Below are 110,370 nucleotides of genomic sequence, written 5' to 3' on the forward strand. Positions count from 1 at the left end.
ATACTTCTGCACAACTTTGTATCTGACCTATTTGGAGTTCTCCTTAGTCTTCATGTTCCTTCCTTAATAGTGCTGCAAGTTCATGGGCATTTCAGAATACGTCTATTTATACAGACAATCTGTGGCAGATCACGTGACACTTGGACTGCATACTGTGGACCCTAATTAACTAATTATGTGACTTTTGAAGTAAAGTGGTTGGACCAGATCTTATTTAGCGGTGTCATAACAAGGGGACAAATAGTCTTCCTTTTTGCAAAGCATTCTGGTCATCCCTCTCATCCGGCCCTCTCAATTCCTGGCAAATAGATGGGGAAGAAATGGAGGTAGTGACAGATTTTATTTTCCTGGGCTCCAAGATCACTGCAGATGGGGCCTGCAGCAAAGAAATTAAAAGACGCTTGCTCCTGGGGAGGAAAGCTATGGCAAATCTAGACAGCATCCTAAAAAGCAGAGACATCACCCTACCAACAAAAGTGTATCTAGTCAAGGCTATGGTCTTCCCAGTTGCAATGTATGGCTGCGAAAGTTGGACCATAAGGAAGGCCAAGTGTCAAAGAATTGAGGCTTTTGAACTCTGGTGCTAGAGAAGACTCTTGCGAGCCCCCTTGGACTGAAAGGCGAACAAACCAGTCAGTCCTAGAGGAGATCAGCCCTGACTGCTCTTAAGAAGGCCAAATCCTGAAGATGAAACTCAAATACTTTGTCCACCTCATGAGAAGGAAGGACTCCCTGGAGAAGAGCCTACTGCTGGGAGCGATTGAGGGCAAAAGAAGAAAGGGATGACAGAGAATGAGGTGGCTGGATGGAGTCACTGAGTCCAAGGTCGGTAAAGTGAGTACCCAGCTTGCTGGGGGGTAAATGGTAATGACTGGGGAAGGCACTGGCAAACCACCCCGTATTGAGTCTGCCATGAAAAACGGTAGAGCGGTGGGCCCTCTTCCCGTCAGCTCCAGGCCGCAAGCTTCTTTTTGCGGGAGGAGGGGGGAGAGGGAAGTGCGGCTGCATGCACAGAACTGTCGCGCATGCGCACATGCGGCCGCGCATGGTGCAAATGCGCATGTGCAGTTGCATATGCGCTGCTACCGGATCACCCTCCCACACTTACCGGTCCGCAGCCTAAAAAAGGTTGCGGACCACTGCACTAGAGGGCGTCACCCCAAGGGTCAGACATGACCCGCTGCTTGCACAGGGGATACCTTTACCTTTACCCAATGCTCTCAGAACTACAGACTTCCAGTTGGTTTAATTATATTGCGCAAAAAATCCAAATGCTTGGCATCTCTTTGGATTCACTGGCCTTAGCACCTGCAACATCGCTATATAGAACTATAAAATGTAAAATATTAGATGTTGAATTTCAAACGCTGAATGAAGCAGCTAGAAAAACATGCTCTCCACTTTTTTAAGGTATCTACCATCTGATAAATTAGCATTTTATTTCTCTCATCTTGTTATTCCCCAACAACGCAGGGCTTTTATGCTTGCCAGGTTTAACATCCTCCCATCAGCAGTTATGGCGGGGAGATTTCAGAAGATTCCTTACATACACTGCCCATGTAAACAAGGTTCTATAGAAACCATACAGCACTGGGGTTTTTTTACTGCCCCATATACAATGCTATTCAGGCTAAAGCTCTAGACTCACTCCTAGTTAAATGTATTGGCTACTCTGATAAGTGCAAGGTACAGTTCCTTCTCTCCAATCAGGATCCAGATACAATTGATAAAGTGGCTAAATTCTTACAAATGGCAATTAAGCTGCGTGAACTTAAGAACTAATCATCTGTATTCTGATTTGTCTTATTTTTTATGCAAATAAATGTTGTTGTTGTTGCTGTTGTTGTTAGTGAAATATATAAGGAACTTCAAATCAACAAGCTCATCGAGAACTTAATGCAGAGGCAGATATCATCAAGACGTTATAAAGGGCAGAGGGTTAAATGAGCATGTTAGAATATCTGTGTAAATTGTCACATGGCTCCATTTGCAAAACAGAACAAAAGAACTCCAGCCAACTTTCTCTTCTTATACATTTAAATTATTAACAGATGTATCTACGTGTTTTGCTATTGAGTTTTACTTGGATGGAATGGAATAGTCACAAAGGCAAAACAAATCAAAATAATTTGCAACATCTATCATCTTGGAGCATCTAAATAGTTCTGAACTGTGGCATGGTATACACCATAATTTTTGCTTTTAAAAACAATGCTGCCCTCTTGTGCTAAAATACTAACCTAATTTTTAAAATCAAACTCCCATCTATTCTTCAATCAGAAATCTTCCCATCCGCTTTCTCCACACCATGCATAATTTTATAAACCTCAATTCTATGCTTGTTTTCTTTAATCTAAAATTCTCCTACAGTTTGGCCTCTCCACAGAAGAACATTCAGCCCTTCATAGAATCTTTAACCGCTCCTGCGGTATTAAATAAAAGAGTAAGGCCACCTGGGGAGGAGTTAGGGCGGGCCCAGGATAAAAACTCAGAGGGCCCAATCAGGAGCCGGGAAGCGACTCCTGATTGGGCCCTCCGAGTGTCCATCCAGGGCCAAGCAGTCAATGGGGAGGCGCGCAAAGCACCTTCCTATTGGCCCCTCACCAGGACAGACCAAAATTCCATTCACCCAGCCCAGTCTGGCTGTCAGTCTGCTCCGGACCACCTAGGGGGGAGAGGAGGTCAGTAGGGCTGCCAAGGGGGGTGACAACAGAGGCTGCGCCATCCCTTTTCGCCCCAAGGCTGTCCTAACTGTCATGTCCACCTGCAAATTGCCTCAGAACCCTGACAGAGCTGGCAGGAGGCTGCAGAGTGCTCCCCTCCCCCCTCCCTTCAGGCCTGCTGCGAAGGAACCTCTGACAGGCCCTGACTGAGGGGAGGAAGGTATTTCTAAGAGCAACGCAGGGGAGCCTGAGGGCCTTCCTTTTGAGGGGAGGGACTTTCCCCTTCTGGCAAACAGGGAGGCCACAGAAAAGCCCCTTCTCACTTAAAATACTGCTCTGGCCAGGGGTTAGACATAGCCAAGCCATGAGTCTTTCTTTTTTGAAACTCTCTGCAGATTTGAGGCCACTGCACAGCGCTATTCTGCAGAGGAAACTGGCTCTTTTGTCTCCTGTTTCATCTGCACAACAACCCTGTGCAGTAGGCCTCAAGTCTTTCAATTCAACAACAACCTGTGTGGGAAGCCTTAAATGTTTCTTCTCTACCACAACCCTCTCCAAAGTAGCCCTTTCTGCCTGGGGAGCTGATCTTTATACTCTACAGGTGAGCTGTAATTCCAGGAGCTCTCCAGGCCACACCTGTAGGTTGGCTACCCCTGGGTTGGAAATATTCCTGGAGGTTTGGAGGTGGGACTTCAAAATCATACAATGCCTCAGAGTCCAGCCTTCAAAGGAGCCATTTTTGCCTGCAGTTGGTAGGGAGTGGTGCAGGAGTGTCCCTCCTGGCCTATGGGTTATGGCCAGCCCTTACCAGTAACTGTTTGTATTCTGGGGCACAGACAGGCAGACCAGCATCAGTTCTGTGAGTCTTGAAAGTGCAGGAAGATCTAAATAAATATTTACAGCCTGAAACTGTAAATAGAGAACAAGTAAATGTCTGGAGACACATAGTAACTGAATGACTTATTGGCCTGGCAAATAACCTTGGCCTGGCAAATAAAAAAAAACAGTATAAAAAACCTTACTAAGGTCAAGACTGCTGTGCACAGAGAGTCTTCCTCTTAGGGTTGCCATCTTCCCTGTGAGGCTCGCTACCCCACCTCCCTCATGTGGAGTCTGCTATGGGGAGAGAAAGGGAAGACGATTGGAAAATGAGACACCTGAGGCCTGCTGGGTCACTGCGGCCCATTCCCAGTTCTCTCAGATCTCTCACCACCCCATATACCTCACAGGTTGACTATTGTGGAGAGACGAATGGAAAAGGTATTTGTAAACCGCTTTGAGACTCCTTTGGGTAGTAAGCAATAGGGTACAAAAATCCATTCTTCTAAGGAGCAACCATGAAAGAAGCATGTGGGCACATAACATTTTACCAACAGTGAAAACATGAGAGACAGAAGGAACAGGGTGGACACCTGTGTACTGTGACTACCCCATGTGTATTAGGGCAGAGGGGCATTTCGGTGAATGTGGCCTAATTCACCCAAGAAGGGAAATGACGCAGAACTTGGAGGAATTGGTTGCCATGTAATCTTCCCCTAAGAAGAGTCTCCAGTCTGATTTTCCCTTCACATATCTGAGGACAGGGCTCTGGAAAGCTCATCTGTAACCACTATGCCAAAATTCCCAAAGGTCAGTCCTCTCCCACACTCAACGAACATTCCACACCGCAGGTTCTTGACACCCATATCTCCACACCCATGGCCTCATTTGCCACCATGCCACCACAACCTCCCACACAACACACATGACAACCCCATGCCCTTACAGTCTGGACAACCCTTCCTCTTCCCACTGCCAAGCTCTAGCGCCCGTTGTATTCTTGGAGACAACGGGCTTTGCCCCTAGTCATAGAACAATAGAGTTGGAAGGGACCTCATGGGTCATCTAGTCCAACCCCCTGCACTATGCAGGTCACTCACAACCCTATCGCTTATCCACTGTAACCTGCCACCCCCTTAAGCTTTCACAGAATCAGCCTCTCCATCAGATGGCTATCCAGCGTCTGTTTAAAAATTTCCAAAGATGGAGAACCTACCACCTCCTGAGGAAGCCTGTTCCATTGAGAAACCGCTCTGTCAGAAACTTCTTCCTGATGTTTTGACGGAATTTCTTTTGAATTAGTTTCATCCCATTGGTTTTGGTCCGTCCCTCCGGGGCAAGAGAGAACAACTCTGCTCCATCCTCTATACTGTAGCCTTTTAAATACTTGAAGATTGTTATCAGATCCCCTCTCAGTCATGTCCTCTCCAGGCTAAACAGACCAAGCTCCCCCAACCATATAACTCCCTTATGGAGTGAGGGTTCTGCTCTGGAGGACAAAATCTTGCTTTTGCAGAAAACTTCCTGTGCACCAATCATGGCCCCTTTTCTCTGGAGCAAGTGCACATAATTGTTTTGGCCTGAGAACTATGGGTTCAACAAAAGTTCTTCCCAACATGCCTGTGTTTCCATCAAGGTGAACCAGTGCCTCTGGAAAATTGCCACACTTGCAACAAGACTCATCATTTAATTGGACAGGGTGATGGGATCTAACAAAATATTTCAATTGTGGCTGCAACAGATAGAAACATAATATTTGCCATTTTATTTTCATTTTGCACTAATAATTCTTAGTGCATTGTCTGTCTTTCCATACAGGGTTACCTTATGGTCCAGCCAGCATGCCCAATAAATTTTTTCCAATTCCACATTTTAGAGGAATCATTCCGCTTTACAGTTATCTTGACTATTAACAGGAGCCTGCCATTTATTACTCACTCCAAGATAATCTTGCATTTCCCACCTCTTTCAGATGTACAGCTGTACCTCTGTAACTTGGTGCTTTATCTGCTTATCTCTGTTCATACTAGACTCGATTGTATACTTTACCTACCCAACAACTCTTGAAAACCTGTTACACCCATGCTGAAAGAACCCATTCCTCTTTGGATTGGATCTTGTTTGAAACTGACCTCTCTTTGAAGCAACCCATCTTCCTTCCTGTACCAATGAAGTATGTCTGACATTTTCTGTCCTGGCCCCTACCTGGTGGAATGAACTCCTGGAACAGATCCGGGCACTGCCAGAGCTATGATTCCATAGGGCCTGCAAGAGCTCTTCCACCAGGTTTTTGGTTGGGGCCAGTGACTTGACTAATATATATTGGCCCTCCCCTAGTGTAAGTCACCTCCAAACCAAGCTCTGGCACAGGAAGATCAAAAACCATTTAAAGTAGGGTTGTTGATACTGACCTTCAATCTAGATTATTAATTTGTTTTAACTGGGAGGGCAGTATAAAAATAATAAATCAAGGCTGATAAATTTACATTCCTGTGCATCTAATGAAGTGAGTTCTGACTTAAAGGTAAAGGTATCCCCTGTGCAAGCACCAAGTCATGTCTAACCCTTGGGGTGACGCCCTCTAGCATTTTCTCGGCAGACTCAATACAGGGTGGCTTGAATATAGGGTGGCTTGCCATCCCCTTCCCCAGTCATTACCATTTTACCCCCCCAGCAAGCTAGGTACTCATTTTACTGACCTTGGAAGGATGGAAGGCTGAGTCAACCTTGAGCCAGCTGCTGGGATCAAACTCCCAGCCTCATGGTCAGAGCTTCAGACAGCATGTCAGCTGCCTTACCACCCTGCACCACAAGAGGCTTACAAAGGCTTTTAGTGGAATAAATTGTATTAGTCTTGCTGCTGAACTCCTATTTTATTTTGCTGCTACAGATTTCATGTAGTTCCCTATCTTGATTCTATATGGCATCCTCCTCCAGAGTTTATTTGTACCTTTTCTTTTCCTTTTATTATGCTTTAACAAAGTCAGTATAAATTAGCTCGTTATTGTTAGTTGCGAAGTTGTGTCTGATCCATCACGACCCCGTGGACTATGATCCTCCATGCCTTCCTGTCCTCTCTACCATTCCCCAGAGTCCAAGGAGGGCAAATGTGATCCCTGTCATCAAAAAGGGAGTCTGACCCCAGAATTTACAGGCCAGTCAACCTGACCTATCTTATGGAAGATACTGGAACATATTTTAAGAGACAAGCTGTGAGCATCTGAAGAACATTAATCCAGAGATGTCAGCACGGATCTCTCCTCAACAGTTCCTGCCAGCCCATCCTTGTTTCCTTTGTTGATCGAGTGATGAGCTTGCTGAATCATGGGGATACCACTAATGTTGTTTTCCTGATTTCAGTAAAGTTTCTAACAGGGTCCCCCATGACAAGGGTAGTCAACCTGTGGTCCTCCAGATGTCCATGGACCACAATTCCCACGAGCCCCTGCCAGCAAACACTGGCAGGGGCTCCTGGGAATTGTAGTCCATGAACATCTGGAGGACCACAGGTTGACTACCCCTGCCCCATGATATTCTGATGAGTAACCTTGAGGTGCCCAGTTGTGGTTCCATGGGCTCTGTTCTGAGCCCAGTACTTTTCAATATTTTATAAATTATCCAGATGGGGTGGAGGGACTAATTTGCAGATGATACCAAATTGAAAGGAATAGCAAACACCCCAGAAGACATAGCTTTCAACAAAATCTGAACACCCCCCCCCAAAAAATTTATTGGGCATGTTTGCTGGACCATATGTTGCAGCCACAATTGAAAAGTGGACAGGTGTGAATTCAATGCAATTCAGCAAATAGCACAGTTCTACATCTGGGTAGCAAAAATGAGCACGCAGTGGATGGGGGAACAGATTTCTGGGTAGTAGTTTGTCAACAAAATCTTGGGGCATGGGTAGACTGTAAGCTAAATACGAACAGTAATGCAGTGGCAAAAGAGGCTAATGCAGAGGCATGATGTCCAAGTCATAAGACATTAGTCCCACTATACACAGTATTGGACAGGCTGCACCTGGAGTACTGTGTACTCCACTATGTTTAGTGGCAAGAAAGGATGGATGTACAAGCCACAGGAATAGGAACAGAGCTTGCTTTTTGGCTTTTTAGAATGAAGACAAGCTTAGAACACTAATGATTAGACACATTCAAGGAGGGCAGAGCAGCTCCATTAAAAACAAACCTTTGAATAGCAGCAGAATGCCACACTGCTTTTGAAACTGCCTCCTATTTCAAAATATGACTAACTGACAAACATCAGGCCATCTGAAACTCGCTCTACGCTGGCCTGCCCTTATCCTTGATCCGGAAACTGCAACTGGTCCAGAACGCGGCTGTCAGGGGCCTCACAGCAACACCTCGGAGGTCCCACATCCAGCCCATCCTCCAGCAGCTGGACTGGCTCCCGGTTGAATTCCGGATCAGGCTTGTTGGTTATCACCTTTAAGGCCATACACAGTCTGGGCCCAGTATACCTGAGGGACTGCCTCTCCACCTACACAACTCAAAGAGCCTTGTGCTCTACTACATTCAACCTCCTGGTGGTCCCTGGCCCCAAGGAAGCCTGCTTGACCTCAACCAGGGCAAGAGCTTTCTTTGTTCTGGCCCCCACCTGGTGGAATGAGCTCCCAGAGATCAGGGCCCTGACAGAACCTAAACAAGTTCTACAGGACCTGCAAAAGGGAGCTCCTCCATCAGGCGTTTGGTTGAGGTCGACCCAAACCACCGCTTCCAATTAGCCCCCAAGCCCCCCCCCTCCCACTACGACTGATACTAATCTGCTTTACCCACTGGGTCCCAGTAAGAGTTGAGCTGAGGCTCTTGCAATTTCTATTTTATAATGTTATTGTTATGATCTTGTTAAGTTATTATTGTTATGATGTTATTACTGTTATCACCTGTTACCATATGTTATCTGTATCTTTTCCTGTTTTCTGTAAACCGCCTTGAACCCTTGGGGAGGGCGGCATACATACATACATACAAACAAACAAATAAATAAAGGCCCACTGTAAGCAGTGGGAAATACTGCAGCTCTTTAGATTCTGGCTCTAATGTGCAACTGTCTGAGCTCTAACTGCAGATTTACAATAATCTCAGCACTGGGTCTTTACACTAACATATCCTTTATATTTTAGGATACTGATCATGGTATGTTCATTTATTTATATAAGCATCCCAGACTGGCTGGAAAGGCTCAAAGTTAGGGAAGCGTAAGGTGCAGAAAAGAGTAATACATTTCAGAACTGCTTTTGGAAACCTTATGGTGTGTTGATTTACTGTAACATGACAATTTAAATCCACTCATTAGTTGCAAGAAAATGTCCATTTTACGCAGAAGTGAATTTTAGATTCAATGACTTGGGGATTTATCATTTTAAAAAATTTGCTTAATTTCAAAACTTCCTAAAACATGCTAAAGAGCCCAATCAACCTTCATGCTAAATACGTTTTAAAGGTAACACAGAAAAATAAAACACTGTGATAACTAGCATTCTTAATAGACATGTTTTATTTTAGGGAGTTTTTGCTTTAGAAATCAAGAAACTGAAGACAACAAACATTCCAACGTAACGGATCTCAGAAGAAAATCTCAGGTGGCCCATAAGGATAAATTAAAATGCCTGTTATATTTAATGCAGAAGTGAAGAATTTTCACAAAATTAAAACAAATAGGGCCACATTAGAAACAAACTGGTAATCCCTGCAAAAGGGGAGGAGTGGGTTTAAATACCATACACCTCCCCAGAGAAGCCATACCAGACTGGAGTGGTATTAGTAAAGGAAATTGCACATATTTCACCATTAGACAGTTATACAATACCATGTACTTCCCATTCTTGATATATAACAATAAAAGATAGATCACATTTGTTTTTACAGCGCCATCCTAAACACCACCAATGTGAAGGTGCTGTACTTTTGACAAGTCAGGTGGTGAAATTTCAGTGCACCAATGATCTAAGTTACACGTAATTAAATCTTAAGGAATCAGGCCTCCAGCTCTAGCAGAACACCTTAAATACTCATACTCTTAACAGCAGAAAATTTTAATCCTTTTTGAAAACAACCCCACAAAACACAAGCTTTACTTTTAATTTTGCTTTTTTTCCTGTAACAAAACGCACAAAAAAAAAAAAAACCTTAGGCTCAAGTGATCGTCTGTATTCAATTATCTGAAAATGTACAACATGGAAGCCACATATTAAAAGATTGTATCTGACAGCAAAATCCTTTATCCACATATTTATAAATTTATAAATTGGTAAGTGTTTTATTACCAATTAGTTCAAGCTGCATGTTTTGAAAAATGATAGCACCGCTCAAAAACAAATTCATTATTTGCATGGGAACCACTTTGTATCTGTTATTCTTAAATCAGTATCCACCTTGCTTATAATATACAGTATTAGATGCTAGTCTGATTTATACAATCTCTAAAAAAACTGTTCAAGTTATCTGTTCCTGAACAGACTATTACAGAATGACATAGGTAGTGTCTCTGTGCAGCACCTATAATACTAAACATACAGCTTTTGTTACTTAATATTTTACCCCCCTCCCCATTTACTACCATATTTAGCAAAATACCAATAGAGATACATTTTGCCCCCTATAATGAGGCACATTTTGGCATATGTGCTAAATGCTGCTAAACGAGCAGACAAGTGCAAAGTCACAATAAGAAAAGGAGAGTCTCCATAGTTAACTTTTTCATAGAAAAATATACATATGTATTCCCTGAATTATAGGAAGAGAACCAATATGTGTCATTAACTGAAGAATCAGAGGTTACATGTCACAATCATCTTCATCATCTGCGTATCTTACAGTCCTCCTGCCTCCATTTCTAGTTCTTATTTTGGAACGCCGATTCACTCTTTTATACTTTGCATAATCCAGTTCTTCAGAATCATTTTCTTCACTCACTTTTGGTCGCTTCCTTCTCTGGTATGCTCTGGAAGGTTCAGAGATACCATCATTTATATTTTTACTTGCTGCCATGGCTTTCCTTTTCCTCTTTTTTGTTCTATCCTTGCTACTGTCAATGTCCTTAGATTCTGTTTGAGATTCTGAATCAGATGAGTAATTGCGACAGCCATCAGGTTCAGATTTTGAGCTTCTCAAAGTTGTGGGTTTCCTGATTTTTGACAAACTACTTTGCTTTTGCTCCTCTTTTACAGCCTCTGTTATGCTCTTCACATTTTTATCACCATACCCCTTTTCAGATTCAGAATCGGTTACAGAGCTGCTTGCTATGTTTTGGTTATCTGCAGAACCTGACTGACTTATCTGATTTTCAAATGAAGGACTATGAGATGATCCTTCTTCCAAAGGTTTTGCAAGCCTTTTTCTTCTACGAGACATACTACTCACAGTTCTGAGAGACTGCTGTCTTGAGCTATTGCTTTTCCTACTCTTTTGATTTTCTACACACTCTTTTTTACAATCCAAATTTTTTGTATTTGGTTCTCCAGATTTTTTAGCTGTACAAGAACTGGTCTGAATTCTTTTCTTCTCATGCATTTTTGGATCTGTTTCACTTTCAGAGGAGGAAGGTAGAATATCCAGTATCAACTTTCTGGCTGCAGCAGATACACTGCGGCATGGAAGTCTTCGGGCTGTGTTTTTAGCATTATCAAATTCTGGACTTGAGATGTTTTCCTTAGTGTCGCTAATGAGCTTAATTTTATTAGCAGCCACAGCAGCACTACGGCGTGGATTTTTCTTCCCATTCACATGGATATTCATTGGTTCACTATTTGATTCCACAAATTTCTGAAAGGTTTTCCTGTTCCTGAGTACTATTGGACTTTGCCTTATTCCTTGAAAAGCTGACACTGCAAAAAAAAATCTGAAGTTTAAAATGCTGTGTTATCAACATAAATTATTTCATTTAAAGAAATGGCATAGTGAAGTCATACTGAGAAGCCAGCTTACATTATAGGACAGCAACAAAATTGGATATTTGAAACATTCATCAAATAATTTAATATGTAAATTGTCTTTATATATGTTAAAAAATACTCATGTGAGTCAAAGCATGAATTTATCAAGAACATTACTATGATAGCCTTTTAGCAGTCACACATTTCCAGTTCTAGGCCTTGATCACTTGTCATACGTTACTGTCCTCTTTCCCCACCCTCTAACTCTCAATTTAAAATATGAAAATCTTGAAAGCTTTTTATTTAATCTGAAATCCCAGAGTGTGTATTGCTTCTCCAGTTAACATGACACCATTTGCATAGGCTCAGCAAAGGCCAGGAAGTAGGCAATTCCAAAATATCAGATCGTTTTGCTGGGCTCAGAGCACAACACCAGGACATCGTTCTCACTCTGCCAGCAGCCCCATACCAATGGCTAGTGCTCGACTGTGGAACAGCACCGCATTGCTGTTCAGTGCACTCAGGCTATAAGATGGCCATGAGCAGTTACAAGCAAAACATGTGGAACTTCTGCCTCTCTGAACATTGCTACTCTCCTCAAGTAGAATTACTTCTGAGGCCAAGAGGGAATGGGCTTCTTGAAGGACCGAGGAACTAAACCTCAGACAAGGTGGTCACCTTCCATGTTCCACTGTCCTCAAACCCATCACCGTTGCTCCCTTCATCTATCTGGCATGATTCATCAGAAAAGTTGGAGAGAAAAAAAAAAAACTAGCCCTGAGCCCCCAACTTCCATCCAGGAGGGAACATGCAAAAACATCCATGTGGCATGGCACCAGCCCACTCTTTCCTTCCTGGCCAAGCATCACATGCCTGAAAGCTAAGCATGGAAGAACCAAAAGGCAAGCCAGAAAATTAGCAGCACCTTGAGGAAAGGTCTGTTCCAGCAGAGCAGCAATTATTATGTAATATTAGCATTTGGAGTACGATAGTTCTGAGAGTGACAGTAGGAGTGGAAACTCTGCCACTGCTCACAAGCACCTTGTAGTACCAGATGATGCACAGGTGTTATTTCCATCCATAACAATTATATTCCTGTGTACATCCTATGTAAAACCACTGATGTTTCATACTGACATTTCTTAAGAGAGCTTTACTTTAGCTCCTTACTTCTATACCAAAAATAACTTCTATATACAGCAAGTGAAGAGCCTCTTGTGGCGCAGAGTGGTAAGGCAGCCGTCTGAAAGCTTTGCCCATGAGGCTGGGAGTTCAATCCCAGCAGCCGGCTCAAGGTTGACTCAGCCTTCCATCCTTCCGAGGTCGGTAAAATGAGTACCCAGCTTGCTGGGGGGTAAACGGTAATGACTGGGGAAGGCACTGGCAAACCACCCCGTATTGAGTCTGCCATGAAAACGCTAGAGGGCGTCACCCCAAGGGTCAGACATGACTCGGTGCTTGCACAGGGGATACCTTTACCTTTTTACAGCAAGTGAAGTATGCCTGGCTAAGTAAAAAGCTTACATCTCAGCCCCAGGCCGCCTTGTTTGCTGGAAAACCAATATCTTCATAGGTAAACCCCACACACAAACATGCAGGTAAAAAGGCTGTACATTCCCAGTCTAGACAAAATTAATGCATTATGTAAAAAAACATTACCTTTCCTAAAGTTTTTCATTTCCCCCTTCTTTTTCATCTGTTTTTGTTTTGGGGAATCATAGGTACTACTATCCGAGTAGGATGCCGTTTCTGAGTGTGCTGTGCCTCCAGATTTCATTCTTCTTAAAGGCTTGTTGCTGCCTTGCAGAGAGCCTGTTCCATCTCCTGTATGTTCTACGTCAGATTCTGTTGTTGCTTCAATGTGATTTTTTACTTTCGATTCATTGGAAGAAACTGGGGTCTTTTTAAGGTTCTGCTGCTTCCCAACATTTTCATTGCATTTGTCTATCTCAGTGTCTACTTCGGATTCAGAACTATTTAGAGCATTCTGTGTACGTGTACAAGCCAAGACGTGGGGAAAACTTCTATCCTGAGACACATGGCTTTTGGAGTTTCTCTCTGAAAATTCCATCCTGGGTGTAATTTTAAGAGATTCATCACACACAGTTCTGTGTTGGTATTTGTTTGTTTTAGCATTCCTGTTCTTTCTTCTGTTACTTTCAGAATCTGAACTATTTTCAGATTCACTATTATATTGTTGTATACCAGAAAAAGCAGTTGAACCAGTCACAGAGCGTTTTCTTCTGTTACTGCACCTTGTTATTTGTTCATCAGACTGCTGACCTCCAACCCCTGAGCTGTCATGCATTTTTTTAGTTGCAGAAGAAGCAGCCCGATGGGGAAGTCCTTCATTCTTACTCCCAGAGCCTTCCCAGTTTGAAAGGTCCTGCACGTCATTCAAAAGCCTCAATTTAGTAACTGTCACAGTAGGATTCCTGTGTGGTAATTGTTTCCAGCTATGATGCTCACTATTTTGCATTTTATAATCTTCCTCTTCTTTCTGAGAATCACTTTGATGTGGTCTTTTTCTGGCAGATTTTCTGTTATGACCATTCTGCTGGATGACACATTCTATAAAGGCATGCAAAAACAATGCATATAGACATTAATAAACTCTTGAAAAATACACACATTTATAGTAACAGTGGCCAAACTTAACAGTTAAATAAAGCTAAAGATACTGCAACACATAAAGACATCCCTGATGCTAAGGCAAAATTCCTCTTATTAACCATTTTTTTGTATACCACAAATTAGTTAAGAGTTGCTTGGACTTAAGTATTTGTCACTGCTGACTATTTTATTTTTTATTTTCTCATTATCTGCTTTGGACTCCAGTAGTCTTGGAGAAAGGGAAATATATTTTAAAATATATATATTATATAAAAACAGTGACCTGCTGGGCATGTCCTAAATAATTACTGATCCCACACAATGGGCCTGTTCTGTTTTACTATTCTCGACCCTTGCCTTCCTGGCTGACGAAAGCTACTGGGGGAGGGGGGGAACTGGTCAAGTGGGAAAGGGGAATTGTAAATGCTTCCTTGGAGGTAAGAGTTATGCAACTCATGCTCAAGGAAGCAGTCTCATGAGACCTGTTTTGAAACAAACTTTCCTACGTGGGACAACTTCTAGTCAATGTTCTAATATTGCATTCTTGGGCAAAGTGCTTGAACTGGTTGGTGCTTCTTAGCGCCAGAAACAGATTTGGTCACCTTTTTTGGTGACCTTTACTGAGAACTGGACAGGGAGAAGGTGACCCTAATTAGTTCTGCTGAATTTCTCAGTGGCCTTTGATACTATCAGCCACCTCTTGGCACTTGGACTGGGGGATACCATATTAAAGCAGTTCAAGTCCTATCTGGGGGATTCCTGCTCTGGATCATTAGCCAGTTGGGTTCCACAGGGTTAGATTTTATCCCCTGTGCTATTTAATATCTACATAAAGCTGCTGGGGAAGATAATCAGGACACTTGGGTTGTGGTGTCACCAATATGCAGATGATACCCCAGTCTACATTTCTTTCCCACCCAATTGAGAATACTATTGATGCCTGTAGCAGTGCTCACAGTCACTAACGGATTTGGATGAGGTTGAACAACTAAAACTAATTCTGACAGGACAGAGGTTCTCAGACTTAGTAAAAAGACAGAACATGGACTTCAGATCTCTCCTGTCTTGGATGGGGTTATACTCCTCTTGAAAAGCCAGGTTTGCTAATTAAGTGCTGCTAGACACAGCAGTCACTTTAGAAAACCAGGTGGCTAGTTCTCTAAGGTGACTGCTATGTTGAGTAGCACTACCATGTGGCAAACCTGGCTTTATTTAGGACCACGTTTGATTAGTTTACCAGCAGTCCTAAACTGTACTTAAAAAAAAATTGTTTATGGATTTTAGCTGCCTTGCACTCTGTATGGAAGAAAGGCAGCCAATAAATGCTTTAGATAAATATCTTTTTTTTAACTGTGAAAATCCAGTACACCCCACAAAACACAGATTCTGAACTACCTAAATGAAGTGAGGAGTGCAGCTTAAGATTTGCAAACTGTGCTGTGTTGGTTTTGTTCTACAAAGTAAACTCTGTTGAGAACAGGGAAATGCACTGACTGAGGCTACAAGGAAATGCATTTTAATTTCAAATAAATAAAACCCAAACCTTGTATTTGATCATTTTATACATCACCTTTCCTGACAGTTCTCCTTTTCCATCTTTTTGGTGCACTGCTGAAGTTACTGCAATCAGAGTCTCTCTCAGATTCCAATTTAGATGAGCACTTGGCACCATCATCTCGTTGTCTTAAAGTTTCTGCTCCTCTGTTCTCTAAGAGACTAAATTTCTCATCCTCTCCTCCAGAATCTGCCATTTCTTCTGAGTCACTTAAAACTTTTGCTTTCCTGTAGCGAGTTGGTGCCTTTTTGAGTGCCTGTTTTGGTACCTCAGTGTATTTGTCTGATTCAGAATCTGCCTCAGAGTTGCTTCTGGAGTTACTTCTGGATGCAGAATGATCAAAAGCCTGTTGAACACTTCCATCTTCTGAAGTATGATTTTTAGAGTCGTCTTCTGAAAATTCTACAGTGGGTTTTATTTTAGGAGATGCATGGCAGTCCGCTCTGTGTGGCTGCTTATGGCCATTAATGTGACAGCTCTTTAATTTTTGTTGCATGCTGCTTTCAGAATCTGAACTCTCACTTTCAGATTCACTAATATGCCTCTTTTTAACAGCACCACTAGCAGAATCAGCTTCAAAAGTTTTCTTTCGGCTGCATTGTGCTTTTTCTTCCTTATCACTTTCACTCTGTATGGAACTGTAAGAAACATTTAGCAACACTTTTCTTGCTGCAGCAGAAGCATTACGATGAGGCAGTTTTCTGTTTTTGTTTCCAATACCTATACTTTCTGAGCTAGAACGCTCCTCTTCCACATCACTCATCAGTCTTAGTTTATTAGCTGCTACAGTAGCACTCCTGCGTGGAATTTTTCTGTGCCTTCGATGTCGGTTGCTCAAGGCTTTGCATGGCTCTGCTGAACACTCAGTATGTTTTTCATATATTTTTCTCCTAGTGATTCTTTGGAGATTTCCTGTCTCGTGAGAATCTGGGCATTAAAAAAAATCAAATTTGTTTGCAAATATTTAATATTTCTGAATTCACAAGTTTTGCATTTCTCCAGGTGCTTAGTTATTAAAAGTTCTGGGCCAAGCTCTTAAGAACTCTAGTGCTAGCATTTTAGTCCTCTAGATAGACCTAAGATATTAGCACCACAATCACAGTAGAAAAACAGTATTTGAAGTGCAATTGTATTTTTGTGCACCATAGTGTTTTTCCTTGCTGAACTTTCAATAAACACAGATCAAGATCCTAAAATCATGTACACTGAAAAGCACAAAGGGATATCCCATATGTTCTGTATTCATACAATTTACAATTAAAAGCCTGTAACAGCACTACTTCATTTGGCTATCCTACAACAATGGAGTAAATAATACACAGAAGTGATGACAATAATACATATGCATTTATTGTTCTAATGTTTTATAGTTCATTTTTCTGTTGTTGCTAATGCAACCTAAAGTGATGGTCAATCTGAAGTGTTTCTGGGAGGGGAGGGCTGTTGATTAATTACAGCACGAAATTAGCTGAGAGTACCCTGTGGAAGTGGAAGTGCAAAAGGGAACTGCTGAAGTAGTCGTTTAACCAATGAACATAAGATGGAATTTTAGTTATGTGCTCTTTTATCAAGATCCCTTCCTAGGAAGACCTGCTGAATTTATGCTCACACAGATTTTACAAAGGCGGTCAAGACTTTTAAAGGTATTTCACAAGCCTTCTACAAAGGAGAGCTGGCTGGATTGTTTTATTCTGTGCTGTGACATTTTTATTTTCATTTCATGGCTGATCCTGGTTTTAACAGTTAAATAGTTATTTTCATCAAGTTAGAAACATGAATTACCTTTTGATTTTATACCATATATTGCCTTTGTTGCCTTTTAACTGTACTGAGAACCCGTTGGATTAAAAGATGGGGGATGAATTTCAAAATGACACAGCTGCATACCTGGGCATAACAGTTCTACTATTACTATTCACGGAATTACTCTTACCTATTTGTTTCTGCTGATATACTCTGTTTCGAGTAACTCGGAAGTTGTTATTCTTTTTCCCAGATAGTCCATCATGTAACATAGGATAGGAGAGCTCTACAGAACTTTCTTTGCTCCCCTCTGAACTACTTGAAGATGAAGTAGCTGTTGAATGTTCTAATTCACTTTCTGGAAAAGGTTATATTATTTAATGCTAATCAGACTTCAAATGTTAATATTTATAGGTTTTACTCATTCTATTTCTCAATTCCCCCAAAAAGTTTCTAACTTGAACAGTAACTTTTATTAAATCACTACAATCCCCAATGTTAATTAATTTTATTATAAAGAACTGCACACAAAAGCTGCAGTTTCATACAAAATAATATACCTGGTCCACATCACATCACATCACAGTCTTAATAATAATTCTAATTTTATTAACTACCTTGGGCCGTATGGAAAGGGTGTTATAAAAATCTAAGAAAATAAATAAACAAATAAATAAACAAATAATGTTATATACTTCTCTAGAAAATGGGAAGGAAAGATACTCAATACTTGAAACAAAACCACTACTAAAAATTTGATCCTGCCAGCTTTTCTGTTTAAAAGGAAAGAACTACCCTTCTTTCAACCCTAGCCCCAAGGCTGTACTGTGGATTGCGGGATACATACAGACAAATAACCATAGGGTGCAGCTACACTCAAGAGATAATCAGGCAAGATCTATACTTATTCCCTCCTGCACTAAAAGCTGATAAGTTACGGGTTGGAGCCTACTAGTGAATATAGCTGACCCTAATGACAAACACCAAAATCTGACCTTCCAGAGACCAGGATTTCTACATGAACTCATCACATTAGCAGAAAAATGTGATTTTGTAAGCTCCTCAAAAGAAAAAGACAACAAAAGACCTACCATTGAGGACTGACTATACTGAAAGTACAGAATGCTGAAAAAAGTTGTGAGGGAAGGACAACGGAATTTTGTTATTAACAATTGGCAGAATTTATTATTTATATTTAGTGTAAACTGATTGTGGAATTAGGAACTGAAAATAGCCACTGCTTCAAAAGAAAGCATGGTAGAATTTTAAAGACCCCCCCCCTCAGTTAATGTATGGGTCTTAATGGAAGATCTGTTTTGTTGCATAAGATGTACACTGCTAAAAGTAAAACTTGAACCCAGTAATACTAACTGCAAGACAGAGGAGTAGTAAAATGTTTCCTTTAACAGATTCTTCAAAATATGTACTTACCTGATGATAATGTGGAGCTATGAGCTTTGGCTGTGCCACTTGTTTGTCCACTTTTTCCGAAGGACAATGCAGATGTAGAGTCAGAAGATATGCCAGGAATGCTGTGTCTGGAGCTGGCAGCATTAATTTTATGGCTTGTAACACAGCACCCTCTGCTTGAGATGTGTTGGTTAGAAGATTCTTCTCTCTCTGACTGATTTCTTGAACGAGATTTAGTTTGTTTCTGCTTTGTATTTCTTAACAGAAAATGAAAACAGCTTGCAATCAATGTATGGATGTATTTAATAAAATTAAAATGGGTTATTTTAACAGAGTAATGTTCCCCTGTGTATATCAATTGTATTTTTCAAGCTTGATAAATGCTTCAATGATTGTGCATGTGTCTGTGTGCGCGGGGGGGGGGGGGGGGTTAAACTTCAAAAAGTGAAACAAAGTTGCCAATCAAAGTTTCGCAAGAGGATACAACATTATCAGTGCTAGCTTTATCAGGTTATCTAGTAACTCACAGGCTTCTTTGTTTTGTTTTTGTTTTAGTTTTTTTTCTAACTAAGGATCAGCAGAGCAAAGGGAGAAAGACAAAGAGATGGGGAAGACAATAGAAACGTGCAATGTAAGGGCTAAGAGAAAAAACAAGAGGGAATTTGCTGGCCAGCAGGGTTATGGGAAAGAAGATGGCTGATCAATTACAAGTCAGAAGGAATTACACCAAAGAGAAAAAGCAGCAGCCAGGATTATCGGACAACAAAACAGAAGACAGGAAGGGATAGGGGTTTGGGTATATTGAATACAAAAAAAAAATCAGTATTCCCCATTTTTTTTTTTGATATTTTGATGCTATCCTTCACAACCCCCCCCCCCCAAAGTTTCAAAAGACTGGACCAAGAGGTCTATGGGTACCATTGTTTCCAATGGAGGGAGAATGTTTAAAGAGATCACAGTCCTTTTAAATGCCTTCAAGGGATTGCAGTTCCTTTAAATGCCCTTTAACATTGACTATCAGGTGTTCCCAAAATAACGGCGGTACACTCACTTCACCTGCACGGTGGCCGGTTGAGCCAGCAAGGGGGAGCCTGCCTATGGCTGTGCCGCCACACATCTTGACCCAACCGCTGAAGGCAGTGGACACAAGGCAGAGTTGGCAGTGACAGCCAATCTGCCCAGCGCGCCAACGAGTCACCCACCACCTACAACCCCGCAGGGCCCTCAGAGGGGCCAAGTTTGGCGTAGTGGTTAAGAGTGTGGACTTCTAATCTGGCATGTCAGGTTTGATTCTGCACTGATAAAACTGTTCTGACCGAGCAGTGATATCAGGGCTCTCTCAGCCTCACCCACCCCACAGGGTGTCCTGTTGTGGGGAGAGGAATGGGCAGGCAACTGTAAGGCGCTTTGAGCCTCCTTCGGGTACGGAAAAGCGGCATATAAGAACCAACTCTTCTTCTTCAACAAGGTGGTGGACACGGCAGTGCTGATGGCCGACCCACCCGGTGTGCCCACTTGCAGGCGGTATCATTCCCGGAAGCCCGCCACCGCCACCCACAGAGGGCCCACAGAGGGCCAGGCTACATGGCGGCAGTGGCAGACAGCACACCCGGCACTCACATGAGAGGCAGCATCGCCCGTGGGGAGCCACCACCAGATGTGCTCCATGGACAGCACACACCAAGCAGCATCACAGGAGCGGCCACGGAGGGTGCTGAGGGCCTGCCACCACTGCCTCCCAGGTAGGATGGCTGCTGCCCATAGCACCCACCATCTCCGCTGCTGACACCCCTCCACCTTCGGGACTGAAAGGTGGCCGGGTGGGCCACAGGGCCAGGCTACCACAGACCCAGAAAGGCTGCTAACGTCCACTGCATTTAGCTCTACAGTGGGCTTGGCAGCTAGTAAATATATATATTTTAACAACAGGGAACGATGGAATGGGGGCAAGCAAGATGATACAATGACAGCCAAATCAAACAGGAAGAGGTGAAAGAGAAGAAATGAAGATAGCTTGAGGATGGAGAGGCATGTCTTTTCCACTGCCCTCACCAACTTTTTTTGGGTCTCAAACCAATTTGTAAGCACAGAATATTCCTACTGTTAGAAACTGTCAATTTTTTCATAGTGCTCCAAGTGATGTTACCTGAGTGTTTTGATAGAGTACCGAGCAGATTTAGTCTGACTGCGCCTCCTCCTCCTATATTTCTGACTTCTTTGAAATCTTTCATTGTGTTTTTGCCCAGTTCTAAAGTCAGAGATGATTCTTCTTATTTTTTCTTCAAATAATGCAGATAACCTCAATGTCATGCTATAGATCTAGATTTTAAAAAAAACGGATTAAGACTTGAACACTTAAAATTATTTTATTTATTTATTTATTTGATTTCTATACCGCCCCTTCCATATGGCTCAGGGCGGTTTACATACAACATCATAGGGGGATACAACAGAGATCCTAATGACTTCAATTACAATCATAGAGTATTTCTTTTTCTCAAAGTGTATACCTAGTATTTTAGGCCCACTTCTGTTTCTCTTTAATGTATTTAAGGAATTAAACAAGTTAGGAAAAACTGTTTTTCTATCAGACATACCTTTTTCAAAAAGTTTTAATCAAAATCAGTTCCCACCATGTAAGAAAAAAGTATTGCCAGATTCCATGATATTTCTTTACAGAATCCGACTTCATCAGAGCTTTCCTTAAATCAAGCATGAAAGCACTACTCAAGTTTTTGTAAATGAAATTGTAGTGCAGATCTACATGCATCAACTGGACAAAAACTCTTACCAATATGTTTATCAAGTATTTGGGGTGAAACCAATCCTGAACAGTACAACATCTGTTTAGTAAGAAGGTCTCAAATTCAACCCCTAGAATTTCTAGTTTAAAAGATCGCATAGGAAGTGATATCAAAGACCTCTAAACTGGAGATCCTGGAGAACTGTGATAAATAATATTGTGGGATGGACTGATGATGTGATTCTATATAAGGCAGCATGTGTCCAAGACTTCTTCCAGCAGCAGTTTTTCTCTTCAATAAAAGCACTTTCAATTTACCTCTCATTTCTTTATTCTAAGAGTGGTTATTCAAGTGTCCACCCTTATAAATCTAAAAATAGGGTATCTATTTCTGATGCATTTTTAAAAAGTGGATGTGAGATAAGCTAAACTCTGCCCCCTGCTTGGCCTTACCTCACCTCATTATTTTATGATACTTCCAGCATTTTTCTCCCAGCACAGATCTTACACCAGAAGTGATCTGAGATGGAAGAAGAGTGTTGAAAGCAGTAGACTACAACAAAATAAGGTGTTGATTGCTTACTGTATATACATTATTATGTGGTTTAGCTCCCTGTATATAAATTATGTGGATTATTATGCATTACTGGCCCAGCCACATCTAGTCTAGCCAAAATATAGGCATCTAGAAGCACTAATCCTCTACAGCTGTATGATTTTGCAGTTTCATCATTACCAAGGAAAATTTGTTATTCTATATCAAGCTTGTGACCAGTTTTGGACTAATTCTTTAGTTTTCTTCCTAAGATTACTATTCATGGTATACCTCTTGGTATAAATCAATCATGTGTCTTTCACAGAAATCACATTTGTAGTGCAATGTCATTCAATCCATTAGCTCTGATATTTTTACTGTTTTCACAACCATTAGGTAACTGGAACTTAGCGGTTTGACTACTACTACTACTACTACGAGTTGGTTCTTATATGCTGCTTTTCTCTACCAGGAGTCTCAAAGCGGCTTACATTCGCCTTTCCATTTCCTCTCCCCACAACACACACCTTGTAAGGTTAACAATATAAAACATTACCTTGGACCTCTTGTTTGGGGTATATGATTTAGCATTGCTAAATATTAATCTGATATCTTTGCACAATTCCATTGGAGTATCATAATTTCCAGCTTCTAATGTCTCTTTCACTGTACCCAAATCCATTGGAGTGTCTATGATCTCTCTGTAATCCTGCATAAGACATATATAATACATAACTCCGTTATGTAAGAGTTTTGAGCAATCTCCTGCACTGAAAGGGTGGAGATTTCTCACACAGAACAGGATTAAACAAAAAACACAATAACATCAATCAAGATTAAACATGCTGCTTTATTATGAATTATTATGTGAAGAGTGCCAATTCCTGTTCAAAAATTATCCTACTCTAACATTTCTATGGATATCCCAATTCCAGAGTAACGTTTTTGTCCCATATGCATTCTTCCATCATCATTCCTTTGTGAAGTGTTTGAAGTGAATGAACTCATGGAAACACACTTTCATGATCTATAAGTGCCTCTTAGAATCCATTTTCCCCTCCAAATCTCATCTTTTTATTTTCTATGTTTCTAGTGTTTGTGGCTATGAAGAAATTCTATCCGTATTAGATTGTGCATATACTTAATATCACTTAAGAATAAGTATTCCTCCTTAAAATATTTAGATCTATTAACAGAGATCACCAGAGTAAATGTTCTTTCATATTCCAGTTTTCACTACCCAAAGGCATCTCAAAGAACCTTACTGTACCCCCAACGGACACCCTGAGAATAAGTTAGGTGGGGCTTAAAGAGCTCTGAGAGAACTGTGACTAACCCAAGATCAGCCAACAGGCTGCATGTGGAGGAGTGGGGAATCAAACCCAGTTCTCCAGATTAGAGGCTGCTGCTCTGAACCATTATACCAAGTTGGCTCTCAATAGTAGGAAAAGTTTATCCCCCATTTCAATGTTTGTGTGTAAGTGGAGTAGTAAATTTAGATCATTCTGGATTTATCTGAGGATTCAGCCTAGAAAACAATCATATTTCCTTTATGGGAATAAATATATCTTTTATTTAATTATAAAGCTTATGCAGTGGTTAAAGGCAAATAAGATCTCAGAGTAACCTATCTATAACACTGCAGTAAAGAGAAACAGGAAAGTACTATATACTATCAACACACCTATAAACTAAAACATGCTAAAATTAATATAAATGACAAATAACTTACAGGGTAATGATCCAGGTCAACAGGTTGTCTAAATGGCTCAGAATCCTCACATTGGAAAATTAAATTTACAAGTTCCATACATTGCTTCTTCCAACTATTTTCATCATAGCTGGGTTTCACCATTGTTTTCTTCAAAGCCCATCTCTATAAATATACAAACATAAGGTTCCTAAGCATAAAGTCTATTTTAAGGAAGTTTTACCTGTCAATCCATCCAAATACACTGGGCTATAACTTGAATAAGGTGATATATAACATTCTTCCAGTAGCATATTTTTAGAAGAGAAAAAAAGATGTTAAAGGACAATGACTTACTTTTCTGGAAGGCACTCTAGGCATATATGTCTCTTCATTGTCCTGCAACACAGACCAGATAATTGCATTAAAATTGCCATTTATGGAGAGTCGTACCAGAAAACATCATGGTAAGTAAACCTATAGTACTGAATACATAGCAGCGTTACAAAGAGAAAGGTGAGGGGATGTGTTTTGATAAAGAAACAGTAAATGCAGGAAGATTAACTTATAGTGCATTACACAGACAAAAATCATTACCAGATCATCAGCATCAGTGCTATCCTCATTGTTTGTTGCAATACACAGCTCAAAAATATCCACAGAATTTGGGTTTCTGGAAGATAAAAATATTATGTTCAACAAAGTCACAAATATATCATAACCAGCAATCTAAGTACACCTATTTATTTCACTATGTTTTCCCCTAGAATTAACCCCCCCCCCTAGTGACCATGTAAACTTTTAATCCAGTTTGGTCTTTTATTAAACTATATATATCATATACATACACACACACACACACACACACACACATAGAAGAAGAAGAGTTGGTTCTTATATGTCGCTTTTCCCTACCCGAAGGAGGCTCAAAGCGGCTTACAGTCGCCTTCCCATTCCTCTCCCCACAACACACACCCTGTGGGGTGGGTGAGGCTGAGAGAGCGCTGATATCACTGCCCGGTCAGAACAGTTTTATCAGTGCCGTGGCGAGCCCAAGGTCACCCAGCTGGCTGCATGTGGGGGAGTGCAGAATCGAACCCGGCATGCCAGATTAGAAGTCCGCACTCCTAACCACTACACCAAACTGGCACTACACCAAACCGGTATGTATATATATATACATATATACATATATATACATATATACATACACACATCTACACACACACACATATACATATATATATATACACACACACACACACGCACGCTACCTTGTGGCTTACCCTCTACCTCTATGTATACATTGGTAACTTCTATTTCAATGTATCTAAACAAGTGTAAAGGTAAAGGTATCCCCTGTGCAAGCACCGAGTCATGTCTGACCCTTGGGGTGACGCCCTCTAGCGTTTTCATGGCAGACTCAATACGGGGTGGTTTGCCAGTGCCTTCCCCAGTCATTACCGTTTACCCCCCAGCAAGCTGGGTACTCATTTTACCGACCTCGGAAGGATGGAAGGCTGAGTCAACCTTGAGCCGGCTGCTGGGATTGAACTCCCAGCCTCATGGGCAAAGCTTTCAGGCGGCTGCCTTACCACTCTGCGCCACAAGAGGCTCTTAGTGTACACAAGTGTACACAAGTGTACACGCACATAAAAACTTATATCTTGAACAAAACTTGGCGGGTCTTAGAGGTGCCAAGGGACTCAAGCTTTTTTCCACCAATTTACATTAGTTTTTCCTTAAAGACTTTAGCTACTCTCAGTAGCAAGCACAACACATGATTAATTATAGTTGCAGGACAATTACAAAGCAGCAAGTTTGCCACATTTTATGTTTCAGTCTGAAATACTTCTTACCGTATGAATTCTAAGAGCTGATCTGTGATCTTCTGAGCAGCCCTAGTGATGGCACTGTTGGGTTCATTAAAGGTCCTGGCATTGCTCTCAATACATCTTACTTCCCAAATTAATGCAGAGATCCTCCTATATTCAACAGTAAATAAAAGGAATAGTTTAACAGTCACTGGAAACAAATACAATGCCCTCAGCATCAAAAATAGAATTTCCAGTAAGTGAAAGGATCCCAGTTTTCTTTCTTCAAGTTCTTTAATATTCCAATTTGTGGATAGCATGGATGAAGCCTTACACTTCCAAACAACTAGAAAACTACCCCATTTAGACCGACAAAGATTTATTCAAGGTGTGAGCTCACACTCTGAATAAATCTTTGGTGTTCTTAAAGGTGCTATTGGACTCAATTTTTGTTGTGCTACTTCAGACCAACATGGCTACCCACTTAAATCTACCTCATTTAGAGCTTTTGATAACATCTCAACAAACATGGAAGTGCAAGATCTGATTACTGGTGGCAATCTAAAACTAACTAAAAGCTTTTTTGAATATAAAAACCCTAAGATACTGAGGTAAGCCAAAGAACTGTATCCAAGCAGTCTCTAAAGACTGATTAGATGCTAACAAGGTTTTTGGGAAAATCCAAATGAAGACAGATGCAAGACACACAGCATCTGAGCACGCAAACTAGGCTTTTTAATGTATTTCTGTTCATATGCAATCCTACACCATGATTCCAGTCTAAGTCCACTGGAAATAAAAGGATTATACTATAAGTATTTTGAATATCCACTAATGTTAAAGGGAACAGAAAAAATACCAATTAGTCAAACATATTGTAAGGATTGTCCTAAGATTCTTTATGTGAATATTTACAAGTGGCGCAATGTTGAAGAAATTTTGCAAGACACACATGCTTTCTTTTCTCTAGTACTAAATAAGACTAACCTGTAAAACTGGTTGACTAGTCTTGTGCGAATAGTCCAAAGGTCTGTTGGATAAGCTACTACTGTACTGTACTTTGGATATGTATTCAGATCAACTGGACCAGCAAAGGCTCCTGAAATATCTGTCAAAACAGTGATTTCAGTCAACTGAAAAAGCTAAATTAGCATACTGATTTATATATTACTGCAATATAAAAACATTTAATTCACTAAATCTTGTTTTAGAAAAAGTAGAAGAATGAATAAACTAGCAGATTAGTATCATACTAAATCTTCAATCTGTTAAATATAGAAATATTTATAGTAAATGTGATCAGATTTCTATATCCTTACCAAGTTTCAAAAGTTGATCAATGGCATTAATAATTCGTCTACATTCTTGAGATTGGGATTTTCCCTGCCACTCCCCTTTTTGAGGTTTGTATAAAAGTTTTGCCATTTCTTCTGCAGTCACAGAAACACTGGCTCCTAATTCTTCAGGCTGATCAACTACTTATTTACAACAAACAATAAAATGGTATTAGAACATAAGCAAATGCACAACAAAACTATATACGCATGGAACAAAATTTTAAAATCAAAGATAGCTATATCCTCATGAATAATCATATAATTCTGACCATAGCCCCCCCCCCAAAAAAACATAGAATGAGGCTGGGGTTATTTTTCTATAGGAACCCCCAGTTTTGCACAAACAGACAATTTGAAAATCAAGGGGCACACAAGAAAATAATAATAATATTCATCATCATCACTAGAACAGACTGCAAAAGTGTAGACAATATCCAGTATGAGTGTGACAAGAGAGGACAGAGAGGAAGCTTTCCTAAACACCTGTCCCTATTTAGGAGAGAAGTCAGGCAAACAGTAGTTTGAAAGGAAATCTCAGCTGATTTTGGGGGGGGGGACTACTGGAAAGAAAAGGGCAACTGGAGAAGGCGGGTGATAAGCACAGGCAGTGTTTGGGATGTCACTACTGCCTTCCCCTTCCTTCACTATGTGGAAAAGAGGAAGGCAAGCAGGGGAAATGGCTCTGAATACCACAGTATATGGGTTACCACCACCAGTACCCTCTGGGTGTGTGTGTGTATGGGGGGGGGGGGAATCAGTTGTTTTTGGATCTGAAAAAATCCAATATTTCCAAATAGCCCAGGTCCAAATATCAGTATGGTAGCTGAATATTCCCAAATAAAACCACATTTTAAATTCAGCTCAGCTATTCCAGTATTTTTTGGCTTTTAGCCAAAGGCAGACCCCTACTATCTTTTCTCTCAGTCCTTCCATTTTACCATTTCCTCCTTCTTGTAGAAAAAAAGGTTGGCTATAGCCAGCATTTACTCTGTTCAAAATGTTAGGGCTGGGAAGGAGTTGGGGAATCCATAAACAGCCCCAAAATACAATCAACCAAATGAACCAATCAATAAAATAAACTCTCAATTGAGGCAGCAGTGGAGAAGACAAGATACCAGTCCAAGGGATCTGCCAACAACGGATGACAAAACCGGACTGCCTTTTTCCTGTCAGTTGAATATCCACAACTCTGGAAAAGGATTATGCAGCTGTGCTACTGTCCCCATGTGACCAGCCTTTGAAGGGCTGCCTGCACAAGGCTGCATCCTGTTCCCCAAGACTGGTTGTAGTGGTGACATCCTGCCATGCTGTGGCTGCACCTCCTCCATCAGCAAGGACAGCACCGGGACCCACCCTGTTCTCCACAGGCCGCTTCCAGGTCTGGTGCCTTTCTTTTGCTGACCATCAGGCTGCGCATGTGTACATATGTATACGCAAGGGTGAGTGCGTCCCCCTGCCCTTCACACCCTTCACAAGGTGCTTGCTACTATTAAGAAAAGGGCTCTTTCCTCCCCCCCCCCCCCATTGAAGCCTTCCTGGATTTCTCTCCCCTTCTCCTGAGGAAGAGTGCAGAGATAATGCAAAGTAGGGGGGGGATCATCCATAGGGTACAATGTCACAGATCCCCCCCCCAGCAGTTGTTTTCTCCAGGGGAACTGGTCTCTGGGCAGATTTTGGACCCAGGCAGGGCATCTGCATCAAAGAGCCGAGCCAGGGCTCCAGAGGTCCAGAAGTGTGGAGTCCCCCTGCCCTGCCCAAGCCTTAGTCAGCACAGGGGTAGCTCCAGGGCCAGCTGCCTTGGCATGTCTGCCGACCACCTTCCCTTCCACCTGCCAACCTCCCCAAGGATGACATTGCCCCAGTTTTCTAGAGCCTGTTGACACAATGGGCCTTATTACTAGTAAATAAATTATCCTAACCTGATCAGGACAGTTTCCTCAGTCATCATAGCTGGTAATAGCTTAATACGACAAGCCCTTACAACTGTTAATTAGTTCTGCTAGGCATGTGCCATACTGCACCTTTCTTGGATTACGATGGGTAGTATTACTTACCTGCTTTGAATCGACTAAGTTCTCTTTGGTTGGTTATTGTTTCTAACTTTATCTTCCTACTTCTACCTTTCTGTTGCTTGCGACTTTTAAAGAATAAATTAACTTCCTATATATACACGATGTTTCTAATAAAGTGAGCTCTAACTCATGAACATGTCTACTGGAATAATTTTTCCTGTCTTTAAGATGCTACTGGATTTTTGCTTAATTTTGCTACAACAAATGAACACTGCTTCCCTGCTCAAATATAATTCTCTCGGTAATCTATTATACTGAGTGGTACAGGGTATATGAAGAGTATGAATTCTTCAATATAAAAGAAGAGCAGTTTTCTGTACCCCAATTTATACTACCCGAGTCTCAAAGTGGCTTACAATCACCTTCCCTTCCTCTCCCCACAACAGACACCCAGTGAGGTAGGTGAGGCTGAGAAAGCTGAGAGGACTATGACTGGCCCAAGTTCACCCAGCTGGCTGCAAATGGAGGAGTGAGGAATCAAATCCAGTTCTCCAGATTACAGGCTGCTGCTCTTAACCACTACACCAAGCTGACTCTCACTAATTTAATCTTGTAGCATTTTAATGGCATTTCCCCCAGCTTTTACACAATGTATTTTATCATATGCCTAAACTAATGAGACATGCAATTTTGTGAGTCTTCCCATGGACTATTTTCAAACATAAACAAAAGAACAAAATTGGAGTGACCTTGGAAATTTTGAACAAAAGAAAATGTGAGGATGGCTGGAGGAGAAAAGACAGTATGCTTAACCATTATACCACTTTTTCTGCATGGGAATGTCCATCTTCCACTTTTCTCCCTACCAGTTTCCACGACAGTGTCCATAACATATTTTATCTGTGCAACAGTGACTTTGGGAGAATGCAAAGCAATCCTTTTAAATTTTTTTCAGAAGAAATTGCTTAAGGGATATAGGAAACTAAAGGGATATAGATATGCTGCTACTCCTTCTGCAGAAAGTATGACCTTAATTCTTTCATTTATATACAAGTCTTTCTCTAGTAAAACTGTTAATGATTTATGCATACCATTCTCAGGGATGGGTTCCATATCCCATGGACTAAGTCTTTCTGTTTCACCATTGTCCCATCTATTTAATAGAGTGAGCAAAAAAAAGAATAAAACAATGAATATAGCAAATAAAGTATCTCTAACACTGCACAGATTTAAGAGCTATATTAAAGTGGTTTAGGAGATTTAGAAAAGAGGCAAAGCAGTTTTAAATCAAAACAGCATGAACAGATATTTTTCTCACTATTCATTTAATGAGACATGATCCTTTCCTTCATATTTAACAACTGGCAAAATAAACAATATGATTTTCTATACATGTAAACAACCAGTTTGGTATCAGCACATGATTTAGCATTCTGAAATTCTGTAAATTCCCTCAGAATGAAAATATTCTGACTACAGTTGGTAAACTTTCTGACAGTTCAGCATTTTATAACCTCATAGACTACTTAAGGAACTTATTCCTCTCCAAGAAACAATTTTCCATTATAAATTATAGTTCTTGTCATACAACATGGTTTCCTTCACTCTTGCATCAGGGATAGATTTCTTATGCTTACAAGAAAGCATTAGTGGAATAGATCCATGGGATCCAACTAAGTTTAACTGGATGTAGTTTCTAATTTTTCACAAGAAAAAATTTAGAATTCACCCAGGCAAATGCAGTTTCCAAAACCAAGGCTATCTAAGTTTTCACTTGTCTCACCCTATATATAGGTTTTATACAAACCAGTCTTCATGAACCTTTAACTCTTTGAACAAAGAATAACAAAAGCAGCAATCCTGTATTCAAAGTTGTTTAAGTTTTACTAGTCAAGGAGTGACCTGAATAAACCTGAGTAAACTTCTATCAGATCATATGTTTGTGTTTTTAAATCCCAAGCCTATAAAACTGTGTTTTAATACATCTGCATTCCTGCTCAATATAAAACATCTAAAAGCATAAGGAAAAGACAAGACTGAAAAAGACAAGTTTCTCATCCTCCTTGTACCAACTCTTTATTAAACAATTAAAGTAAGGAAGGCCTTTTGAAATATTGCTTCATTCTGGTTTATGGAGTAGTCAAATTTAGAATGTCATCATCAGCCTTCTGAATTCTATATGAGCCATAACATAAATGTTCACGGATCCAAGTATCCGTATTTTGGAACACTATATCATACTATGTACTGCCTTCATAGCTAATGTTTCTTTATTATGTGTACAGTATAGTAAAGGTAAAGGTATCCCTTGTGCAAGCACTGGGTCATGTCTGACCTTTGGGGTGATGCCCTCCAATGTTTTCTTGGCAGACTCAATTGACCCATATAAATAATACATCCAAAGAAAATGCAATCAATGATAAAAGTTAATCGATATGTGTAGCAAAAAAAATACAAAAGTATCGCTACTTAAAAATATTAAGATAATAAAACAATGTTAAAAACAATGTATTGATGAAAACAAATAATATGTTATTGTAGGTAGGGAGAAGGGTTATAACATGTAAAGAAGAAGGGGGAAGGAGCCTCAAGGAAGTTAACTGCAGGGACAAGGAATCAATACATCTTCCAGAACAGTCCATTAACCCAAGTGATAAGATGGTCTATCCATTTCATATCCATCACTATCGTTCATTCTTTTCGATCTAATTCTAGTAGAGATGTAAAGGAATTTTACTACCATGTTAGAAATAAGTGGGTCTTTATCCCTTAGCAAAAATTTAACTAGAGTGCCACTATTATGTGATGATAAAGATGAATGTCTGGTGTAGTGGGATAGTAAAGGTAGGATTAGGTATTTTCGGATGCTTTCATAAAAAGGACAATATAATAAGATATGTGAAATTGTCTCAGGCTGGGCATTATCACAGGGGCATAAACTTAGCTCCAGCAGACGATTGAGAAACCTGCCTTCGAGGAAGGCTGAGGGGAATGAGTTAAATTGTGCTCTTGAGAAGGCCCAACAGTATTTTACTACTGAGATGTTTGTGAGATATGGAGCTGGAGTATTTCCTGAACATCCTTTCAGAGAGCTATAGATTCTAGGAAGAATTGAGAATTCCTCCTGAGAATCTATATCAAAAAGATGTTGCCGTACGACAGCTTTGGCTGTTTTAAGGCCAAGTTCTATTAGATGGTTCAGATCAAGGCCCAAAGTTTGGATTTTTCCAATGATTTTACTATTCCATGGGAATTGTGAGGAGACTGCTAAAAATTGCTGGATTAGTCCCTTAGGATGGAGGTAATTTTTTAATCAGTAATTGATGATTGTCAGCCAGGCATGGGTTTCTACCTTCAGAAGGCCGGATTCTTGGCATAGAACAACATTTGGTGTGCAGTTAGGTGTTTTATAAAGATCTCTCAAAAGTTTTGATTGCACTCTTTCAAGCAGCACATAGTTATGTGTTATAACTGTTAATACTACCATCATAAGTACTGCTGATAAAAAATGTAAAGAACATGCACGTACTTAACACAATAGCACTGAAAAGGGCTGTCTGGATATTGTGGTTGATATGGTTCTTGGCTCAAAACAGTTCCGAACCACCAAGCATCATCGATAATTGAGCGAAAGTGGTCATCTGTAAGAAAAAAAACTGGTATTATACAATTCTCTGAAACCAACTTTTTCTGTCCATATCACAGAAAATAAGAGCAGCTATTTCATGGCAGTCTGTCACACAATGTAGTTTCATAGTTCAGCACATACATTACAGAGTCCTATGCTGTATCCAAATGGAATCCTCTGCTGCCCCAAATAGAACAAGTTAATAATATTTTTGCCCCACTGTGGCAGAACCGGCTGCCTGCTTGACAAGCCTGTGGGTCCTGTTCCAGCCCTCCACCCTTTCCCTGGGTGGGGCCTATCTCTTCCTGTCTGTTACTGCCACCACTCACTGACTGTAATACCCCTTCCCGAGGGCCAGTGAGACCCCTTGACTAGGTTCCTGGTGCTTGATATTCAATACCATCAATATTTGGTCCCACCTGGAGAGTTGGCAACCACTTGGTTCCCCCCAGGCCCTCCCAACGCACTAGTAGTACCTGAGCAGTGGAGACTAGGTGGTCCAGAGCTCCAGCCACTTGATTATGTGCAAAACTCAAGTGTATTAAACAACACTCAGATTTACCCTTCCTCCAGCACACCACATGACATCAAGCCACAGCACTTATACATGCTCCGGGCATTAATTTAAATGGATGCCTAAACACACTTCTCCTTCCCTACACTCCCTGCTGAAGATGGGGAGAGCCTCCTGTGGCCACTTGCCTGCTAGGCTCACTGCCCACCACCTCCTTGGTGGCTGCTTCTCTTGTGGTTAGGCCAGGCTCTGTCTCTCAGCATAGGGCAAGCAGGACCTTCTCTCTGGAGAGGAGATCTACCACCTTCTCGGTTGGAGATCCTGCCCCCTACCAGAAGGTTTGGAGCCTAAATACTCACACGCTCCTCCCTCTGGTGGAGCCTGACTCCTCCATTCTCATTGGGGCACGTGACCCTCTCCCTTCCCTGAGTCTCCTGGGAGGCATAGGCAATTACAGCCTTTCCACCCCCTAGCAGCCATTTTAACATGCAGGCCTAGGGCAACCATTTCAGAGCACCAATCCACCTCCAGGACTCATTTTGCCATACCCACATTGGATATTAAAATTCAAATATTAGAACTCATAGTTTAATGCCTTGCTCTTCCTGTAAAGTGCAATTATGGATACTATCCACAAGGTTGAACGGAGTAAGTTTGTGGTAGGTATTTGGCTACCATAGCCCCTCCTGAAAACCTGGAGGAGGACCCTTGGGAATAATATGCAATGCACTGTATAAAGTGCAGCAAAAAGTTGATTTGGCAAAAATCGTTCTCATACAGCCCCCTACACACACACACACACAGTCATGTTGACTCACACATCCCTCCCAAAATGATGGAGGGGGTGGGAAGGGGAGGCCCCCTGGGTGGGTGGGTACAAAGCTTTGCTTCTCAACCGTATTCTGCAGAATTACACCACTTCTGGGGTCTTTCAAAGTCTGAAGAATGTTTCAGTGATTTCTCAATGGTAAAAAAAGCTGAAAAAGGCTGAACCATATATTATTAAAAAGTACTGATTTCCCACACTTTGAAAGGATAAAAAGAACTTACGAGGCTGCCAGTTTCTTTGTCGTGCTTCATCGTAGAACTGACGTAATACAAGGAAGTCAATAACATCCGGCATGTCATGGTATCTAGAAAGAAGATTCAACCCAATTTGTTCTCACTATCTCGTTAAAAAATGTTTTTAAAGCCTGAAATGTAAGTGGGGGGGGGATACGTACTTGAGAGAAAAGGATTTGTCCAGAAGTTGCCCGCTAACATGATCCATAAGAGTAAGCTTGAGACAACATAGCGTAGGAGGACCAACTTCATAATGTATCCCAACAATTTTTACCAATTCTTGTTCCTAACAGATGCACAAATAATAAAGATTCTCATTGTATAATAGTCAATATAATAGTCAATTATTCATAATTCTGTCAGAATGAGCAACAGCATATTAAGCTAATACTGGGAATAACAGAAGCTTACAATTATTTTAAACGAAAGCTAGCATTCACCTTACAAAAACAGGAAAAGTTTCAGTTTCTCTTAGACACTTCTTGCTAGATATTTTACTGTTCTGAACCAAAAGTACACACATCAACAATGGGAGAACTCCTGTTCTAGCTGGCAAAGCCCAAATCTTGTTGTTAGGTGCAAAGTCGTGTCTGACCCATCACGACCCCATAGACAATGATCCTTCAGGCCTTCCTGTCCTCTACCATTCCCTGGAGTCCATTTAAGCTCGCACCGACTGCTTCAGTGACTCCATCCAGCCACCTCATTCTCTGTCGCCCCCTTCTTCTTTTGCCCTCGATCGCTCCCAGCATTAGGCTCTTCTCCAGGGAGTTCTTCCTTCTCATGAGGTGGCCAAAGTATTTGAGTTTCATCTTCAGGATCTGGCCTTCTAAAGAGCAGTCAGGGCTGATCTCCTCTAGGACTGACCGGTTTGTTTGCCTTGCAGTCCAAGAGACTCGCAAGAGTCTTCTCCAGCACTAGAGTTCAAAAGCCTCAATTCTTTGACGCTCGGCCTTCCTTATGGTCCAACTTTCACAGCCATACATTGCAACTGGGAAGACTGCAATCAAAGGCATTGACCAGATGCACTTTTGTTGGCAGGGTGATGTCTCTGCTTTTTAGGATGCTGTCTAGATTTGCCATAGCTTTCCTCCCCAGGAGCAAGCGTCTTTTAATTTCTTTGCTGCAGTCCCCATCTGCAGTGATCTTGGAGCCCAGGAAAATAAAATCTGTCACTACATTTCTTCCCAAATCTACAGTTACTTGCATTATCTTTTAAAAACAAAACTCATAGAAATCTGCTCTAATATTCAGGTTCTTAACCATTCCAGCAAGTCAGTTTTGAAATATTACTTTCTAGGCAGAAAGCCCATTGCGTAGGTGAAGGCAATAGGTGCTAAAAGTGGCTGTGAGGTTGCACCATACCTTGTTGCCACCACCTTCCCTGGAGAATTGGAATATGGCCCCTCCTCAGCCGCAGGCTGTGGGCAAGTCACTTGTTGCCGAAGGACGATGGCATGACAGGAGGCGAGGAGTGGGGTTGCAGCTGGCGTGGCCACCGAGGGCAGGAGAGGGGCTTGCTCGCACTCATGGCAACTAGGGAAGGGCCCCAATCTGCTGACGCAGGGGGGCTAAAGGGCAACATAGGAGGGCAGGATGCGGAAAGGGAAGTGGATCCAGATGCTGCCCCCCCCCCGGCTCTTTTTTCTTCTCAGGGTAGTGGCAGAAGTAGCAGCAGCTAGTGCTGCTGCTTGTGGGCATGATGCTACGGCGCCAACACTTGCTCGTTACACTGTCAGGGAGGTGTTTAGTGCATCGCCATTCCCGGCAGCTAAGGGAAGAATGGCAGCTGGGAGGCTGGTTTGGGCGAGGTCGTGTGGGCTTCCCCTGGCTGGGCCACTGTCCAGGCGGGCAGTGCCAGCAAGGTGTGAATGGTGCAGCAAGGTTGGGAGGGGTTAGGGGGGGCGAGCGCCATCCAGCCTCCCTGCCACCTGGCTGTGCAGTGTTGGGGAGGAGTGAAAAAGGTGCAGCAAGCTTGTTGGGCGGTCGCGAGCTCGGCTGGGTAATCCCCGGCTACCCTACCACCCACCTTGGCAGTGGCGCGGAGAATGGGGAAAAGCGCGTCAAGGCTGCTTGGGGTGAAGAGGGGCAAGCTGGGCTGGGGTTATTAATAGTGTCAAAAGTGGTCGGCAGGTTAGTGGCCCGTATTGAAGCTAGCGGGCCAGTGTACCTGAATTAGGCAGTAAAGGCACGGGAAGATGACGTTAGGGAGCCCCTGTGGCCGCCCACCCTCCCTCCGTTGTTGCGAAGGGCTGGCGGGGCCTAGTAGAGCCTCAGGGGCGCAGCAAGGTGGTGCCAGGCAGGCTGCCCAGGCGCCCTCCCCACATGGGCACTGACATCCTCTCTCAACGACGGCCAGCGGCAAACTGGCCTGACTGCCCCTGGCGGGGTTGTTGGGGGCGGGTGCCAGTGGGGCCGGGCCAATCTGGATGCCCGGTGGCTGGAAGCATAGTCTGGACAGGGCCCGGACAGGCTCCGCCTAGGAAGGCTTTTCACAATTATATAATACAGCAAAGTGTTAAAGATTAGCTATTGTAACACGTCCATAGTCTACAAAGTGTTACTAGTACTCCAGAGCAGGGGTAGTCAACCTGTGGCCCTCCAGATGTCCATGGACTACAACTCCCATGAGCATTTGCTGGCAGGGGCTCATGGGAATTGTAGTCCATGGACATCTGGAAGGCCATAGGTTGACTACCCCTGCTTCAGAGCACAACAGAAGGTGAGGGCTGGATCCAATGGTACATTCAAATGCTTGTTCATGGCTGTGTAGGTCAGTAGAAATCCCTACCACTTTAAATGCAAGAACAGTGAGAATATGTACAGCTATATGTTTATTTTGGTTTTCAGAAAACACAATCTGTATTATCTTCATTGTAAATATCAAAGCTAAACAATAGATGGACATCATTACAAATGAGATTAAATACTACAGTGCACATATTTATATAACTAACATGGTATGATACATTAAAAAACTTTTGTCTGTAGGAGGCTTATATTCAAAGTTGAAACTACATCCTTTATCTTTCTAATTTGGCTGGTTCTGCAGAACCCCTTTTTTGGCAGAACCAATGAGTTAAGAACTGCAATGTACTTTATATCCAAGGAATGAACAACTGTTAATGCTGAGCTGGTCTTACCCTAAGAACCATCTTTCGCCATGGCTCCTTATGAGGATTCAACTCATAGATATTGTTTTTTCTTACTGCTTCAAAATAAGCTTCATGGCCTTGTCGAAAATATATTACCTAATGAAAACAAAGTAAAATCAGTGGGGGGAAAATCACTCAACAGACTACAAAATTTAATTAAGAATTTAGATTTGGCTTTCAACTTCACAATTTAGTTTTGCAAGCTTTTAAAACAATTTAGGTGCAGTTGCCTTGTCCATTTATCAGTTCTTCCTCTAACCATTACATAATTAGCCAGGTTGAATGGATTGCCCACAGATAAATATTCCTGTGCTATGCTACAGGGGAAGCATAACACAGTAATCAGTGAATACATGTATCACTCTCCTAGGATACCACACCAAACTGCATGTGTAAACAATCACTTCTACTTCAAGCATCAGTTAGCTCTTTAAAAAAGGGCAAGAAGACTCTCACACTAGTGACCAATTCCACTTTAAAATGGATTGTGAATTAGGCAGCACTATTTGATTCTCACCTCATCACCCATTTGAGGGACATAAGGAGATCTTCGGAGTCTTGTGTCTGTAATCCAATCAGGAGGGTGAAAATCATAGGGCGATTCTGGGCTCACTGATTGAGTTGGAGCATTTTCTTGTGCTTCCTTGCAAAACAGTTCTCAGATTAGCATTCAACCCTCTACAAGTGTTAAGACTACTATTCTCTGGATAATTTCAGTTATGCTTCTCAATAAATAAAAACTATTACCTATCATGCAGATGTAGTCAAGTATTTAGAAAGAATAGCAAAGGGATACTTAGTCACAAGTGGTATCTTTATAAACTGCAGCTCAAAAACTTCAAAATACTGTACAGATTTATACAATATTTCACTACAATTAATGCACAACTCCACAAGCTCTCTGAGGTACCTACAATCACTGCGCTCCACCACACAATAAAAAGTTGTCCCCTTTCTATCTGCCACTTTGTGTCTGCCAGATTTATTATGAATTCATAGCCCGCCACTTTTGCAAGTGGCTCGTAGCAGGTAACAACAAGGTCAGGATGAGGTCAAATGAGATCAGGAAGGCTCCTCACACTTCTTTTAGTTCATAGATGGCATATAATGGAATTTTTCATATATAAAAATACCATACTGAACAAGTTGAAGTTCTAATGTTTGAGAAATTTTAAGCATTTTTCACCTAATGTATTATACTATCCTTATTGCTTTCCAAATCTGTAAACAAGCTCTGTTGAACTGCTTATTCTAGGTGTTCAGTTCTCCAATTTTTAATTCTGTCTTACTGCACTGCTTGTTACATGCACTATACTGTCATTTAGCATGGTTCCCTATTTTTAATGATCATATATGCTACAATTTCTTTATGACATTGTTTTTTAATTATGCCATAGAGAAGAAGGTGGACTGTAGTTCTAGAAGTCAGGTTAAGGTCCAATATAACTCAGCAGACAACATGTAGATTGTATATGTTAAGGCAGCTTCTAGAAAAAACTGAAGATTTTAAAATATTTTGTCATTTGGTTTTTAAAAAGTTAAACCCATTTATATTAGTATACTCTGAAAAGAAAAAAGAAACCCTGAAACCAAAGTGGAGCAACATTCAGTGACTTGCACAATACATTTATACACATTAGTGATAGATTAATTCCCCTTGGCTCATTTCAGGAAGAGTTCAGTTAAAACATGTCACTACAAAAAATGAATCTGACAACGTTTTCCGTGTGTAATCCCCAAATTTGGACCCTGTCACACCCTTGCTCATCTAATAGAATCAGAAGCACAAACTTGTGAACTCTGCCCTAACACTCTCTATGTTCACCCAGTTGTAACAATGCTAAGAGACCTGCCTTCCTCCCTGGCATGCTGAATACTGCCAAAGTTCAATCATTAACAACATGTCATATCAACTTAAGATTTGGATGTCCTACAAAGGCATGCTTCTACTATTGTTGTTGTTATTATTTATTTATTTATTCAATTTATTCCCCCGTCACTCCCTGACGGCTTGTGGCAGGTTACAACAACTGGGTAAAAATCCCCTAAAACCCCCAATTAAAATTAAAATATCTACTGCAGCACTCAAGGTATTATAACTGCCTTGAGCCCCAGGGGAGGGTGGTATGTAAATATAATAAATACATGAGGGGAGACCTCCCAAGACTGCCTTTACACGTATTCAATTTTAACGTTGTGCAGCAGAAATGACATAATCTGGGAACAGATACAAAAATTAAAATATTTAAAATTCCATGCTTAACAAGTACGATGTTGATAATTCAAATCTGCATAGAAATACTGGCTTGATAATTTTTATTAAGGAACTAAAGGTACATTTCCCTCACAGATTCATAATAACTATTTTTATCACTCCCTAAATTGTCTACTCATTCTACAAGAATCTTACCAGGTCTACCAATTACCCCTTAAACAAACCCAACTTCTCAAATATATGCCTTTGCCATCAGTTGCCCAACTTTACTTACAATATTCAACATCAGTGCTTATTTACAAAAAGCACTAGTAACAATGAAGATAGCATAAGCTACTAATATTGACTAATAAATACTGAAGAATTCTAACCCTAATAATCACCCAGGCATATTTCAGTAAATGAAAAATGATGAATACCTCCTCATGTTTTTTTGATTTGTATTTTCTACGTCTTTTCCCCCTCCTCCTTGGGGGAGATAACAGTTCCAATGATACTTCCTCTTCAGAACTACTACAGTATCTAATAACTTTGCGCCGAGAAGTTCGTAAAGGGGGTTGTAGATTAATCCCTGCATCAGCTATCCAGTCAGAATATCTGCTCGAGGAGTCACTACTGAAGAACCATCCCAGACAAAAAAAAAGAATAGATGTTAGAGATACAAGACATGTATTGGTTCCTAACTGTTGTCATTTCAAGATTTTTCAGATCTGCTTTTTTTTTTTTTATGGGAACTATAAAACATAAGTTGTTTCCTGCACCATGTTTTTAAAGTGATTCCACTGGTGGAATATTCTAGCACTCTGAAAGGGTGTTCTACTGGCAATACCTTTGGTTTTACATGTGCCGTGGAAATAACCTTTATTTTCTTCTTTCTACTGCAGACACATCCCAACATGGAACTAGCTAGTAAAGTAAAGGTATCCCCTGTGCAAGCACCGAGTCATGTCTGACCCTTGGGGTGACGCCCTCTAGCGCAGGGGTCATCAACCCCCGGTCTTCGGCCCGGTGCCGGGCCGCAAAGGCCACGGTATCGGGCCGCCGGCAGCTGCGCCTGCCTCCCGCCGCCCCCGCAGCAAGAAGGAAGGGAAGAGGCAGACGCAGCTGCCGGCACGCCGGTGACGCAAACGCGCATGCACGCAGTTGCCGCGCATGCGCGTTAGCGTCACCTGGTGGCGAAAATGCGTGTGCGCAGCAACTGCACATGCGCGTTTTTGCAGCACCCGGGCTGTCGGCTCTCCCCTCACTCCAGAGGCGGTCCCTGACCTGAGAAAGTTTGGGGACCGCTACTCTAGCGTTTTCATGGCAGACTCAATACGGGGGGGGGGGGTTGCCAGTGCCTTCCCCAGTCATTACCGTTTACCCCCCAGCAAGCTGGGTACTCATTTTACCGACCTCGGAAGGATGGAAGGCTGAGTCAACCTTGAGCTGGCTGCTGGGATTGAACTCCCACCCTCATGGGCAAAGCTTTCAGACGGCTGCCTTACCACTCTGCACCACAAGAGGCTCTAACTAGCTAGTAGTGCAATCCTAAAAAGAGTTGAAATCAATGTATCTTAATGACGATTTCCCTCTCAGTGGTTCTCGACCTTGGGGTCACTTGGCCCCTTCTGTGGGGTCACCCCATTGCTGGCTGCAGCAGTGTCAGCAGTGGCCTGCAGTGGCAGCAGGTGGTGGTGGAGGCGGGTAAGTAGTGCCTGCTCCCGGGGGGGGAGGCTTGGGGCACGGGTGGTTGCAGGGACCTTGCCCCGCTTGCTTCCCTGAGGAGAAACAAAGTGCTAAGCGAAGTTTCTGCCTGAGGAATCTGCATGGGCATGTATGTCTGCCTTCCTTGGCGCTCTGCAGTTTCTCCTCACCAGTGTGCCCTTGGGTAGATGGGTGGGACCAATTGGGCACCAAGAGGGACGCGTGGGGGCGTTGGCTCGGTGGCCGAATTCCCTCCTGAGCATGGTGGGGTGGGGTGAGAGAGGGAGCTTCCCGAGGTGGGGTAAGAAGTGCTTGAAGTTGAGGATGCCACTCAGGAGCCTGCAGGAGTGAGATTGTCTTGAATAGCTCCGTTGCACCCATTGGGTTGCCTTACACCGAGTGACCTAAGAAAATGGGTCCGCTATCGGTGGAGGCATCAGCCACGGGTGGAGGCGGCAGAGCCCTGGCACTGGCCGCCTCGATTGCTGTGCGCCTGTGCTCGCTGCTGAACTTGGGGTCGCGGCACCAAAAAGGTTGAGAACTACTGCTCAAGTAGCATTATTCTTGTAATACTCAACAAAATAATAGGTTATTTATTCAAAAATCAAATGCAGAAATCAAAAGACAGAATTATGAATGCTCAAAAGACATGCTGAAGATGATTTTACCTGGAACTATTACTGTTGCTCCTCTTGTCACTCTCCCATTCTTCTTTATAAGAAGACAGACTCAAGCCTTCACTTTCTTCTGCTTCCTACATAAAAATATATTAGCTAAGACTACTGAACTGCAGAATAGATTGGAAGACTGTTTAGACTGTGCTAACTATTAAGAGTAAAACCTTAAATTCGTATCTAAAAAGCATGTACACTACTCTTTCCTCCATTTTATCCTCACAACAAACATGTAAGGTGGACTAGGCTTTGCCTATGTGGCCAACCCAAGGTCACCTAACAGGTTTCATGGTAGGGTAGGGATTTGCACTTAGGTCTCCCAGATCCTATTGCAACATTCTGACCATTATACCAGACTGGCTGTCTATAGAATCTATAAGGTAGCTGAGCTCCTAGTAGCTGCACAATGAGCAAGGATGCAATTAGTGCAAAAAGATCCCAACTGTTATGACCCCAAAGACACAAGAGATTTTATAATTATTTATTTAATTTGCATACTGTCTCTCCCCACAATGGATTCAGGGCAGTTCATAGTAATAAAAGCACAAACAATAAAATGCAGTAATAAAACAGATTAAAACTCCACCTCCACCATCCAATCCCTTCACTGGCTACCCAGACTGGAGATGATATAAAATAAACAGATTTGGGAGTTGGGGGACCAAGGCGTAGGAGGGAGTTTCTTGAGCATTATTATGGTTCAATATTGAACCATTTGAGTGATTTGGAGATGGTTTGAGTATTGATGGAAGGCATACAATACAACAATCTTGTTGAAGCTAAGCAGAAATAGATATGGTCAAATATCTGGATGGGATATCAACAAGGATGCATATTTACCACTTTTAGTTCCAAGATGGAAGAAGGTAATATATACATTTGTTCTTATTAGCAGGCCACCCAATGAACAATTCAGGAGACCAACATAGCCAGCTGTGCCCAAGCCACCATTTTACAATGGCCTCCATGAACACAAATCATTTTTCAAATAAAAGTTTAGAGATCAATGTTTCTGATACCTTCAATTACTAGAATGAAATAGAATAGTTTACCTGTTCCATAAATCTAGAACAGTCATAGGCTTCTTCACTAGAAGAATCAGACTGCTCAATATTATTCCGTGCTTGATATGCTGCATATTTACGTCTATAAAGTCTTCTCTTTGACTGTATCAGTGAATCTTCAGAGTCACTCTAAATTAAATAAAAAGTAATTGAGTCAGGATTAGAAATACACATTACTGAAGTATCAGGACCAACTGTGTCAGAAGCTCCAATAAATTCCATAACGAAAGTGCATATAATTTAATCTTCGGGTAAAATATAACTATTAATTTAAAAAATAGAAAGGAAAACTGAGTATTCTAAAAGAAAATATTTCATAGCAGGTTTTTCATTACTCCTCCAAATTTCCAATATTTCTCATGGAAAAAGTGGAAACGGCCCGGGAAGGGGGGTGTTAAAGAAAACATGTTTGTTCCTAAATTTTGTCTTTATTTTCCAGACCCTGGTTTTTATACCCTGCTTTTCCATTTTCAAAGCAGCTTATAATTGCCTTCCCTTCCTTCTCCTCACAACAGACATCCTGTGAAGTAGGTGAGGTGCTCTGACAGAACTGTGACTGGCCCAAAATCACACAGATGGCTGCATGTAAAAGAGGGGGGAATCAAACCCGGCTCTCCAGATTAGAAGCTGCCGCTCTTAACCACTACACCACACAGGCAACTGAACTACTACTGTAGATCTATCCCCAAAATGGTCTTTTGTGTGAATGCTTCACGTTGTCAATGAATGAAGGAAATACTAGCCAGATTATTACTACCAGTTGCTGTACTGGCAAGACATCTGTGTCAGTGGAAAAGCTGCTATTTTAAGGACATGTGATGGCAGTGGCAGAAAACATTACTTAAAGGCAGCAGGTATTATAAGGCACATACAGCAAGATTTAAGGCTTGCAAAGTAACAAATATAAGAGTACAGAAATTCAGATTAAAGTATAAGTTTATGAGAGCAGTATTAACTGAGTATTTAAGAGAGCATATTTAAGAGAGGGGCTTATGTTACTTAAATCAGTCCTCGTGCTATGCCTGTGACTTTACAGCATCCCCTAGTTTCTCTCACATAGGCACCCATTTATACAAATATATTTGTTAAGGCTGCAGGTTAAAGAAATGGTTTAAATATGTGGAACAAACACCTGTGCACATGCACACAGCTGGAGAATCAGTATTTCTCATAACTATAAATCCCAGTCACATGTTGTGTGCAGTTCTCAAGCATTCTAATTAATGACTTCTTTGAAGAACAACCTGCGTGAGAACTCTAAAAGTTATTTACAGTCATGAAGAACTGCACAGTGCAGATATTTCCAACCTTTTCTGAAGACTGAAATAACTTCCTTCTTTGTTCTGTTGCATACAGCCATTTCTCTTCTTCGCCTTTTGCAATCCTATATTCTTCTTGATTGCTAAAAAATAATTTTTTTTGAAAACTTGTTATGCTACAACCAAGTTGTTGAACATTAACAATTTCCAGTTATCACCATCATATATTTGGAAGAAGATAAAGAACTATTTACCAATTGAACCCTATGCAAAAATAACATGCTTCAAATTTAGGCACAGTAGCATTCAGTTAAATGTTATACAAAACCACCAAACTATTCTATTCTGCCCTCTAAAGTGATGTCCTAGCTCTTATGACTGCCCTTTATGGGTTTTGGCCTTGAATAAATCTGTTAAGGGTATACACTCCACATTTTATAAACTGCAGGTATCCCAATAGTGTGTCTTATATGCCATTTGTGCAGAATTTGGTCAAATTCAGACTCAGACCTTTATTGGCATACATGTCAAATTCGGGTGGAGACAAGGGCCTGGATAGCTACCTTTAAATTTTGGTGTAGACTCTATTTTAGATCAGGAACTGATAGTCTTTTAACCTGTTTAAAAAGTGACCCTTTTAAATTTCAGTGGATCCAGGCTAAGTGAACAAAAAGTAGCTCATATAGGCATTGATTTTAATTCTGTATTACCTTCGGAAGAAAGGGGTAGTTATTGAATTATTAAAGCAGAGAATATTTGATCATGGAATCAAGACCATTTGGCCCTGGTTTTGTTCTCCAGAGTTCTTTCGTATTTCTCTACAGATGAGCTTTATGCCCGGGTATTTTCATTTATTTGATGCTCCATTCCAAAGAAGAGTTTTTTCCTCGCACAGATGAATGCTTTTTCCTCAAAGGTCCATGAGGGAAAGTTTAATAATGTTCCATACTATGGGAGACTTTGTCCCTATGGTTCTGGTTGTCCTGACTATCTGTAAACCGCTCAGGGAGCGGTATAAATAATTCGCTAAGGCTAAGGGGGATGGGCCGAGTCCGGGATAGGAAACAAGGGCCATTGGCCCTGGAATGACGACAGGGGGGGCCAATCGGAAGGCGTGATGCGGCCGGCCGGGGAGGGGGTTCCTGCCGTGGCCCCCCCTTTCAAAGCCTGCTGTTAAGAGCAGGCTTTACAGCCTAGTCTCATATATTGTTAGATTCCTCCTTATATGAGAGATGCCATGACATTAGCTTTATTACCCTGTTGAGATCAAAATCTTTTGTACACGTCCTTGACCCTGCAATTCTTTCTCTCTGATAGAGGTTCAGATATAATGATTTCTGCTGCTAGAGTCTTAGCTAAGATGTTCCTATAAAGTGTTGTCTATTTTGTATTTTATGTTTGTTTTACCATTTTATGGCCTGCTCTGTTATTTCATTCCATAGTCTATACTATTATCTAGTTGTATCTTTTTATTTGTATTTTCATGTTTTATGCCAATTAAAGGCTACTGACTTACTTATATTGACTGAAAAATGCCAAATAAGAGATGTTTTTATCTTTCAGTCATTTTGGGCTCTCAGGAAGGAAGACCTACCAACAGTAAACAGCCACTGTGATCCATGCAAGAGTAACCTCCTATCAAGGACCCCCTGAAGAGTGCATATATGACCAGTTCTCCAACAGCTGCACTGGCTACTGAATTAATTCTGGATCAGGTTTAAGGTGTTGGTTTTAACCTTTAAGGCTCACTACAGTCTGAGACCTGCATACCTGAGCGACCGCCTCTCCAAATATGCACCCCAGAACTATTCATTCAGCAAAAACCAACCCACTGAAGGTCCCTGGCCCTTGGTCCCAACCATTGCAGGGTCTTTTCAGCCCTGGCTCCATCCTGGTGGAATGAGTTGCTGGTGGAAGTGTGAGCCCTTATGGAACTCCCTTAGTTCTGGAGGACTTGCAAGATGGCACTCTTGTACAAGGCCAGGGACTACCAGGTTGAGACCAGGGACTACCATCACCAGCAAGCCCCTCCCCCCTAGCCAAACCACTCATTATCCTCTGTTTGAGAGGGGCGGCCTATAAACAGAAACATAAATAGATAAATAAGCCAAGATATCATTGTTTGATAATAAAAACCTATTAGTTTTTAATGTTGGTAGAATTGCACACCTGAATATGCTTGATGTAATTTCTGGAACAACTACTCTTCGTCTCCATGCCTGGAGATCTCTCTCTGTGGCAATCTGACTCCTTGGAGCATTCTGATGCATCTGGCGCACACCTTCAACTTGTCCACTACGCCGCAAGCCGATATTAGGTGGAGACTGAATATCCGAGCTAGGGATCTGATGAACTAGAACACATTTAGATATTAAATATATAATAAATGAACAACTTCTAAGCATGTTATCTTTCTTGGATTTGTCACTGCTTGATAAGTGTTTTGGGTCACCCAGAGCAATCACTTCCTATTCTCAGACTCAGTTTACAGTGTAGAATCTGATTTCATTCTGTAATTTTATTCCTGAGGGATTCCATCATCTTAAAACTGACTAGTATATCTGGAGAAAGTCAGAAACTTCAACAATGGTAGCATACACTTCTTGAACACTCAGTTTTCTAACTCACAATGCATTCTTCCATACATTAATGAACATGTCCCAGTGCCTAGATTATTTGATATCACAAGAGTTTCAATGATGTATGGACAAGCAATGCCAAAATTTCAGGTGTGACTGTAGAAATAAGATGGCATTCCACCTGGCTATTAAAAAAAAAAAGGTAACGATATAGCTGCTCTGTAGGTATTACCCAGGATTACAATTGTAGGACTCAGTTCCCAGAGTATCAAACTTGTTACATTTTTTCTCAATCAGCAGTACCACCCACTAAATCAAGGGGAGGTTGTTTCAAGGTTTTCTTTCAACTTCTAACAGAAAGGATTTAATTGAGCAGGACATATTAAGATGTGATGAAACAAAACTGCATGTTTGACTTTTTATGATGCATAGACAACTCAATCACTCTGAAAAAAGACTTGAAACTGAGACAAGTGGTAAAAAATGAAAAATACTATGTGAAACAAATGCAGCAAAACATAGCCAGTTTCAGCGGCAACTTTTAACTCTGTGTGGATTTTGCTGAAGGTTTCTTAACATTTTTAGAATTTATTTATATAATCACTTTCTCCCTAATGGGAATTCCAAGCAACTTACATTGTTCTCCTCACTTCCAGTTTTATCTTCAGAACAGCCCTGTGAGGTAGATTAGGCCGAGAGAGTATGAATGACACATTGTCATCCAACAGGTTAGACCTCACTTAGAATATTGAAGAAGGATGTAGACAAACTGGAGTGCATCCAGAGGAGGCAATGAAAATGGTGAGGGATTTGGAGACCATGACATATGAGGAAAGGTTGAAAGAGCTTGGTCTGTTTAGCCTGGGCTGAATCTGCACTTACTTTGTTTATTCTGTTGTGGATCTTGCTGAATCCGGATCGATTTGAACTCTGGTCTTCCTCCCCCCGACCCCAATTGAAACAGAAAAGTGTTTTGCACATGGTTAGGGAAGTTCAGAAGGGGAGGGGGGGTGCCAAGTACAGCTGGAGCCTCTTTCTTTGTTTTCTTGAAGGAGGGGGGGAGGATTGGAGACCGCAGAGGAGGGAGAAAAAATCCAAGAGGCAAATCTCTACCGACAGACGTTAGGGCTTCTGGGAGCTTCTGCCGAGAGAAATTAGGGGCTTCCCCTATTAGGCAAGCTTGTCACCTAGGCAGCCTTGGCCAATCAGGGCTTCTCTACCAAGGCGTTCAAGGAACAAATTCGAAGCAACCGCAGTTCCGCATGCTTCCTCAATCAGATTCTTCAAATATTGAGGGTTAAAACCAGTCCAGGATATTGCAGGATAAAGGTAGAGTCACTCCAGATCAATCATGCTTGTTGCAGAGAGAAAATATACATCGGACAAAATCAAAATGGAAATCACATTCAGTGGAGATGGCAGGAACTGAATTGACCTGGGATTGGAATAAAAGCTCCGTGCAGACTCCACCCAGGAGAGAAGATGACTAAGAGGTGGTATGATAGCCATCTTCAAGTACTTGAAGGGTTGTCACAAAGAGGATGGAGAGAGTTGTTTTCTGTTGCCCAGAGGGTAGGGTCAGAACCAATGGGATGAAATTAATTCAAAAACTTTTTGGGCTAAACATCCAGAAAAAGTTCCTGACAAAGCGGTTCCTCAGTGGAACAGGCTTCCTTGGGAGGTGGTAGGTTCTCCTTCTTTGGAAGTTTTTAAGCAGAGGCTCCCCCCTGGAACCATTTGCCAGATGTTTGGAAGCCATGGCTGGGTGGCTCAAGCAGAGCCGCCTGAAACTCAAGCCTGCCAAGACTGAGGTCCTGTGGTTTGGTGGTAGGGGGGCAAATTCAGGAAGCGCGCTTACCCACCTTGGCAGGGACGCAACTGGTCATTGCATCCCAAGCCAGGAATCTGGGGGTGATCTTACATGCCTCACTAACTTTGGAGGCTGAGGTCAAAATGGTAGCTGGCCAGGTATTTTTCCATCGCCAGGCTCGGCTATTAGCGCCCTACCTGTCACCCAAACACCTAGCCACAGTAATCCATGCAACCGTCACCTCCAGAATAGATTTCTGTAACTCGCTCTACGCGGGACTGCTCTTGGGTCTGATCCGGAAACTACAGCTGGTGCAAAATGCAGGTGCTAGGGTCCTCAGAGGGACACAGTGGAGGACCCACATCCAGCCAGTGCTGAGGCAGCTGTACTGGCTACCGATTGCTGCTCAGATCAGGTTCAAGGTTTTGGTATTAACCTTCAAGGCTCTTCGTGGTCTGGAACCCACATACTTGAGGGACCGCCTCGCTCCCTATGCCCCCCCCCCGCAGGGTTTTACACTCTGCGGGTACAAATTTGCTGGTCATACCCGGCCTCCAGGAAGCACGTCTGGCCTTGATCATGACCAGGGCCTTTTTGGTCCTGGCCCCCACCTGGTGGAATGAGCTCCTGGATGAGCTGCGGGCCCTGCGGGATTTATCAGCTTTCTGCAGGGCCTGTAAAACAGAGCCCTTCAGCCAGATCTATTATTTAGGCTGGCGCTCCAAAGGAAGAGCTGGACCCCCCCCCCCCCAGGGCTATTCTTGGCAGTGAAGTGACCATTGACTCCTTGCCATCTGGGTGGGTTGGGTTAGGTTGTGTAAGTTCTGCCGCCGCTTGGGTTGTGTTGGATTTTTTTAGGCTTCTGATCTTGAATATATTAGGGGGTTTTCATTGGGGATTTTATATGTGTTGTAACCCGCCACGAGCCTTATGGGAGTGGTGGACTAGAAATATAATAACAACCACAACAACAAAGTCATCTGGCATTAATGCTCATTTTATGAACTTAGGCTGGTAAAAGGCTGGACAGAATGGACTGTTTTCATGCTTGGCTCTTGTGTCCGTTTCTTTCATGTCCAGGGAAATGCTGATTGCCACTTTGGGGTTGTGAGGTGAATTTCCTCCAGGCCAGACTGGCCATGGATCCTGCTTTTGGGAGGGGCAGTATCATCTGGACATGGAATTGGTGTCATTGTGGGTGGGCAGGTAGTTGTGATCTTCCTGCATTCTGTAGGAAGTTGGGCTAGATGACCCTGGAGGTCACTTCCAACTTTATGATTCTATGAACAGACTTCCATGTCAGAGTTCCTAGTCCAACAATTACTAAGCAACACTACTATTTATATAAAGATTGCATTAGCAGCATAAACTGAACTTTTTGTTATTTTGGCTGAAGCAAATGAACATGGGTGCCTTTCTGGCATTGGATGTTTACAAAATTAATCTAGAATATATGCATATTCATGCAGATGTGGTATTTACCACAAAAAAGTTACATAAATATTTAGTAAATCAGGTTAAGTCCATTGAACTATACTTCGATGATCTAATAATTTTCTACAGATTTGACTCCATGCATTTTCCACTTGCAGAGGTGAACCAACAAACTGAATTAGGCTCTTGACCCATTAAATTCAGTATAGTCTGCTCAGACTGGCAGCAGCTCTCCAAGATCTTAGGTGGCAATATTTCACATCACCTACTACCAGATCTTTTCACTTGAGGCCCCCAGGATCAAACTTAGGACTTCCTGTATGCCAAAAAGATGCTCTACAACTAAGTCAGAGCACCTCTAGAAGGCCCCACACACACATACACACACTCAAAAGGCCGATGTTGGGGGAGCCTTATGGACAACATTCTATATGGCATGAAGGGCTGCAATAAAGAAGAATCAGGTTAAATTGGCACTTCACTCTTGTGTTGACAGGAAGCCAGTTTGGTGTAGTGGTTAGGAGTGTGGACTTCTAATCTGGCATGCCGGGTTCGATTCTGCACTCCCCCACATGCAACCAGCTGGGTGACCTTGGGCTCGCCACGGCACTGATAAAACTGTTCTGACCGGGCAGTGATATCAGGGCTCTCTCAGCCTCACCCACCCCACAGGGTGTCTGTTGTGGGGAGAGGAATGGGAAGGCGACTGTAAGCCGCTTTGAGCCTCCTTTGGGTAGGGAAAAGCGGCATATAAGAACCAACTCTTCTTCTTCTTCTTCTATATAGTCCATCTATGTGCTATAACAAGAATTTCTGTACTATCTGTATCATGGTTTTTACTTTCCCAGACATTCTACCTATACAGTAGTGTTAGCATTAGACTTCATTTACTTAGAATGTTCCCTATGTACTTCTGTTCCATAAAAGTAAGCAAACTGTTCTTTACATGCCAAAATTGGTTTGTCTGTTTTCCCAAATAAAAGTAAGAAATATCTGGGATAGTATATGGTAAGGTAAGAAGCTTTTAAGGTAAAGGTATCCCCTGTGCAAGCACCGAGTCATGTCTGACCCTTGGGGTGACGCCCTCTAGCGTTTTCATGGCAGACTCAATACGGGGTGGTTTGCCAGTGCCTTCCCCAGTCATGACCGTTTACCCCCCAGCAAGCTGGGTACTCATTTTACCGACCTCGGAAGGATGGAAGGCTGAGTCAACCTTGAGCCGGCTGCTGGGATTGAACTCCCAGCCTTATGGGCAAAGCTTTCAGACGGCTGCCTTACCACTCTGCGCCACAAGAGGCCCTTTTGTGGCGCCTCTTGTGGCGCAGAGTGGTAAGGCAGCCGCCTGACAGCTTTGCCCATAAGGCTGGGAGTTCAATCCCAGCAGCCGGCTCAAGGTTGACTCAGCCTTCCATCCTTCCGAGGTCGGTAAAATGAGTACCCAGCTTGCTGGGGGGTAAACGGTAATGACTGGGGAAGGCACTGGCAAACCACCCCGTATTGAGTCTGCCAAGAAAACGCTAGAGGGCGTCACCCCAAGGGTCAGACATGACTCGGTGCTTGCACAGGGGATACCTTTACCTTTACCTTTTAAGAAGCTTTTAATACTCTAAATTATAGAGCACACAAGTTGCATAAAAGCACTCCAGCACACGTATTGTTTCCCATTAGGAAACAATACTTTGTTCATGTATTTTCTGTTTGGGAACCCAAAAAGGTCACAACAGCATTCTTCCCTTCTGCATTTTATTCTAACCACCCTGCAATGAGATAGATTAGATTGAGAGTGTACGACTGGCCCAACAACATCTAGTGAGAGTCCATGTTTGAGTGGGGATGTGAACCCACATTCTAGCCTAAACCAACACCACAATGCCTCTTCAAAGAGTCTTAAAAATGGTTGACATTTCTGCCCTCTACTTAGAAATAAACTCTGACCTCTTCTAGGTGTTTCTTCTCCATTCTGTGGCCCACGAGGAAGGATGTCTTGATCTGTGCTATTTCTTTGGTCTTGTAGCATTTGTAAATGTCTAATCATGCCATCAAGTATGCTAGGCTCTAGCCCTTGCTCATCCTGATCAGCAGTCTGTTGACCTATTACTTGCTCCACCACCTCTCCATCACCTTGAAAATATAAATGCAAAACAAGCTTGATTAAAAACTCAGAACTGTGGAATACATTTAGCATTTTGATCTAAATATCCATGAAATGCTATTGGTATATTATTAATACATACAGAATTCAATGTATATGCATTATAATATTTTTGTTGTCTCTAACAATGATATTCACTCAATGGCTCTGGAGCCAAACATGGAAGTAAAAGGCAATCTTTCCACACACACCCACCCACCCTTGTCCATAGCTGAGTAGGACGCAAGAAGACAGAGAGGGACACCATCTCCATCTCTCCAGGTACACAAGGACTACCCCATGCTCAGAGGTACTTTGGCAATTAGAAAGGTTACAAGCGAAGGACCCCCAAGAACTTGCAGGGCATTTTATTTCCCTCTCCTCCACTATTTCTTCCCTGAACGTTTCCTTAGCTTCTTCCTTTTTCCTGCTTCTGTCTCTTCTTCCCACCCACCCACCAACCTATCTTTCATCTGCCCTCTCCTTCAGTTTTCCCATCCCCCTAGCAACCTCCCACTTGGAAAACTCTGACTAAATTGCACAGTGCCAGCTGCTAGCCCATTATTGGAAACCATGACTTGTGGGGAGTATCTTACTTTCCTAGATATCTCCCTCCTCACAATATTTTCCTTTTTCATCCTCTTGGCAACCTGCATCTCCTTACTTTTCCCTACTTCTTTCCTTTCCCACCCAATAACCTAGCTAACTTTTATCTGCCCCCTCCATTTTCAGCTATAATTAGAATTTATGTATTTCATTTATATCCCACCTTTCTTCACAATAAGAACCCTACATTTTATCCTGACAAAAACCCTTTGAGGTAGGTTAGGCTGAGTGTGTATAACTGACAGAAAGTCATCCACTAAGGTTCCACGGTACAATGAAGATTCAAACTTGGGTATCCCAAATTGTAAGCTGAAGTTTTAATCACTACACTACAATGGCTTTTGTAGGGTGGATACTATTTAATAGTAGCAAGCAGTCAGGCCTCAGTGAGTCATGAAAGTTGCATACTAGCAAATTGCCTACTGGTTGCTGCTGGGCTATGCCCCAATGAGTACTACCTCCAAAACATCCCTGGAAAGGACCCCTTGACAGAAACCAAGGCTTAAATGTTGGCATGTTGTTATGGTTGCCTTGCAATGGATACTGAGGGCCAACACAATTAATACTAAAGGGATGGGCATTTCTTTCATTATTTTGAATGTATTTAATACCCAGTGTGTGTTTGTGAGTGTGTGTGCACAAACACCATCCTGCAACCACACATTTTAAGATCTGAAACTTTTCTGCAATCTTAAAAAATACTTGAGCGAAATTTCTGAAATATTCAGCATTAATGAACAATCTTATTCAGAAATTTACAGAGCAAAAACAGTGTCCAGTATATGCAGGTATTAAAGCAACAACTCATAACACTCCACCACTACAAGTCTAAGATGACACTGCTATTTTAAACTAAACTGCAGGTTAATATCATTCTTGTATTCCATTGTGTTTTAATGATACCAAAGTTAGACCAAGAGTCAGAAGTCGAAAATTGCTGCTCATACTTGTTGCTACATATCCCAGCTGAGGAACCAGATGTTCATCTGCACAATTCTCTCGTCCAGGTACCAACCGCTGGTATTTTGTTGGATGAGGGTTTCCATCCACATCAACCAAGAATGGTGGGGGCATGAGATGAGGAGCCTGTTGAGTCTGCTCATCTAGGACATAATTATTAGAATCTCGAATCAGTGGTCGGTAATCAGTGTGGAAGAACATCTGATCAGGAATCTAGAAAGAAATGAAGCTTGCATATAATCAACTAATAAAAGACTTTAAAACTTATTAACCTACATTTAGCTTCAACAACCATGAAAATAAATATTATTTGGCAATAAAATTTTCTGGAGAATATTTTTGCTGCAATGTGTGTGTGTCTGTGTGCATGGGATCACTTACTTGTGTCATTAGGATGACTGTACAAGGAGAGTCCAGATTAAGAATAGCACAAAGTTGTGGGTTCATTAAATTGTGTGTCACTACTGAACTGAATAGGTAGTTATATTTTAAAACTAATATGAAAAGACCAATTATTGTTCTTAATAAAGAAGTTAGTTAAAACACACAACCCTGTTCAATTTACACATTAGTTTAAATATGGCTCATTACAAGAGCCTTTATATATCACTCAAAGGTGTGAGATACATTAAAACCCTATCAGTTTTTGGAAGAACTGTCCAACACTGAGTATAAAAGTATCAATTAGAGCAACACACCAGAACAAAAATGTCTCAAGGAAAAAAACCTGTTCACTCTTCAGCCTCCATCAATTAAAGTTTGCCTCAGTTTATCAATCAACTAAAGCATACATAAGGCTCTGGGAAAATATACATTTCATTTTTAAAAGTGTTTAATAGTGCTACTAATTTTACTGACAATTAAGTGCTAATGTGGTAAATGGAAAGTTAATACCTTTTCATAAGGTTTGCTGCAACCAAAGCCAAATATCAAGAGATGTCCATGAGAATCCGTACAGGCAAAGTGCTGCCCATCTGACGAAAACTTGCAGTCAAATACAGCACCATGTCCTTGTCCTTCAATCTGCATTTTAAAAAAACCCTTAATATTCTGTAAACATTTAAAATTAACAAATATATTCCCTGTACATCCTTACTAATGTATTATGTTATGAGTTAACAGTGGCCTCTTATTACAGTTGAAACCAAAACCACCCATTGTATTAAGGACTATATTTTCATGTGCACACAGAAATAACAGCAGGTAAACTGACGTCAATTGGAAGGCAAGAAGCAACATCTAAAAGGCTTCTGAGGCAACCGTTTAAATCAGCAGTCCCCAACCCCCATTCCAGAGACCGGGACTGGTCCATGGATCAGTCAGTACCAGGCCGCGGCTCCTCCTCATCCCCGGCTGCTGCCTCGGGGGCTGCCCTGCCACTCTGCCGCCAGCTCACCTTTGGTGCTCTCCAGCAGCCGCCATGGCTGGGGCTTCCCCTTGGCGTGGCACTGTGCAGCTGATGCTGGCAGCGCCCCCCCAGTGGATAGCGGGAAGTCAGGGGCGCCGGCGGGAAAGCAAGCGGAGCAGGGGCTCAGGTGGCGACGTCCCTCAGCAAAAGACTAGCCCCCCCCCCCAGGCTTCAGTAAAATTATCAAGCGTTAACCGGTCCCCGGTGATAAAAGGTTAAGGACTACTGGTTTAAATGACATTTTGTACAAATAAGCCTATGAAAATCTGATTAATCTATTGGGGTGCATCAAGCAGAAGAGTTAATGGAAGGAGTTGGCAGAGCAGATTTCTCTCCACTTTTTCCTACCAGACTGTTTGTCCCAGAATCTTCTGAGGCTATAGACAGCCCCACAAGCACTACAGTAATGAGGGGAAAGCAGATAAAACACACTACTGCCCCTCCTTTGCTGAAACAAACCAAGTGCAGAAGAAAGTGAAAGAGGTGATTTGACTCCAGTCCCGTCATTGTTGTAGTCCCCTGAACTGTAGTGCATTTGTTTGTGAGACTCTTTTGAACCTCACTTTTTTCAGGACAAATGGCAGGCTGTGAAACAGGAAAGATTTGCTCCCCTAACTCCTTATGTAAACACTTCAAATGGATCCACTTTGTTATTCTGTAGAGAATAAGCAGTTTAGTAGTTCTTTCCTGATTACAGGAAAGTTCAAAGAAGTCAATAATTAAGGTATTAAAAATGAGAGGAAAATAAGAGCAACAACTGGAGGAACAGAGAACTTGTTTCAAGTGTAATACTTACCATATTAAAATAATGTTTCATTTGGATGCCTTTTGTTATATCCCAGATAAAAATATTGCCATCATGGCCTGCAGAAAGCATGATCTTGAAATCAAATGGGTGGGGTTCCAAAACAAAGACTTCATCCGTATGACCCTTTTTTGACAGAGGAATAGATGCAAAACAATATTACAATGTTAAAGGGAGATGGAATCCTAATTTAAATCACTGTATGTTGACTACAACATTGTGTAACACATGAAAACAACCTGATCCATATGTTCCACATAATATATTTCTGGTAAGGCCTTGGAGGAGGAGCATGTCTCATGGCTTAAGTCTACTTAACACCCACTCAAGGCAGCTGTCCTGCCCCTGAGTACCTCCTCCTCCAACTGGCTCCCCTGTCTATCCAGCAGCCAATCGCCTTCTGTCTCCCACCCCTGACCACCCCCTCCTCCTTCCCTCTGAGTATAGGCTACAGATCCCTGCTGCGTGAGAGCTGCCCCTACCAATGAGTTCTCTTTCCGGAAGCCTCCTGCCTGCAGTCTTTCCTGGTCCTGGGAGGGAGAGGAGAGACCATCCACAGAGTTCCCACCCCCAATCTAGCACCTGTTGTATTCCTGAATGCAACGGGTTTAGCCCCTACTGTATATATTAAACAGCACTTTGTGAAACACACTTTCAAGAAAGCATATTAACCATTACATACCGTAAGATCATGAAGCAGCTGCCCAGTATAAGAATTCCATACTTTGAGCAGATGGTTGTTCACAGCAGTAACCACCAACTTATCATTTTGACTCCAAGCTATCATCGTCACTTTGGGCTTCATAAATTTCTCTTCTTCTGAACACAAATCACTTTTTCAAACAAAGGAACATGTTTCAACAAGCTTATCATCCATGCAACTCTATACACATATTTTCAATATAAGGGCCTTTCATTTGCCCGCAATATTAAATAAGTTCCTGCTGCCTACAAAGATAAAGCATGTATGTAATTTACTGTCAATACTACATGCAAATGAAACATACTGCACCTACCTAGGTAATTTGTCAGACATGTCCAACAAAATGCTCTTCCATTCAGCCTGCTGGAATTGCCATATTCTGGCTGTTCCATCTCTGCTGCCACTTATGAACCTTAGCATTAAAAAGATACTAGTTGAGATATAAAAAGGATGATGCTCAAGAGCTCTTGAACAATGCACACAGCATACAGAGAAAATCAGAATATGGAAATTTTCCAAAGGTTTGCCTCTAGCTATACTTAAATATGCAGGAGAAAAATCACTTTACAAAGCTGTTTCATAAACCCTGGTACTAGTAAGCTAAGCCAATCAACACCATCATTCAAGATTATGCCCCAACTACAGATGCTGATGAAGAAACTGATTTTTCTGCAAGCATCCTAGAAGAAACTGATAAAACACCTAAGCAAGATATGCTGATAGCCATAGATGACTAGGATCTTCTGGAGACACAGATTCCAAATAAGTGGATTGTAATGAACTTTTGTTATGACTACTCTCAATGTCAAAAATTAGTTCTTCAGGCAAATGTGAATTGATTATCATATTGTGATAAAGAAGTAAAGCATAAACTTCTTAAAATGCCAAGGTCAAATTCCTGGTAGATACAGATTGAGTACTCCTTGCTTTAGTTAACCCAGATACAAAGGAAAACCAGATATATTTGCTTTGACTTGACTGATATGTCAGTGATTCAAGTAGAAAATGTTAAATCTAGAATAATTCCGTAGCTGGGTGAATTAGTAGATGGGGATAAAGTGCTTCTATTCCAGTCAACTGTGCTAAAGAAAGAAAAGACATTTCGTTATCTCACCATCACAGAAACCGATAACATGGACAGCATAACAGCCCTGGCCACAGTCAGAGATGAAATATTTAAAATATTGAAGACTACTACCAGAAGAAGTCACAGCTTACAATACTGAAGGACAAACAACACCTGGGCAAGATCATCATTAGGACTGAAAGTCTTATGAGGGTGTATGATGGGGCATAACTAATCAGTAGAAAGCAGATCCTCCCCTCCCCCCCAGAAAGTAGCTATATAGTTAAAAAAGCTTTTTTCCCCCAACAAAAGTGATGATTCTTACTACCCAGATTAAAATGTGTTATGAATACCTTAATACCTGAATAAATGGCTGTGACACAGTACTTTAAAAGCTCGTAAGGGCTGTATAAACATGTAATGGACTATGAAGGACTAATGCCCTACAAAGCCAGAGAACCTTAAGTCCGCTCCAAAGAATTTGATTAGTTAGCATCAGGTGAGCAAAAAGATTTGGGAACTGACTGCTGGAGAGAAGTTTGAGTTTACCCTGACAGTGGAAAAGGTTTTATACTGAGGATTGGGAAGGTTGGTAAGGAGGAATGGGTGGATCAGTGAAGACTAGAAAAAGGGATAGATACTCTAGTTGGAGAAGGAATTCCTTACCCAGTTGAAAGGGAGATAGCTTTAAAGAGTGGAGTGATTCCTTGATCAGAGAAAGAATTTGACTGTTTTAGTGTATCCCTGTGCCTTCTGAAAACTGAAGAGTCAGTTAAACTCAAGAAAGTACACTGCTGTATACTGAACAAAAAGCCTCTCATCTCAAAGATTCTAAGACTATGATTCTAAAACTCAATTGCTGGAAGTATATGAACTGTAGTCTGTGAGAATATTAAGTTACCTCTGAGTTCTTACTGATTTACCTCAGACGTTTTACCGCAATTTCAGCTGACCTTTTCCCCTCTACGTTGAATAAAATATTTTATTTTTGAACATTATAAAGCCTCATAAGCCATTTCAGAAGTTTGAGTTCAGAGGGTGATCTTGTCTCTTCCCTTAAGTTCCTGAACTTAGCTAGCATAAAAATACAATAGTATGACAGGATGAGAAAGCCACAGATCTTCAGGAAAGAAGAAAACTGATAAAGGGGCTACTCAGAAAGGAAGAGAAAAACAGAGGGAAAATCCTACACCTGAGGGAGGAAAGCGGGTCACCAAAGTGGCATAAACCAAAAACTGAAACTCTGCCAGTGTAACTATGTTCTAAGCTTGGCAGGCCAAACTTACAAATACAGTAGGACTTGACCCTCTCCCATTTTGTAATTACTGCCCTTAGAAAGAGGAAGTGGCTTTTTACTAAGTGTTGTTTAGTACTAAGAAGCTGCAGATGAAATCAGTCTGCAGTTTTTCTTTTTTTCTTTCCAGTGGCTGCCATGAATTGCTCTATTATAATCTTGTCTATGGAATTTTGGACTTAAATAATCTGAAATAGTCTTATGGCACATGACAGTAAAAGTGCAATACCTTTTGTAGCATCAAATCACACTAATGCACTTAGTTTCCACAGAGCACTTCCTCCCTCAACAGTATTCAGCCAGTTGTATTATGCATGGCATAACATGGTATACTGAATTGTGTTGGGCTAAAATCAAACATATCTAGGTTCAAAGCAACAATTCTACACATTGCTCGATACGAAACATTTAGCTAAAGTGAGTTCTGTTTTACACTTGATCAGAACAAGTCTTCATATTACAGCAGTGCTAGATATATTTAAAATCTTTTCAGCATACTAATTTTACTCAGTCTTTTGAACATACCTATTGTCAGTATTAGAAAACTGAATGCTATCAACTTTGTCCTGCAAAAGAACAAGAAATACATTGAACTGAATGTGAACAATGAGTCTTAAAAAAAAATCAGTCAATTCCTGTTATTAAATATATCAACAAAATAAACACAAAGGCCAAGAACCATGAGGTTCCAATTACACATGAAGCTTTAATGATTTTTAATGCATTATCTACACAGTTTGATAAAGAGAAAAAGAACACGTTTGATTAAATCTATGCTTATCTTTTAACTGCTCAGATATTTGGGGAGGGGGCATACAGGGACTGTAACAAAGTTTAATCAGCAGTAAAGAAATTGCCTACACTTTGAATTTATAACCATACTTTAATACAGGCTACTTCTAACTTTAACATTTCATTCCTTACCGCGTGGCTTTCCAGCTCTGCAATTTTTTCAGGTATTTCAGAACCAAAGTAATACATTCTGATAACATGGTCGGTACTGCCAGTAGCTAAAAACATCCCACCTGAAAATTTAAACAATAATTTAAAAGCACATAGACAAGTATTTGAAAAATACAAAGAGAAGAGACCTGCAAGGCTTTCTATTCCACATACTTACCAACACTAAATGAAGAACACAGCATTTGAACTCCAGGTCTAGGCTTTTCTGTGAATTTCAGTGGCCGGTTACTTTATAGACAGTAAAAAAAATGCATAGTAAATAATTCCATAGATATTTAATGTCAATAAAAAGAAACAAATACATTTATGTAACAATAGGCTACAATACTGAAATCACACTTCTTGTCTTTCTGGAATGGTTAATTTAGTAATTTTATTTATTCTCGGGGTGTTTTGTTTCTGCAACAGCTAATTTGGTAATTTTATTTGTTCTCATGGACCTCTCTGCTACAACATGTTTTATCTATGTAATAATGGAGACAATAAGGTGGTAAAAATATAACTGAAGAGGCTCCCACTACTGGAGCCTCCCAATTAAAATATTTATTCTTCAAAGTTCCACCCTTATTGAAGCCCTCTCTCAGCCTGACTGCATTTTCATATGTCGCATACACACTATGTTCTATGATGCTACATTCTATCCGGATATATTTTATAAGTGTGGGAGCCTCTTCATTTATATTTTTACCACCTTATAGTCCTATTAAATCACAAGTGCATTTAAGACCCTAAGAGGAGTTGAAGTTCATTTGGTTTTTGCCCTTTATCCATGTGAATGTGTTTTGATTTGTGCAATAGTGCATGACTAATGTTGATGTTTCAATATTTTATATGTGCACATGAATTATAATAAATATTTTCATTCCGATACATATTCTTCTGCTGCTCAACCTTTTAGGTTCTGATTTTGTTCCCTCTTTTGTTGCACACTACTTGTTTGTTGTCATCAAATCACAGCTGACTTAAAGCTACACCCTCAAAGGTGCTCTGTCATTGTCTGCCTCCTTATCATTACCCTGATATTCCTTGGAGGTCTCCCATTCTGCTTAACGTTTAAGATCTGATTAAATAACCTGGGATATTCAACAGGCCACAATAGCTTCATGTATTATAGTAAAAAGTTACATATACAGAAATCTGGTTACGTACTTGAATTTCATAAAACTGGTATCCCATTGCCAGAAGCAAATTGTTCCATCTGCACCTGTGGATGCCAGGTATCTCATGGAGTCTTTCACCAATGGGCTAAACTAGAAGTTAAATCCATAAAGCATAAGTGCGTACTTTAAACATAATAAATATTTTAAGATAATTTTTTCTGCTTTTTCTTACAATTTCTTTTTATTCAGCTAATCTGAATGCATGGTCATCATGCAAACGAGTGAGCTCATTCACTACCTGAAACTGTTACATGTGAATGCTTTGTTCCAGTTTGTAATCAAGTTGTTTTGCATCCCTGTTCCTTATAAAATTAAAACAAAATTATCTTTCACCAAAATATCGAACATATAACCTTTTGGTGATCAGGTTATTAATCAAGCAGATTTCCCCAGGCTTCTAAACAGTAACTCATGAGGTGACAAAATACAGAAGCATTTGCAAACTGGGAAACTTTAGACTGGTAACATGAGACAAATGATTACCATAGGTATATGTACATAGCCATATTAGTAAACAATTGCAGGTTAACATGCATTCACATGCATCCAATGAACTGAATTCAGAGAATGAGTTGCAAGCTCTGCTAATGGACTACATCTCCCCCCCCCCCCTTTCTGCAGTATTTCATGTCACTTTAAAAGCTGCTTCACACAAGGGAAAATCATCAAAACAATAGATATCCTATCCTTGTACATACAGAAGTACCGCTTGCAAATGAATTAGAATCAGAGTTGGGAGGGATCCCCAGGGACATCCAGTCCAACCCACTGCACAATGCAGGAACTCACAGCTACGTACCCACCCACAGTGACTCCAATTTCATGCCCAAGAAGAAGAGAAGAGTTGGTTCTTATATGCCGCTTTTCTCTACCCGAAGGAGGCTCAAAGCAGCTTACAGTCACCTTCCCTTTCCTCTCCCCACAACAGACACCCTGTGAGGTGGGTGAGGCTGAGAGAGCCCTGCTCAGTCAAACCAGTTTTATCAGTGCTGTGGCGAGCCCAAGGTCACCCAGCTGGCTGCATGTGGGGGAGTGCAGAATCAAACTTGGCATGCCAAATCAGAAGTCTGTACTCTTAACCACTACACCTAACTGGCTCTCAAGTGATCCCTCCACCAAAAATCTCCAGAATCCAGCCTGGATTTCAACCTAACTCATTACATTACATACAAACATAAAAATAATGTGTGAAAGGTTCTAAAATTTCTAAATGCATTGCTTCATTTATTTTGAACAGAAAACCATCATCTCCACAACAGGCCTAAACAAAACCTGGAGAAAAACAAATATATTTTTACCATATGTTAAGAATCAAATAAGCATGTACAGTCCACTACCCTTTCTTACAAAGCCATGTGTGGAAAGCTGTGCATGACCTTTTTACATTATGCTACAACAAGCTTGATATATATACCTGAGATGCTCTGCTGCAATTCTGGTTCCTTCATTTAACAACTATAATTAGCCAATTCTAGATACATACAAAGCTTTGCAGTGGGAAGCAAACATTTCCATCTGTTCGTTAAGAATACTGTTTTGTAATGAATTATTTATGGTTTAAGCAAATAAATTGAAAAAAATGAGTACGTATGACTACACATTTTAAACAAATCAATATACAGAACATACTTGTAAAGATGTAATGGATCCAGTATGTCCTTGTAGAACCGCAACAGGAGCACATGTTCTGAGGCACCAAACCCTGATAATTTTATCACAGCTGCCAGCAGCAATCATTGTGTTTTCATAGTTCACAGCCATATCAGAAATTTCTGCTGAATGTCCTCTAAGTGTAGCAAATAACCGGCCATTGTGAGTTGACCAAATTTTCACCAAACAATCGTCTGATCCCTGAGAATATACATTAAAATAAATGTTTAATCTTGAGGGAGGGAACCAAAATTTTAGTCAATTGGATTTTGGCTGTGAGGTATTAGCAAGCTTTTTTGCAGATAAAATCTCAACACACCACTGCAACCTTCTGGCCACAGTTGAGACAATAAGCGAACTGGAGGCCCCTTAACTGCCTTGGGAGGGGGCATTTGATAGCTTCAGGTGACTCTCTTTAACCAAAGGTTAAAGGGCTTATGGGGTCTAAGCCCTATATATCTGAGGGACCACTTAATCTCCTATGCTCTCCAGTGGGTGCTTTGCTGTGCCGGTTCCAACAGGCTGGTGATTCCTGGCCTTCATAAATTATGCCTGGCCTTGACCAGGTCCAGAGCCTTTTTGGTCCTGGCCCCTACCTGGTGGAATAAGCTCCCAGACTAGCAGAGGGCCCTGACAGAGCAGTCACATTTCCATGAGGCCTGCAAGATGGAGCTCTTCCACCAGGCGTTTGGTTGAGTCTAGGACTTGGAGGGTTATTGGGTCCCCCTCCTCCTCTTTCCCTTCCTTCATTTTTCTGGAGATTCCATCTTTGCTATTATCCTCCCCCTATCAAGTCATCTGGTCAGCAACTGCCATAGTTTTTGTCAACTTTTTTGGAAGCTATACTGTGGGGTTTTAAAATGAGGTTTTATGGTGTATTATTATTGTAATATTATGATATGATGATGTAAGCCCCTGTGAGCCAGCTCACCGAGAGCGGTGGCAAATAAATCTTAGTAAAAATAAGTATCTTGCTAATCTTTTCCTAGCAACTGAACTTTAGTTGCATTTATTCACATGTAAAACACTGAGCTTTTGTGGGTTCTTCCCACTCCCCACTGACTGGACTGTGCCCTTGGGACAGTTTACCCTATGCTCTCTTGCCCCCCCTCCTGTAATGAGGAATGCATACCTTATCTTAGCAAATTTGCAATATTTTTTAAAATCACTTGCTTGATAGTCATATAGTTCTATACTATGGCACAGCAAAAGGAAGATCACTATTTCTCCCATGTGCTGGCAGCAATGTGTGCCTTCTTTCTCTGCTGATGCCCCATCCCCATTTGTTCGGGGGGGGGGGTTGCTGCGGTCATTTGCTTACTTGCACAAGAGCACTCACTGCTCTTTCCAGCCACTCAGATCTCCCTCTTTGTGCTTTTCTCTACTGATATGCCCTGACTTCTCTATTTTCCATCCATGGAAAGAAAAAACCTTTTCCCTAAATAGACAACTCTGATTTTATTTGACTTTAAATGTGGATAGTGATATAGCACTATAAGATTGAATTCCAATGCCTCTCTCCTTTACTATAAGCATTTTTCATGGAAATTTGATTTTATGGGGTTTGAGAATAGAGTCAGAGTATCTTTATTTGAGAGTATATACCATCACTTCTAATTCTGCTTAGGACTTTACAAGGGTAGCCCAGCTGGACCATTTCACTGTTCTCACATTTAAATGACAAAAGCTGATTGACTGCAATGAACTAGATGGGGGAACTGGTATCAATTGATGCTTCTATTTGCCAACAGGAACTTCTTTAAGAACCAGTATGAAGCTCCAAATATTGGGGCAAACATTTGACAGGTCATTTTTTCTACAGAAGCAATATAGCACTTCTCATGCATGAGAAGTGAATATGCAACAAAAATCAGTGATTGGGGTGGCACAGCAATGTGACCAATGAAGAAAGTACTCTTATTCAAAAATCCTGATTATTTATCAAGCACACATGTAAGACAATACCAACATAACAACTGGAATAATGCCAACATAACAACTGGAATAATGCAAAGAGAAGAAAGGTATAAGGAATACCCAATGTTCAATATGATTCTGATGCTAGCAGACCAGCTCCTAAAAAACCTGGAAGAAATCATGTATTTGGAAAATCCCTTTGCTGAACTATAGCTTTTCTATTGTTTCATAAAACTTACCATATTATTAATTATTATTATTATTACTACTACTACTACTACTACTTCGATTTATAGCCCGCCACTCCCCTAAGGCTCGTAGCGGATAATAACATATACAAACCCATAAAACCCCTAATACATAAAAACATCCTACAAAAAAAAATACACCATCCAACCCAACCAACCCAACAGCGGCGGCATTCCCAGGGAGGAGACCAGGGAGCACTGCATATATAGCCCTGAGAGGGGAAAGGGGGGCCCGATCTTACAAGGAGGCGCTGGCCTCGACCATAGGCCTGGTGGAAGAGCTCCATTTTGCAGGCCCTGCGGAAAGCTGATAAATCCTGCAGGGCCCACAGCTCTTCTGGGAGCTCATTCCACCCAGTAGGGGCCAGAACTGAGAAGGCAGGACCTAGGCCATGCGCGCCTCCCGGGGACCAGGAATAACCAACAAATGTGTCCCCACAGAGCGTAAGGCCCTGCGGGGGGCATAGGGCGCCAGGCGGTCCCTCAAGTATGTGGGTCCCAGACTGTGGAGGACCTTAAAACCAAAACCTTGAATCTGATCCGGCTAGCAATCGGTAGCCAGTGCAGCTGCCTCAGCACAGGCTGCATGTGGGTCCTCCAAGATGTTCCTGTGAGGACCCTAGCAGCTGCATTTTACACCAGCTGCAATTTCCGGATCAGGTGCAAGGGTAGGCCCGCGTAGAGTGAGTTACAGAAATCTATTCTGGAGGTGACCATCGCATGGATCACTGTGGCCAGGTGGTCAGGAGACAGGTAGGGCCTTAGTAGCCGAGCCTGGTGAAGATGAAAAGCCTGGCCTGCTACCTTCTTGACCTGGGCCTCCAGTGTAAACGAGGCATCCAAGGTCACATCCAAATTCCTGGCTTGGGACACGATGGTCAGTTGCATCCCGGCCAAGGTGGGTAGTCACACTTCCTGAGTTCCTCCCTTCCCCCCAAACCACAGGACCTCCGTATTGGCAGGGTTGTGTTTCAGGCAGCTCTGCTCGACCCATCCAGCCACAGCTTCCAAACATTTGGCAAATGGATCTACAGAAGTGATATACTTATGTAGTGAATAGAAATATGGCTGTCCTGCACAAACACTATAACTAATATGTTAATATAATATTTTTATACATTTGATTAAACAACACAAATATTTGAAACCCTATTCTCTGCATTATGTCTCTTAAAGGGCAGATATTCAGAAGCCAAACCACTTTCTAAAAGCAGTATTTTCCCACAGAAGTAGAATTGTTGTGCATAAACACAACAAAAAGCTAATTATTAATTTTACATACATAAAAGCAAACTGTGGTCCATGACTTTCTCAAATTAGTACAACCAAAATTAACAAAATTGCATTACTACCAACAACCAAACCAAGCTCAGAGCTTTCAATATAAGTTCTTCTCAACAAAGGTTTGTTGGCCTGGGTTTTTTATGGAATACCTGCTGAATTTCTGGTGCCCCTTCCATAATTCATTTAGATTCCAAATAATCACATTTTCTGCAACACACCTTAATTCAGTGACTCTAGAAAGTCCAGTGGATCAGGAGACTTCTGTATAAGTAGAGATGGGCATAAACTGGTGGTCATTTCCCCAGAAAGCACTTTCCTGGGAGCACCACTTTTGGTGGGCCATAATTTGGACCCCATATATCCAATCCTCACCAAACTTGAAGGGCAGCCGGAGGAGAGTCAACTGGAGTTCTCCTGTGAATTTTGTATCTCTAGCATCTTGGAAGAGAACCATTCTACAGCCTCATGAACCTCACAAATTGAACCAGTTCATGGGGCAGCTAAAAATTCATGACAGTCCATGGTTCATAAACATGGCACAACATGAACCACAAAGCAAACTGCGTTTTCCAAGTTCATGGCCATTCCCATAATCACAACAAAGCATGTCATTTCACTGAATTCTTCCAGCAAATGACAAAGCGTAGTAGACTTGTTGCCACCCCTAGTCCATTCTGCAATCCCACTGTAGTCTAAATCATAAATCACTGCCAAGTTCTGACTGAGCAGAATTCTGAGACCCCTATAAAGACCAGGCTTTAAATACTGAGCATGATGTGGGAGGGAATGATGTGACCTTGACAAAAATGAATAACATTAACTCACAGTAAATATTCTGTGTCCTGTTCTATCAAATGCCACACAATAAACTGCAGAGAGATGACCAAGTATACGCCTATGCATCTTTATGTGCTGATACATGCTTCCTGGAAATGAAGAACTGGATCTTGTACACCCGGTCAATTGTTTTGCATAATTTACTTCCACTAGAACAAAAACAAGACAAAAAATTGTTAAAGTTAGGTTTTCCTTTTTTAAGTCACACTGATACACTCTTAAGGTTACTACATTCTCTTACTGCATACCACTGTCAGGACTGAAGGAAGTGCAAGTACACAGCCAAGTTTCTAGTCCCAACTATTTATTTGCCTATATAGTGACATGTAAAAGGAACACAGACTGTAGCAACAAATTAACAGAACTAAAAATAATGCACAACTTCATCCTCTCAGCACCCATGCCTCTGTTTTAGTGTCATAGGTTAATGTTTGAACATACAGATTTGCAGGACAGGAACAGCAAGACTTATTGTGGCCTTCTACAAAACCAAGCTAATGCCTGCTTGAATGACAATCTGACACTGCAGCAGTATAAATAAAGTATCCTATAGTTATGGTAACGAGAATTAAGCTTGAAGGCAAACTGGAATAGAGCAACTGATGGTTCAGATATTGGAGTGAGAAATATGCAAAACACAGGCTGCTACAATTAATCTCTCTGCACTTGAACAAGATGGCATACCAGGAAAACAAAGTCCAGCCTATTTAAAACAGGCAAGTATCTACTATATCTAGTCCTTTTTATAAAATGTATTAAGAGCTTGTTTATCTCTCTCATATAGTAGAAATATTTACCTCATGCTATCTTTTCAGTTCTACATTTTGAGTACACAAATGCAAGAGCATCTTGGCTCCTCAAAGTCATACACTTCATCATCTGAATAACAACCAAATTAGCCAATGAAATATAACAAAACGAAGGCCAATGAGATTTAGAGAACAAAAATATAATTATCTTATTTTGGTACAGATGTCTTTATAATGTATCTGAGGAAGGCATCATCACACTTCAGTCAAAGTAACAAACAGAAAGTTCCCATGAAGTCACTCTTAAAATTCTTTATTCAGTCATAACTATCTGTTCCATATATACTATACTCTAAGTATATTTCACTCCTCCCCCCATCTATGGTTTTGCACCTTCAAGTATACTTATATACGCCTTATGTACTTACCAAGATTTGGTTGCTGAACACAGTTAACAGGTATTTCAGGGGGTCTTCTTCTATAAAGGGCAGCAATAAAAGAGCTTTTCCAAACTGCATTTTTGCTATCTGTAAAAGAAGTTCCAGTTGTATTCACATTATTTATTTCATTAACAGTCCTTGCTTCCATTTTTATAAACATTCCTTACGTAGTATTAATTCACATTCATTACATATGAAGATGACAGACATGCAACTGCAAGAACCCCACCTGCTGGATCAGACAAGTGGTCTGTCTACTTCAGCATCCTGTCTCACACCATGCCAAGCTAATTCCCCTGGATGGTACACAACACAACATAGAGGCCAAACCCTTTTTCTGTTGCTTCACAGCTCTGGGATTCAGAGGTTTGTTGCCTCTGAATGTGGATGTTCCCCTCAGTTACATGGTTAGTAGCCACTGACAAGATTCATGGAGGACAGATCTAATTATAATTCCCTTCTAACCCTGTTTATTCCTGTCACCATCATTACATCCCCTGGCAATGAAATCCACATTATTATTACTTTCTGTGATGAGAGGGAAAAGAGCATACAAACCCAGAGCCTTTTCCCAATCCCTTAACCATGTTTACAGGATTATAATCCTTTGATTGATAAAAAGGCAGTAAAACATTTCAATAAACAGAACATCTGCTGTGACCCTATGATTGCCAAAATATCAGCTTCAATTCTGTTTCCTTGTCCAATCATATATAGATGTTCACACCTAAGAGTCTTCTCATTAAATACAGATTAATTCCAACAACTACTGCTGCCCTTAAGCAGGAAGGGATGTACTCAGACAAAAATCAACCAGTCAAGGTGAAGCATCATGGAGAACAACATGTGGCATTTTTGCTCCACAATCCCCAAACTAATAGTCCAAACCAGTACACTGAAACTCAGCATGAGTGTGGATTCCTACAGAAGTCAAGCTTCTGTTCAAAGATGAATGTACTCTCTACACCAGGGGTGGTCAAACTACAGCCCACCAGATGTCCATGAACTAGAAGAAGAGAAGAAGAGTTGGTTCTTATATGCCGCTTTTCTCTAGCCGAAGGAGGCTCAAAGAGGCTTACAGTCACCTTCCCTTTCCTCTCCCCACAACAGACACCCTGTGAGGTGGGTGAGGCTGAGAGAGCCCTGATCAGAACTGCTTTATCAGTGCTGTCGCGAGCCCAAGGTCACCCAGCTGGCTGCACGTGGGGTGGGGGTGCAAAATTGAACCTGGCATGCCAGATTAGAAGTCCGCACTCCTAACCACTACAGCAAACTGGCTCTGACTACAATTCCCATGAGCCCCTGCCATGCAAACACTGGACATATGGAGGGCTGCAGTTTGACTACTCCTGCTCTATACTAATGCACATAATATGTGAAACATGCAGGAGGAACTAGTAGTCGTAATAGTGGAAGGGGGCTATGACCTAATAGGAATCAAAGAAACTTGGTGGGATAATACTCACAACTGGAATACTAAAATTCCAGTTATTATTCAGAAGGGACAGACAAGAAAAGAAGGGGGAAGGTGTAGCAATATGTTAGGAATCTTTATACTTATGAAGAAATACAGGTACCGGAGCGTAAAAGTTCAGTTGAGTGTATTTGGGTAAACATAAAAGGAGTAGGAAATGAGAGTGGTATTATTATGGGGGTCTGCTATAGACCACCAAGACAGTCAGAGGACTTGAATGAGATCCTGCTATACCAAATTACACAATTTTCAAAAAAGGGGGAAACAGTGGTCATGGGTGACTTCAATTACCCAGATATCTGTTGGAATACTAACTCTGCTTCATTTCCCAGAAAGCTTCATTTCCCAGAAAGTAGAGAGGGAAACAAATGTAAAGTTCTGTATTTAGGTAGAAAAAAACAAATATCTCAATATACGATGGGGAGACTTGTCTTAGCAGTAGCACGTGTGAAAAGGATCTAGGAGCCTTAGTAGACGATACATTGAACATGAGTCAGCAGTGTGACTCAGTGGCTAAAAAGGCAAATGGGATTTGGGGCTGTATCAAATTGGGCTGTAACCAGATCATGGGAGGTGATGGTACCGCTTTACTCTGCTCTGGTTCGGCCTCACTTGTAGTACTGTGTTCAGTTTTGGACACCCCAGTTGAAGAGAGATGTAGACTGTCCAGACGAGGGCAACAAAGATGGTGAGGGGCTTGGAGACCAAGACATATGAAGAAAGTTTGGGGGGAGCTTGGTCTGTTTAGCCTGGAGAGGAGACGATTAGATGGCCCATATGGTCCCTTCCAACTCTATGATTCTATGTGTCCTGACAGCCTAATCTGTGAATAAGAAGTGTTCACATCCTGGTCTGAAAGCCAGCTATGTATGTCAATATCTACAAAGTTCATATTCATCTGACTAAAGTATATTATAAATTTAGAATGTACCTTTTGCTGTGCGTAGTAAGGACTGCTTCCCTGCACCCAGCAGGGAGCTCACTCTCGGAATGCTGGGTGGAATCTCCTTATCCAGTATAGGGCCAATCCGTTTACAAATCTGCAACAAGTGATCTGGAGCCACATGCTTGTTTGATAAGACCTAGCACACACATGATTTAGATCACATGAAGAACCACTAATGTAATAGGAATACATAAACTATTAGCAGCTGCAAACTTGGACCCAAGTACAGCATAGTCACACTGCACAAGGTTGCTTTTACACTCCATTCTATACATTTATCAGAACCACCGAAGTGTCTTTGCTAGTGATGAAAGCAACAAGCATAACAGAAACACCCTCGTACATCATGGTGACTGCCAACCACCTAAATAAATGTTACAATTGAATGCTGAATACTGCACTTTTGTACTGTAACAAATACAATTCTTGTCAGAGGAAGTTGTGGTAGCATTAAGTCCAAAAATCAGTTCTAATGTAATATTTTCAAAATTTAGCTGCACTAGCTGGTTACTTGCAGCCCAATCATATGCATCCATTTTTTAAAATTCAAAAATTCAACTGGGATTCTCAAGCAAGCAACTTAGTGCCACCACACTTTTATTATTGTTAAAGTGACTTTCTCATGATTCAACATATTAATTTAACAAGGAAAGCAAGAATTCCATCCTAAGTATAGGATATTAAATAAAAACCCCTAATAATAAACTGTGATCATGTTAAAATGCATTCAAAACAGGTATAACGTTATTTAAGCTTTATCTACCTGTAATATCTGGAAGAGCAAAGTGAAAGACAAAGCAGTTAACACAATTCTAAATGTGCACTACAATTTAACAGGTAATTCCTCTCTGCCTCCACAATCCTCAAAGTCCACAAGGTTTTGGCATGATTGTTTAAGATGTCTTTTTACAAGAATACATCCTTAAATATATTTATTTATTAAACTTTTATCCCACCATTCCCAGACAAGCTGGCTCGTGGCAGCTCACTATATAAAATATAAAAACCCATATAGAATACAATAAACAGATAAAATCAACTTAAATGGCAGACACATAATCCCATTTTAGGCCCCTAGTCTCCAATCTTCTGAGTCTTCATTTTAAAAATATTAAAGTTGTTCCATGCAAACAGAACCAATCCAAGCCGCTTGTGAAAACAATGCCCTCCATTTTTTGAATAAAAAAAATATCATGCTAATACCAAAAAACTCTGAACCAAAGTTTTAAAAAACTAAGAAAATCTTCAGTATAATTTACAAACTAAAGCTTTTTTTCAAGCTGCCTCATCCTAAATCACAGGCAAAAACATATGCGCTGGTGACACATTCTCATGCCCCACCTACTCTCTGAGATGACGTATTCCGTTTGCTGAATCCCATTTAAAGCTTCTGTAGCTTACTAATAAATCATTCCAAACACCGTACAGTTAAGCAATAAAGTGAAAAATATTATTTCTTCCACAAATGAACTTTTATTATCTCCTAAACAACAAAAAAACTATTTAAATCTCACCAAGTCTTCATAACTTCTACAGTGTTTTTTGCCTTCCCAATCCAATCTTTTAGGAAGTAACTAAAATAGAAAGAAAAGAGAACAAATGAGAAAGAGGAGCCGTGAGAGAAGATATAAACGAAAGGCATTACAAATGTTTGCACGGTAGTTCAGAACTTCGATTGTTGAAGTGCCAGAATAAAACCAGGAAGGTGGAGGAGAGTAAAAACTGAGGAGCAAAAGGAGAGAGGAAAATCCAGTCGAACACAAAAAGTAACACAGACCTGGTGTTGCTCCAGCTCCTGCACCAGCGCCTGCAGAGGGAGAAGGAAAAAAAATGAGAGCAGTAGCTATTTAAGGGGAGGGGGGATTTGACAAAACGCCTCTCTGACTGAAGCGAGGGGGGCGCTATGAAGCCCTTCAGAGCGCGCAGTGTGGATGGGGTGAGTGGGGAGCAGTTTCAAGAGGAGGACTCACCTCCGCCGCTCTCCTGCAAGGCCCAGTGGTCAAGAAGCGAGCTATGAGGAAGTACAGTTCTACGAGAGAGAGAGAGAGACACACACACACACAGAGAAAGAGAGATTAATTTCGGGGCCGGGCTATGTCGGGAGGAGGTGATGAGTGCAGGGAAGGGGGAGATCCCCTTAGGTGACTGTAATTCACAACCAGGAACACTAAGATGGCGGAACGGGAAGCCCCGCGCGGTTGCCTTGCCCGGCTCGCTCTCGCCTCTTCTTTCTATCAGCGTCTCTCTCTCTCTCTCTCTCGTATTACCTGATTCAATGAGCGGCAGGGCAACACTGCCGGTGCTGAAGGCAGAACTGGAGGCTGACGAGGACTCGGCCATGTCCGCAGCTACCGCCGTTGCCAGAACAAGATTAGGGCTCTCTGTCTGGCGCAGCGGGCCAGGCCTGGCTCGACATAATCCTCTCAGCGTTTCCCCTCCGCTCTAAGCGTACGGAAAAGAAGTCCTGCGGGAGCGCGCGCGCACTCACGAGCGCCACCCTAGTTCTTGTTCTTGCGCACCAGATAATCTTCCAGCACGGCTGCCATTACTGCCGAGGCACCAGACACGGCTCTGACGTCCGCCTGCTGGTGCTGGGGCCGGATTGGCGAGTGAGAAGCAAAAAGTAGTCCCTTTTAAGGGCAAGTGACGGGACTGGGCTATTATGTAATCCACCCGCTATCGAACTGGAAGTTTTAAACCATACTGTAGTGTAGTAAACGCGATTTAATACGGAAATCAAGCGCGGGTACCGGTGAGGAAGAATCGAAACGGCTCCACCGCGGAAGGACATAACGTAGGCAACCGAGGATGTGTTAAAGCGAAAGCTGAAGTGATCTGAGGTGTTTCTATGACTGAATCTGGTGTGTTACATTTATTTTCGGTTCTTGCTCCGACCTGGCTTCCCCCTCCATTTTAACTTTACAGCAACCTTATGAGGCATGTTAAGCACGCAGAGAAAGCGCGGATCATCTCGTTGATTTTAATAGGACCTGGCATCTCCCAGCCGGACACTACCACGCAACAACAACTCAGCTTCTGATTGTGGCGTGAAAAAGTGCAAAGTGCGCCGTGGCGCGACACTTCTTAATTAATTGGATTTATTATATGACCGCCCCTCCTGGCAAGCCCGCGGTTAACATAAAATTGGATACAAAAATAACATTAAGAACATTTAACAATTACTATAAGAGCCTCTTGTGGCGCAGAGTGGTAAGGCAGCCGCCTGAAAGCTTTGCCCATGAGGTTGGGAGTTCAATCCCAGCAGCCGGCTCAAGGTTGACTCAGCCTTCCATCCTTCCGAGGTCGGTAAAATGAGTACCCAGCTTGCTGGGGGGTAAACGGTAATGACTGGGGAAGGCACTGGCAAACCACCCCGTATTGAGTCTGCCATGAAAACGCTAGAGGGCGTCACCCCAAGGGTCAGACATGACTCGGTGCTTGCACAGGGGATACCTTTACCTTTTTTATAAAAGGTATTTTCTTTAAGAAAGCAAGTTTTTGTAAGAATATGTGCTTTGTAATTATCTGTATTCATCAATATTTCTCTATTAAGATTTATTAATATTTCTCTGTATTAATTAATCTTTCTCGGTATTAAGGAGATTCCTCCCTATAATCTCTATACTTCTTTGCTTCAAAACATGCAGTTATCTATTTTCTACTTCAGTTTATCAGAAATTCCTGAAAGGTGGATGCACAATCCTTTAGCTTTTATTTTTCAGTAACCCACAGCTCTTTTTTACCTTTAACATTACTTTACATTAATACCACCCGTACCTGAACTACAGGGACGTAATTCCCAATGTGTGTAGTACCTAAAGCTGCAGCATTAAGTATCGGGGGGGGGGGGGGAGGAAGAAGTTTTGGATGTGAGAAAGCAATATAAAGACAAGCTGCTAGTTAAAATCTTATTGATACATAATGCAGTTAGATGGCACAAATCTCTTCATACAGAACTTTAAAAGGACATTTATATCTTGTGAAATGCCACATCAAACTTCGATATAAAGGACAGCCCCTTAGATCCATTTGCTTTCTGTCAGGAATCTGGATTGTTGATCCCACCTGTGCCTGGATGCAGCCTCCCATGTCCTGAAGAAGCTCAGATGGGATTGTGTGTTGAATGCCAAACTGATGCCAATGAACACACCAGCCTGCATTGTATGTGAGGTCCCAGTAACTCTACAGTTGCTACTACCAACAAGCACCATGTTAAAGGTACCTATGAATTAGTCTAAACTAAAAGAATATCTGCAACCCCCCCAAAAAAACAAAAATCAGCCAGTGAATCTCAAATTCATAACTGCTGTGAAATCACTGGCCAATACCTGTAAAACAAATAAATGCAAGCAAGAGCTTGTAAAGCCAGCCACAAATAAAAATCCTAATATTAAATACACAATCAAAATATTCAAAGACCAACAAAACACCCAACTCTACAAAAAAAAGTGAATTTCCACTGAATTGAGTGGGCAGTCCAGTCCCGAGGATTGTTTTTGCAGTAGAGGCTGGCTACTGGCTAATATCTAGCTGGTACCATTCTAAACATAGTTTAAAACCATTACTGTGGGTCCTACCTCTGTTGCCAACAGGAATCTCTCCCTGCCTTCTTCTAAGTGACAACCTTTTCAAATATTGACAGCAATCATGTCCACGGATCATCCTTGTCAATCTCCTCTGCACCTTTTCAATTTTGTCCACACCCTTTTTGAAATGAGGCCTCCAGAACTGCACACAGTACTCCAGGTGCGGTCTGACAAATGCAGTATACAATGGGACTATGACATCTTGTGATTTTGTTGTGATGTCTCTGTTGATACAGCCCAAGACAGTATTTCCTTTCTTTACCACTGCATCATCATATTTTACCACCTAATCATATTTAGCTTACAGTCCACAAGTACCCCAAGATCTTGTTTACACACACCACTACCCAGAATGTATGCTTCTCATTTTTGTGACACAGATATAGAGCTCTGCATTTGTCCTTATTGAATTGCATCCTGTTCTCATTTTTCCATTTTTCCAGCATGTTCAGATCTTGTTGAACTCTTTATCTTCTGGGATTTTCAATATTCCTCCCAATCTGGTGTCATTTGCAAAAGCGAGGAATCCTTAACCCCCTCATCCAGATCACTGATAAAAAATGTTGAAAAGTATCCATTTTGGTAGACATACCCCTTCATAATCTCTCCATGCTGTATTTAGAGGACTCTACACTGCCATCAGTCTCCTTGCATCCCAGAGCTCTTCCTCTGAGCTGCCAAGCTGCACAGTTTACAAAAAGCCACCAGTGCTATGGGGAAAAAAGACCCAGAGACTTTCACCCCAGCTACAGCAGACTCATCCTTCCTTGGACCACCTACCAGACCACTCCTCATGCAAGCTGCACATGGCAGTCAACTGTCTGCATTAATGGGAAGGACATAGGAACTACAGCATGTTGGCCATGTTAGTCATTGCAGTTATTTTATTTATTTATTTACTTATTTATTTATGTGATCTTTTATACTACCCTCCTGTACAGCTTAGGGCGGTTTACATGGAATGTCTTCGGCATATTACATAGAACATCGTAGACATATGCAAGATTCATAACATAAAATTGGCAACAATTTCAACAGTGGTTATAAGATTAACAGATTACAACTGGTTCAAATGAACAAGTTTTGATAGCGACAACTTTAACAGAACCCCAAGGGAGATCAGATTCATTCAGGTCATGGGGGTATTTTTGGAGGGGGTGGGGACCCACAGATGTTGTTGTGTCGGATTAGGCTCAATCAAATGCCTGGTAAAAGTGCTCCCTCTTGCAGGCCTGGCAGAATTGTGGGAGTTCAGGCACGGCCCTGATCTCTTCAGGGAGCTTGTTCCACCAGATGGGGGCCAGGACAGAGAAGGTTGTGGCCCTTGTTGAGGTCTGACGTGCTTCTTTGGAGCCAGGGATCACTAGCCAGTTGGCGGTAGCAGAACATAGTGCTCTTTTGAGGGTGTAGGCAGAGAGAGACCGATTGCAGTTTCCGGATAAAGGATATGGGTAGGCCTGCGTAGTGAGTTGCAGAAATCCAGTCTAGAGGTGACCGTCACATAGATCATTGTGGCTAGTACCCTGGCTTGGCATAGGTAGTAGAAAGCCTGCCACTCCACTCTCATGACCTGCGCCTCCACGGAGAGGGAGGTGTTGAGGATCACACCCAGGTTTCTGCTAGTCTCACTCCATGGGCTGGGTTGCCACCAATATGCAGATGACACCCAGCTCTTCCTCCTGATGGATGACTTCCCTGACTCCCCCCCCCCCCCCGAATCTTTAGCCAGATGCCTGGAAGCAGTGCCAAAATGGATCAAGCAGAGTCATCTGAAGCTCAACCCTGCAAAGATGGAGGTCCTGTGGTTGGGTAGGAAGGGATCATGGGAGGAAGCGCACCTGCCCACCCTGGACGGTGTGCAGCTCCTAGCAACTCACTCCGCCAGGAACCTGGGTGTGATCCTGGATGCTTCCCTTACAATGGAAGCCTAGGTCACAAAGGTAGCACAGCTGGCATTTTACCACCTCCCCCAAGCCAAACTACTAGTGCCCTACCTGGAACCAGAACACCTAGCCACAGTGATCCATGCAATGGTCACCTCCTGACTGGACTTTTGCAACTCGCTCTACGCAGGCCTACCCTTATCCTTGATCCGGAAACTACAACTGGTGCTGAACGCCGCAGCCAGGATTCTCACTAAGACATCATGGAGATCTCATATCCAGCTGGTACTCCAAGAACTTGGCTGGCTCCCAGTTCAATTCTGGATTAATCTTAAGGTTTTGGTAATCACCTTTAAGCCCATATGCAGTCTGGGCCCAGTGTATCTGAGAGACCGCCTCCCTGCCTATACCCCCAGAAAAGCACTACGCTCTGCTACCTCAAACTGGCTACAGATCCCTGCCCCTAAAGAAGCACGTCGGACCTCAACAAGGGCCAAGGCCTTTTCAGTCCGGGCCCCCACCTGGTGGAATGAGCTCCCCAAAGAGATCAGGGCCCTGCCAGAACTTCCACAGTTTCGCAGGGCCTGCAAAAAGGAGCTCTTCCACCAGGCGTTTGGTGGGGCCGACTGACCCATAACATCTACAGGTCCCCCCCACAGACTGAGAGATCGAACCTGTTGAGGGAGTGTCAAAGTTATTGTTGAAGTGTTGTTCTAATTGTTCCAGTTGGTGTGTTGTTGTTATTGTTATACTGTTATATTGATTTTGATAGTGTTCTATGTAAATGTTCCAAAATGTTGTATGTAAACCACCCAGAGCTGTAGGGAAGGGCGGTATAAAAATCTAAATAAGTAAATAAATAAATACAATCCAGACTAGGCAAGCACTCTTCCTTGCTTCGTCCCTTCCTACCCAGGCATTTGTTGTTGTTGTTAGGTACGAAGTCGTGTCCGACCCATCACAACTCCATGGAAAATGATCTTCCAGGCCTTCCTGTCCTCTACCATTCCCTGGAGTCCATTTAAGTTCATACCGACTGCTTCAGTGACTCCATCCAGCCACCTCAGGCATACGACCACCATCTTTGAAGGATTGAGCTTCAAATGAATCTGCTTGAGCCACCTCCTTATGGGTTCCAGGCATCTGGCTAAGGATTCTGGGGGAGAGTCAGGGCGGTCATCCATCAGGAGTAAGAGCTGGGTGTCATCCACGTTTAGGTGGCAACCCAGCCCAAACCTCGCACTAGCTGAGCAAGAGGGTGTATGAAGAGGTTAAATAAAATTGAGGACTGCTCCCTATAGAACTCCACATGTGAGCTGGTGACAATTAGATACTTTCCTGTTGCTACCCTCTTTCTGCGATCCCAGAGGATGGAGATCAGCCATTTGAGGGCTGTCCCCCGTATCCTGGCATTGGCGAGGGGGTGAGCTAAGAGCTCATGATTGACTGTGTCAAATTGCTGACATATCTAAAAGTACGAGCAGTGCTGATACACATCAGTCCAACTGGTGGTTGATGTTGTCCGTGAGGCCAACTAGTGATCTCTACCTTATGGCCAGGTTGGAAACCCAACTGAAATTGATCAAGAGCTGAAGTTACCTTCAGTAATGCTATTTGGTCTGCAGCAGCCCTTTCAACGAACTTCCCCAGAAACACTAAATGCGATACGTGGCAGTAGTTCTTAGGCTCCTGAGGGTCCAGAGATGGCATTTTGAGCAATGGGTGTACCACTGCCTCTTTTAATCCTTCCGGGAATTCTCCCATTGAAAGGGAGAGGTTGATAATTTCCCAGAGAAGGGCCCCTATTTTTCTGTTCATTGTTTTTAGGAGCCACGATGGGCACGGGTCTAGTGGGCAAATGATGTTAGCATCCTGTCCACTTTAGATAATGAGAGTTGTTTCAAGTAACTCATTGTTCTCTCCAGAGATGGCCAAGGGGGCTCTGGTTCACTTTCTGTGTCCAAAGTTAGGAGGTTATGGCAGAGAGCTGAGATTTTTGTCTGTGAAATGACTCACAAATGCCTCACAGCTAATCTCCATTGGCTAATATTTTGGTGCCCTTCATCGAGGTCGGAGAGTGGACTACCCTAAATGTGTTGGGCAGATGTAACACAACTCTAGCAAAAGTTGCGCTTCACTGACTTCACTGCCATCTCATATGGTTTAATTGCATTCTATAAGATGTTTTCGATTCTTTGTCACAAGTCTTCCTCCAAACTTGTTCTAGTCATCTCAGTTCCTATTTCTTCCCATGGAGCTCCTTGGTATACCAGTGGGCCTGCTTGAGACAGGGTCAGAGAGGATGTCTGAGAGCTATCTCATTGATGGTGGGCAGCATTCTGTCATGCCAGACGCTGACCAGTCCATTTAAAAAAGTGCTGGAAGGCATAAATATCTGCGGGCTAGCGGAAATCTGCTCAACGCCAAACTGAGGGGCAGGTGGCAACCTTAGCCAAGTTTCCAGAGCATAGTGGTCCAATAATGGCACGGCAGTAGCTGTGACCAGATCCACAATCAACTCTGAGCCGAAAATGAGGTCAAGGATGAGACCTGCCTGGTGGGTAGGGACAACAAACTGCGAGAGCCCCAACATCAACATGGGTGACACTAGATCTGGCCCATTGCCAGAGGACGGCAGTTCTGCATGGATGTTAAAGTCCCCCAGAATTAATAGTCTAGAGTAGCGATCCCCAACCTGTGGGCCGCAGCCCACATGTGGTCCTTCGACTAATTGGAGGTGGGCCCCGAAGGACGCCTTCTCCCCCCCCCCCGACCCTTTACTTCATCCCCCCCCCCCAGCCCTTTACAACACACTTCTTTGTTGTGGCATGTCTGCATCTTATTTTGAAAGGATGTTTAAACATTACCATAGCGATCAGAGAGTGTTAGGGCAGTGGTTGAGAGTAGAGGAGTAAACTACCCCCCCCACCACCACCGGGCCTCAGTAAAAGGTGTTGAGTGGTCCCCAGTGAGTGGTCCCCAGCGTTGAGTGGTCCCTGGTGATAAAAAGGTTGGGGACCACTGGTCTAGAGAACTGTAACGTCCAGGCAGCACCCACCTCTAGCAGGGCAGTCATGGAGGTGCATTGGGCATGCGGTACACCAGCCAGATTGCCATGCTCTCGGTTGTGTCCCACCCGAGGCCAACACATCCTGGAATTGATGGTGCAGGGAGAGCTCTGGAGATCTTATCAAGGATCAGGATTGCCACTCCCCCTACCCACCCCACAGTTTGCGACTGACGGTGGACAAAGAACCTGGAAGGGGCTAGTTCTTTCTAGAGTGACTGTTGCACCACCCCTGGTCCTGGTTTCTGTCAAGCACACCAGGTCCACCCCCTGCTCTGCAAGATGTAGAGTGGAGGCTTTGTTGTTGATGGACTAATGGTTATATCAAAATGTCATTACTCTTTACTACTGGATTTTATTTTGCACTTATATCAAACAGAGGTCCCCATGGCCTTGTGAAGAAAATTTTATTTATATTTATTTATATTACCCATCTTCTAAGACAGTGGTTCTCAACCTTCCTAATGCCGCAATCCTTTAATACAGTTCATGTTGTGGTGACTCCCAACCATAAAATTATGCAAGTATTCTTTCACAGAAATTAAACCAAAACTGACCAATGGTGTGAAGATCCATTGTTCATGAGTGTATATAAATTCAATCATCAGAAAGGCCAAAGCTGAGAGTGAGCTAAGATTGGCCAGGGAAGCCCATTGTAACAAGAAAAGATTTTTCAGTTACGTGAGGAGCAAATGTAAAGTAAAGGAGGCAATAGGCCCGCTGTTGGGTGCGGATGGACAAACTCTAACGAAAGATGCAGAGAAAGCAGAAAGGCTTAGTGCCTATTTTACATCTGTTTTTTCCCACAGGTCAAAGTGTTTAGGCACATCTAGAGATGGCTGTAGCCAAAGGATAGTGTCTGGGTGGCAGGTTAACATGGATAGAGAGGTTGTCGAGAGGCATTTAGCTGCACTGGATGAGTTCAAATCCCCTGGTCCAGATGAAATGCACCCGAGAGTACTCAAAGAACTTTCCAGAGAACTTGCACAGCCCTTGTCCATCATCTTCGGAACCTCTTTAAGGACTGGAGATGTCCCGGAGGACTGGAAAAGAGCAAAAGTTATTCCGATCTTTAAAAAAGGGAGGAAGGATGACCCGGGAAACTACAGACCAGTGAGTCTGACCTCTGTTGTGGGGAAGATAATGGAGCAGATATTAAAGGGAGCGATCTGCAAACATCTGGAGGACAATTTGGTGATCCAAGGAAGTCAGCATGGATTTGTCTCCAACAGGTCCTGCCAGACCAACCTGGTTTCCTTTTTTGACCAAGTAACAGGTTTGCTGGATCGGGGAAATTCGGTTGATGTCATTTACTTGGATTTTAGTAAAGCTTTTGACAAGGTTCCCCATGATGTTCTGATGGATAAATTGAAGGACTGCAATCTGGATTTTCAGATCGTTAGGTGGATAGGGAATTGGTTAGAGAACCGCACTCAAAGAATTGTTGTCAATGGTGTTTCATCAGACTGGAGAGAGGTGAGTAGCGGGGTACCTCAGGGTTCGGTACTCGGCCCGGCACTTTTTAACATATTTATTAATGATCTAGATGAGGGGGTGGAGGGACTACTCATCAAGTTTGCAGATGACACCAAATTGGGAGGACTGGCAAATACTCCGGAAGATAGAGACAGAGTTCAACGAGATCTGAACACAATGGAAAAATGGGCAAATGAGAACAAGATGCAATTTAATAAAGATAAGTGTAAAGTTCTGCATCTGGGTCAGAAAAATGAAAAGCATGCCTACTGGATGGGGGATACGCTTCTAGGTAGCACTGTGTGTGAACGAGACCTTGGGGTACTTGTAGATTGTAAACTAAACATGAGCAGGCAGTGTGATGCAGCGGTAAAAAAGGCAAATGCCATTTTGGGCTGTATCAACAGAGGCATCACATCAAAATCACAAGATGTCATAGTCCCATTGTATACGGCGCTGGTCAGACCACACCTGGAGTACTGTGTGCAGTTCTGGAGGCCTCACTTCAAGGACATCGATAAAATTGAAAGGGTACAGAGGAGAGCGACGAAGATGATCTGGGGCCAAGGGACCAAGACCTATGAAGATAGGTTGAGGGACTTAGGAATGTTCAGCCTGGAGAAAAGGAGGTTGAGAGGGGACATGATAGCCCTCTTTAAGTATTTGAAAGGTTGTCACTTGGAGGAGGGCAGGATGCTGTTTCTGCTGGCTGCAGAGGAGAGGACACGCAGTAATGGGTTTAAACTTCAAGTACAACGATATAGGCTAGATATCAGGAAAAAGTTTTTCACAGTCAGAGTAGTTCAGCAGTGGAATAGGCTGCCTAAGGAGGTGGTGAGCGCCCCCTCACTGGCAGTCTTCAAGCAAAGGTTGGATACATACTTTTCTTGGATGCTTAGGGCTAATCCTGCGTTGAGCAGGGGGTTGGACTAGATGGCCTGTATGGCCCCTTCCAACTCTATGATTCTATGATTCTAAATTGTTTTCCCCCCCAGGGTTACTCAGTTCAGTTCTGCCTCTTGTCCCACCATGCCAATCTCACTCTTTTCTGCTGCTCCAGACAGTCGAACTCTCTATCTTGATCTACTCCATAAGGCTGTTTTGTGGATGGCCTCCCCCCGACCAAGCTGCTTCCCCTGCCACAACCCCTGTGAAAGGGTCGTTCGACCCCCAGGTTGAGAACCACTGTTCTAAGACTAGGAACTAGCATTCATCCTAGCATAAGCTCACCCTCTCATAGTAAAGATGAGGTCATATCAGGAAGCACTAGGGGAAAACTACAGAAGTGGGGTAGGGTTTGGGGCAGATTAGTGAGGGGATGGAGGTGGGAGGATCAGTGAGCAAGCCTCATTTGTCCAATACCAGAGATCACAGCTATAGATGTCTCTGCTTTTTATTGAATAGAAACAAGGTAAGAGTAATGAGATCCAGTGACAGAGCTTGCTTACTCTTTCTGTCAGCATAACTGTGATCAGTACAGCCATGCCAGTGGGCTCAATGATTGCCTCCACTGGGGCAGAAGATCCCATTTACTGGGATACTATCTGAGGCACATGTAGCCATTCATCCCCTGTATGATGTCAATGTCTACTGTGTCTGTTTCAGCTACGGATGTCATGAGTTTTGTATGCCCCATTACACGACTTGGGGCATATGTCATGTCAAGCCCTACTCTATGTAATCTTGCAAAAAATCCGATATACTGAGTTAGTATCCTAAGAGCCTCTGCAACTTTAGTTCTCGCATTCCCCCTCCTGCTATTTTCATAGTCAGCCTGTCCCTGTTCCAAGGATACACAGATCATTTATATATGTCCACAATATCATTTATATAGGATAGGATGCTTGTTGTGTCTTATCCTGGCACCTTCTGGGTGCCTGGTGTTATACTGTAAAGCTGTAACTTTCATCCCACCTTTTGAAGCTAAAAGCCTTTCAGCCATGAGAAGTACACATGGCGGGAATTCGAATGGCAAAGGGGGGCAGGGTGTGAAGCCTATACCTAGTAATGTAATGTAGTTTCCTGAAACAGTGGACCTTTCCCTATATTTTCCATGGGCACCCATATTTTTACACTGTAGTCTCTGCTGGCATAATTTCCAATGAGTTGGGAGGGGGCAAGATGATCCTTATGTGAAATGGTTTAGAAAGTGTTATACACATGGAAATGCTTCATTCAGCCTTACTAGTTTACAGTGCAATCCTAAAACTTAGAAAGGTGTGATTTGTTTTAGGATTACATTGCAATACTACTACAGTTAATTTTGAATATTCAAAAACTGGTACATTGGGTTAATTTTAACTAGCAGGCACCATTTTCCAGAGCTGGTTATTAACCTTCTACTGTAAACCTTTGGGGACTTGGATATTTAAAAGGCCACTTCCTCATCAAATTTGATTATCCTTCTATATGCCCCAGCTCCTAAAGATGCATTGTTACCAGAGGCGGCCTTTTAATGGTAGCTTTTCAGTGGAATTCCCATCCATTGAGCATCCATCAGCTGATCTGATATTCCCCTCTAAGCATGGCTAATGCAATGGGTTTTTGTATAGCTGTTGTATCTTGTTTTTCTCTAACCCTGTGTAAATACATCAAAGTTTTAATTGGGTCACAGGTTTTACTGCTGATTCACAGGCTTTTCATCAGTTATATTTTGATCGATTTGTCCTACAATTTTATGGCTGTATTTTGTTAATCCCAGAAACCTGATGGCTGAAAGGATACAGATGCCCCTTGTGTTGTGCTGTTACAACTACAGATTACCTTCACGTTAAAGACATTAAATAATTTAGTTTTCAGTCAACAGAAAGGGGGGAGAAAGGGGGGAGTTCATAACCAAGATTTTATTGTTCAATGAACCACAAAAGTTGTACAGATTTCTTTTCCATTAATTTGAATGTAAACCGCATGGCTGTCATCCAACACATCGACTTTTGATAAATCATTCTTTCAAAGTAGAAAAGTATCAGTACCAGTGATTCAAATACTTTTTGTGAAATAACATCTGATTTAAGTTACATCTGTTCAACTAGAAGTGTTTCCTACTGAGTAATTGAACAACACGCACACTACATACCCAGATTTCCAGTCTCACAACACCATTACAAAGCTGTTGAAAAAATAAACTACTACTACCAAAAATAACTCTCATCACAGATAAAACAAATCTGAAAGGGAGATCCAACACAAGGGAAGTTTCTTTTATTGAGGAAACAATTTTGTGACATATTGAGGATAAGTGTTAAACATGGAGACATTTTCCTACTCATCACAATGCCAGAAGTCTAATTTTGCACAGGCTTGTTAGCGGATTATAAAAATCATCCCTCAGATCTACAGCAAAGGCAACTTGTTTGCCTCTGAAAAACATACTGATATATACTAAAAATTGAATTAATTGTGATAACCAAATTCCTCCATAAAAATAACATTGAAGGGCCACATGTAAATTGTAAATTGCCCATCCTGGCCTATGGAATGTTAAATACTGTAATCAAAATTTAATTTTCCCTTAATTGAACATTCCATTAAATTGCTGGTTGTACAGACAGTAGACAACCACTACATAATTTTTACTTTTTAACAAAAGCATTTACACTCAGTTACAATAAGTGGGATATGGGAGGGATCCATTCATGTTTAAAAATGTGTTTTCTAAAACCACTAAAAAACTTGCATTTACAAAATAGTTGATAAAAATATTCCTCTGAATTGTACAAGATGGTGGTATAAGAACCACTGATTAAACACTTTGTACCAGATGCTACTCAGATTTTGCTTCTTTCTCTCCTGCTGCCTCAGATACTGGGACCTGAAGAAGGGGTAAAATATATATACACATAGGTTTTATAGTTCAAACCAAATAACTGCCAATATTTAAAAGCACACAAAGCCTCTTAGTTCCTTTTATCAGCTTTGCTGGGAAAAGGTGGGATGGAACCGACAGATAATGAACCTTGGGCACACCACAGCACTGATAAAGTTGTTCTGACTGAGCAGTAATATTGGGGCTCTTTAAGCCTCACCCACCTCACAGGGTGTCTATTTGTGGGGAAAATAAAAGGAAGGTGATTGTAAGCCGCTTTGAGGCTCCCTCTGTAGACGAAACTGGCACATAAGGATCAACTTTTTTTTTAGATTTGTATACCATCGTCCCCAAGAGCCTCTTGTGGCGCAGAGTGGTAAGGCAGCCGTCTGAAAACTTTGCTCATGAGGCTGGGAGTTCAATCCCAGCAGCCGGCTCAAGGTTGACTCAGCCTTCCGTCCTTCCGAGGTCGGTAAAATGAGTACCCAGCTTGCTGGGGGGTAAACGGTCATGACTGGGGAAGGCACTGGCAAACCACCCCGTATTGAGTCTGCCAAGAAAACGCTGGAGGGCGTCACCCCAAGGGTCAGACATGACTCGGTGCTTGCACAGGGGATACCTTTACCTTTACTTTTACCAATAGCCCTTGTGGCTCAGGGCACTTTTGGGTATATCATGCTCTTGTTTAACTTGGGGAAATTAGAAAAGCAAACCTGTAAGATTTTACCTCATCACTTTTTGCTTCTCCATTTTCTGTAGGCAAGTAATCCTTCACTTCATCTTTGTTAATCTCTGCAGCTTGTTTTCCCTTTGGTCCCCTTTTCCCTTTGATTTCGGCTTTCTTTTCCTCAGATTTATCCTATTACATATTAAAATAAACTATTAGCATTTGGTCATGCAACTACTGTTTTAAATAATTTGTCTGACAGACTGGTAATAAAAACATTTATATACAGCCTAGGCTGTACAATATCATACAGGTAATTCACTTTCCAAGGTAAGAACTTAACAGAAGTCATGTTGGATCAGTCCAAAATTCTGTGTTACAAAGTGGTAAACACCTATCAGGAGGACCACCGGCACAGCTAGAACTACAGAAGCTCTCCCACTGTTGTGCTCAAAGCTCCAAGAATAAATGGCATCACTGCCCTAGACATGATGTTCCATCTATCCCGTGGCTAATAGCCATTCATTGCTCCGAACATTTATCCAATTCCCTCAATGAAGCTGTTGAGCCTTCTAGCTGCCACTACTTCCTGCAACAGTGAATTCCATGTGTTAATTGCTCTTTGGGTGAAAAAGTACTTCCTTTTATCTGTTCTAAGCCCACTGCTCATTAATTTTATTGAGTCCACGAGTTTTTGTATTTTGAGAAAGGGATAAAAGTATTCCTTTTTATCCCATGCCTAATTTTGGAAACCTCTGTCATGTCACTCAATAGTTGTTTCTCCAAACTAAGGAGTCTTAACCTATTCAACTTCTCTTCATAGGGAAAGTGTTCCATCCCCTTAATTTTAGTTGCCCTTTTCTGCACCTTTACCAATGCTGTACCTTTTTTGAGGTGTTCTGACCAGAATAGTACACTAGTCCAAACAAGGCCACCTCATAGATTTATACAGGGGTATTACAACACTGGCTAATTTATTTTCAATCCCCAGCATAAGCTTAAGCTTTTGGCTCTTTTATTGCAGTTGTATGCTGAGTCAGTGAGTTATATACATTTTCAGTGAGTTATCTACCACAACTCCAAGATTTCTCTCCTGGTCAGTTATTGCTAGCTTGGACCCCATCAACATATATTTATACTTAGGATTTTGGGCTCCTGTGTACATTACTTTACACTTGCTCATGTTGAACTTTATTTGCCATGTCGATGTCAAGTTGCCCAGCCTTGACAGATTCCTCTGCAGCTCCTCATGGTCTTTCCTAGTTTTCACCACCCTGAACAACATAGTGTCATCTGCAAACTTCACCACTTCACTGCTTATTCCCAACTCCAAATCATTAGTTAACAAGTTAAAGAACACTAGATCTAGTACCGAGCCCAACAATACCCAACTGTGAAAACTGCCCATTTATATTCCGCAGGGCTTGCAAAAGTGAGGCATTTGCTTGGGTCTGACCAGCCCAACATCCACGGGTCCCCCCTCGGACATCCCCTCTATGACCTCAACCAGCCTGACCTCCTTGGGGGTTTGTCTAAGTTGTTGTTGTTACCACTGACCAAAGCCATTGGAGTTCTGTTGATTTAGATCCACTGTTGGATTGTTGCTGATGTGTTTATTTTGTGACTGTGTTATATATTCAGACTGTTCTATGTTTACCCCTGCAATGTTGTATGTGAACTGCCCTGAGCCATATGGGAGGGTGGTATCGAAATCTAATAATAAATGCAAATATTCTGTTCCCTGATTATTAACCAGTTTTTAATCCGCAAAACTTGTCCTCTTATTCCATGACTGATGAGTTTACTTAGAAGCCTTTGATCAGGAACTTTATCAAAAGCTTTCTGGAAGTCTAGGTAGACAATATCTACTGGGTCATCCTTTGTTCACCTTTTAAAAACTCAAAAAAAATTTACTGAGACAAGATCTTCCCTCAATCTGCTAACTAATTCTGTCTTTAATAATGGATTCCACCAACTTACCCAGCATTCAAATTGGACTGATAGGCCTGTAATTTCCCATATCTTTGGAACATTTTTTTAACGATCTCAAATTTACCCATGATGGCAAAAAATAATTTGATATCTATCTTCTGTAAATGTTGCCATCATCACAACTTATTGTAATGAATTCTCCAAGACAATTAAAGAACCTTGCTTGAATCAGACCAGTAGTCCTTCTAGTCTACTATCCTGTTTCACACAGCAGCTAGAACAGCTGTACTGAAGACCAAAAAACAGGGCATAAGAAACAAGACCACAAACAGAGTTTTGCTGCCTATGTATATGAAGGTTCCATTTAGTATTGTCTGAAGAATTTTTTCCTGTCCTGAACACAATGACAATTTCTTTGGTAGACCAGGAGTTCTAAAGGTATGAAAGAACTAAACTACCTCTGCATCTCATAATTGTATAACCTTGCCATTTCCCTTCCAACCAAACACCTTGTCCTTCTGAAACAGAAAGCTTAAAATGGTTTACCTGTTTCTTTTAAGGGGAAGTAGCCCAAATGAGCAAAACAAAATGCAGACAATGTCACATCACCCAATGTTTAACAAATTTAAATATATATATATATATATATAATTATTAACCCCCACCCATTCAGGAAACCCTTCCATGGCCGTCAAGAAACTCCAGGGTTTCATGAAACCGTGGTTGGGAAAGCCTGCTTTAAGGGCAGACTCAGGCACAAAAGCTTATAACTTGAATAAAACTTTGGTGGTCTTAAAGCTGCCACTGGACTCAAACTTTGTTCTCATGTGGAACACATTATAGCAGTCTAGACTCAATGTAACTACAGCATGGATCCTCATGGGCAAATTAATGCTTCCCTTTCCAGGGAGGCCCAGATGACAAATACTGAGCGCCTGACCTTTTATCTTTGCCAGGCACAGCAGTTAGCACCCTATCTATTGATGTCTGACCTAGCACGGTGATCCATGCAACAGTCATCTCCAGAGTGGCTTATTGCAACTCACACTATACAGGGTCAACCCTTGAAGCTGCTTTGGAAACATGAACTGCCCCAGAATTCAGCTGCATGAGTCCTTATGGGGACTCAATGGAGAGCATATATAAGATCTGTGCACTCCCAGCTACACTGGCTGCAGATTGGAGACCAAATCAGATTTAAGATTTTGGTAATGTCCTTTAAAGCTCTAAACAGCCTGGGATCATGGTACCTGCAGGACCGCCTCTTCCTCTATATCCCCCAAAGAGTTCGAAGATCTAGTGAAAAGGTTTGATCAAGATCCCCATCCAAAAAGAGATTCGATTGGCTACAACTAGGGCAGGGAATGGCCTTCCAAATGATATCAGAGCACTGTGGGACCTTGAATGGTTCTGCAGGGCTTGTGGTAAAGGCCCAAAACAACATCCAAATTATGGTGACCCCACTGCCATAGCCTCAATTTATATGTCAATTTGGGCGCTCCTCTCTCTTTCTTTTCCAGCATATTATAAGATATGGGCAGTTGACACTGGAACTGCGTTTTAGATTTTAACTGTTCTTATTAATATATTATTTTATATACATTTTTGATCATGCTGTAATCTGCTTTGAGTCCTGGAAGATGGGACGGAAAATAAATACAATTGTAAATAAAACAAATTAATTAGAAGCCACGTATTAGAAAAGCGCTGATCAGAGCAACAAATGCTCTAGAGTGACCAGCATACTCTGTACAGGATAAGTATTGTGCTCTCGTGTGTTCAAATACTTCACACACACTGCCACAACAATCCTTACAACTCTAAGGTAGATCTGCGTTATTCAGAGTCAGATAACAAAGATACAGATAACATATGCGTTATTCATTGGCCTGTCAATGTTGCTGTTGTGTGCTGACTTGCAGCAGCTTTCCAGAATGTTTCACATCACTAAGACCTATTATGCACGTGCCGTAATGCCCGTGCTGGCGGTGGCAGGGCATCGGGGAAAACCCCAGATTATGCATGCCCCCGCCGCCAGTGTGGACATGGGCCACGAAAAGCCTGCGTTATGTAAACGCGGGAACTTCTGGGATACCACCAGCAGGTGCTGGGGCAGGCTGGCGCTGTGCATAATTGACAGTGCTGGGGCTTTTGGCCTGCCCAGCCCTGACCTACGGTATATCCTTATAGGGACACCGCACGCCCCTGCCAGCTCTGTGGAGCTGGCAGGGGCGCCCCCTGCCCCTGCCGTGGCATGTGGTGTGGGCCTGGCCCCTCCCCCACTCTCCTGCCAGCGGCTGTCACTTACACTGCCCAGCACTCCCTGGCCCTGGTGTGTGCGCGCTACACCGGGGCACCCCCGTACACCGGGAAGATTCCACCCCTGTGCGTACCCCGGGAACGGCGGGGCATCCATCCGGAGTAGCAGCCACCGTGCACCGTCTAACTGGCAATAGCCAGGGACTGAAACTAGGCTTTTCTGTATGCAAAGACCTGGGGACTCATAGCCCCAGTCTACCACAGAAGGTCACTTGGGTTACCTTAAGCCAGCCATATTCTTTCAACTCAACTATTTCAGAGGGTTGTTGTTCTGAAAATGGAGCAGGGGGAAATAATGTTCTAAGCTACTTCAGGCCCACATGGGAAGAAAATCCGGATATAAATAGACTAGCTAAAAATAAAATACAATCCTATGGAGAAATTGATTATCATTATATTTGCATGCAAACACTTGTTTACATTTGGAAGAGATATACGTGGAATAAAAGAATTTTGTTACATCTGCAACTGCATAAAAACACTACAGCATAAATATTAAAAGCAGGAGTTTCAAAAGTATTTCAGTCAAGTTCAAAGCAGCACACAAATTTAACATACCTATTTTTTGTGCATCTACATAAATGTGTATTTAAAAGTTTAAAACCCCTCACCTTTGAAGCTGCCTTTTTTGGCTTGGTTTCAACTTTGGCAGGAACAGGTTTCTGGTGAAGAAAAAAAATCATTTACTAAGTTTTCCCACCAAATAATTATTTATTATTTATTTATTATATTTATATACCACCCTCCACGAGGGCTCAGGGCGGTTTACAGAAAACAGGAAAAGATACAGATAACATATGGTAACAGGTGATAACAGTAATAACATTATACAATAACAACTTAACAAGATCATAACAATAACATAAAATAGAAATTAGTACAATTAAACAAGAAAAAAGGTCTTTACTTACAGCTGACAGTCGTGCTGATCGCCTCTTTGGCTAGCGTAAAAAGAAAGATCATGAATTTCCTTAGTACATGTTTGGCTTAGGAAGCATTGATTGAATATGCTGATCTCAATGCATCAACTATTGGAAAGGAACATTTTTCCTAATGTATTTATTCGGAGATGGCAACTATTCATCTCAGTGTATCAACACAAAACCTAGAGAGAGCATGAAATTAGAGATCCTCTCATGTATGTCAATTTTTAAGGAATAAAATTTATTTTTTAAACAAAAGCATTTTAAATTGTTAATAAAAGTATTAACTTTTCCTCTCTTCACACTGTATAAATCTATCACATTTTCTAACGTAATCTTTCTCAGACCAACAAACCATGCAACACTCACCTCTTCTTCAGTAGTAGCGTTCACCTGAAACGGAACACATTCAGTTACGAAAGCACCAACCCCGCATGCGCAATACTCGACAGGCGGCTTCATAGAGGCGTGATGTCACCGCGCTGACGCTCCCTTCCCCCCCCCCCCTTCCCGCCGCTATGTTCGGATTTCGAACCCGAGACTGTTTCCACCGTCTTAGGCGATGTCTGCCGAAAATTCCAGACAGTAGAACCCTGCGCGCGGCTCAGGGCTGGGCCTTTGCAGAGCCTCTAGTGACGGGAGCACGAGACTAGCAGAACAGAATTCTGAGGGACATCGCGGCCATTTACAACCGTCACGCCTCCCCCCCCTCCCGATTTATTATATTAGCGCCAAACTGTGGAACAGAGTGTATATGCGGGGGGAGGAGGGGGGGAGAGAAATATCTTCTCTATAGACAGTAACAACAAAAAGTGGGTGGAAGGAAGGTGATTTTTAAGGGAGAAGCGCGCCCTAGCCGCGCGGTAAAGGAACGCGTGCGCCCGTCGCCAACCTTTCTTTTCGGCATGGCGGAGCAAGTAGCAATGCCGGATGGCGACCGTCAAGCTTTCCTTGTGTTTTTTTCCCCCACGCAGCGGGACTGGATCGCTTGTTCTCGCAGCACGAGCAGCAGTGACTGGTACTTCTCGCGCCTGTCGCCTGTTAGATGCTCGACTCTCACTACTGCGCATAGACTAGAGCCCGCCCGCCCGCTTGCCACCCCCCCTTCTCCTCCTCCTCCTCCCCCCCCCTTCCCGCAACCATCCCAGCAGCGCCAGCGGCACCACAACAGGATCCAGCCGGATTGAGCGGAGGGGGCGTGCGCGCGCATCCAGTGCCGCGGCTGTTGACACCCTCTCTCCCGCCCATTACCCGCGCGCATTGCCATTGGACGAGAGGCTTTCGCGGGACTGCTTTTAAATCACAACAGCTCGTCCCATCCCTTCGTTCTTATCTATCGTTAAAAAGCATGCACTACTCTCCGCGAGCCTCTTGCTCTTTTGAGGAGGGCTTCCGCACTTGTCTGGGTGGAGCTCAAAGGAGAATAATAACTTTCTTTCCTCTTTTCCACTGTACGCTACTCGCATCGCGGAACGCAATAATCACTTTGGGCTGAAGCAACAAAATAAAGTTTGAGTCCTGTGGCACCTTTAAGGCCAACGAAGTTTAATTCTGGATGTAAAAATTTCGTGTGCACGCACGCTTCATCAGATGCGCACAAACGCTTATACTGAGAATTAAACTATGTTGGTCATAAAGGTGCCCCTGAACGCAAACGTCAGTCTACAACACTCACTGTGGCGTCTGCGCATGCGCTCAGGATATCTCGCGTACTGCTAGGGGAACAGAAAGGCTGGCGTGTGCGCGTGCGCGGAGTGAGCCTGGGCTTGTCTATTGTGTAGTCAGAAGCTGGGCGCTGACTCCTGGGGCGATTGACGGCTTCTTCTTTCTCCCTTCGATTTCTTTGACCTGGGAAATGAGCGAGCAGCAAGCAGAGGCAGAAACCGCGAGGGATGCCGGAGCTTGGTTGCTTGTGCTGAGTTCGGTGTTCCTATGCAACCTCCTTAAAATCCTCTTGCCTTCCTGTTCCTCTGTAGTAAGTGGGTCACCTCCGCCGGGTTCTCTATGACGGCGGTTGCCCATTTCGGTTTGTTTCGTGTTTCAGTAGAGGATTCCTTCCACTCCAGTCGGGGTGGGTGGCGTGGTAGCTTAGGCTGCGGTGACACCCCTGACACTCCAATTGTATCCCGCCATAGTTGGAGGTTAACAGTGCTCCCTGTGTTATTCCGTTGAGAGTTTCATTTATGTCCAGATCTGCAGCAATTTTTCTTCTGGGATTTTAGTTCTCAACGCCGCCGTTTTAATTATTGCAAGTATGTGGCGTGGATGATTGATAATGGAGGCCAGGGTGACCAGAGAGCAAAACACATCATTGGAGTCTGTCCCAATGCTAGAAGTCTCTGAGCCAAGATGGGGGCTGGAGTGCTTGGCATTCAGTGACAATTTGGATATAGTAGGTATGTCAGAAACATGGTGGAATGAGGAAAATCCATGGGATACAGTCGTTCCTGGATATGAGAGCCATATGCAGGACAGGGAGGGTTGGGTTGTTGTTGGTGATGTGATGTACTCCAAAAAGAGAAGAATCAAATAAGTTAGAAAGTATTAACTCTGTTACAAAAGCAATATGGGTGGAAATGCAAGGCCCTAAGGGTTACTTGAAAGTCCGGTTGTCGGGGTCTACCGTTGCCCACCTGATCAAATGCTTGAGGCTGATTTTGAGAAACCAAAGGAAATAAGGGGGGTAATGAAAGCAGGTAATGTTATAATGGGATACTTTGGCTATTCTCACGTTTACTGGATAAATGTGTGCTCAAATCATGCTGTAGAAATGGGATAACCTAGACATCATAAATTACCGTTTACTAGAACACAGAGCCAACCAGAAGGGTAATCTTGGACATGGTTCTGAGATGTAGGGGTTGTCACACCAATTGGGAACAGTGACTATAATGCTATTAAGTTCAGTATCAAGCCTCTTTTGGTACCTGAGAGTTTGTGATTATATCCAAGTAGAAAACAAAAAACTGATTGTGCAATCAGGCATTTCATAGAAGAAAAGGTGAAATGGTGGTGAGAAAACTGGGCTTTATGTGTATAACACAAACCATATTCTTGGGTTACAATTTCAAGAGCTAGAACAGCTCTTATACTTGGCAAGTAGGAACCTGTTCATGTATTTAATGGCTGTAAGTCTGTGAGTAGGGTATTCAGTTGATCATATGTAAAGCTCAACAAATCTTGAGAATTAAGTTGCTTTATAGCAGGGGTGGCCAAGCTGGCTCTTCAGGTGTCATTGGACTATTATTCCCATGAGCCCCTTCTAGCACATGCTGACGGGCTCATGGACTTCTGAAGAACCATAGTTTGGCCACCCCTGCTTTATAGATACTTGCCCATTTTGTGCCTGCAGCATTAAAACTTTATAGAGCAAAAATGGAAATTGGGTTAGTTGCATGAACCTGGCTGCCATTCTTGCCTTCCCTTGTTGTGATTGGTGTACTGTGTTTTATTGTTCTTGTTACTGTTTTTAGGGGATTGATTTTATGTGACCCACCTCGAGCCTCCGGGGGAGGCGGGATATAAATTAAACAACAACAACAACAATAAAAAGTCTTAGCCCAGATGTGTTATGGATTGCAAGTCATCCAGTTTGGCAGGTTGAATTAGAACCTGTTCAGTCTAAATTCTTAAGATTATTATTTGGTACTCAAAGATGGATTCACAATATGATCTTGAGAGCGGAAGCTGACTTGCTTACGATATTGTGGCTTCATATGCTAGATTATTGGGTAAAAGTTTATTTAAAACCCACTAGTTTAAAACCTAGAGGAGATCAGCCCTGCCTGCTCCTTAGAAGGCCAGATCCTGAAGATGAAACTCAAATACTTTGGCCACCTCATGAGAAGGAAGGACTCCCTGGAGAAGAGCCTAATGCTGGGAGCGATTGAGGGCAAAAGAAGAAGGGGACGACAGAGAATGAAGTGGCTGGATGGAGTCACTGAAGCAGTCAGTGCGAACTTAAATGGACTACAGAGAATGGTAGAGGACAGGAAGGCCTGGAGGATCATTGTCCATGGGCTCGCGATGGGTCGGACACGACTTCGCATCTAACAACAACAACAAAGTTTAAAACCTGCCTTGCTAGCATCTGCCCCTTCCTCACAATGGTCTCTCAGTGCCTTGTCAAATTTTTATTGGAGCCTTTTAAACATTGTGATTGACATATATTAGTAATCTTATGTATCTTCCCCTTATTGATTTAATCCCTAAATATATTGATTTAGCATTGTTTAGTGTTGTGTTTATTACACTGATCCATTTGTTGGAAAATGCTGCTCAAACGACTGTAAATAAATGAATTTATAGGTACTGGGCATCAAGCTTGAAAATATAACTCTATTTTGCATTGATGATGTGTACAGGGACAAAATACATGTTTGACCATTCTCACCCCACCAAGATACCCAGGAAAAGGACTGGTAAGAAATTGGTGGCTAATTCTAAGCTGCTTTATGTTTTCTGAAGCAGCTTAGATTGCTTTCTGATATGTGCATATATGTGATTGCTACTTTGTATGAAATTAAATGCCAGCAAATATTTTAAAATAAAGTATATGTACTTTTTAAATGAACAAAAATGTAAAGAACAGTTCAGGCATTTTTTTCTTTTTTTTGGTAGATATCAAAGTTGCTACAGAAGGATGTTGAGCAGGAATCACAGATGAGGTCTGAAATCCAGGGCATGAAGCAAGAACTTGCTACCATTAGTATGATGGATGAATTTGCCAGATATGCAAGATTAGAAAGGAAAATTAACAAAATGACTGACAAGCTTAAGACTCACGGTACATATCTGCTTGTTTCACATTCACATTTTTCTTCATTGTCAGACCTTATTGGTAGACCCTTTCTCTTCCTTTATGTTAATTTTTTCCTAGACTAACTTTGTTATGAAATTCATAATATAAAACGTGATTTCTTCAAAATATCTCTGGCCTGTCACAAGCTGGTCATGTCCCTTTGTAGGTAGTGATAGGATTGTTTAATCAATAGAATGCATGTGTCTATTTGTGTCTTTTGTTAACTTGTCAGGGAAACACACACACAAACCTATCCAGCAGGTTAGTTTTATTATTTTCTTCTGGCTGATAGGCTTTTATTAGGGAATACCGAAGAATTCTTTCAAAAACATAGATCCAATAATAATGGGGATCCAAAATAATGTGAGTTTTTCCTTGTTTATGTTCAAAGTGGGGCCTGGAGTATCATGCATCTCAGTTTTTCTTTGCCTAGTGGTAAAAAAGACGTACAGGGGCATCCAGTTTAGTTCGTATGTCTGCTGACACCTTTTCTGTTGTCTGCCAAGGGTTTTTAGGTTTAGGGGCTAGATGCCACTTTTGTCCATCTGATTGCCCACTGGAGACTTGATTAGTAAAAAATATGCCTTGGCAACAGCAACCACCACAGCAGAAGGGTCTTCGGTCTGAGGCTGATTGCAAGCTGCGGTAGCCATAATGTTCTACTTCCTGTGCCTACCATGCTGAATCAGAATTCCAAAGATGCTGTTCAGACTAAAAAAGGTTGGGGGGCCCAGTATAGCCTGTTTAAATTGCTTTCATTTATTGAAAATACTAAAACTTTTAAAGGGGCAACAAGTGCCCAAGAATTTGTCAACTATTCTTTATACTTGTTCATTCGTTTGGTGTAGTGGTTAGGAGTGCAGACTTCTAATCTGGTGAGTTGGGTTCAATTCTGCACTCACATACAGCCAGCTGGGTGACCTTGGGCTCGCCACAGCTGACTGAGCAGTGATATCAGGGCTCTCCCACCTCATAGGGTGTCTGTTGTGGGGAGAGGAAAGGGGAGGGAAGATGAATGTAAGCCACTTTGAGATTCCTTCGGGTAGAGAAAAGCAGCATATAAGAACCAACTCCTCCTCCTCCTCCTATTTTTTTGCATTGAGACCAGTATTGGAATAGCATCACATTTCAGAGAAATAAGCATCTTTGATCACAGCGCAAAATATGTAATATGTGTGTGTACAGTTTGGTGACTACAAAGAAACACCTCAGTAATTTAAAGTCTTAAGTTTTTAAAACTTAAAAAAAACAAAACATTTTTTTAAACAAAGGAAAATTTAAGATTCAACTAGATCCGGAAATACAACTAGTCTAAAATTTGTATAAAATGAAGGTACTTACCTGGTGGTGCTGCTTATCTTAATGGCATCAGCACAAAATTTAGCAATGCAGATAGTTGTATGGCTTCCTCCGTCACTTAACAACTTCTTTATCATTTCCCTTGTCAGAAGGTCTGAATATCTAATACAGGTTTTAAAAGTTTGCCTCTAATCTTATCCATTTGGTTTCTCTTAATAATTGTGAAACAGCCTTGGGGGATGAATGGTCCGGCCTCTCGAGGGTGCTGGCTGCACCCTGATTGGCCCTGCCCCTATAGCTCCCACTCTCCCTCACCAAGCCCTCACCCCTTGCCTCACAGATGTGCCTGCCTGTTAGAGCCAGGCACATCTGTGACTCTGCCACTCCACTTGCAGGGCCCCAGGTAAGAGGCCCAGCCACGGGGGGGGGGGGAGCACTTCCCAAAGGCCTGGAAAGTACACCCGGGGCCTCACAGAGGCCCCGAGTGTTCTTTCCAGGCCCCCAGGAGGCCATCCAGCCGTGAGGGGTGGGGAAGAGGGAGCGCTTTCCCAAAGGTCTGGAAAGTACACCCGCGGCCTCCTGAAGGGCCTGGGTGTGCTTCCCAGGCCCCCAGAAAGTCATCCGGCCGTAGAGTGGGGGGAAGGAGCGCTTCCCGGGGGCCTGGCAAGCATACCCGAGCCCTCGCAGAGGAAAGCAGCTGGCAAGCTGACGGGGAGGACCCTTTCAAAGCCCATTCTTATGAACAGGCTTTGAAGCTAGTCATACTATAAAATGGGCAGTATAGCAAGAAGTACTCTCTGGTTTCTACTTGTCCACTATTACAAGGACATAATCTCTGAAATAGACTATGTAACACCCTTCCCAAACTGCTTTGGGCAGGGACTAGCATCTGGCCCATGTAAGAGCTCATCTTTGTTTATTGTTCTCGTGGGTGAAAAATCTTTACATTCATCGACCTAGCTGTAGAAGGTCTGAAAATAGATGTAATAGATGTAATTTTGCCTGTATAATTGGATTGATACTGTCTATAGGATTTTTCTTATAATCTTAAGAATAAAATCTTGAAAACTTAATTTATAAAAAAATTAAATCAGAAAATTCAAAGGGAGGGATATGAAATATTGCTGGGATGACCAGCCTTTATCTCTGTGACCATATGTGATCTTTAGAATTGGCCTAGACTTAACTAGATTTATTTCTGTCAGTTGAGTTTATTCTCATTTGTAATGTTTTGGATTACAGTCAGTGAGATTTATTTGTAATTAATTTGCTTTTGGATTTTTATGTGAGAGAAATTACTAGAAAATACATACATACATATATACATCTGTAAACCACCAAATTTTGTAAAATGCCAATGGAAGATTTAAACTTTAAACAGATTCCATTTCTTAGAAAGCGAAATAGTACTTTTGTCAATTAGAAGTAAAAGTATATCTCTTATTTGTAGAGATTACGTATATAAGAACATCTGTTTCTTTTAACAGTGAAAACACGAACAGCTCAACTTGCCAAAATAAAGTGGGTAATAAATATTGTCTTCTACATTTTGCAAGTAAGTAAATAAAATAAGTTTTCCTGAAGTGTACATTAGCGATCCCCAACCTGTGGGCTGCGGACCACATGTGGTCCGTCGACTAATTGGAGGTGGGACGCCTTCTCCCCCCCTCCCCGGCCCTTTACTTCATCCCCCCCGGCCATTTACAACACACTTCGGGTGTCATTGTCTCCCATCACTCCCAGATGGGACTATCTCGTTGCAGAGAAACAAGCTCAGGGTTCCCATTGATTTGTCATTGTCATGAGTTAAAATTTCCATGAAAATAAAATATTCCTTATGTTCATTGTTGTGGCGTGTCTGTATCTTATTTTGAAGGGATATTAAAACATTACCATAGCGATCAGAGAGCGCTAGGGCAGTGGTTGAGAGTAGAGGAGTAAACTACCCCCCCCCCACCGGGCCTCAGTAAAAGGTGTTGAGTGGTCCCCGGCGTTGAGTGGTCCCCGATGATAAAAAGGTTTGGGACCACTGGTGTGCATTATTTTAATGTAACCACTGTTATTAATTACTGTATGTTTTAACGAAGACTGTTTCATGTATCGTTGACTAGTTTTAATGTAAACCGCCCTGAGCCTTCGGGGAGGGCGGTATATAAAGATAAATAAATAAATAAATAAATAAAGTAGTTTATATATAGTATATATTATGGTAATATCTTTTCATAGTATAAATTAGAAATAAATTGGTCACCTCCATACTGGACATCTATAAGTGACCCTACGCAGGGCTGCCCTTCAAACTGATCTGGAAGCTCCAGCTTGTCCAGAATACTGCAGCATGACTCCTTATGGGAACTAAATCACACTAGTGTTCTCCCCAACTGCACTGGCTCCAGATCAGAGACCAGATCAGGTTCAAGGTTCTGGTACTAACCTTTAAAGCCCTAAATGGTCAGTACTTACAGGACTGCCTTTTCCCCTCCCCCCCAAAGAGCACTAAGATCCAGCAAACAGCAGCCGTCAGGATCTTCCACCCAGAAGAAGTAAAACTGGCCTCAACCACAGCCAGGGGTTTCCTAGCTCCAGCCTGGTGGAACACTTTCTACAAGGTGATCAGGATTTTCCGGGACCTTAAACAATTCCAAAAGGCCTGCAAGATACGGTTGTTCCACTAAGCCTATGGTTAAGGCCAGGAAATTAACACTGAAAAAATGCTGGCCTCCCTAGCCACAAAATGGAAAATATACCATCCAAAACATCAACCCACCAAACAAAATCAAGCTCTCTCTATAAAGTTAAAAAATCAGTTCACAAAATTATAAGTAATATAATTTTATTAATTTTAATATATTTGTTCAAAAAATTGTTTATTGGTGTAAAGTCAATTGTATGCATCCTGTTGTTATCTGCTCTGAGCCAACCAGGAAGGGCAAGCTATAAAAATAAAGTTGTTGTAGTTATTGTAAAGAATAGATCATTTTATTTTGTATTTATATTGAAAAGTTATATTAATAGGTATAGGAAGCCACTATAGTAAAGGCTGTATGCTGCCCTGTCTGGCTGCACCCAGTGGCAATTGGGCGGAAGATGCCTGGCCTGCAGAGCCCAGCCGGAGTCCACACTAGAGTCAGGTCAAAGTGCAGTCCGAGTCAAAGCAAGCAGAGTTAAGGGCGAGGCAAAGAGTAGTCAAGGGAAAGCCAAGGTCAGAGTACAGAGAAACAGTTATTCACCAAAGCCAGTCCAGTTACCAAGTGCGTAGTCAAAAGCCATTTACCAGAAGTCACAGGAGTTCACTGAGACAAGGAATATGAGCCGGATGGGAGGGTTTCTGCATATTTATTATTTTATTTCATTCATTCATATTTATATACCGCCCTCCCCAAAGGCTCAGGGTGGTTTACATATAAGTGAAACTATACATGAAACCATACATATAATAACATTCATATATTATTAATAAACGCTGAGGAGCCGCTGCCTAAAAGCAGCCCAGCTAATTGGCTGCACCTGGGGGAGGACTCACTCATCCTCCCCAGGAGCTATCCCAGCTGGGCCCCATCTGCTCTAACAGCATGCCTGCAGTCTTTGGCTCCTTCAGCGTTCAGCAAACACCACTCTTCTGCACCCTCTGAGTCTTTCAGGTGAACTGTCCGGGCTGGCGTGCATATGCGGCTGCTCCAAAGATGCCTCCTGGGAAGAGCCTGGCTGACTTGTGCTGTTTCCCCCTGCTGCACATTCAGGCCCCCTCTTCTGACAGAGCTGGGTGATCTATAACAGCTGGCTCAGCAGCAGGCCCTGGTTGCTGTGGCAACTCCTTGGAGATGGGAGGTGGTTGTGGGGACATGACAGGCTGGTAGTTTTAAAAATGGAAAATATAGATTGGGTCTGGTTTTTATAACTTCTATCCTTATTTGTCACAGTGTTTAGATGCTTATTCTGACATGCTGTAAGGCTTTGAGATGACTTATGAAAGGAAGAGACTGGTGGGAAGTGGCAACTGATTTCTAAACTAGAGTCTTAGCCCAGTAGGCAGCAATCTCCACCATTCTCTGGCTCTGCTTACTTCTGTTGATCTTATGGAAGTCACACACATGCCTGAAGAGGAAGTGTTAGAGGATTAGTCCACTATGTCACATCAGGGGAAAAATATTGAGAACTTGGCCCTCAGTTAAATCAGTTCAGACTTCAAGTAGGGTCATATGATTTCATGCAGCTTCATGCAAAACAATACCTTGCAAATAAAGCCATAGACAAGAGTGATTCTAGCCTAGCTGTATCATGTTTTTTTGGTTATTTGAGGTTCAGCATACACTCTGAAGTGGCACAGCCCAGTTACCTACAGTGAAAACAGTGCTGTAGGCCACCCTAGTTCTGCTTCTTGGCCTGGCAGCCAATCAGACGCAGATGTATCTCATTTGGGGAGCTCTGTGTCAGGTGGATTTAATTTAAACAAAATGTATTTAAATTACAATTTAAAGCACTAGTCAATGGCTCATTCTTGCTGGTTGTTATAACCTTAATTTTCACAAAAGAGGTGAAAGTTTTATGGCTAAAAATATTGATGGTGTAACTAAGTTAAACAACTTACCAGTTTCCAGTTTTTCAGTTAGTCATGTAAATCTTTTTCATTCTAGGCTGCTTTAATGATTTCACTGATTTGGAAATACTATTCAGAACCAGTTACTGTGCTTCCAAGCAAATGGCTAGCCCCATTAGAACGTTTGGTAGCTTTTCCAACAGGGGTGGCAGGTAAGACTATGGTACTTTTCAAACTTTTTTGACATTTCAGATATATTTCTCTTCTTAATAATACACATGTTGAAAAAGTTTCTGATATAGTATTTCTTGTTTCCCCAGATTTCTAAGTAGTTATCTCTCACAGTAATGCTCACCACAATAATTCCCAGTGCTGCAAACTTCTGGTTTATTTGTTTGTTTGTTTGTTTATTATATTTCTATACCGCCCTCCCCGGAGGCTCAGGGCGGTTTACATTAAATTTATAAACAATACATAGAACAGTCTTCATTAATAATCATACAATAATAACAGTGGTTGTAACAGAATAACAGTATAATAAACAGTATAATAATAATAATAATATAACAGTATAACAATGCAACTGTGCAAATGGCACAACAGGTCCAGAGCACTCTGGTGGAGTTCTGGGAGGAAGGGGGGGAAGCGGGAGCCCTTGTTCGTTGTTGGTTGTGCCTGGTCTTAACCAAATGCCTGGCAGAAGAGCTCCTTTTTGCAGGCCCTGTGGAACTGTTTAAACTCCGTCAGGGCCCTGATCTCTTCTGGGAGCTTTCCACCAGGTGGGGGCCAGGACAGAGAATGCTCTGGCCCTGGTCGAGACCAGGCAGACTTCTTTAGGGCCAGGGACCATTAGCCAGTTGGTGGCGGTAGAGCGCAGAGCTCTTTTGGGGGCATAGGCAAGGAGGCGGTCCCTCAGGTACACTGGGCCCTGACCGCGAATGGCCTTGAAGGTAATTACCAGAACCTTTAGTCTGATCCGGAATTCAACTGGCAGCCACTGCGGTTGGTGGAGAATGGGCCGGATGTGGGACCTCCACGGTGTTGCTGTGAGGATCCTGGCCACTGCGTTTTGGACCAGCTGTAGTTTCCGGGTCAAGGCTAAGGGCAGGCCTGCGTACAGCAAGTTACAGAAGTCCAGCCTAGAGGTGACCATCGCATGGATCACTGTGGCTAGGTGTTCCGGGGCCAGGACGGGCGCTAGTAGTTTGGCTTGGCGGAGATGGTAGAAAGCCAGCCACGCTACCTTTGTGATCTGGGCTTCCATTGTAAGGGAAGCATCCAGAATCACGCCTAGGTTCCTGGCGGAGTCAGCCGTAGAGAGCTGTACACCATCCAGGGCAGGCAGGCGCGCTTCCTCGCATGGTCCCTTCCTACCCAGCCACAGGACCTCCGTCTTTGAAGGATTGAGCTTCAGGCAACTCTGCTTCAGCCATCTCGTCACTGCTTCCAGGCAGCTGGCTAATGCTTCTGGGGGGGAGTCAGGGCGGCCATCCATCCATCAGGAGGAAGAGCTGGGTGTCATCGGCATATTGATGACAACCCAGCCCAAACCTCCGTACCAGTTGTGCAAGAGGGCGCATAAAGATGTTGAATAGGATAGGAGAGTGGACCGCTCCCTGTGGGACTCCACAAGTAAGTTGTCGGCGGTCTGATGTTTTCTCTCCTATTGCAACCCTCTGTCCACGATTCCGGAGGAAGGAGATCAGCCATTGGAGGGCTGTCTCTCATATTCCGGCATCAATGAGGCAGCGAGCTAGAAGCTCGTGATCGACTGTGTCGAACGCTGCTGAGAGGTCTAGTAATATCAGCAGTGCCGACTCGCCTCGGTCCAACTGGTGACGGAGGTCGTCCGTCAGGGCAACTAGCGCTGTCTCTACCCCATGGCCAGGCCGGAAGCCTGACTGGGATGGGTCTAGGACCGAAGCTTCTTCCAGGTACTCTGTTAGTTCGTTTGCAACAGCCCTTTCTATCATCTTCCCCAGAAACACTAAATGAGAGACGGGTCAATAATTGTTGAGCTCTCACGGGTCTAAGGATGTTTTTTTCAGCAGTGGGCGTACCGCAGCCTCTTTCAGTCCCTCTGGGAATTCTCCCGTTGTGAAAGATAGATTGATTATCTCCCGGAGGGGGCCCTTTATCCTTATGTCAGCTGTTCTTAAGAGCCAGGATGGGCAAGGGTCTAGTGGGCATGTGGTTGGCCTCGCTGTTGCTAGTATCCTGTCCACTTCGGTCAGCGTGAGTTGTCTGAAGTTACTCAGGGTTTTCTCCAAAGATGGCCAAGGGGCCTCTAGTTCACTTTCTGTATCTAAAGTTGGAGGGAGGTCATGTGTCGAGATTTTATCTGCAAAGTGACTCACAAATGCCTCACAGCTGATATCCAATTTGCTACTGTTTTTTTTCCCTTCAGCCAGGGCAGTGAGAGACCGAACTACCTTAAACAATTGAGCCGGGCGTGAGTCTGTAGATGCGATGATAGCCGAGTAAAAATTGCGTTTTACTGACTTCACCGCCTTAGGCCTTCATCTGCATTCTATAAGATGTTCTCGAGGTTTCGTCATGAGTCTTCCTCCAAACTCGCTCTAGCCGTCTCATTTCCCATTTCTTATTGCGAAGCTCCTCGGTGTACCAGGGGACCCGCTTGAGACGGGGCTGGAGAGGGCGTCGGGGAGCTATCTCATCAATGGCAGTCAGCAGTCTGTTATGCCAGTTGCTGACCAGGCCATTGAGAGAAGTGCCAGGAGGCATTGGATCCCGCAGAGCGTTCAGGAATCCAATCGGAGCCATAAGTCTCCGCGGGCGAGCTAAAATTTGCTCAGCGCCCAACTGAGGTGGGAGTGGTAGCCATAGCCGAGCCTTCAGGGCATAGTGGTCTGACCATGGCATGGCAGTTGCCGTGACCAGATCCACATTCAGACCTACGCCGAAAATAAGATCCAGGGTGTGACCTGCTTGGTGGGTGGGGCCAACAACAAACTGCGAGAGCCCTAGTATCGCCATGGTTGACACTAGGTCCTGCCCAGTTCTAGAGGACGGCAGCTCAGCATGGACATTAAAGTCCCCCAGGACCAATAGACTGGGAAACTGTAGCATCCAGGCCGCCACCGCCTCTAGCAGGGCAGGCAGGGCATCTGGTGGTGCATTGGGCGTGTGGTACACTAACCAGATGGCCACGCTCTCGATTGATCCCCATCCGAGGCCGACACATTCAATGCCTGGTATTGACGGCGCAGGAAGGGCCCTGAAGGAGAACGCCTCTCGGGTTAGGATTGCCACCGCTCCTCCCCGCCCCGCTGTCCAGGACTGGTGGAGGATAGAGAACCCCGCAGGGGCTAGGTCTTTGAGGATGATTGTTTCGCCTTTCCTGGTCCAGGTTTCTGTCACGAACGCCAGGTCCACTCTTTGCTCTGCAAAATACTGTAGTTTTGTTGTTTATTGACCTGACGTTGCACAGCACCAGTGTCAGAGGCGGGTTATTTACCTTTGCCTCCACCGTTGTGGTTACCCTTGTGGTGGTAGCTGCCTTGGGTATGGGCAACGTGGGACAAGAGGTTATGGGTTTTGTCTTTGTCTTAGACATAGAATGAAGGTGGGAAATGATAAACTTTTAACACATAATTCTCTCCTCAAAACAATTCCCAAAATTAGTAGTTGAAGGATGCTTCATTATTGATCTTCTAGATATGAGCAGACTTGCCATTGGACACTTAAAAGCCTCCGCTCTGTATGTCAGAGCTAGAAGCGTGTTCCCACCTCAGGAGTACATGTTCCTGTACAGCTGTGCCTACACTCTCAGTTCATCTTCTGCCACTGAAGGAGAAGATTGCGTTTTCTGGAAGCTTCCAACTATAGTCATGTCTGTGAGGAATTGCTCCACATTTGTTGGAGTGACTTTGGCTTTGTTCTTTCCATGGCTTAGTAAGCTCTTTTCAAGAAATGTCCCTACTGCTGAGCAATGATGACCCAAACCAAAACACAAGACCCATATCTGTTCTGTTTGGGTGAAGCGCATAGTATCTCCACATGTAAAGACTGCCAATGCTTCATTCCTAAAGTTTTGGGGGAGGGGGGGATAGGGCATCAGAATTTAAGGCAGCATAGTGGAGTCCTCATCCAAGTTGCCCCCAGAGAGAAAGTTCCCAATTCCACGTCCTCAGAATTGATACATTCAGCTCCACCATCTGATTCCCTGTTCCACAGGGACTTCTTTGAACCTCTAAATGAAGATAGAAGAGAGACTCTAAATGTGGCAAATGGAAGGTCTGTGGTTGCAAACCGGACTAAATGTTGCAGTCATCAGAAATGTTCCTGGCTATGGCATCGATGACTTGGGAAAGAGATAATGCTATTGCCCAACTTAGCACCTCGTTTTAAAAATAATAATTCTTAACCTTATCTCCTTTTTACTGATTTTATCTGTTCTGTTAAGTTGGGGCTCCTAACCTTTTTAAGCCTGTGGGCATCTTTGGGATTTCTCATTGCATGTTGTGGTCCAGCTGCAAAACGGCTGCTGCAGGGGGAAGAGCCACAGAAAGAGGTATGAGAGAGAATGTGGCAGCAACTGCCGATCTACCCAGCTAATTGAATATTCAGTGGCCAGTTGGAAGCCCTGTTAAAAATGTGCCCCACCTGACCCATCCACTTTCTAAAAACTTTCGGTTGGGACACCTGTTTTAAATAGTAATTTTAAATGGATATTATTATTCTTGAGAAATCAACCAGCAAATAATATCTTCACACTGAGAGAGGGAAGCAGAATGTTGAAAACAAGGCTGTTGAAAACTCTCAAGAATACAGCCATGCAAAGAAGTATTTATTATGAATACTTCCTACAAAACAGTTGTGATGAAACTATCACTAGCATTTTTCTTTTTCATGGTTGTCTTGAGCTAATATGGTATGATTCATCAGTAACTTCAATTGCTCAAATTTTATTATATTGCTAACAAGTCACAACCAGCTTACGGCAACCCAGTAGTGTTTTCAAGGCTAGAGTTGTTGAGAAGTGGGTTGCCATTGCCTGCCTCTGCGCAGCAACCTGGTATTTTTTGTTGGTTTTCAATCCAACTACTACCCTGCTTAGCTTTCAAGACCAGATGAAATGGGGCTACCGTGGGCTATCTAGGTCAGGGCCTTCTCAAATAAGTAAGAGAGAAACTGAGAGAACAGCTTCTTCTGGAAGCTTTTGTTCACTTCTAAGTAATAGTTCCCTGAAGAAATTCCTAGTGAGTTGTGCTCATAAGTATACAGTTAACTGTAGCACCAGTCTGCATGGAAACTCCCTCTTGTACTCGGGTTTATTCTGTACTTTTCTGGCTCTTCAATTATCCCCCCCCCCCCATTGTAGAGCTATGTAAAAAGACCTTGTTGGTTGCATTTCGACATTTGTTAAGTTTGATGCCAAAACTGTCTTTACCTACATAATACATATGTGTATTTGGGTTACTGATAATACTATTGAATTACAGTACATTTTTCTTTTATTTTCAGGTGGTGTTGGCATTACATGTTGGTTGGTGGTTTGCAACAAAGTAGTGGCCATTATGCTTCACCCTTTCAGCTGAGAAAGGATTCTTATTTCAATCTATTTATTACAATTAAAAATACTTTTCTGATTCCTTTGACTGTATTCTTATGACAAGATTTTGCACCAGTTGGTTTTGATACTATATCCTGTGAAAGGAGAAGTAAGGTTTAGGGTAGAACAATAAATGATTTTATTGTAACTTTTAATATTTATATATTGTCTTATGTGTAATATTTAGCCTTAGAGTCTTTTAGACAAGTTATTGCGCTTACTGGTTTTTGTATTGTGTGGTCATAAGCATTAGATAGTGAACTTGTTAACTCATCTTGTAAGGATGTATTAAAGGTGAATAATAAAAGGAAAAATACTTCGCCATATGTATTCATTTGGGGTAGAAGACATTTGCTTATGTAAAGCTTTGTGAAGAATGGTTTTTTAAAGATTACAATGTGACCTTCTGGTTTGAATCTCTACATATTTTTCTCATATTGAAATGTCAACTTTTTTTCTTTTAACTTCCAGTATATGAGGGCTGGTTGTCCTCCTCTTACTTTCTGCATGTCTGTTTCTTGGGTTGGATCCAGCTAGCTTTTTTACACAATCTTTCCCAATTTCCTTATTACAGCCACTGCCTCACATGGCTTTTTTCTGTGCAAGCTCTGATCTCCAGCATAGCCTTTTTTGGTAGTGAAAGGAGACCCTCTTTGTACCTCAATTTTTCTTTTAGAGATCCCTGAATATCAAAAGCAGATGACCTGTGGACATGTCTCACATGACTAGATAGCCTCCTCGATGCTTTCCCCCCCCCTTGACCCCGGAAATTGTATGTTCTGGTGTTGTTAAGTTTCCTTACGTATCAAAGAACTGTGCATCAGTATTATCTTATGAAACTTTTTGCAAGATAATAAAGCTAGGCAGAAGCCAACATGTCACAGCAGTAAATTGATTTTTTAAAATGAGTATGTTTTGTTATTCATTTGAGTTTAAATCTTTGTAAACTTGGTTTCTTAGCAAACTAATGGTGTGCTCTATATAACATCTGGAACACTTTACCTTAAGCTTAGGGGTATTATGTATCAAGACTACATTGAAATGGGAGACACATACTTGGGATGTCTGACCCATTCTGGCAGAGATCTAAGAATCCTTGTAGACCACATGGTTAGATCAGTGATATTATAAAGTTTTGGTCTGATGGGCTAAAATGTTACAATCAGTATCTGTAATGAAGGTAACGTTGACTATCAGGATTTGTATTCTGGAAACTCTTTAAAGTGCTACTGGACTCAGATCTTGCTAAAATCTTGTAACTTTAAAACTACAGCAAAGCATTACAAAAACAGGCATTCACCTGCCACTTTACAGGCTTCATTTTTTTCTCTGACCCTCAGCTTTAAAGCTGCGTGAGGCACCTAGAGGAAATGTGCAAGCAGCAATTGTGGCTACAAGCGTTGCTTCCCTTTCACAAAAGAGTCAGGCTAGATGGTATATGCAATAATCCTATTACTATACTTTGAAAATTATTGGCTAGTTGCTGATGAAGGGAAAAAAGGTAAAATGGGAATGAGCTATAGCGTAGCCATGTCAGTGAATGCCAAGTAAAGAACTGAGGGGAATGTTTGATGCACTGATGATACAACACTATTATCTGTTTTCAGTTGAAGTCTCTGAAAGTCTGAATTCCTTGCCTCAGGGCAAACTAACCTTCAACACATATCCTGTTTTCTTAATAGCAGTCAGCAGTTTATTGCACTTGCGTAAAATTGTGACCGTGCACCCTGAAGGTTCTGAAGCCTCCTATTGGTGGAATCTCCCCCACTCAAGGCCAATTGCTGCTCTTACTCAGGATTCTGCACCCCCCCTTCCTTCAGGCCTGCTGTGAAGGGAGTCTCTAACAGCCCCTGACTTAGGCAAGAGACACATTTCCAGGAGCAATGCAGGGGAGTCTAAGGGCATGGGGAGGAAAGCTTTCCCCTTCTGAAAGGGGACAGAAAACCCCCTTCTCACTTAAAACAGTGGTCCCCAACCTGCGGCCCGCGACCCGGTGACGGGCCGCAAAGGCCTTGGCACCGGGCCACGGTTCCTTCCCTCCCCCCCGAAGCGAGAAGCTCGCCAGGCCGCGAGCAAATCGGCCGCCAAAGTGGCCGATTAGCTCGCGGCCCGGCAATTTTCTTGTTTTGGGAGGGGAGGGAAGAGAATCTTGCTGAGCCGCAAGCTCATCGGCCGCTTTAGCGGCCGATTTGCTGGCGGCCTGGAGGGGCTGGGAGGGGGGAGCCGCGGCTGCCGGCATGGCGGTGGCACAAATGCGCGTACGCGGACTGCCGCACACGCGCGTTTGCGCCCCTGCCGGGCGCAAACGCATGTGCGCAGTCCGTGCATGCGCGTTTGCGCTAGGGCTGCCCTGCGTGCGCGGCCCCCCGGGCCGCCCTCTACCCGCACTCTACAGCAGCGGTCCGCAGCGGCCGAAAGCTTGTGGACCGCTGACTTAAATTACTGCTGTGGCTGGCCTTGCTGCTGAAGCGAAGACACAGCCAAGCCATATGAAACTGGATGTTATGGGAGTCCTTTTGCCTCCTGTTTAATCTGTACAACAACCCTGTGCAGTAGGCCTCAGGTGTTTCATCTCCACAACAACCTGTGTGGGAGCCTAAAATGTTTTGCACAACAACCCTGTCCACCCTCTAAAGCAGCCATTTCTGCCTGGGGAGCTGATCTTTAGAGTCTGGAGATGAACTGTAATTTCAGGAGATCTCCAGGCCTCACCTGGAGGTTGGCTATCCCTGGGTTGGAAATATTCCTGGAGGTTTGGAGGTGGGGCCTCCAAACCAAACCTGTTCATGACGGGTTCATACAGCAGTTTGTGGATGGAGTAGAAAAATAGAGGTTTAAAGGGATTCTGACTCCCTTTAAATCCCTGTTCCCCATGAAAGCCGCAAAAACAGCTGTGCAGTGGGGAGATACTCCTTGCCACACAGATCTTTCTGGAGCCCGGTTCACCA

General features: G+C 42.5%; 3 protein-coding genes and 1 long non-coding RNA gene across 7 annotated transcripts; 2 read left to right on the plus strand and 2 right to left on the minus strand.

Moving 5' to 3' along the window:
* Positions 1 to 8,984: 8,984 nt before the first annotated feature.
* BRWD1 (bromodomain and WD repeat domain containing 1) lies at positions 8,985 to 73,041 on the minus strand. Of its 4 annotated transcripts, none has more exons than XM_077342713.1 (42): positions 72,820 to 73,041; positions 72,523 to 72,581; positions 72,330 to 72,359; positions 72,067 to 72,126; positions 70,538 to 70,688; positions 68,121 to 68,219; positions 66,932 to 67,092; positions 62,637 to 62,858; positions 60,997 to 61,097; positions 60,005 to 60,075; positions 59,809 to 59,909; positions 59,410 to 59,450; positions 56,838 to 56,936; positions 56,504 to 56,654; positions 55,813 to 55,947; positions 54,503 to 54,631; positions 53,596 to 53,821; positions 51,847 to 52,032; positions 46,258 to 46,441; positions 44,138 to 44,231; positions 42,818 to 42,958; positions 41,760 to 41,845; positions 39,825 to 40,020; positions 37,708 to 37,833; positions 37,179 to 37,286; positions 34,197 to 34,321; positions 34,024 to 34,106; positions 32,361 to 32,472; positions 29,923 to 29,984; positions 26,802 to 26,957; positions 26,470 to 26,590; positions 25,528 to 25,653; positions 24,266 to 24,341; positions 24,026 to 24,067; positions 23,711 to 23,854; positions 22,535 to 22,687; positions 20,847 to 21,019; positions 18,722 to 18,957; positions 17,481 to 17,648; positions 15,563 to 16,474; positions 13,039 to 13,950; positions 8,985 to 11,331 (listed from the first exon to the last, which is right to left on the minus strand). In XM_077342713.1, the coding sequence occupies exons 1-42, from the start codon at positions 72,890 to 72,892 to the stop codon at positions 10,283 to 10,285; spliced, it is 7,680 nt and encodes a 2,559-aa protein (XP_077198828.1). In that variant the 5' UTR covers positions 72,893 to 73,041; the 3' UTR covers positions 8,985 to 10,282. The 4 variants fall into 4 exon arrangements, with proteins under 4 accessions (XP_077198828.1, XP_077198827.1, XP_077198829.1 ...); XM_077342712.1 differs by having other exon boundaries at positions 26,802 to 26,960; XM_077342714.1 differs by lacking the exons at positions 8,985 to 11,331; positions 13,039 to 13,950; positions 15,563 to 16,474; ... (8 more) ...; positions 26,470 to 26,590; positions 26,802 to 26,957 and adding an exon at positions 18,981 to 19,404.
* Positions 73,042 to 73,296: 255 nt separating this feature from the next.
* Positions 73,297 to 85,020, plus strand: LOC143839942 (uncharacterized). Its single transcript, XR_013231949.1, has 3 exons — positions 73,297 to 73,413; positions 74,596 to 74,770; positions 84,266 to 85,020. It is a non-coding gene; the product is annotated as an uncharacterized LOC143839942 (long non-coding RNA).
* Positions 84,389 to 92,330, minus strand: HMGN1 (high mobility group nucleosome binding domain 1). Its single transcript, XM_077342717.1, has 6 exons — positions 92,103 to 92,330; positions 91,580 to 91,603; positions 91,199 to 91,228; positions 90,899 to 90,949; positions 86,097 to 86,228; positions 84,389 to 85,375 (listed from the first exon to the last, which is right to left on the minus strand). The coding sequence occupies exons 1-6, from the start codon at positions 92,115 to 92,117 to the stop codon at positions 85,328 to 85,330; spliced, it is 300 nt and encodes a 99-aa protein (XP_077198832.1). The 5' UTR covers positions 92,118 to 92,330; the 3' UTR covers positions 84,389 to 85,327.
* A 597-nt stretch (positions 92,331 to 92,927) lies between these two features.
* On the plus strand, positions 92,928 to 107,741 carry GET1 (guided entry of tail-anchored proteins factor 1). Its single transcript, XM_077342730.1, has 5 exons — positions 92,928 to 93,185; positions 95,831 to 95,996; positions 98,798 to 98,865; positions 101,945 to 102,059; positions 107,335 to 107,741. Exons 1-5 carry the CDS (start codon positions 93,066 to 93,068, stop codon positions 107,406 to 107,408), a joined length of 543 nt encoding a protein of 180 aa, XP_077198845.1. The 5' UTR covers positions 92,928 to 93,065; the 3' UTR covers positions 107,409 to 107,741.
* The last annotated feature ends 2,629 nt before the right edge of the window (positions 107,742 to 110,370 follow it).

The sequence above is a fragment of the Paroedura picta genome, chromosome 6 (assembly GCF_049243985.1).
Source record: "Paroedura picta isolate Pp20150507F chromosome 6, Ppicta_v3.0, whole genome shotgun sequence".
Classification (NCBI taxonomy): Eukaryota; Metazoa; Chordata; class Lepidosauria; order Squamata; family Gekkonidae; genus Paroedura; species Paroedura picta.

Coding starts and splice junctions, on each gene's coding strand:
- HMGN1 (XM_077342717.1), bottom strand. Junction 91,229..91,579: donor ACGCTACTACTGAAGAAGAG/GTGAGTGTTGCA, acceptor TTTTTACGCTAG/CCAAAGAGGCGATCAGCACG. Junction 86,229..90,898: donor CAAAAAAGGCAGCTTCAAAG/GTGAGGGGTTTT, acceptor AATATGTAATAG/GATAAATCTGAGGAAAAGAA.
- GET1 (XM_077342730.1), top strand. CDS start 93,066: ATGAGCGAGCAGCAAGCAGAGGCAGAAACCGCGAGGGATGCCGGAGCT. Junction 93,186..95,830: donor TGCCTTCCTGTTCCTCTGTA/GTAAGTGGGTCA, acceptor TTTTTTTGGTAG/ATATCAAAGTTGCTACAGAA. Junction 98,866..101,944: donor TTGTCTTCTACATTTTGCAA/GTAAGTAAATAA, acceptor TTTTCATTCTAG/GCTGCTTTAATGATTTCACT.
- BRWD1 (XM_077342712.1), bottom strand. CDS start 72,892: ATGGCCGAGTCCTCGTCAGCCTCCAGTTCTGCCTTCAGCACCGGCAGT. Junction 37,834..39,824: donor AATCAAAAAAACATGAGGAG/GTATTCATCATT, acceptor CTGTTTTGCAAG/GAAGCACAAGAAAATGCTCC. Junction 34,322..37,178: donor GGCGAAAGATGGTTCTTAGG/GTAAGACCAGCT, acceptor TGCATCTGTTAG/GAACAAGAATTGGTAAAAAT.